General features: G+C 38.6%; 4 protein-coding genes across 9 annotated transcripts in view; all 4 read left to right on the top strand.

The window, feature by feature from the left end:
* LOC121946863 (SKI family transcriptional corepressor 1 homolog-B-like) overlaps positions 1-9,097 on the top strand; it is a 22,403-nt gene extending 13,306 nt beyond the window's left edge. Inside the window, exons 4-12 of one of the 5 annotated variants that reach the window (XM_042491699.1) lie at positions 599-984; positions 1,189-2,363; positions 2,964-3,054; positions 3,161-3,214; positions 3,393-3,455; positions 4,447-4,521; positions 5,533-5,607; positions 6,197-6,262; positions 8,613-9,097. In XM_042491699.1, coding sequence (XP_042347633.1) covers positions 609-984; positions 1,189-2,363; positions 2,964-3,054; positions 3,161-3,214; positions 3,393-3,455; positions 4,447-4,521; positions 5,533-5,607; positions 6,197-6,262; positions 8,613-8,710 — 2,073 coding nt within the window. In that variant the 5' untranslated portion in view covers positions 599-608 and the 3' untranslated portion in view covers positions 8,711-9,097. Of the gene's footprint in view, positions 1-598; positions 2,364-2,963; positions 3,055-3,160; positions 3,215-3,392; positions 3,456-4,446; positions 4,522-5,532; positions 5,608-6,196; positions 6,263-8,612 lie in introns of all 5 variants that reach the window. The other 4 variants (XM_042491675.1, XM_042491667.1, XM_042491691.1 and 1 more) reach the window with 4 other exon arrangements.
* Positions 9,098-19,297: 10,200 nt separating this feature from the next.
* On the top strand, positions 19,298-88,034 carry LOC121946893 (E3 SUMO-protein ligase PIAS1-like). 2 transcript variants are annotated; one of them, XM_042491713.1, is made up of 13 exons: positions 19,298-19,311; positions 58,326-58,833; positions 75,565-75,649; positions 75,757-75,895; positions 76,137-76,271; positions 77,398-77,503; positions 78,708-78,781; positions 79,066-79,226; positions 82,374-82,510; positions 82,882-83,110; positions 84,556-84,695; positions 84,937-84,977; positions 87,095-88,034. In XM_042491713.1, exons 2-13 carry the CDS (start codon positions 58,329-58,331, stop codon positions 87,461-87,463), a joined length of 2,121 nt encoding a protein of 706 aa, XP_042347647.1. In that variant the 5' UTR covers positions 19,298-19,311; positions 58,326-58,328; the 3' UTR covers positions 87,464-88,034. The 2 variants fall into 2 exon arrangements, with proteins under 2 accessions (XP_042347647.1, XP_042347655.1); XM_042491721.1 differs by lacking the exon at positions 19,298-19,311 and having other exon boundaries at positions 57,990-58,821.
* A 7,062-nt stretch (positions 88,035-95,096) lies between these two features.
* Positions 95,097-96,569, top strand: LOC121946967 (relaxin-3 receptor 1). The gene has a single exon (XM_042491820.1). It carries the CDS (start codon positions 95,097-95,099, stop codon positions 96,081-96,083), a length of 987 nt encoding a protein of 328 aa, XP_042347754.1. The 3' UTR covers positions 96,084-96,569.
* Positions 96,570-99,958: 3,389 nt separating this feature from the next.
* LOC121946976 (mortality factor 4-like protein 1) lies at positions 99,959-114,926 on the top strand. The gene is made up of 12 exons (XM_042491829.1): positions 99,959-100,116; positions 100,544-100,590; positions 100,708-100,775; positions 100,914-101,000; positions 101,974-102,054; positions 102,588-102,613; positions 103,297-103,385; positions 106,072-106,173; positions 107,484-107,572; positions 108,971-109,143; positions 111,213-111,297; positions 114,347-114,926. The coding sequence occupies exons 1-12, from the start codon at positions 100,077-100,079 to the stop codon at positions 114,429-114,431; spliced, it is 972 nt and encodes a 323-aa protein (XP_042347763.1). The 5' UTR covers positions 99,959-100,076; the 3' UTR covers positions 114,432-114,926.
* Positions 114,927-117,024: the final 2,098 nt, after the last annotated feature.

Genomic DNA, 117,024 nt, shown 5'->3' with positions numbered 1-117,024 from the left:
AACGGATGTTAGTTGTATTTTGTCATTTTCATAAAATTCGGTATTATTGTTATTATTATTATTATTATTATTATTATTATTATTATTATTATTATTAATTCTAAATACAAATATTTGCAGGCCTACTGCCCCTGCAGTTTCTTAATAATAGCAAAAGCAACTGTTAATATAATTATGATAATTGTCATCTTATTGTCTCTATTTGCCAGATATTGTGGATAAAAAGAAACTGTTTTTTTTTAATCATTTTAGATTTTTTGAAATTCTGTTTTAATATTAATTGTAGTAGTAGTGGTATTAGTAGTAGTAGTAGTAGTAGTAGTATGTCCTGTAAACATCAGTATTTGTAGGCCTACTACCTTGACAGCTACTAAATTATAGTTATAACAATAGGTATTGATATAATAATAACTGTCATTTTATTATCTCTATTTGCCAGATATTTGGGGGGCATCTTTTTTAGATTTTTGTTTTGTTTTTTATTGTGTGGAATTGTTTTTTAGTGCCATTTTTAAGATGATGCACTGATAATATTGTGCTTTTTGCATCCTGTCAAACACCCCCTCGGGCTCACTACTGTTTCCTCTCTGACTGACAGGCTTCCAGGGATGGAGTCGATGCCCGGACAGCTTCGAGACGCGGGACGAGACGCCAGCTCTTCCCCCAGTTTAAAGCAGCAGGACGCACCGAGCTTCTCCGGGCCCAGCTCCCTCAAACCAAACCAAGTGAGTGAGACGGCGCTGTACGGGGTGCCCATCGTGTGTCTGGTCATAGACGGTAAGGAGAGACTCTGCCTGGCGCAGATTTCTAACACGCTGCTGAAAAACTACAGCTACAACGAGATACACAACCGCCGCGTCGCTCTTGGCATCACCTGTGTGCAGTGCACCCCCGTGCAGCTGGAGCTCCTGCGGCGCGCCGGGGCCATGCCCATCTCCTCCAGGCGCTGTGGCATGATCACCAAACGGGAGGCTGAGCGGCTCTGTAAGTCCTTCCTGGGGGCGCACAGCCCGCCAAAACTCCCAGAAAATTTCGCATTTGACGTGTCTCATGATTGCGCCTGGGGCTCCAGGGGCAGCTTCATCCCCGCCAGATACAACAGCTCCAGAGCAAAGTGCATCAAGTGCAGCTTTTGCAACATGTATTTCTCCCCGAATAAGTTCATTTTCCACTCTCATCGCACCCCAGACTCCAAGTACCTGCAGCCGGACGCTGCCAACTTCAACTCGTGGAGACGCCACCTGAAACTGACGGACAAAAAGCAATCCGAGGACATTCATCACGCGTGGGAGGATGTAAAGGCCATGTTCAACGGGGGGAGCAGAAAGAGGACTCTGCCCATGAGCGGGTCAGGGGTGTCCTCGTCGATGAAATCACAAGCCTCGTCCACTTTGGCCCAAACCAGCTCCCCTGAGATCCCTCACAAAACTTTACGGTGCGACGAGGATCAGGGAAACAATAGTTTGGCGAGCGGCGCACGGACCTACCCAGTAATCCCGGTGCCCAGCAAGAACTTTAGCATGCTCCAGAAAATCCCCCCACCTCTGTTCCCCCACCACCCGTACGGCTTCCCCAGCTACGGGCTGTGTCAGAAAAAGAGCGACGGTGTGCCCGATGCGAACAAGAACAACGTCTCCGGTGTGTTCTGGCCTGGCGCAAAGGACGCGCTCTACCCTGCCTTCCCCATGTTTTGGCCCACAGCCGGCGGCCTTCCTATGCCGCCCTACCCGGGCTCTCCACCCAAACCTCTCCCAGAGCTGCAAGGCGTCCGGCAGGGAGAGCTCGACCTATCGGACCAAAGCGACCGGGGCGCAAATACACCCAAAGACACCAACCACCTCCCTCACCACCAGCAGGACAGCGGAGAGCGCTGCTCCAGCTCCCAGTCCTCCTCCACAAGGAACGACGAGGACAAATCCGGGGACGAGACCCCTCAGAGGAAGATCAGCTACATCTCGGCCTTCAGACCGGTCGTAAAAGACGCGGAGACCATCGCCAAACTCTACGGTAACCGGGACAGCTACGGCGTGCGCCCTGGCTACCTGTCCCCGGATTTTATCAGCGAGAGCTCCAGTTACAGATCGATATCACCGGACAGGGACAGCGTGGAGGACGACGACGACGACCCGGACGTGGATGTGGAGTCCAACCGGGGTCAAGATGAGGAGGAGACGATCCAAATCTCCCCAGGAGGAGAGCACCGTGACTCCCCTGCGCCGGAGCAGGTATCCTCGGAGGAGAGACAGGAGCAGGCTGATGCGTCCTGCAGTCCCTCAGCAGCAGCAGCATCACCGGAGGACACCGTGCTCACAGGGTCATCAGATGAGGACAGACGGATGCGTAATGGCTCTCCTCTTCATGAAGTAAGATTAGATAAAATGAAACTTTAATGATCCCCGTGGGGAAAGTTGAATTGTCGCAGTTGTGGAGAATATGAAAAGAGCTTTTAGAGGAGAGGAGGCCGATAAAAATGTAATCAAGATCAAGTGGCCTGGAATAAAGATATATAAAATCAAATTAAAGACAGGCATTTTTGCTAATTATTATGGGCGACCTAATGTTTTTTCTTTTGTGGCAGGGGGGGGGGGGGTGAAAGGCCATGCAAGATGAGTAAAGACCGATGATTAACTCCAAAATCAGTGAAAATGAATTTACCCCAAAACCCAGAAAACGGAGCAACATTGGTTTGTGCTAATATATAGCAATTTTCCAGCACGGTAATCAATATACAAAAGCCAAATTTATCCTGATTTACTTTTTATTTGTTCCTATTAAAATATAATTAAACAAAATTATTTTACCACCAAATTAGTGTTTTTGAACCCACCATCTTCACAACAAATTGCAGGGCTGCTGCTTAATTTAGAAGGAAAAAAAAGGGGCCTCCATTATGTGAAGAACTGCAGTAAATGACATGTAATTGGTCCGCGTTATTAAACGCGATTGTCTGCTTCATTTTACAGGTGTACGCTCATGAAAAGGACGGCCACGTGCTCTTGAACGAGCCGTCGTCGTTTGGGTCGAAACACTCGAGCAGCCCCCGCAGATCCAACGGTAATTACTGAAACAGTTTATGGTTTTTGGTTATTCATGCACATTTTGGAGGATTTTGTATCTGCTTTTAATTGAAAATGTTTGTGCTTACTTATTTATGTTTTAGGTGCTCAACACGTGTCTGAAATACGCAACTACCAGGAGCAAAAGGACAGACAAGGTTTTAAATTAGTTTTGTTTTATATTTTATGATTTGAAAATCATAAAAAGCTTAAAAGCTACCTGATTTATCGTTTTTAGCTGCTTTGATTTACTTCCTTGTACGCATTTTACGGTATTTTTGCTATAGAGATGATTTATTTGTGGGTTAAATTATGTGTTTTATTGTTTTTGTGCAGCCGATGGAGCTTTACGCATCGACATCAGCGTGCATGAAAGAGATCTGGAGAACATGGCTAAAGGTAAGAGGCTGTTTTCGGGATCAAAAGGAAATAAAAGCGAGAGAAAATGGTGTAGCAGGTGATATTAATTATCATCAGCAATTATTCCTTGTTTGATTTGTAATGTGCCAGCCTGCAAATATATATTTATGCAGCAGCTAGATACAGCCTGGTCACCATGTTTAATTACGACAGCTATTTATTTGTTATTTTTAAGAGTAAGAAATAAAACGGAATTTAAAAAATAGCCAATTCATTGCTATTAAGTTTATGAATTTTATAAACTCAAATTAAATTGCCAGAGTTGTTTTAATTATCAAAAATAAGATATGTCTGTTATATTAACATTAAAAAGTTAAATTCCACCTCATTTTAAATGCAGCTAAAAGCCCACGGCCTGCTAAAGATGACGTGCCAAAAACCCAATTGTGAATTTACATTTTGTAGGCCTAAAGTGTTTCCATAGTTGTTAAACCACTTAATCACGAGATGTGGGAGTTTTGACTTATTATTGTAAGAGGAAATCGTTTAGAGGCTATTAATATTTTAACGAACAGAGCCATAACCCCGAGGCACGGCAGCTAATTATTTTACAACGCTTGGAAAAACCCTGGGACTCCATTATTATCGTCTCAGGCTCCAGGCAATGCATGGCAATTACTGTGGCAGCGAGTGCGAGGAAAGCGGTGAAATGGTTGTTATCGAGGGTGTAAACGCACCTGAAGTCGGTTTACTGGGCGCACATCAATCTTAATGTGCAGAAATTTAAAAGAGATCATAGTAAATGGAATCAAATTAATGTGATGGGGACAGAGAAGAAAATGTTTTTGCAGATATTTTTGTTATTGGTGGTTCCTTGCATTATGGTGCCTGCCTTCTCTTTGCACCGCACCCCTGCTTGTGATTCAGAAGTCCTGTAAGTGTCACATGTTTCAGTGTTTTAGGGTGAATAATGATGTGTCCTGCACCGATGAAAATGAGTTGATGCATTTTTTGGCTTTTGGCTTTGCAGAGGAATTGCAAAAGCAGCTTGTGGAACAAGTGGAGTTGAGGAAAAAGTTGGAGAGAGAATTTCAGCATTTAAAAGGTAGGACAAAACTGAGTCACAGCCAAGTCACAGCAAAAGAACATTCAAAACCCAGTTTCTTCTTTATCCCATTTCTCCTAGTAATAATGGAGCTCAATTTAACATCAATATAAAATTTTGACCATTTTCTCAGACTTACATTCAGCTCCTTCCTCCTGTGTCAGCCCGATCCTAATTCAAGATATTGAAATGGTCTTTTTAATCTCTCACTGAAGTTATCTCTATTTGTCTGCAATAATTTGCTGTGAAGATAAGAGTTAGATGAAAAGAAAACCGATCTGCTTATAAATAAGCCTGCACAATTTCAGAATTTTGTCTCTGTGATCAGATTCAAGTTTCAAGTGTTTATATTTGATCTATTCTCAGACCTTTTTCACTTCAGAGAAACCTATGAGCACAGCAAAATAACTCCTGCTCCCTTCCAACTCCCAAGTTTTAGCAACTTCAGTAAACCAGGTTTACTGCGCTTTATTTTTGCACTCTGCTGGTTGTATACCAGTCAATCATGTTTGCATTTTCTTAAACATGTTAGCAAAACAGAACTCACAGATCTCCCAACGTCGCCACTGGCAAAATCCTCTTTGTCACGATCAAGTTAGGTCAGACTAACTTGATTTTACTGAAGTTGCTAACATTTTACTCCTCATTTTTAAGTTGCATCAACTTCACAAAATTAAGATATTCAGATACATTTCAAGTACTTAGATATAAAGCAAACATAAATGAAGATTTATAGTTAGATTTACTCTTTCAAGCCAATCTGATTCTAAGATTATTTTAACCAATATCAACTTGTCAGATTTTACAGTGTTTCTGATGAGATAAAGAAAAGACTGTGATTAGCAACATTTTGCTGTGAGAGATCTGTTTTGTTTGGATCTGTGCTTGCAGCCTCGATGTTAGTGGAGAAGAGCCAGTTGTATTGTGTCCTTTGCATCCAGGAATGTGTCTTTAAATTACCCCCACAATGTCAGAGAGTTTCCATCTGACGTGGCCTTCGGTACTCTTCAGATAATTTTCAGGATCAAATGAAGCGTGAGCTGTCCTACAGAGAGGAAATGGTCCAGCAGCTGCAGATTGTTCGAGGTTGGTCTCTCTCTCTCTTGTGCCTCCGTAGATTATGACTGTAAAGCGGATGTAGATCAATGCTCTTTAAGTTTATAGGAAAAATAGCCACACACACACACAAAGTGTTTAAGTAACATAGGCCGTATCAATCAATCTGAACCAACTAGCCTCACAAAAGAAAGGAAAAGTGACACTTGCATATTGAAATATTGGCGGTTTGTGTCCAGCCTTTTTCCTGTAAACTCCATCTTTTTTCCTCCTGTAGTTGAGTAAATTATAATATATCAGAGGGTGTAACTGAAACCACGTTGTTTTGTTTGCAAAGGTTATTTTCTCCTAAATCATGCTCTGGAAAATTGAATGGACAGACCATTATGTAGTGCTGTATCGGTTACATGCAGTAGACAGCAACTAATGCCACCGTTAAAGGATTGGTTTAATGTTACAGTTGTTTAAATACAGGGTTCAAGTACACAGAGGGGTCACTCTAAATACCATAGGGGCAAACAGCATACATTACACTCCTCAGATGCTACGCAGCAGCTCACATCTTCTTTTTTAAATTCATTTTTATTCCTTTTTTGACCATTTTTTTATTTTTGGATAGACACTTTGTGCAGCGAGTTGGACCAAGAGAGAAAGGCTCGTTATGCAATACAGCAGAAGCTAAAAGGTAAATTTATCTGGTCCAAAACAGGAACATGAATACATGTCATTTTGTGCCCACAAGCATAAATATGCAAGTGCTACTTTTTTTTATTAAACATCTCCTGTGATCAGTGTCATCAATATTTACAATGAGACACCATTAAAGGATATGTTTGCATTTGTTAAAGGCTTAAAACAACACATGCACATATGTGTGTTTATAATCACAGTTGTTTTAATTGTTCTTCCTGTCCATTCTGACTATTAAAACATCCCTTAATTGTAAGTGATGAGAAAATCCACAGTCCTTGTTCTGTTCAAAGCACTATTCAGAAAAAAGTCGAATAAAGTGACTATATTTTTAAAAAACAAAACAAAACACAGAAGTAGCAGAGGATTTTTGTTTTGAAAATATTAATTAGATTGACATTATAAATTGATGGTGAAAATGCACAACTGCTGCATAAAAATTTACCAGAATGCAGGAAATTAAGTGTTTCAAAAATTTCCAGCCAAAACCCCCATTTCATATTGGTTACCCCACAACGTTGAATCAAAACCTGCACCCTTGGTCCAAAGGTGTGCTTGTGTGCACATAAAAAACTTACTGGAAACATGGATAATTAAAAAGAAGAAAAAAATAGGCTTTGCAAGAGTGTTTTTAAACTCAGCAAAAAGCAAGATGCAGCAAAGTGCAATGGAAAGAATAAATCAATAAGTTAAAAGTCCACTAAAGAGACTAAAAATGGCATCAGATGAAAACATCACTTCTATGTGGAGCGACGCGGAGAGTGCAACCTTCCTCTCTAATTTATTCATGAAACAAACATAAATACCATACTTTCAGCAAATTCTCTGCATGGTTTTCCAATGTTCGAGTTTTGAGTGTCACTCTTTTAATTACATCATCCTGTTGCGCCTTCTTCCTCTCTAATGGTTTATTGGCATCCCACTGGAGATAAGCATCACCAGCTGATTATCCCTGATAAACAGACTTCTAATTTTCATTTATATTTACCATTTTTCTGAAATTCTGCTGAAATGTGCACTACATTTTGATTAACCTTGGCTAAAGATATCGCAAAAAGGAAATCTTGTGTTAAAAAAAAACATTAAGTTGAATATATGTGTGACTCATTTTGCCAAAGACTCCAGTTAACATCAGCTGTTTTTATACAGAATAAGGACTGTGGATTTCGTCCTTCATGCCTTACACTGAAATCATGTTTAATAATAGATCTCTTTATGACTGGTATAGATCAACATATTCTCACTCCCAATTTGCCAAATACTGGCGCTTGGTGAGTGGGCGTACAGGTTAAACTGTGACAGAGGTACCCCTCCGGCATCAGTTTTGGACACTCAGGGACAGCTTGTCAATATATGCTTGTTATATGAGTTGTGTCTTTTCAAAATAAATGTGCTTTTTCTCAGGAAATGTGAAATTTTAGCTCTTTAAGTGCAAACTGTCTGTCTTAACTTAGAGCAGAAGGAAGGAACTTTGTTTTTAGGTTTACTTTCTCAAGTTTAGGCAACAAAAGTACATGGTTACATTTAGAAAAAAACATCGTGGTTTTGGCCAAAACTAAGTTTCTTGCTAATGTAATGGAACGTCATGTAACAAACATCACATACGTCACGTGTCACATCACAAGCATAGTATGCCACATATATAAGCCCACTACAAAGTTATTAAAATAACTCAGCTGACTTTTGGTTTCTCACAGGACACAAACAGCCAAAGGTCATCCACCTCCCGTCATGCCTGCCCTATAAGGACTTTCTCACATTTTATACTATTGTAGTTTCCCGCAGCATCGCTATTTGCTCTTTTTAACAGATTTTTTTTTTTTTTTTTTAATAAATCAAGTCGTTGTTTTCTTTGTGCAGCACTTCAATTGGCTGTTAAACACTACAGGTATGTCACCACTAAAATAAGACAAATTACTCTGTCACGGCAACAGATCTGAATAAAACTGACGCAGTAAAAACGCCATCAAGCGTTTTCTAAAAGTGCTTTTTTTAAGTCGAGCCCTCGGCCGTTGGTTCAGAATCATCTTTGCTGGTGCATCTCACGCCACAGCTCAAGGGTGCATCAGTGCGTCTGTATCTGACGTCGAGGGCCAGTGACCAAGTGTCAGTTTTTGACAAGCTGGGAGTGAGACTGGGTTATAGAGACAGGAGGAACAGTTACAACCACTAAAACTGTTTTAATGCACAAATCTGCATGTGAGTTCTGTTTTAAGGCAGACTTAATAAAATGTGACCCCATCCTTTAACATTAGTTTAATAAACAGCTTTCACCTGTGAACTGAACAATAATCAGTGTGAGTGTTTGTCTGCATGTTCTCACTGATGGACTCGTTCCTCCCCAGAAGCTCATGATGCCCTTCACCATTTCTCCTGCAAGATGCTCACCCCTCGCCAGTGCACCGGAGCCTGCACCTTCAAACCTCCGCTGCTGCCTCCCTAGTGCCCGGCACGACCCCCGCACCTGACCTCAGCACAGCCAAAAAAATAAAAAACACACACAGGTCCGCCTCAACAGCTCTCATGTGTTCACCTCCCACCTGTAAGGATTACCAACCTGCTGTAGATACACTGATTTTAGCACTTGATGAAGACTCGGAGAAGGTTTCGACCTCTCCTCCCCAAAAACTGAACTCTGGAGTAAAAGAGATTTTAATTCCTTTTTGTTGTGAGTCAAAGGATTGTTGATCTGAAGCTCAAACCAAGGAGTGTCTCTGAATCAAACTGCTCTTTAGCTACTCTGAGAATTAAAAAAAACAACACTATATACATATACATATAAATATATATCACGTGACGATGTGCAATGGCTCGTATAATTGTGATATTAATTTTAAAATCTCATTATTTAGCTTTTGTTGCTTGTTTGAATGTCTTGCGTTTTTATTTGTTATTTATCTTTATTTATTGTTTAGATTATTTGTATCACTGTATATGTTGTTGAGCACTTTAAATGGGCAACATTTCTAAATTTGACCATGCCGTCCGATACCAAATTCTTTTTATCAAATTATGTTTAAAGAAGAGTACATTATTGTGAGCACTTAGTTCGACAGCTGTTCAGTTTTTACACCAAACAATAAAAGATTTTCTGTCAAACTTTTAAGAAGTGATAATAAGCCTTCTGAAACCTGGGCTAATTGCTGATTTAAACTATTCATAAAAATATGGGAAGAAGGCTTTAAGCAATTCAACAAGACATGGTCCAAAAATTTACAAGAAATTAGTTATAAGTTACAAAAAAGAAACCCTGAAAACAAGCACAAAAAGAGAAAAGTGAAAAGCAAAAACAAACAAGAAAATGACCCCAAAAATTCCTGAAATTAAAAAAAAAAAGTTTTTATTTATGTAACACTATTTAAAATATTTAATCATAATAATCATAAATACAGTTTTTGAACACCCCTCACATTTTTTTTAAACAAATTTTCAGGTCATTTTCTTGTCACCGTTTACTGATTTCTCTCAATTTTGGGGACATTTCTTGTCAAGTTGTTCATTTCCTTTTCCCCATATTTTTGAAGGAAATCAAACCAGTTTGCTCAGGTTTCAAAACTGTTACACAGCTTGTAAAAGGCATCTGAATGCAAAAGAAGATGATCCAGGCTTCAAGGGTTAAAAAGAAACAATCTTGAGCCATTTATAAATATCATGTACAGTTAAGACTATTTTAACACAAATTTGATCCCATAATTTTCTCTGTTTCAGGGTTTTTTCTATTATTACGTGCATCTGTGAGACAAAACCAAAACCTTTCCCTCCTGTTCATCTGATTTTTATAAGAGGAAAACACTGTATGAAGTGTGTGTGTAATCTGCCATTCACACAGCTGCATTTTATTTCTCTCATTTGTTATTTCTGACACAATCGACCCATCATTTCCCCATTTATGTATGTACCCATGTCAATATTAATAAAATGTGAAAGCCACTTTCTGCTTTACTTTTTGTTTGTTTCTCTCTCTGGTGTGAGTCTGACACCTACTGGCCTCTGCACAGAAGAGCTCCTCGTGAGACGGATCATATTTCCTCTTATTGTATTTGAGTTCAACATGATCTCTTTCATTAGGTGGCTACATCGGTGCATGACATGTCCAGTCAACTTATAATGTTTGACGTGGAGTCAGGGGAGCAGGCTGATCTAATAGTGAAATCTAATTCTTCTGATGGGAGGACTAATAGATATTGATTACACGGCTCTCGCTCCCTGGATGCCTCATACTGAGACAGATACTCGCATAATGTCACTGACACACAATGAATGTTAATTTTCTGTGAGGGTAATTGCCCTCCGTGGCAAAGCCGGTTCCCTTTGAATACTAACAAGGCCTGCGAGGATGAACTGATCTGAACTAGTGTGGGAATGATCCGCTGCTTTCACGTGTTTTCATTTAGCTGTTTAACATTAAGAAATATTGATTAAGGTTGATGTGTGATGACAAGCATGGGTGAATTATGTGTCAATGGGGCCCTAAAAAAAGACTCAGAGAGACTGAAAACGACTTCAAACGACACAGTCACATTTGTGTCTGTTTTCTTTTGTGTCTCATTGTAGTCATTTTCCATCTGTTTGTGGTGGTTTTGCATCTCTCAGTAGTTGTTTGGTGACTTTTTTAGTGGTCGTTTTCTCCTTGTGGTCATTTGTGCATTTGTTTTATATCTCTTTGTGGTGGTTTTGCATCTTTTAGCAGTTGTCTGACTTCTTTTGTAGTCATGTTGTGGATTCTTTGTGTCTGATTTGAGTAGCTTTGCTTCTTTTTGTGGTAATTTAACATTCCTTTGTGATCATTTTTTGTCTCATTGTGGTCATTTTTGCTTTGTTTTGTTTCTTTTTGTTATTAATTTGCATCTTTTTGTGTAGGTTTCTGTGTCTGTGGAGTTTTTTGTGTCTCTTTGTGGATGCTTTGTGTCTGTTTCTGGTCATTTTGAGTTCTTTGTGATGGTTTTGTGTCTCTTTATGGTATTTTCATATGTCTTTGTGGGCATTTTGTGTCTCTGTAGTGGTTTTGTTTCTCTTGGTGGACTTTTTGTGTGTCTTTGTAGTCATAATGCATCTCTTTCAAGTCATTTTGTGTATATTTGTGGATGCTTTGTGTCTATTTTTAGTAGTTTTGCTCCTTTTTGTTTTGCGTCCTTGTGTGGCTGCATGTTTGTACAGTTGTTTTGCATCTCTATGTGTTGGTTGTCTGTCTGTGGTCTTTATGTGTCTCTTTGTTGTCATTTTGCTTCTTTGCACAGTTGTTTTGTGTCTATTTCCAGTTGTTTTACGTCTCTTTGTGGTTGTTTTGTATTCTTTGTGATGGTTTATTGTTTCTTTGTAGGCATTTTGCATCTCTTTATGGTGGTCTTGCATCTCCTATGGGACGTTTTGTCTTTTTGGGTTTTTTTTTTTTTGTCTATTTGTGTGTCTCTTTTTAGTAGTTTTGCTTCTTTTTGTTGCTGTTTTGCATCTTTTTTGGTGGTTTTGTATTTCTTTGTGGTTGTTTTGCATCTCTGTAGTCATTTTGTATCTTTTTATGTGTGGTTTGCATCACTTTATACTTGTTTAGCTTCTTTTATCAGTCCTTAGCATCTCCTTGTATTCATCTGGTGTTTATATGGATGCTGTGTGCTTCTTCTTAGTAGTTCTGTTTCTCTTACTGCTTGTTTTTATTTTTTATGTGATGATTTTGCATCTTGTTGTGGTGGTGGTGTTGTAACTCTTTGTGATGGTTTCTCCCCTCTTTTTTAGTTGATGTGCCTCTTAACATGGGCCCAGGAGGTGTGTGCAGTCGGTGTGTCCATGGTGACACTGGAAAATACAGGACAATAAGTCTCCTTTACAAGGTGAGTTCAGGCTTTTTTAAAAACCCAAGTTGAATTGTAAAGTGAGGACAGAAGGCCTTAAAGCTGCTGACTAGTAGCATGATAAATTATTTCATGATAATTTCATAATTAAGCAACTTTAATATTTGAAGTGGGACTTTAGGCACTAATTTAAAATGTGCCCTGTGTTCCCATAGTGCTCCACGGTGCATGTTCATATCTGAAAAACAAATATATTGACTAAATAAATAAGTAATGAATTAAAGAAACTAAGAATATACACAATATCATCTATACTTTCTTGTCTTGTTGATCATTTCTTATAACCAACAAAAAAATGCCTCCACACACTCATACACACATTTGATATTATTTTCAGTGTGTATTGTTTAAGGTTTTGCAATATGACGATAAATACTGTAGGTAAATAGAAATATATAGAGCTGTCATACTTCTCTTGCACACAGTAATTTATATTGTGGAAAATGCTGCAGGCTAATAGTCAGGACTGCTTTATTGCAATATTGGATGTTTATGTGATATTTGCATCAGTGTGATGAAGTACCTTTATTTATCGTACATTTAATTTGCTGAAGTAGTAGTAGAAGTAGAAGTCAAGCATTCAAAATTTAATTTGAGTAAAAGTATGGGCAATAAAATAGACAAAAGTCACAGTATTTTTTGCCCCCTGTGTGATATTTAATTATACATTTAGGATATTATTGATGCATTAACCATATCAACAGCATTTTAATGCTGTAACTGTCAAGACTGAGCTGATGCAACTACTTTATATTGTTTGAGTAATTCAGTATACAACAATGCATCCTATTTTCTGAACTGATTATATGTTTTGAATCTAGAACCAAAATTTGAAAAGTAAATAGTAACTTGAGCTTTAAAATTGACGAACTGGTGTGGAAAGTGTAATATTTCTATATGAAATGCAATGGTCATGATTTATAAAGTAACAGAAAATGGAAATGCATAAGTGAAGTACAAGTACCTCAAAAATACTCTGAATGTCTTTCCACCCTGAGGATAACTCACCTTTTATCCATTTATTATGTCAATAAATGGTTTAATATTCTATATCATGGTACATATAGAGACAAATTTATTGATATCATAATATATAATTACATATAGAGTACTACACCAGAGGATTTTATCCATATCGCTCTCTCCTAGTATTGTTTTACATGTTCTTAAACATGTTAGTATTTCCTGCTCCACAGTGAGTGCATTTACACAAGCTAACATTAAATCCATACACTGTAATATCAAACATTTTAACAGAGGAGCATATTGTCTCACAGGATTTGCAGTGTTTGTATAAACACGTGTGGTCAGCGGACACCTGTCCCATCACTGCCCATCAACAATACAGCAGATGGTGGCGATGCATAATGATATACTAAAACCTCTGTCTGGTTTATGAAACAAGCAGCACAACTAGTTTGTCAATAGATTCTTTGTATGAACCTCCAGGGAAAGAGCATTTTCTGATAATGGATTTGGGCATAAAGCCTAATGTGTTTGGTTTGATACAGATTTTTTGTTTGGTATGGAAGTATAAAAGCATTATCCAGAGCAGAGATGTCTGCAGAGGAACAAAAAGGCCACAGGCTGTAATTCAGGACAAACCACTGTGAAGGACCTGAGAGTTCACTTCATGTTATTTTGGATTCATTTGAAATGAGAGGGCGCCACCTACTGGCTTTATTAAATCCCTCAACAGGCTGTGAGTTTCTGCTGTCAGTCTTTTTCTTTGGACAGCTTTGTTGTGTCTCATTTAGACCTTTTTCTGACTGTACTTCAGTCATTTATTCAAACCTTTATTTAAGATTTGAGAAATCAACTGAGACAACTCATTTTCAATGATACGGAGCATGAACAAAGATATTATAAACAATTAAGCAAACAAGTAACAGTGAAAATCTAAATAAATCACACAAAACAACAACAAACAATAATAGCTAAACATTTAAATACATAATAATAAACATATTATGGTGTAGAAGTAAAAACATTTACACTCCATTAAAACAAGATCTGAAAAAAGGCATTTAAACAGCTGTAATGGTGGAAAAGTGTTCAAGTCTAAGTTTATTTTTCAGATTATTCCATGTATAAGGTGTACTTCTGACTGAGGGAATGTTGATCAACAAGTTATTCTGTGATCGAGTACCAAGATTTTGTGAGTTCAGAGTTAAAAGGGATAAAATATAGGATGTTTTAAAGCTTTGAAAAAGATGCTTCCACCTCATATTTATTGATAGTATAGAAAAGGCAACAGCACCAAATTAAATCCCCAAGTGACAAAAGTCTTCGACACCTTTCAGGGTTTTATTACCAGAATTTTAGAAATACTGTAAAACATCAAATAAAAGCCTAGTCCGATTTAGACACCCAGTCTCTTTTACTATCCCGGTGTGGCTGCACAATTCGATAAATGCCTGTTTCCATTCTTTGGATGCATAAATTCAGGTTTTTGGCTACCTGCTGGAGTTAATGTTAGTTAGCTGCTTAGATCACGTTTACAAATATGTACATGTGATCAAACGTTTGTAAATATGGACATGCTACACACATCGTACGCTTGGTGAGATTCTCACAATTTAACAATTCAGTTAATTTTACTGGCACCATGAGCACCAAAGAAGACAGTATTATCAGCATAGTAAACAAGACAAACACACACACACACACACACACACACACACAAAGAGATAAAAGCAAAAGGAAAAAAGTCTAGTGAATCACATTCAAAATTATATATTCTGAATTATTTTACAGAATTATTATTATTTTTGAGATTTTTTTTTTCAGGTATTTTTTTCTCACTTTGTTCTATTATTATTATTATTATTATTATTATTATTATTATTATTATTATTATTATTATTATTATTATTATTATTATCATTATTATTTATCATCATTTATGTTTTTGTTTTTTTTAATTTAGTCCATTTTCTTGTACTGGGGTTATGTTCCTTTTGTTGCTTATTACCTTCTTCCCATGCTTTTGAAAAGAAAGAAAGACAATTTGCCCAGGTTTCAAAGGGTTAAATAAATAAATTGATTGTATTTCCAATCTTTACTGAGCAACAGTTTTAAAGGAAATAAAAGCCTGTCTTACACAGACTCCTGTCCCAAATTTAAGCCTGTTGAGGTCAATGATTTATGCAAATAATAGCCTCCACTACTGATTGAAATTTTACGGTACAAATCAAAGTTGCAAATAATAATTGAGCTTTCCCAGACCATGAAAATACCTTATTGGAATTCTTACTTTGGTCGGTTTTGCCCTTTAAGAGCACAGCAGACAGTTCAGCTCACCGCAAATATTTCTGAACTCCTTCTTTTTGATATGATTATTATGATTATCTTGGTGATACCAGAACTTTCATTTCTCTGCTTCACTGCCAACTTATTTATGATAATAATGTAAAAAGAAAAGGAAAATAAGGGTGAGGTTGTATTTGTAAGTTATGACAAAATCTGAGTCATCAGTAATAATATGATAAAATGATCCACCTCCCCGGTTTGAACACAGTCTTTGTGTTTGTAAGATTTTTAACGATTAGACTTATTTAAACAATTCAAGTTAAGAGTTGTTGAGTCAGCTGGTATTAAATTACATGAAAATAAAACATGAATGTAAGTCTGATACTCTGGTTCCTGGGAAATTCTTCTATGATCTCTGTGAAGGTCAGAGGTCACAGGCACCGTATTAATTAAACCCAAGAGATTCACATGGATTTAACATACAGAATTTGATGTGATACCATTAAATCTGTGCTATAACAGAAAAAAAACAAAGATTATCAAAGAAATCTGCTCAAAATCTGAACATTTCACAACAAATCTTCAAAGCTGCTGCACATCAGCCTTTGAGATGCATCTCTCTCTTCAATTATTGTGTTTCCAAACACATTTAAGGCTCAAACAGACACTTATTATAAATACTTGAGATGAAGTGTATTAGCTGTATCTTGTAAACTATGCAAATGTTGATTAATTCTCATGTTTCTCCTAATCAGAAACTATGAGTACTCATTGTTAGACATTTCCATAATTTGTACAGTTATTGGTGCTAAACCACTTTGAATACAGTGAATTTTAAACTCTGTTAACCAAGTAAGTGCAGAATGTGTGTAATTTAACCATATAAATTAATAATACAGATTGGAAGGTCAGTTTTTTTTTTTGTCACAGGCATATTTTGAGAGTACTGTGACTCTATACAGATATCAAATTAGAAAATTACTTTTATAGACTTTTTTTGTGATAAAAAAATCAATGACTGTCAAACTTCATTTTTACACCACTCGCCCAGCGTTGTATAAAAGACGGGAGTCACGTTGGTTCTGGTGTAACAGGATTAGTTTTCCGGTTACTAAAAGCTGCAAAGGTCTTAATACAATGTAACTGTTCCCATGAAACAGGATTGTTCTCATTCTTAATACAAAAGATAGACATACTGGAAAGTGATGCAAAAAATGTATTTAAGGATCAGTTAGCCCAAATTACAAAAGATAAAAGATAAAAAAGAGGACATTTATTTGGGTTTTTTCTGTTTAGGTTTTGAGATTCTGCCCTCTGAGACTTTCCTGTCTCCATCCATAAGTGGAGGTGACTGGAATTGTATTTGTGAGCTCACAGCACTGAAAAAATGTACAATTTAACAAACGTCTTTTTCCAGGAACAATATCCCCGTTAAATACAGACTTCTTTTTCAGTATTTCTTCCATAGTTCGACAGAAAACTGTTTAAAGAGGTATTTGGCTTAAGCAGAGTAACCTGTTTCTGTTTTTGTTGCTTTTGTTGCAACAAACTGCAATACTGCAATAATTGGGGCAATATTTCAACCTCAACATTTCCCTGTTATTCAATGTGTGATATTCTTCCAACTCTTGACTGTAGACTATATTTAACATGTGTCACATATTATATATATTGTTATTGTTACTATTTATATATCTGTTGTTCATTTCTATTTTTATATTTTGAACTTGCATACTAGTTGTATACATTGCATTGTAGCATAGGGCATAGTTTTATATTTTATTTTACACACTCAGCACATTATACATATTTATACATTTAAATATTCACATGCTAGTGCTAACTTTCTATTACTTTATTTCTTTATAATTATATTTTGCATGCTCAGCATATGCAGTACATTCTTCTGTTTTTAAGTGTTTACATACTATTGCTAATTGTTTACTACTGTATTTTTTATGTTATACTTTTATACACTTGTACTGCTACTTATTTTTTCTGTGCTGGTATTAGAGCAACTGTAACAAACCACAGTTACTCCCCGGGATCAATAAGGAATTTCTGATTCTGATTGTGAAAATTCTGGCTGGGTTAAAGCTGCTGGTTAGTTTTCCTCCAAAACCAGTAAACTGAAGGACAATAAAGACTGTTTTCTTAATGCAAGTCTATGACAAATACAGTATTTTATAGTGTTTTTCCATTGGAAAAAAAAGGCAAAGAAAAGTGGATGGACTGTATTCTGATCTTTTGGACTGTAATGATTTTAGATTACCAGTGAGGTTAAAGGCTGGGTGGAGGAATAGGAATGATTTAAGCCACATAGCAGACTGATCTGGTCCAGATGTGCTTTCCACTTGGCACCGCTGGCCTTTACTCAGCACTGGCACGGGGAATATGAGCCGAGCACGTTGAGGTGTGGCACTGATGGTACGGTTACTGTAAGATGGCAAAGATATTGATGTTCTGTTGATATTTGAAACTGTTTGGTCAACATTGTTATGGCTGGAGATGACCTGCATTTTTGGCTAATAAAGGGGATTCCCAGTGGGACAGAATTATTCAGGAGAATTTGAAAAACAAAAGTCTGTCTTGGACACTGAGATACTTTGTGTGGAGAAAACATTTTATGACTTTAATGACTAAGTATGATCATGGTCAGCAATTTGCAGGCTTATTTTCAACAAATGTGAGTGTGCTGCATGTTGGCTGTTTGTATGCGGGTGTCCATTTTATTCTATACTAATTAAGATAAGTGATAAGGTTAAGTGAGTGGACCTTAAATCACATTTTTGTTAAGATCAATCTATTCTGTTGTATTCCTTTGTATCATATTTCATTATTATAATATATTAGAGGTGTGGACTGAGTCACATGATTCTGACTTGAGTCAGACTTGGCTCTCAAATTCGATGACTCCACTTGATAAAATCAAATAAGACTTGCAACTTGACTTTCACACCAGTGTCTCATGGCTTGATTAGACCTGAGCCATTTGACTTGAAAATGCTCGATACCTTCCCAAAGCCCAAAGATTAAAAAGTATGTCTATGTTATTTTAAAATCAGCCATTAAGATAATTTCATCCTTGTGCAAAAACAATGCGGTGGTCAACAAAGAAAAAAACTGAGGCAACAAAAACATTTGGATCGAAACTTACAGACAAAGCTGAACAAATTCAAACAAACTTGTTTTAACAATAAAGTACAAATTGTAAAGGCATTCATGTTTTTGGTAAATATAACATATTATTTCACTTGTTAAATTACATTACATTTGGTAAAAAGCGTATTATGACTATTCATTACTTGAAACTCAAAGTTTAGGTTGTGGGATTTGATTTGACAGGACTTAACTGCGTTGACTTAGAACCTGACTTGAGAGATTTCCATCATGAACTGGGACTTGACTTGGGGACTTGAGTGCAAGGACTTAAGACTTGTTCTTGCAAAACAATTTGAACCCACTTCTTTATATTATATTATATTATTATATTATATTATATTATATTATATTATATTATATTATATTAAATTATATATTATATTATATTACATTACATTACATTACATTTATTGTATTGTATTGTATTGTATTGTATTGTACTATATTATATTATATTATATATATTATATTATATATATTATATTATATTATATTTTATATTACATTACATTACATTACATTACATTATATTATATTATATTATATTATAATTTTATTTGACATTATATTATACATATTATATTACATTATATTTATGTTTTATTTTATTACATTGATATCAAACTTTTGCAGCTGTTGTTTCCTCTCATCATTTGTGTTCCTGAACGCACCCCTGTCGCTGTGTGCGCGTTCCCGCAGCCGCTCTGCGCGTCCCAGTCATGTGACAGCACTTCACCACGCCTGCGCAAAGAAATACAAGATGGCGGAGAGTGCGGAACTGAAGGTAAGGCGCAGCCTGAAATCGTTATAATTTTACTCGGTTACCGAGCGTTTGATTGTCAAGTCACAGCGCGCGGCTGTGATTTAAGCCTCGTGGGGCTGAGATGTTGTCACATGTTGATGTTTATCGCTCAAACGCAGCGGCAACTTTATTGAATCCGCGAGCGCCAAAGCTTGCACGAGCATGTTTATGTTGATATTGAGACGCGCTGGTTTGGCTGAACGGACCGTTTTCAGCTGCTGGCGGGGCGGCTTTCACTTTATAACCATCACCTGTGTGTTGTTTTAACGCGGGAGACAGCGGTCCACTTCAGGACACATGGACTGTCTCTGTCTCTGTGTTTGGGTCATGTTTTGAGGGAAGAAAAACGTTGGCTGGAGAGGTTTTTTATGGCGCGGGGAGCCTCGAGACTGTGTTTGAATGTGACAGCGGCGTCATGTTTGGAAACACGCACACATGGACGGTTATCTCTCACACATGAATGATGATAAAGTTTACTCCTGACAGAGCGTGTGTGCAGCTGCAGCAACGTTACCTGCTCATTAGACTGATACCTGCGCCGCACTTTACCTGTTGAATCAGAATCACCTCTGATGGCCGAGTGCGTGTACAAATACACAGAATTAAACTCTGTTATTTTGCATTGTTCTCAATACACAGAAATAGACATAATAACCAAGAACAAGGACAAATAATGATAAAGATGATACAGGACCGTTATTAGGAGTGGGCATCACCAGAGGACGTACGATACGATATGACGGTAGCTACTTTGACTAAGTCACGTTATAATATTATTGTGATGTTAAAAATGTTGCGATGTGTATTGTGATAACATATTTAGAGTTATGGAAAACCTGGAAAAGTCATTGAATGTCACAATCAAATTCCAAGGTCTGGAAAAGTCATGGGATTTTGTTGTTTGTAATTAAATAGCTATAGTAATCTGTTGGGATAACCTTCCGTGTAACTTAACATGCATTTATTTCTGTAGTATTATATAGCTTTAATGTATTTTTACCATCAGAATTCTTACTCCATGTATGCTGAAGAGCTGAAAGTATGTTTGAACAGAGTTTAAATCTTACATGTTTATACATTTATTTAAAAAAAAAAAAAAAAACACTTGGCAAGTATGGTGAGATTTATCTATTTTTTTAATATGGGTCCTTGAAAGTCATGGAAAATTTTGGAAATTTTGCCCATGACACTGTGTGGGAATCCTGTATATTACCTTTTTTATTTGTATTGAGCTGAAGAGGAAATTATATATCTCTTATTATATGAGTGATTTCCGTTTATGTAAAAGAAGCTGAAATAATATGTTCACAGCTAAAGGGGAAAAAAATAACTATAAAAAGGCAAATAGGAACTAAGTCCACGACTTTCTTAACCTGTTCTGTTCTTCATCCCTTCCCCTTGTGGCTAATACCTTTTTCAATTGCAAATGATATCCCTAAAGGAAAACTTTGTCAACATCTGTCTGTTTTTATCTAATATGATTAATTTAAAAATGTTTAATGAACTGAAAAAAACAATTGATTTTAATCTAGTAAACTACCAAAAGTTTTGGAAAAAATTTTATTTTTATAATAAAAATTTTTAAACAATAAAAAATGATACTTGTCATCTGTGTGCTGATACAATATAGCCATGCAAAAATATCATGATACTATGCAATATCAATTTTTTTCCTCCACCCCTAGTATATATGGATATTATATGAATATATATTTAAAGTCAGCAATGACCAACGATAAACTAAACATCAACCTGTCCATACAAGTCAACTGATCTTTAGGTTTTAACTATACAAATAGTACAAAGAAGTAAATGATACAGGCATAATAAACATGGATAAACCATCTATCAGCAGTGTCCAGGTGATAATCTCTCAGAGATTCACAGTCATACAGTAGTGGAAGAAGTATTAAGACCTTTTACTGAAGTAAAAGTACTATTACCACACTGAAAATACTCTGTTACAAGTAAAAGTTCTCATTTAAAACCGTACTTTAGTAAACGTAAGCATTAATAGCAGAATTGACTTCTAGTATCAAAAGTAAAAATACTCTTTGTGCGGTAAAATTTTCCCTGTAAGTATTTTATTATTATATTTGATGTTTTTTTTTTCATTAATATTATCGCTGTGCTCATGTGCATGTTGCATTTACTGCTGTGGGTGTTTAAGGTTGTGCTTATTTTAACTACATTATGTAGCCTGCTGTTGAGTTATTTATTCTACAGCAATGCATCATGTTATATAAGATCATCATTTGTTTGTAGCGCCGCTGTTCTTTGAGAACCATGCATTTATAAAAAGTCAGTTTTTCCTGAGCAGAAAAACAGCCCTGTTTTCAGCTTCGGGACGATGTATTTTTGAACGGATCCATTTTTTAAGTAGTTTATTTAGTTTAAGACGTAGTTTAATAATTCAGTTAATCGGGAAATTAAATTTTTTTTTGATACGAAAGTAAACTAAAATAAATTAAGTGGAGTAAAAAGTACAATATTTGTCTCTGAGATGTAGTGAAGTAAAAGTATAAAATGGAGATATTCAGTAAAAGCACAAGTATCTCAAATGTGCTCTGAAGTACAGTAGCTAATCGAGTAAATCTACACTGGATATTCATGCACCTTGCCTTCACATGACTGTGTTTGCTCACTGAAACGCTGTTTTAATTTAACTTTCTAAAGCGGAGTTGGAACATATCTAGCAGGTATTGATCAGAGTCTTGGGGCTATTTTTAGACTTTCCCCCAGTGTGTTTCCACTGCCTGGCCGGGATCTGTGGATCTATACGTGCTTCTTTGTGCCAGCTGCTGTTGGGCTGCACAGACTGTAATGAAGCTGCAGCCTCTGCCTCCTGTGAAGCCAGATGTGGTCTCACTGTGGTATATTATAGGCTTTCCATGATTAATGAAAGTGCAGGTCTTTGAGGAGAGATCGTTACGGTTTCTTAAACTTCGGCATTTGCCTGCTTTTTCATAATGTGAGTCGAATATTTGGGAGCATAGGGCAGCAACTGAAGATTGTTTTCATTGCCAGCAAATCTATTGACTGATTGTATTTCTCAGATAATAATGTTTGCTTGTTTAGTTTAATCAACAGTCAGAAACCTAAGATGTTTAATTTATTATAAGAATAAGAAAAACAGCAAATACATACAATTGAGAGTCTGTTTTCATTTTTAGGTTCATACTTGTATTTTGGGTTTTGACAAGAATATTTCTATTGTTTACATGCTGTAATGGTAAAAAAAACACTTATTTTCCTCACGTTTTCTGCCTAAATATGCCTGTATTCACCCTCCGTCTGAAAAGCTCCGTTTTAGCGCCTGTCGTTTTTTTTTTTAAAGATTATTTTGGAAGCTTTTATTTGCCTTTATTTAGACAGCTTAAGTGTGAAAGGGGGAGAGAGAGGGGATGACATGCAGCAAAGGGCCGAGGCCAGATTCGAACCCACAGCCGCCGCGGCGAGCTACTGGGTGCCCCATAGTCTCTTTAAGCCTCCCTCACGAAAAAGCTCAGTCTGCTCTGATTGGTCAGTGTTTCCAGGTCTTCCACATCTGTGCTCTCAGTGTCCCTGCGCCATTTTTGCATCTGCATGTGGAATAACTGTAACGGCACTGCAGCGGCAGTTTATGCCTTTAGATATGACATCACAATTTCACCAAAGTCTCGATGGCTCCGTAAATCGCACATTCAGTACATCGTTTGAACCTCTAATTTTTCGGAAAACGCCTGGATGAAGAGAAAGAAAAGAAAGACGTGTAAAATGTTTTTTTTTTTCTGAAATATTATCTACTTCGAATAAGGCTTTATGCTATTGTCCCTTGGTGTTTTCCAACTAATAAGTCCCACTTCTAGTCACCTGCAATGTCTTTTTTCAAGACAATGATTAGGTTGAGATAATAAAAAACAAAAATGTCCATTCAGTGTGTCCAAACCTCTGTAACTCAATGACAGTATAACTTAGTGATTCAGATTGTTTGTTAATCGACTTTAGAGTGTTACATTTCAAAAGAGACCATGTTTTGCATGTAATAAAGATGATAAAAGAGCAGCTTTCAGTTCTCTTTGGGCACATTTCTTGTATAGGCGTTTTAGGTGAATTTTACAGGAACTGAAAATGGAAAAGGTTAAAGGCACAGTTTCTGAATACGGACTGTGTGCATACCTCTTTGGAGTGAGTGTTTATACTTTAATAGTTTTTATATTACACCTGTACCTGCTTAATTATTAAAAGTGACATGAAAATCCAACTTTTTCCATATGGGGACATTTCATTTCCCTGTGGTTTCAGTTCTGTCTGTGAGTTCTTGGACTGTTGGTCAAACAACAAGAATAACATCCTACTCAGCTCTGGCAAGGTGCAATGGGCATTTGTTCTTACATCTTTTTAGGTTTTTATTTTGATTGATGATCGAGGTGTTTTTTGTGGGATGCTGCTGTTGATAAGGTTGAAAATGTTGGAGATTTTGTGTCTGCACTAACATGAAGGAAGTCATAAGGCTGGTCTGCTTGTTCTGTGCATAAATGTTAAACTGACACTGAGGCGCTGACTGAACAGTAATGAACCACAGAGAAAGCTTTTTATAGATGTATCAATAGCTTATTTCAGTATGGTATTCGTAGCACCACACAAGCACTGAACAGGGACAGCATTTGACGAACTGGTTTAGGACATTGTTGTGGAACAAGTGAGGTTTGGTTCAGCAGTGATTAACTGGTGATTGATTTGTCTCTAGCTAACCTGCTTTAAGTGTTGTGAGGGTGTGAATCACTTACAGTTTGCTGTGGACTTAAGAGGCTAACTGAATGAAATTAAATAAGGTGGCAAACATGCTGACAGAGGCATTATCTGGACCTTTTTGTCATTCAGAGATGCAATTTCAAACTCTGGGAGAGCCTGTTTTGAGTCTATGAAAAGATGAAACCTTGAACCTTGTTGCTAATTGATTTGCTGTACTCGTTATTTTGAAATGTGCTTTTGCTTTGTGTCCCAGATTAGTGTAATTGTAAAACCTCTGCTCAAGTGTGAGATCTGCAAAGAGGAGGACCTGTTTAAAATGCTGGTTTGGACTTTTCTTCTCACAGGAATTCATGATTGAACAGCTTCTGAAAAGATCTTGTAGGTAGAAATATCTCTAACCTGAGCTCGACATAACTCCTCAGGAAAGAGTTATACTTTGAACGTTAAATGTTAAATAAGTGAAGCTTCTAAACTTTGTCTGTTGAAACAATTTACACAAAATATTCAACCAAATGCGCAACGATGAGACTCATAAACAAGCCCTCCATCCTCAGCAATTTACATATTTTATCAGTTTTCATTGTCATTGAAGGACTTAAAAGACAAAAAGAGACATAACAAGCATGGGAACAGAGATTGAAACATTCTTTTATTTTTTAATCCAGGCCTTTATATATTGACTGCAACTACTTATTATTTTCATTATTGATTAATCTGCCCACTCTTTTTTACTTTTTTCCACAGAATTAAAATCTTTGTGTAGCCTTTTTAGTTTTTCAGCTGGTGTGTGGTTGTCGCTCAATCTATGTCCCCTGTCCAAATTTTGGACATTTTTGCTGGTCTGTGAACGCAATGCAGGTGGAGCTCCTTGTGAGTAGTTTTTTGCCTCAGCAGCAGTTTCAGAGATTTAGTCACGTGATGGATAATTGGTCTGGTAATCTGGTCAGAGTAGATTCGACCAAGTGCAATTAAAAAGTGTCACTTTCACCCCGCCTAGCGTTCTGCTGCTCTGTCTGTGCCCAGAGTACAGTCTGCACTCCAAGAGCTCAATAACTGAACTGTATGTATAATCCAATAGGGATCCTAGTGAATGGTCCAGCTCCAAAAATAAAAAATCGATGTGTAGTGGCAGATTTTTTAATTATGGCAGGCCAGCACAAAGAAATGAATGTGTGGGGAACCCTGGATTAATCACTCTGTCAATGAAATGTCAGAAAATTGTGAAACATGTCTACTGTCATTTCCCAGAGCCAAAGGTGCATCTTCGAAAAGCATGTTTTTCCCCAAAAAATTAAACTCAATTCAGTTTATTATAACATATGACAAAAAAGAAACAAATTCTCACATTTAAGAAAAGATACCAGCACACTTTTGACTTTTTTTGCTTAAAAAATGACATAAAGAATTATTTGATTATCGTTACAGTTTTTTGTAGATCAATGAATCGATAAATTGACAAATCACTGCAGCTCTGTAATAAACATATAAAATAATTCAAGGTTTGATCAGTCAGTTTAGGACCTGACAAGTAACTGTGATCACTTATGTTCAATTCAGTTCATAATAGCCTAATATCACACGTCACAATTTGCCTCAGGAGGCTTTACAAGATACGAAACTCTGTCTTCTTAGACCCAGAACAGCAGATAATGAAAAACTCCCCTCCAAAAACCATTTAACGGGGAAATAAATGAAAGAAACCTCATGAAGAGCAACTGGAGACTTCTGTGGTTGTCATTAGTTTGTTTATACTACCATTACAATTGTTAGTTTTTTGGTTTTATTATCATAATTTATGTCAAGACTCTCAATCAAATAATGCACCAGAATTACCCCTCAAACCACTCCTGACTGTGTGCCGTCCATCCTGCCTACGAGCACATTTAATAATGTTTTTAAGCATTAATGTTGCAGAAGAACATCTCACCTTTTCTGAACACAGTGCACACACTTAAAGACTTGACACAGACGTGAGACAACAAGTTACAAGATACTGATAAGCGGTGTAAAAATGCTGCTAACAGTTCGGGGCGTTTCACGATACACCCATGATATTTTTAACACAGCTAAAAAACAGCACAATATCACTTATTTTGTCTCATTTTTTTCCTCTTTTGCAAAAGGTAGAATTGGCTTGTATTCATGTTTGACAGTTCACATATTGCAATTATAAACATGAAAAGAAAAATGAAAGCCACTTTTTTAACAAGCAGGTCTTTTTTATGCATAAACTCAAAGTGAAGAATAAAGAAAGTTTTAGTGAGAAGTTTGTCAGTTAAAGCGCAAATGTCTGAACTTGGTTAAAGTCCGTTTACCACACACCCCAATATAAGCCTCCGCACAAACTATTTTTAGATCTAGAGTAGGACAAGGACATTTTTTAGCACCGTGAGCTTGTCAACTTTTTCAGGCTGCTGTTCTGACAGTTGAAAGCACTGATGGATTGTCTTTAATTTGATTTTGTTGCATTTAATAAATGCAAACAAAAAAATGTTGACTTTTTTGAGTCATAACTGATCAGATTTAATACAGATCCATTTTTGAGCTCCGTAGTTCACACAGATTTTTGTTGTGCGATTCATTGTGCTGTTACATCAGTATTACTGATGCAACAACAAGGCATTACAGACATGTTCATGTTGTAATGTTACAGCAATCATAATGATCCATTTCCCCCCTTTGTCTCCTTTGTTGTGTGAATTTCCACATTAGGACGAGAAAAGCTTAAATAATGAAAAATGAGCCCCAGAAGCTGCGGTACATCAGGGCGTTTTACTGCTGTTTTCACTCCTGAGATAAAAATGTGTGTGTTTTTAATGAGTCTCTTTTGTCCATATGCATCATGTGGTGCAGAGGGCTGAAAACGGGCCGTGATGTAGTGCACTGGGCTGGCCTAACTCGGTTTTCAGGCTGCAAACATACAACGGTGACAGTGTGGCAGCATTCAGCAGACCACCAGAAAGAGAACGAGACAGTTCAGAAGCTGCTGAAGCAAAGAATATTATTAAAAAGGAAAGTTAAAAAATATAACACTGCTCACTACAATAACATGTAGGCATGCACTGAATTAATATTTGCATTATTGGCTAAACTGTTGTTTCTGTTCTTGCTTAAAGTATAACTTCACATGCAAAATGACCATTTTTTGTGTTACCTTTAGTTTGTGACAAAAAAATTTGTTTTTCTTGTATATCTCCACAGTGAGCAGAAAATCCAAAAAAGGCACTCCTTTATGAAATGAAGTAAACTGGGGATGCTATATCAAAACTCCTTTTACATCTCGCACACAACTAGTGCATCATAAGCTAAGTTCCATTTATCCAGCAGTATGCTCACTTTTCCCTCAGGCATTTCTGCTAAAACATTACAATTTAAAACCTGAATATAAACAGTCTTAGCACGGCCGAGTAGCGAGCTGAAGCACTCTCAAGGTGCTCTACTGATGGGCGAAATGTTTTATCTTGTAACGTTTTAGTAAAAATGCATGCGTTTGGAAAGTAGTACTGAGGATAGAGATAAATGAGACTTGGATTATACTCCATGAATTGTATGAGAGTGTGTAAACAGATGTTTAAATATAGTTTTGCTGTTGTCAAACATGGTCCCTAAGAAGAATATTCGCCTTTTTGGGATTCTCTGTTCATGCTTAGGCATGCGAGAAAAACAAAACTTTCTCCACTAATTCAGCAGAACATAAATATCAGTTTTGCAGCTGATTATTCATTTAAAAGATTAATCCTTTCTCTATGAAACTGAAAGAAAAGCAGCAAACTTTTACAGATAGGAATCAGAAAATGGATTTTCTTTTCAAATTATCAACTGAAAATAGTTTATACATAATGTAATATCCTTTATTTAACCAGGTTTAAGATTTTGTGTTAATGGTTTATCTTTGGCATGATAGTTCAGCCTGATCTGCTTTATTGTCTCAATTTCAATTAAAAAAATGTTTGTCCTCCAGAGTGGCAACGATGGGCAAAATTATCTAGTTTTATTCCAAAAACACTTGTAATCTTGCAGTAGGGCTTCAGCTTTGCAAGGCTTATAATATTTTTTGTTGTCAAATAAGAAATGTGACAATATTTGTTTTGATTAATTGTGTGGTCTGTAAAATGTCAGAAAATGACAAAAATTACCCATCACACTTTCTCAAAGTGTCTTTACTAAATAAAAGCAGCAAATGTTTGATTGAGAATGTTTCTGATTTCTGTTTGAAAAATGACTTAAAATCATTTCAGCTCTAATGTTTATTGGTTTGCACTGCTGCACTTTTTGTCCGTAGCTGCCTCAGGCTGTATTTTATTATAGCTTATACACCAAATTGGTGCATAAATCTGTGATGCAGGCTTCTTAGACAAAATCTGTGCTTGTGAAAGCCTCTGATGTTGCCAGGCCCCCCAGATGTGTCCTGTTGCATCGCATTTTGTTTCGCAGGAGTCCCGATCCACCTCAGCTTCTTTGAACTGTCTCCTCTCTTCTCGGGAGCTGCTGCAGCAGCAACCTGGCAATACAAATAACTGTCTGTGCGCTGGCGGCTTATAGGTGGAGACAGTCTATTTGTAGAGCCTGTGGCTAGGTTAATCCCTAATGATACAGGCCCTCTTCTAGGCTCCCCTACATCCTCTCAACACCTGCCTATTGCTCTTGTTGTCATTGTCATTATCGCTGCAGTTAATTTTCAGTTTAAAGAGAATTAGACGTTGGAAGTCAAGAGAGTGAATGATAACTATTCTCAGCTGTTGGTGTATTTAAAGCTTACATGCATGCACAGATGTTGGCGTGTGTTTTTTTGAGTCTCATACTCGGTGATTAAGAGTTAGATTTTGTGGCATTTTACAGCATCCTCTCAGACACCAAAGTACTGGAAAAATCAGATTGGTAAACAGAAGAATGTATAAAACTCACAATTTGATACAGATGTTGCACGACGCATCAGCTGCAGAGATGTCAGAGTTTTTTTGCGGTGAACCAACAGTTGGAGAGTTTATTGCCTTTTCACTCAGTCTCAACATTTAGTATTGTTCATCATACAGGCTGCAAGATAAAGAAAACGAGCATGCTTTGAAGGGTGCGTGATATGCTATATGTGATTAATGTTTTTGGATATTGTGATATCTATTTTACTAGTGATAAATATATTATTAGATATTAAAGTGTACTCAGTTCTTTACTCAGACTTGCACAGTACCTGTGCTTGTATATATGTTAAATGCAGTATTTATATTTAAGTTTAATAGTTTCTTAAGAAGCTTTAGTGTTTTTTTTATGTACGAGTGGAAACATATACTGTATTGGGAATGCCAAAGTGACGGTTTGTAAACACATGACGGCACCAATGTTACAGATTACACCAGAAATTTGAGGAGGAAAAGATGTCGGTCGATTATCCGCTCGACATCTGTGTAGAAAGCTGAACTTAGTTACTTCCAATGCAAAGCAAACATTTCCTTCTGCTGCAGTTTCCATTAAAAGCATTTAACTCGCGAAACACAAGTTGACTTTAACTGTCAAGTGATCGCAGAAAATGCAGTGTTTTATGTCACTGAGCTATTCCCAAAAGGAGCCACGCTGTATAATTCTAATGTTACAGTAATGTCTATATCAAAATAAAATAAACAGCGAGGGCTCCGTCTTATTGGCCAGAGTTAACAGCGTGGCATGAATCTGACAGTATAGCTCCCATAGACAGCTTGTAATATAATACCTTGTTACTATATTCAAAGTGCAACATCACAGCCTTTCGCAATGTGTTTATTGCACAAGTGGACAATGCTGTGACGATAAAAAAAACAAACATCCATCCATCCATCCATTTTCTTCCCCTTATCAGGGGTCGGGTTGCGGGGGCATCACAAACAAACACAAAACCACAATATATTGTGCAGCTCTAATTCTTTGACATAACTGTTTGTTCTGTATGTTCAGTCAAGTCAAACCATCAGTTAAGCTCCCATTATTGTCAGATATTTTTTGCCCCGTGAAAGCACATCTCGTCTGCAGCCATCGACTTCTGTTATTCGGCGAGATGGAGCTTGTTCTTAACTCCTGTGGAGATTTTGTTACCCAGTCCTGTTGCCGTGGAAACATGTCACATTTGAGACAGACATGGGTAGGTAGCAGTTTGGAGCTCAATTGTGTGTTTCCAACTGGAAGAAGAAAGACAGACATTTCACTGGCCACCCTCCTGGCAGGTTTTCTTTTTTAGGTTTTTAAATGTTGGAATATCAGAGAGATTTTGGTGTGAATCAAAAGGGATAAATTAATTTTAAAAAAATGTCTTGTGGTCGTGGAAGATTTCTTCATCCTGCTGCAGGCTCGAGGAGTCCGATGTGTTTGTGAGACTGGAGTAAAATCTCAGAGTTTAGTTTTAATTTCAATCTGTAATTCTTAACTCATAATTCACTGATGAGTGGAGTTTGTGAGATGGGTTACTTGAAAGCACATAAACCAGTGGATATCCATATAGAAACAATCATTTGAACAGAATCTGGAACACCTTGCTGCTTAATTTGTAAGTTTATGAGGAAAAAAGTTTTTTTCTCAAACTTTGGCTTTCATCTACAAACATCATATGTGCAATATAGTTGTTGTTTGGAAACAAATATTTTCTGAAATACAGTAACATAGTCAATGGCCTGGTTGCTTAACTGGTTATGGTTAAAAGTGTGACTGGACATTAGTCTATTCGCGTGTCACTTGATACACAGCATAATGATATACTATTTGGCATTGTGTGTATTCTGGGGCGTTTGTCACCTGCATGTAACCTGCATTCCTGCAAGTAAAAGTATTGATAAGAATCATGAATCCTACACCTCTGAGGCTGAGCTCGTTATTTCCTTTTGTTGATGCTGGCGTGTTTTTCTAAGAGTTGTGCGTTGCAAAATAATGAAGTCACACTCAAATGTTGGCGCTGCTGGAAATGTGAAAGGAGAAGGACTTATGGCTTAGAGGAAGAAATGGTCCAATGTAGGGATGATCAGGATGAAATGATTGAATAATTGGTCGTCGAGAGTTTAACTTAACCCTTTGAAACCTGGCTTGATTTCTTCAAAAATGTGGGGAGAAGGCAATAAGCAACTTAACAAGAAATTACATAAAATCAGCAAGAAATTTGTTCTTAAAAAGTTACAAGAAGATGACCTGAAAATTAGCACAAAAAAGAAGAACTAAAATTTAAATGAAAACAAGGAAATTACCTAAATAACGGCATTGTTATTAATAAAATCGTATCAATTCACATCCCCACAATGAACAAAGAAACCATGATGAAAGGGAGATGCTGTTATTTTGAGAAACACCCAAAAAAATCATTTACCACCTTCAGAAGTTTTTTTTTCTTACATTGAAGATAAATAAAAATTACATTTAATATCTGGTTGTGTCATCAGAGGAAAAGGCAGACACGTGTACTCTGCTGTTTGTCTTTCTCAGGAAATTGTTTCCTCTCATGTGTCTGTTTAACGCTACATCACGATGACACCTGGAGCCCTGCAGCCTTTTGTCTCCGGCGATGAAGTCATTGTGAATCTTTGTGAAAAGCCGGCTGGTAAAGATGTTTTTGTCGAGTCCTGAACAGTCAGCTTGAAGGGTTAATGGCTTTTAATAGAAGTGAGCGCATGTCTCTCCAGTGACCTGTGACCCCAGGGACCGCAGCTTAAGACACTGATTCACCAAACACTCTTCATTCTTAAGGAAGTAGCCTGCTGTGAGCGGAAAATCCCTCAGCATATTAAAGGAAACAGCTTTGTTTGTTTTGTTTGAAGAATCAAATTAAATGAAGATGTTGTGGTGATCCAGTGGGTCACCTTTTAACTGTGAAATAATGCTTGATTCTGCATTTAGAATGAAAAACATAGTCGTACACATCCAAAAAAAGATTAAGGCAGGTGCTGGACAAAAAGGAGCAATAAACAGCATGAACAGCGGTCTGCATATTGTAGTTTTTCTTAATTGATTTATGACATGCATTTGTATATATTGTGTATTATGTGGATTGTGTATTTGACCTGTATCATCACTTGACAATCATGTGACTCTTGCATGTGTATTTAAAGACGGCGTCTTTACACATAAAGCTGAAGAAGAGCATTACGCCACTTGTTGATGTGCTAATACATTCAACTTAAGGGAGTTACAATGTGTGGGCCTTTTTTCATGTTGATTCAGCAACCAGTGCATTTGAGTGTTTGTTATACAATAAACACATTTATGGATGTTAGCAGCTCTGTGTTGTACTAGCCGCTCTCTTTAGGGAACCAAGTTAAAAATGCCCTTGCTTGTAATAACTATTAAAGCTACATTTGGTAACTGTTACTAAAAAAACAACCTTTTCCTATTTGTTGAAACTGTTTATATTCACGCAGCACATGTGTTGAAAAAAAAATACTCCCCTGCCTTGTAGCACTTCTAATTTTTTTTAATGCACGAAAACAACCTATCAGAGCCGAGGAGTTTCTAACGTAGCTGTCAATCAAATGTGTGCTTAAACAGTTAAATTAGGCAGCACTGATTAAATATGGTTCTGTAACTTCTCACCTCACAAACATGTTGTAGTGTATTGTTAAGCTGTTGAACTACAAAATTTGCTCCAGCAGGTGGGCGGTGCTTTGGTCAACCGTCTTGCTTCTCATTTTACAGCTAAACACTAAATGCAACAGTTATGAGCTGTGTTTGAATGATTGACAGCTGCGTTCGAGACTGCTCGGCTCTGATTGGTCATTCTCTGTCCGCTCTCTAAATTCAGTTGTTTTTGTGGGTCCATGAACGCAGCTCAGGTGGAACGTGTCATGGGCTCTTTTTCCGCAGTTTGAGTAGTTTGAGTCGCAGGGTAGATAATTGATCTATTGATCTTGTAAGAGCTGATCAATATAGACCGATGGTTGTGAGGAGCAGCGGCTGCAGAGGCAACTTTTAGACTCTGTGCATTAAACGATTAAGTTTCATTCTTACTGTTTCTGCTCCATCTGTGCCCAGAGTCTGCTCAGCACACAGAGTGCTCTGCAATGAATAACTGAATGGTATATTTTAATAGCTATTTTAATGAATGTTCCAGCTCAAAAAATAAGAACAGTAACATAGGACATGTTGATTTTGTGGCTGCTATGTGTGAGGAAACCCTGTTGACTTTTTTAATCAGGGTGTCTGCAGGTCCTTAAAATGTCTTTAATCCAATTTAGAGATATTAAATAGACTTAAATTTGAATTTGGGGGGTTTTAATTTCCAAAAACATTTTATTTAATTACATTTAGTCTTTTTTTTTAAATATTTTTTTGGGTGTTTTGCCTTTAATTGATAGGCAGTTGTGAAAGGGGGAGAGAGAGAGGCGGCGACATGCAGCAAAGGGTCAAGGCTGGAATTGAACCCGCGGCCGCTGCAGCGAGGACACAGCCTCTGTATAAGGTGGCGCTCTCTCTATCCAGGCGCCCCATAAATTTAGTCAAGCTCTTCTGCCTGAATTCCACATTTATGATGTTTTATATCTTTAAACCTATCACTAAATCTAACACTGTCTAATACCCATATTTCTGCATAAAACCTACCTCTGCACAGGACTACATATACACTACTAACCTTTATACTTACCTTCAATGCTTGAATAAGAACAAGATGATTTCCCCAAAAATCTGGCTTAAATTGGGTAAAAAATCTTGAAAAGGTCTTAAAAAGCATTAAAGTGTCTTATACCTGTAAACACCCCGATTCGATTAGTTCGTCTTGTGCAGTGAAGCAATAATAGCAAGGGTAGCAGGAGTATTATCAGTGACATTTAGGTCAAGATGATATTTAACCCTGATAAATGTAAATAGTTTTGTCTATTTTGCTGAGAAAAAAAGGAAAGGAAAAAATGTGCTTTGCATTGGCGTACAATACAAACAGATCAGCCCTGTGCAGTCATATAGGCTGCTGTCTTTCTCTGAATGAATCTCAGGACTGGACCACAGTAAAGCAACTGCAGTTTCCAGGCGCTCCTAAGATGTATCCAAACATTAGAGAGGCCACATAATGATAAAAAGGCATCTGTGCTCTTTGCTCTCCCCACAACATGTTTGCTGCACAGCCTGCAGTCTCGGGCTGCTGTCTTTTCCAGGCTACTGTCTCTTCAACTCCCCTTTATCTCGGTGTCTGCCAACCAACGCAGGATTAAAAGGGTGAAGAGGGCGAGTGCAACTCATGGGTGTCTTTTTACTCTTCCTCTTTTTCTCACCAGACCAGTGCAGTGGGATTTTGGTGTATAGTGTCTTTGTTCTTCTGTGTCTTCCTTCCTTCTTCGGTACAGGTGTGAGGACTGTGATAATCAAACAGGTGTTTTATCCCCACTTAACTGCCTCTGTCGGTTGCCAGCATGACCAGTGTTATATGGTGCTCAGACAAACATTGATTACACATTAATAACATTACTTGCCCATCACATCCACCATCTTTTTGCTTTTCACCCAAAAAATTTCACACCAACATTCATCAAACAAAAGAACTTGTTTTTAAGATACTAAATACTAATACTAATGCTATCGATACTTAGTCGCAGAGGGGTTATCTGGTCATTGTTTAGATCATAAGGAAGTCTTGTGTGATGGCACTCAAGTCCTAAGTCAAGTCCCAAGTCCTTAACACCCTGTTTAGACCTGGCATCAACATGCATCTCAGGCAATCTGATCACAGCTGGTTAACACTACATACAGGCGTAAAACAGCCACCAAGACGCATTTCCGATGTGGTCATTCAAACCACTTGTTGAGAACTCATTTGACTACCTTTGTGGTCAAATGAGTACCTATCATGCATCTTCAGTCTGCTGGAGACGCATGATAGGTACAGGTATGAACAGCGATCTTTCTCGGCGGTCCAATTGCTTTCGGATCACCGAAATAGATGCTTAAACCAGGTCTAAACAAGCTCTAACTTTCAGTTATGAGTCCTAAACAAGTCAAAATGCACTCTTTGTGAAATGCCATTTTAGCAATAGAGTCAAATTAAATTGCCGAAAATGATGTATGCTTTTAAAAATGTGTAGAGTATGTGACATTTGGTTGGAAGTTGATACGTCTTCATTTTTTGTTGACCACCTGTAGTTTTTAGGCCAACAAAATTATCTTTGGTATCATATTTTTCAACTGGCGCTCAGTAATGTAACATTAGATTCTCTCCTGCAACATGATTGGATGTTGTCTGGAGACTTAAGTGCTGACACTTTTGGCACATTGTTGAAATAACGTGTTTAATCTTCGGGTTTGGTTATGTTATCAGGTATTTAAGGTACGTAAGTCAGAAGGCTCAAGTCCAAGTGAAGTTACAAGTGTCTGGTGTTCAAGTCCAAGTGGAGTTGCAGGTGTTTTTATGATTTTGTCAAGTCTAAAGTCATCAAATTTCTGACTCAAATCCAAGTCATCTGACTCAAGTCCATACCTCTGCTTCGTTGAACATTGGACGTTACAATTGCAAACTGAAAGCGTCTGCTCCGTACAGCAGCAGCAGAGTTGCAGCACAGAGCTCTGCCAGAAGCAAGCCGAGACCTTTTGCACCACGCAGCATTCATGGACCTGAGCTCCAGGGGAGACTCTGACCTGAATGTTGAGGAGACCAAAAAGATGATAGAAGAAGAAGCGGCCATCCTGAGGTAGAGAGCGTAGCCCCTGAGAGAAGAGGGAGATGAGGAGCTGCAGCCCAAAAGAACAAAAACTTCAACAAGTTTATCAAAAGAAAAGCAGGCGCTGCCTCAGCCGCACCGACCGTTCCTGTTCCCTTTTGTTTAACCCTTTGAAACCTGGATAAACATCAGTTTTCTTGTGCTGCAGTCAGACACCTCTCACAAGCATTTTAACCTTTGAAACCTGAGCAGGTTGGTTTGATTTCTTTTCAAAAATACAATCATTAACTTGGCATTAAATATCCTGCAAATCGCAAGAAATTGTTAAAAAGTGACGAAAAAAAGTTAAACAAAAAAAAAGACAATGATTGGAAAATTATAAACAACAAAAAAAACATAGGGAAAAATATCCACAAAAGCGTTTTAAATTATAATTATTAAATATTTAAAACAAGGTTATAAGGAAAAAATGTATAAATTATTACTGCCATTCATTATTTTTATTTTATTTTATTTTCGAAACTTTCAGGTTTTCTTTTTTTTCTCTAATTTTCTCCTTTTAAACCTTTTTTTTACTAATATCTAGATAATATTAAGTCATTTCTTTTGAACTTGTCATTGCCTTTTTTCCATGTTTTTGAAAGAAATCAAGCCAATTTGCTCAGGTCTTAAAAAGTTAAGTAAAGGAAAGGGGTACGGATCAGTGTACACGTTATACAGATATTTACCGTCATCAGTAAATATCTTTAATGTTAATCATCATCTTTTATGTTAATGTCCGGTGTAATCTGTAACACCAGTTTTGTCACCAGTTAATAACTGCTGGGAAACTTTCCTCACCGTGGCCTCGCTGGTCAACATACATGACTGCAAATCTGTGTTTTTTGGTTGCTACCAGCAGCATGCACCTGCACAGTTTTGGCTCCAGATTACAAACCTCTCCTGTCATCACATCTCTGTGCTGTTCAGCAGAGAAGAGGCAGGTTTCAGACCCACCATCTGCCTGTGGCAAGCTGGGACTAGACCTCTGTAGCCTCAGGTGTGATGGCACAGCATTTAACGTGCTAATGATTAAAAGCGAAATCATTGTGAACTCAGTCCAGCTGGGTTGCGCGCACTGATCATGCTCGGGGAAGGAATGGACCGATTCATATTTGAGTCCCAAACTCACGTCTTTTTGTTTGATCCTCACGCGCGCCGTGATTGTGATAGTACAGAGGCAGGAGGGAGAGAAAACAACAGGCGGAGGTATTTCAGAGTTAAGCCTGAGTCAGAGTAGCTGGAAGGCTAAGAGGTGGGGGGATGGGAGGACAGAGAGGGGAGGAGGATGGGGAGGGAGTTGGCACTCAGTACAGAGCCCTCTAGCCGAGAGTGGGAGCTTTTATATAATGGCCAGGTAGTGTGCAAGCTCCCCCCGATCCGCCTACACAACCTCCGCACACCCACACACAAACACACACATCCTGCAGAACCTTTGCAGAAACTGCTTGGCACAACATTATTAGCCTCACCATCTCTCCGTCTCCTGGGACTCAAAAGAACTGCATTACTGTTCACCTCCTCAAAACCATGTAAAGTGCAGCAGATTTTTTTAGCTCTGCTAGCAAACATGTGGCGCTCAAAGGGAAACGGTGTTAGTTGTTTAAAGTCGCTGCGTTGGTCTGGGTAGGTGTTACCACCAGCTGCCTCTAGGGGACACTAGTGGAAGTTTTTGACTTGTGTTGCACCTTGTTTGGTCTGACGCTGTTGGTTAAACCCACATTGGCAGTTGATGTGAGTGGGACAGCGTTTGTCAGCTGATCTTTGTGATTCTCCATCGTGGGTTGAACTCGGGTCAGAGAGTGGCAGCCTTCAGTGAGCTCTCTCTCTCTTAGGGATGGAAGTTTTATTCAATCATATTGTTGTTTAAGCGTCATTTAACCAAATGCATACTGAAGAGACAACAAGGGAATCATATGGAGGCGTTTCTGGTCAGTGTTGTTCTCATATGCATCCATGGCTGCTATACGTGTTTCTAATAGGGTGTTTCCATGAGCCTGGTTCGGTCCACTTTAGCCACATTGTACCAAACCAATTGCTGCAACTCAATGCCGCCATCGTGCTCGGTAACAGGGCAGACGATGGCCAACCTGTGATGGTCTCCCCCGTGTCCGTACAGACGTGATTGTGCCAGTGACTACACAAAAAGTTCTTTAATGTCTTGGTCACGTGGACGCGCACACTGTTCCATTCATATCATAATTGAGGGTCCACCTCTGTTAGGGCTGCCCCTTGAAAGTCAGAGATACTAATCATCAGTTGGAGATCCCTTAGTTGGCTGAAATTGCTTCAAGTTGAGCTGTCAGGTTTTGGGGGGTTTTTTGCTCGTCAGTGTGCTGTGCAGTGTACTTTGGGGTGGGTTTGGTTCCTAGATTTTGGTGCGTAGTGAGCGCTTTTGACTTTTATGATACTCTTTGATACAAGCTGCAGCTGACGCCATGCTGCAGCACTGAGAGGAAGAGAGACTCTGCACTGTAAGGCTGTGAGACAACATTATCTTCTCTCTTCTGCTTAAAATTGGTGAATTTTCAGCAGTCAGAAACTTAATATGATACAGTCTCTGGCTTTTGTTTGATATCTAGTGTTGGCAAAAAAATGTTGTAGAGCACTTACAGCCCTTCAATGGCACTGTTGGCTTGTTTACTATTTTAAGGGAATGCCACTGTTACACTGAACTTCCCGCAGAGCTTGTTCAAACTTTAAAACTTCATCTGAAAAAACAGACAAAAAAGGATTGTGGAATATTTGTACAGCCAAATCTGATTTGACTTGCAAAAAATTTTGAGTCGGGTACAGTCCTGGCGTCCACACGTGTATTGCCCGATCCACCCTCTATACCAGTTGTCTCCGCTGTCTCTGTATTCCTTTAAAGACAAATGATGTAAATTTGATGATGGCAGATCTCCTTGCAGAACGTCTCTTCAAAACAAGCCCTCCAATATTTGTTTTCTTTTTCCATTCCACACACAGTAATGCAACTTCAAATTCTCTATATTACAATCAGAAACAGAAGCAGTGAGCTGAAAAGGGCTGCAGGCTACAGATTCTTTCTGTGGTTTGTTAGCAGCACACCTCCAACACGTCATCATGGTAAACAACTTAACCTGTGCAGTGCAGTGGAAAAACACCTGAAATGTACCAGCATGGCTTGACTGCTCGTGGCAGTTCACGGCACGTAAGCTGGCATCAAAGTCAGACAAACAGTGTTTGCTTTAAATTGCAGTTTCAGTCAGAGACACATCAGTCTCCTACTGTAATATACTGGTTAAATGTGAAGCTGCATCCCATTAGATAAAATCCATTACAACATAAAATGTAAGAGTCAAGACCCTTTTCAAGATATGGAAACCGCATATATATTTTATGGCAAGAACAGCAGCGCCAGGTAGCATTTGGTTGATATGCTGTGTTACAATGCATTTGTTGCTTACAGTGTTAAGCTTTTCAGTGCAAATTATAACAGAAAATCAATCAATCAATCAATCATGCCATATAACCAACAAATATTTCAAATTCAGTTTAATTTTAAAAATGTATTATTATTTTTTTGTTATAATTTTAAATTAATTTGTTTTTTAAACTGTTTCTTAAAATGTACAATTGTCAAATTTGACAAATGTATTTGCTCACACCATGTGATGGAGACAGGGGTAGTGGAGGTTAGGACTTGAATGGGCGGCAGAAGCTGTTCACAGTTGTAGAATGTACTTATATAAAACAAAATTTTCCAGATTTTAGACAATTTTATTCTGGTAAAGCTCTTGTGCAACTAATGGTTTTGACTCAACTCTTAAAATTTGACCTTTTCTGAAGTTTTTGCAAAAAACATGCTCCACAAATTAAGTTACCACTCATTGTTTTGGATTTGGTATGTAGTTTAAGAAAATTACCCATCACCACCTGTGAACCTGCAGCATTTACATATAATCATTTCACCCTGTGCATTCCAAAAAATGTCCTTCATAATTAAAAAACAACATACTGATTTCTCTGATGAAGTTGATTGTGCCTCTGTAGAGTTTCACTCGCATGTCCTTAAAATAGGACCCTGTGCCTCCAGTATCACCTGGAGTTCCTTGTTGTTCGATGATTATATCAGCTGGTAGGAGATTGTCTCATGGAGTCAAAGTTTGACTGTTTTTTATTGCTGATTGATTGCAATTTGAGGCATTAAAACAATCAGCTTCCACAATCAGTAAATACAGGCAACCCAGTGATAAAGGCGTGGAAGTGAAGATGACTGCCAGTGCTTTCAGACTCATTTGTGAAGCTTTTATATGTAAAATCATATCGCTGAAGGCTGAGAGTCAGATAAAGGTGTGGTCTCGAGACTCCTGTTTCACCGCATTACTTCTCAATGTCGTCATGAGGGGAGGAAAATATTTAGGTATACCGTGTTGCTTCAGGCAGTGGAAAAAGAAGCCTAAATTTGTCTTCATGTGCAGGCTAAATGTGTACCAAGCCTTTTCAGTCTTGCATCCGAGGCTTTTTTTGTAAGCACAGGTGAAGTTAATCATTATCAAACATATTTTTATCTCTGTCAGCCCTGTGAAAAGCAAGCGTTTGAGCTACTGGGGCAGATTTATCCACATACGGACAGCGTTTGCATGTCACACGATTATCATGTGACTGAACGGCGCATTTTAGGGTTTTTGCACACACACCAGCCATTTGGCCAGCACATGCGATCACTGCGAGGTTAATGATCTCTGCGTGTTGTGCGTGGGTCCCATGCTTTGTGTGTGTGTGAACATGTTTCACCATCGCATGCCAACTCTTGACGGCACGCATGCACCATCTTTGTCCTCTGCGTGTGTGCACAGCTGAGCTAAAGCACCTCGCATGATGACCGTGAAATATTTGGTGTACTTTTTGTGTATGTGTGTTTGCATTATACATATATGAATTTCCTGTTTGCACTAGTCTATAGTCTTTCCCCCCCTTTTAAAATGTGTGTTTTCTGATTGTGTGTGAATAAATTAATTAGGATAAACACAGTGATGAAAACATTTAATAATAGACCTTTTTCACTGGAGACATTTTGGCATTTCACAGTAGGAGGTGTAAACGCACAGTGGGGTGCTGATTTTAGATTTTATTCCCTAATAATTTAGTTCTTTAATATCAGCAGTGAAAAAAACATCAGTGTTTCTTCAGTCGGCATGCAAGAGTTGTTTTGCGTGTTGCAGTAAGCTGTGTGTGTATGCGGGTGTTTTAATAACATCTAAGCCTCTGACAGATGCAGTAATGTCACTCTAAATATCTCTCTCTCACACACACATTAGGCATGCTGCTGTCTTCAGTTTAGTGCTGTTTTTAAAATCTTTCTGTAATAGAGTTGAGTAGTGGGAGGTGTTATTTCAGGCACCCTTGATGTAAATGTCATGTTAATTTAATGTTACCATATAGGTAACATTAGGTTACTGATATTTGGAGTGGTTTTAAGGTTGAATCATCTGTATAAAGAGCAATAGCTACATGTCTGTGGTTTCACAAACATTGGAAAAAGACAATGAGCAAGAAAAGAAGACATTACCCAAACATTTGCAAGAAATTAATAAATCTCCTGAAAATTACCAGGGGAAAAAGTTAGAAGTTAAAAAAACACAGACATGAGCTGGGAAAAATACTTAAAAATTCCAAGAATTTTGTAACAAAACTTTAAATATGCAATTATAAAGGTAGACACACAACTTTTTAAAAATGGTTTTCTAAATCTGCTCATTTCTTGCAGTTTTTGAAACATTTCTTACCAAATTGCTTATTGCCTTTTTCCTGTGTTTTTAAAAGAAATTGCATCAATTTGCTCAGAGTTCAAAGGTTTAAATAAAGGAAAGTGATGTCTCCCCAGGTTTCAAATTGTTAATTAACTATGACTCCCAAGTTGTGTTTTGATAAGAAAAAAACAATTACCAAGCCGAACGTGTTGTCTAGTGTGCTGCCAACAGTGAGTGGTAGCTTAAGATTAGGCTTTTTTTGTTTATATCTTTTTAAAAACGGGATGTCCAATAATCAGTTAACCAATGCATTTTGGTCTGTTGGTGAATTTTGCTGCTCCTCTTCTTCGATTACAGCTGGTAATGCCATCCTGACCAAATAGCGTTGCAGTGGAAATGTTGTGCCAATCCTTTGTTATCCCCCAAGCTAGCTACGTTGAGGTAGCAGCTCAGTTTTGAAATCCACACCCCCTTTAGCACCTTTGACTGTCACTGTTAGCTCTGTTAGCACAGTTAGCAGTTTCAGCAATAGTGGTACTAACATAGTTAACAATGCTAAAAGCGGCTACCTGAAGGGAGACTGGAGGGTAGCGAACATGTTTCACAGTAACCTGAATTAGCAGCTGGAGAGCAACAAAAAATAAAGTAAAAGTCAAGAAATTTACATCACAAGACATTTTCATTTCACCACCTCTGTATGAAAAAGGCTTTGAAATGGGGCATTCAAACTCACTGCATCAATGGAGCACAGAAATAAAAAGAAAGGCCTCTAGTATTTCATGTCATTTTGCATGTTTTCTTCAAAATTCAAAATTAATTATTAATTGTAAGCTAGATATCTCTGGGTGTTGGGTGTTGGGTTTTTGGTCAAAATAAAAAAAACCTAGCCATTTCAAGATCTCATCTTGGGCTCTGCAAACAGAGAGGGCCTCTTTTACTATTTTCCAACATTTTTTAGGTCAAACTTAAAATAGAAAGTCATGGGCAGATTAAGTAAAAAAGAAGTCAGCAGTTAAAGTCAAATTGGTTTCAGATTCTGAATGAATTTTGGATGCTTTTTGTAACTGCAAGGGATACATGATACTGGATTTTTTGAACTCATTTGGCCAATAACTGATAAAAATCTATCCATTTTTCCCCCTACCGACTTTAGTGATCATCAAGTCTCCTCTGTAGTTGAATTAGCGTCATATTATACATATTCTTATTGTGATGGCCCACCAGCAGATGGAGACATACAATACAATGCTTTTCAGTGTATGTAATATTCATTAATTGTGCAAAATAAGAAAAATAATTCACCTTAGGGTTGATGTTTAGTATTTGTTTACACTGTCAATTATAAAAGAAAAATTAGGTTGTGATATTGGCAGAAATCAACATGTTGGCCGATTACGATATTTCATTTTAAAACCAATATCTGCATATACCAATAACGTGCCAATATGCATCCCTAGTAACTACAGTGAGGTGAGTGACAATGCTTTTTGAATTTGCTTCAGCTCTGATTTGTTCCTCTGACCAGTTTCTTCTCCATAGCAACAATGGATGAGGCTCGTGGGTATCTTATTTACAGTAATGTCACCAGCCATACCAGACTAATGGCAAAAACTGGAGCTGTCGAGAATTTCATTCGGTTTGGAGGCTCAGCTGCTCTCCGTCTCTCTTCCCATCCCCCCTCTCTTTATCCCTCCATCAGTCATTCTCACCAGCTCTGGACACAGCACGTTATCACCCAGCACACCACCTCGCTCCAGTCTGACAAGAATCTACCAAACATACTGACAGAGATGAGACTGTAGTTAACGTCGTTAAAGTGAAGCTCAAAGTGAACATCAAGACGTGTCCACAGTAAACTGGCTAATTAAAAAAGCAGCTACAGTGGTGCCTCCACACTACAATTATTTAGTCTTTTTGTAAATTAAATGTTTCCTTTGTGCTGTTTTCAATACAGCTGAGCTCAATTTTTTGATCTTACTGTTTTTGTTTCTGTTGTCTGCACCAGCATAAAAAAGAAATCTGATTACAACACTTCAGTGCAACCACTGACTGGTTAATTAGACATTTCAGAATCAGAATTTGGCAAGATTTATTGCCAAGTAGGTTTTTACTTGCTAGGAATTTGCTTTGGTCTTATGTGCAGAGATAAAGCATATAATACACATATCAAGAGCAGAAAAAATAAGACAAAGTGGTAGAAAAGTTACAATAAAAGTACGTCAAAGATAGTTTTAAAAAAGTACCAAAGCATAAAAATATGTAAAATACAGTGGGTTCAGAATATAAATTAGCTATGCAGTTTTATGCAGGATGTGCAAAAATATTTACTAGGAGATGTTTAAAAGGTCACAGAGGAGTTAAAAACAGTCAAACTGACTGTCATACAGACCTGACGACATCTGAGCAGGCATAAGTAGATCACCTTTTTTGAGTTGTGGTTATTATGTAGAATTTTCTTTGAAGCATCAACAGAGATGGAAATATTAGAGCACTTTAACAGCCTTTACACTGTTGTTCAAGGTGGGAATGTTGTGCCATATTCATTCTTGCTGGTCTTTCAAAGTTGCCTCACCTTTAAGCCTGCAGCAGAGGTAGTAACAGCGCTGAATCAACATTTGTGTAAAAGGGACAGCCGGCAGGATGGGTGTGACTTTTTGATAACATACTGTATATGTTATGTGTGTGACCTGCTGCTAGGTGATTTAAAATGCAGCTAGTAGCAGTTAGCAGAAGAATAAGAATAAGAACAGCAGCCGAAATGTCCGCAAACTGGGAAGACAATGAGGTCCAAGAGCTCCAAGCAGAGGACGAGATAAACAATGATTCAACAGGGACGGTAAATGATTGTTATTGCCATGTTTTGCCGTTGTTATTGTTTAGAAAGCACTGCCTTACACGTATGTTATATGTCACATTAGAGGCTGACACTGTTGTGTTACAGTTTTGCTTCCTGAATGCCGGCATGCTATGTAAAATCACACATTGGGGCAACATTAAACTGTTGTTGGGTTCTCTATAAAAAAATAAAAATGCATAAAAAGGGCTAGTGTCAGGGTTTGTTTGTTGGTGCCTAAGTGCTTCGGACCAACATTGTTTTGTCAAAGTCTTGGGCCAGTTTGGACACAGAGTCAGCTACAGATGTTTTGGGAAAAGGATGCAACATGTCTCAGCAAGCACAAGAGAGAAACAGCATGAGCCAGAAACAACACTGCATCTAAAAGGCTTTGAAGGACTGAACTAAGTCTGAAAATCAGAGCTGACAATGGACTAATCTGACAGCTGTATGTCGGCACAGACAGTCAAGAGACACAAAGATGTGAAGTTTATGTTCAGTCAATTAGTCTTTGTGAGAAATGATGCTTTGCAGGAACTGCTGCATTTTTTAATGTTTACTGCTCTGCCGGTGGAGGGGAACTGGTTCCAGCTGTTCATTCCTCTGATTGAACAGGACTCATTTAAAACTTTTCAGAAAGGTTAGTTGTGTTGTTTTTTGGCAAAAAATCCAACATGTGGAGCTGTCATACCTTCACAGCTGGATGGTGTTGGTGGAGGGCCTGCTTCACAGAGTGTAATGGCATTATCTTCTGGTTAGCAGAATTAGTGACACTTTTAGTACTTATACACATGCCAAGATATTTGGATGCATACAATGAAATGCAAGATAGAAGATGCATACAACAAAGAAAGAGAAAACAGGTGTAATCTGAGACAAGTGTGGGGATTTCTGGCACAATTTCGAGAAGGTTACATAAGTCAAAAGGTGTCAAAACTCCAGCAACACTTGTAGTATTTAGAACAATTTTGTTGCAAGAGATGAGATGTGAGATTAAAAAAAAAAGTACTGGATTTTTGAGGCCATTATTTTAAATGTACATATTACACAAAGCTGTAGCTTTGATACAGAGCCTTAGAGTTGATACGTACATTATTACTGTTCGGCAATAAGCTTATGTCAGCCGTCGTATAAGTCTGGACTATAAAACAGCAACCCTGGTAGAACAAAGTTTAGTGTTTGACAGCATTTAAAAGCATCCTAATCCTTTTGACTCCTTTGTCAAATCCATGTAGGTAGCTTGTGGAGCAAGTGGCAACGAGCAAACTCTGTTGAAAGTGTAAGTACAAGACTAAGATGACGACCATGAACCGATAACAAAGCCAAGGACCTTTGTTGCAAGTTGTTCTTGCACACATTTCCTGTCATCGCTCTGTTAACTCTAATAAAAGCTTCTTTTTAAAAAAAAGTTCAATAAAATCACATGAAATTCCCATCCCAATGCCTACTACTCGCACTAGAGATGACATGTGCTTGCTTGCAGTCTGAAAGACTCATGAGGCTTGTATTACACCAGTCAGCACTCAGCAACTGGTCAAGCACCGCAAACTCCACCTGGATGGTGCCTGAGCCATCAGAAACTACAACCTCAGGGGGGACTTTTGGGGGGACAGGGAACAATCCCAGAAACCAAAACTGAAACTTGGTTAGAGAAGTGAATGAAGCTCCTTAGAAGGTTACTGGAAATTTTCCTGCACTGAAAAGGGACAATACTGAAAGTTAAAGAGGTGGCATTAGTAATAATTGTTTCTCTGTTCCTCTCTCAGTTTTGATTTCAAATTGAACTAATTTTAGGACATACAAGGTTGGGTATCAGCACTCAATACTTTTAAGGTATCAACTGAGATAACCCAGTACTAGGGTTGCTGTGGTATACTGATTTCAAGGTACACTGCAGTGTAAGAATAGATGGTTATCAATGATATTGAAAATAAAGCAACTTGACGGAGAATCTCACTTGTATTTTAGCTGTTTTCCAAAGGGAGACCTTTTGCACATTTAAAAAATGGTTTCATGTTTCAATTATAGTACTAAAATCTTTGTTCAACTCCAAAAATACCTCTCTGTTTTCATTCTTTCAGGCTCATTGTAACTGATACCTTGAAACTGATCATTTCTGAGATTATCGTACTGTGAAAATCTCATTCTGTTGCAACCCTACCCAGTACCAAGTTGAAACTTCTTCTGTCAAACGATACCTGCAGTTGATCCTTTTGTGGGGTTTTGCTTGCTTGATATGTGATTGGTGCACTACACAAAAACCGCCAACCCTCACAGGCTGTGATGTGATTAATTCTAGTGCGGTGTATCTGACTGAGAGAGGAGTTCAGTGCACCAAGGTGCCTCCAAAATGTTCAAAAATATAGCTACACTTCGATTCTTGTGGCATCTGGTGGCATTTTACACAACTGGATGCTTATTTTGATAGATATCAAATGAAGTAGATTTAAAAGGTATAGAATATAGACTGTAGTAATTGCTTGGTGTGTTTTTGTTTTGTTTTTTTGTATGTATTGTAATAATTGTACATATTTGAATTACGTTTAAGTCACTTTTCTGGAGTTTTCTCCACTACAGCTAAACGACAGCAGTGAAATGTGAAATGACCTTTATTTGCACAGTTCCGGTAGTGTGTGTGTGTATGTGTGTGTGTGTTTTTTTTTTTTTTTTTTTTCCAAAATGAACTTTGGTGCAGTGGTTTAAAACTTGCCTCAGGAAATTTCACCATTTTGGGTTTTTGTGGGTTTCAGTTTAGCGTCACGTGTTGGTCGATGTGTTGTTTTATGGGTCTTTCCATTCGGACGAGAATATCATTGCGGTGGACGCAGTGAATCTGTATATATTCTCTGGCGACCAAAATTGTCACATTTAGATATATTGTTTATTGGAGCTAAATGTCACAGGCTGGTAAATTTAAGGCAGAAAGTTCCTCTTTAAAATCCCACACTGGACTGCATGGTGTGTGTGTGTGTGTGTGTGTGTGTGTGTGTGTGTGTGTGTGTGTGTGTGTGTGTGTCTTTGTATTGAATCCTCTCTCTGTGCCTCTTTCGCTCTCCTTCCTTTGTTGCAGCTTCCCTTTGCACCTACATGTCAAGTTGTTTCAGTGAAACAACACAATAGAGCACATTCTCACACAGACGTGCTTTGTTCAAACGCGGCTTTTCAGTGCAGTCGATTTGGTGATGATGTGAAGCTGATTTCTGTATGAATGAACCAAAAGAAGGTTCATTGTTGTTTTTCTATAGCTTTGATCAGTGTCATGACTAAACCAGGCTCAGGTACGCTGTTTCAAGCTTTAATATGAAGCGTAGAAGGATTCACTGTTGTATATTTTACTCAAATGAATAACTAAGCAATAAGGTAATCTTATTTTTTAAATTTTTTGTTGTATGAGGTAGAGCTCAAATGATTGGTAAGGTGACCCTTCCCTAAGTCCCGCCCCTTTGTGATGCTCTGTCAAGCTGTCAGGGCTAGCATTGAGCCCACACTCTTAACTGCACTCCCTGAAGAAATATTAGCAAATTTTTGGAAAAAAGAAAAGGCGGTTTTAGAGAGAAGTACACAAAAGCATCTAAAGTTTGTGTTTTAAGGATTTATCCACGTTGTCAACCTGACTTAGCAGCAAAAACAGGTTAACCAACCACATCAGCTGCCAATCAAGAAAGAAAACAATTCAACTGAAGGGAAATTTCGCCCATTTTCAACCACTTTTGTGTCATTGCAGTGTGTGCAGACAAACAGTTTTTGGCTTCCCCCATGCCGCCATCGCCTGGACTTCTGCTGGACTTCCACTGGCGGAAGTGTGGGGAGCTCGAGGGGAAGCCAAACACTGTTCATCTGGTGAATATTGGCAAGTATTTACCACCACTGTCCATAAAGCAGGGAACGTCTTCAGTGTTTCCCACAGAATGAGAAGGTTTGTGTGGCGGGGGGGGGTGGGAGATTGGTGTGTGTGTGTGTGTGTGTATCATTGTCATTATGTGTCCTCTCTCTAAAATCAGATGTTGTTTACGACGGCTTTATTTTTCCAGCAGTTTGCCTTGAGGGGTGGATAACTGATCTGTGGATCAGCTGATCAGATCAAATCGATAGATAACAGCAGCAGCTGTTTGTACGTGAAAGCAGAGTTTCAGACCCGGCAAAACTAACGGCTAAGTTTCACTTTCAATTCGCCTGACGTTCTGCTGTGCCATCTCTGCCTCAAGTGCGCTATAAATACGTACACTTTCAGTAGCTAACTCACTAACGCTACACTTTTCAGGGCTTGATTTGGGTTTTAGATCAGGGAGGAAACTCATTTTCCGACCTTTCCGGGTGAATGAGCTTGCACTTGTTTGGTGCCTTTCTAGTCTTGTGACCATTCATTAATACTGTGTCACATTCACCCATTCAGAGAGGGTTGTTATCTGCACATCACGTAGGTGCAAGGCTATCATTAAACAGTGTAAATGTGGAAAAAAGTAATGCCTGCACACTTGGACCTTTGACAGTTTAAAAGGACGAAGATGACCAGATGAAGATCCAACTAGGATCGAAACATTGTCTTCATTAAACTTATGTTGCATGGTGTAAGTGTGCAGGCGTTTTTTCCACATTTGCCCATTCACACATATTCATACGTGGTGGTCGAGGCTACTTTACCAGGTGCCACCAGCTGCTCAGTGACATTACGTATTCACACACCCACGGCACAGCCATCCGGATTCATTTCAATTTGGGGTTGAGTATCTTGCCCAAGGATACTTCGACATGTGTAATGGAGGAGCCAGTGATAAAACTGCCAATCTTCCAATTAGTGGACGACCTCCTGAGGGCACAACATTTAACCATGACTTGCTCGAAATCCAAACCAGCCTGAAAATGAAGGAAATCTGAAAGGACTGCATGAGAGTTTAGCTTGTCGGACCGTAGTAGGAGCTGACCTTTGCTGCACTATGATTGGCCAGTCCGCATCCAAGGGATGATACTTAGGAAAGGTACAATTAACCCATGATTTGTCGACAGAAAATGAAGTTTTTAAGCAAATGTGCAAAATATAATAATGATTTCACTTTCTTAAATTTGAGGATTTGCAGCTTTTTTTTGTCTGACATGACATAAGTGTCTCTTGGTTTTGAACTGTTAATGTAAAAGTAAGGTTAACTCCAGCCTCCTCCTCGTCTCAATTTGACCAGGAAGACCAGAAAGTTTGTGGACCACCTGTCCTGGGCAGGAAAATGGTTGGCTGATGGAAAGGAGGGCAGGAAAGAGGAGATAGCGAGAGCTGTTTATCTATCTCTCCTCCACCCGCTCCACTGTTTTCTCTCCTCTATTTGTTTTCCTTCTTTCTTTTTTTTTGTGAAGCCAGAGGAATGTTACACATCCGCAGTGGGGTGGAAGAGAGTGTGTACGTGTGTGTGTGTGTGTGTGTGTGTGTGTGTGTGTGTGTGTGTGTGTGTGTGTGTGTGTGTGTGTGTGTGTGATGTTTTTTGAGCCAGTGTTTGTGTGTATTTGTTTCTCTCTTTGCTCTTTAGTGTGTGTTTGCTTTGTAGAGAGAGTGTATTGGGGGTTGGTGTGTGCGTGTGTGCGTGTGTGCGTGTGTGTGTGTGTGTGTGTGTGTGTGTGTGTGTGTGTGTGAGGGAGAGAGAAGCAGTGGGCAGCCAGTGTCATCATTTTTTCACACCCCCCTCTTCTCTCCAACATGCATATTTCATGGAACTGGTCATTTATGTCGCCAGCAGGAGAGTTTTCTTGGCCGGACCACCACACTGTGTGTGTGAGCGTGTCGTCCAAGTCTAGCGATACGAAACAGAATAATATTGAATAATAAAAATTATTATTCGCTTAAAAAATATCTGTGAATGTTGAAAATCGGCAGACAGCTGCCGCCTGTGTGCGTGCTGCACCTGTGATTGAGCTTCCTGCTGTACGAGCCGTCTGTGTTTGACTGATGTGTTTTTATAACTGCAGTGTGGTTCAGACTGAAGGCGTCAGAATTACATTTTCAATTTTTCTCTCCCTCCATGAATGTGCCTTTAAATATGTTTGAAGTGACAAAGGACAAGGACAGGTCTATGTCCTGACTGGTAATTGTGTCTGGATGTTGTATACATCAGCCACTTTGTTGTTATCTGTGTGTGTGTGTGTGTGTGTGTGTGTGTGTGTGTGTGTGTGTGTGTGTGTGTGTGTGTGTGTGTGTGGCTATGCATATGTGACAGCTGCTGTACACAAGATGCAGTGTTTGTTGTGTAAACAGCAGCCTCTGCTCTGTCACTGTGAGCAGTGTGGAGCTTCTTTGGGACCCAGGTTGTCTGAAATCTCCTCTCCATGCGGGAACTTAACAAACCTTTCACAAGTCAAGTTGACAAAATTTATCTGACAAAATAATGATCATTATTATTTAATTGTTAAAGTCTTTTAAAAAAAAAAAAAAAAAAGAAAAAACTGACAAAAAATATAAGTGGTTCCAGCACCTCAAATGCTAATATTTAGTTTCTTTCTTATTCATTTATGAGTAAACTGAATATGATTGTGTTCTGGGATTGTTAGTTGGATAAAATTTGATATTTTGAAGTCAATCATCACCTCTCTTTCAACCTGTGATGGATATTTCTTTTTTTTCCTCTGACATAATATGAACCACAAAATTTGTGGCAGAGCTCCTCATTTTAAAGTGCTATTTGGCCGGAAAGTGAAGTAGGTTGTGGAAAAGTCAACAATGGAAGACGTGGTGCTGATATTTGTGACTGATGCTCATTCATGTGAAAATGAGGCACAGATTTATGTGCTGCACTGCTGAGGACAAGAAAAGCTGGTCAGTCGGTGGCCCACACAGAGTCCAGCATGTCGAACCATCTCACAGTTATTCTGTGCTTTATTTTTATATTATTATTATTATTTTATCCTTTGCATTAATGCCTGTGTGTTGTATTAAGGAAAGCAACTAACAATTACTGACATTATGGATTGATCTGACTATGTCATTCTTAATTTGTCTTTTGCTCTATCAAATGTCAATCAAATGCCCGTCACAGTTTAACATATGACATCATCACATTGCTTGTTTTGCCCAACAAATGTCCACAAACCTAAAGATATCCAGCTTACCATCACATAACACAAAAGGAATGTTTTTAGTGGTTTTCTTCAGCTCCACTCGCAACCACATTTCTGCCAGATGTTAGACATTGTGTTGACTTGTAGTTGTCCCTGTTGGGATGTCAAATTGTCACATCTGTTTGACCAAAGTACCTGGAACTTACATTTAGTGTTTCTCCTGAGTAGTGCCAACATTTTGGGAACTCATCCCCTAAGTAGGTGGAGAACAGCAGAATTAGTGGCAAATTAGTAAGGCTACATGTTACATTTTGTTGAGTTTCAGCGATCTGTGGAGTGATTCTTTTCACGATATCGATTCCTTCTAATTAACACATGTAAATGTACTGAACCTTTACGTTTAATTTTTGCAAAATATGATTGGATGGATGGGTGTAACTTTATTTCAAACATGCCAAATACATTTTCTATTGATACCAGTGCCTTTTTTCAATTTTATAAAACTATACTCCATTATACTTCGTGCCCTTTTGACAGGTAGTGCTGCCCATCCTACAAAACTTCTCTTCAATGCTTTATCAGTCAACATGTGCAAGTTATCATTAATGCAGATAAAATATTCATTTTAATGCCCTCACTCAGCATCACACTGGCCCTGTAAGCTCAACATAATGTTACAACAATTTTACTGACCAACAATCTGTCTTGTTCTTTGAGGGGCAAGCTTTTTTTGGGCTTTTTTTGCCTTTAATGGAGAGGACAGTTTAAGTGTGAAAGGGGGAGAGAGAGAGGGGGACGACATGCAGCAAAGGGTCCAGGCTGGAATCGAACCCACAGCCGCTGAAGCGAGGATACAACCTCTGTATAAGGGGCGCCGCTCCATCCACTGAGCCACCAGGCGCCCAATCCATGTTGTTTTTATATTAAATCTTGAAGCTCATGAATGGACCAGAGCCTGAAGAATGACTTTCCGAGGAGCACATGAATGCACTATCATGTGGTGGAGGTCTTGACTTGAGTCTGATTCAATGGCCTCTCGTTCACGCACTGTAGCGAGCAGCTTGAGCAGATAACGAGTAGGCGAGTGGAAAAAGTCGCGACTGCATGAGCACTCGGACATTCAAGAGGCTGACCTGATAGATATCAGACACTAAAAAGAATTATTTTTAAAAAATAGTTCATTTTTGCCAGCCTATATTAAGTTCTTGCAGTGAAAAACAACTGAAAGACTTCCTTTTTTATCTCTCATTATCACAGAGCCACATTCCAAAACATGCAGTTTTAATTGTCTGAAGATTAAAACTTTGGGCTGATTAAGTGTTGAGTTTGCTGTGTATTTTCTCACTATTTAAAGAATTTTTTTTTTTTAAATTTCACTATGTTGTTGATGTTACTTGAAGCACATATTGGTTTGCTGCTTTTGCAGACACTAAAAGATTTGCAAAAGTGGAACAACTTTTACAGCAAACTGCAACGCTGTTGGGGTTTCAGTTCCTTTCAAAACTGCTGTTCATATGTCAGTTTTAGTAATGCAGTGCAGGTCTGTGGTTGGACCAGAGTGAGAGAATTTATTCACACCTCAGCCTCCTAATGTAAAAATGAAATTATTTTTGATACTGTAAGATCTTTTGGTTGCATTTAGATCATAGCAAAGTAGGACACCTTACAGTAAGCTGCAGTTCTGTCCTCTTGGTTAATTAACTAACATATTCCTGATAAAAGAAAAATCATGTGCGAGCGTTTCGTGGAAGGAAAACAAAAGCTAAGTGAGGTAAGGGGTATTTCTTTCCAAAATAATATGTGCTAAATTTGACATGCATTTTCAGATTATTATGAGTTAGTTTAAATGTGCTCCTATGGATATAAACAAGCAGTTATTAAAAGACATAAAACTGTGTGGGGTCAAAGTTAAATATAAAGATAGTAATTTACATGAAATCTGTCACAGCTATGAAAAACTGCTATTGGTGCATCCTCTTGTTTTTGCTTTTCAAAGTCTCAGTTGCTGCTATGTTTAGGTCACAGAAAATAGCCCACAGCAGCTATATATGTCATTTTAAATGTCAATTAAATGCAAGACTCCCGTGTAACCCAAGAGGAACGGGCCTCATTATAAAAAACAACAAGAAAATCCTGAAGGCTTAAAGGTTTAATCCTTTGTGTGGACACCACAACACACATATTCTGTACACAACAATTATAACTGTGTGTATATAATTGATTAGCCGGAAACTGACACACTGGGCACTAACAGCCCTGCATGCTTTGTCATTTAAGGGGCGTGTGTTTGCGTTTTCTAGCCCTGCTCTGTCATTAAAGGAGATGAAGGGAGGATGTTTGTCCAAGACATTCTCAAAGTCTACCCCCTGTGTGTGTGTGTGTGTGTGTGTGTGTGTGTGTGTGTGTGTGTGTGTGTGTGTGCAGAACAAGAAAGCGAGCGCTGACTCCACCGTGCATATTCAGTGTGTGTCCTTGTTTATAGCTCATTTAATGCACTTAAGGTTGCTGTCTTCAGATAAATTTAAAAAAAAACTCACCATTTTGATTCAAGGAAGTCGTGCTTTGCCATGAACAATAATTAAACTATAGTTTAGTCTGAGAAAACCATTGTCTTAAACAAAACAAAATTCCTCATCAGGCGAATTACTTCGCCTGCCACTATTGCCATGTTAACTTTTTTTCCTTTTTTGTCATGTTAGCGCTGTGCAGTTACACTCTGCTGCAAATATCAGCAGCAAAGAGGCGACAGGTGCATAGACTGTAAAAATAATGCACGTAGCTACTGTGACGTAAGCCACTAGTTTGTGGACTGCATTTTGAAGCCTCCTGTTTGGCATTTCTTTTGCCATCTTGGCTTTTTTTTAAGCCAGAGGTGACCAAATTTGGGAGGCTGGCGCTGAGGAGGAGCGAGGGATGGATCTGTCATCAACAGCATCCAGTCTGTCACTCAAAGCGGCCCAGCCCTTACTGATGCGTAACTGTAAGCAATAATGAAATATATAAAAAAAAAACCAATAGATTTGTCATGAACAGGGAAAATTAGCTAGAGAGACCAAACTGATTTTTGTACCAGGCTGTAAACATGTTTATTTCTGCTGTAAAGTTTTTAACATGGAGGTCTATGGGATGGACTCTGTGTTGGAGCCAGCCTCAAGTGGTCATTACAGGTTAAAGCTGTTCTGTATATTTTGCGCTGAATGCTGCACATTTACCTTTTTTTTCTGGAGATTTGAAAAATATTTACCTTTGGGTAAAACACTGCAGCCACTCACCACCGTCAGTTTTACTCAGACGTTTATTCACAGTTGAGGAGGGACGGGACAGTTAACTGTGTCATATTTGCCATTTAAAAAGCAACAATACACCTAATAGCCTAACAATAAATTGCATTTATAAAGCACTAGAATTAGGATAAATAAAATAATTTGCAAAAACAACAGAAAAAAGGCAGTAAAACCGCACATTGCGCTGTTGAGCCACCATTAATCCCTACAGGAGAAATTCCTTCACCACAACTGTCTTGCTTCAGATTCAAGCACTTAAATGCGTATCTGCCCAGTGTCCTCCGTCATCTGGAGTAAATAATCACAAGTGCCTTGCTCATGAGCGCCCTTCAGTAGAGATTCCTGCACATTTAGTAACTATTCATGCAGTAGTTTCTCTGTCAATCTAAATCTAAATTGGCCTGTTTCAGTATTTGTCTTCTTGATCACCTGGGCTGAATAATGGAATTTCAGCATAAAAATTCAGCATTTGGTGTAGCAGCTTCATTTGTTAATCAGTTTTTACACTTAAACAGCTGCAGAAATTGCTGAGTTACAGTTACTGAGGGTCCAAATTACTTTTCCTTGTTGAGTTTGACCTAAGTTTGTCTGCATTTGTACTATTGCTTTAGGTCGATGAAGAGCTGCTTGTGTTTGCTGTAGTTTTGGGCCAACCTGGTCTCAGTGCAGGCAACACTTTTTTTCATGCTCTTGCTGCAGTTTCTCCATCGCACGACCCCCTGGGAGGTAGGGCTTCACGATGAGCTGGGCAAAATCCTTTGTAGTTTTTTTCTCACTCCAACACAGATGAAAACTTACTGCATCGAGTGCGCTGCTTCCCAGTGTTGGTGATGTTTGTCGTATTTGGACAGGTGCTGATCCAGCTGACAGGTTCTCATGCACCCGTTAGGACATTAAGCTGTTCTAATACTGAGACTTTTACGCACTTCAGGGTAGTGAAATGCTTTTCTGCCAGAAGGAAAACTTAACTGTGTGTGTGTAGGTTTTTTTTAAAAAACATCTGTGAGGCAAACTGCCAGCTGTGCCGAGCTAACAAGTCTAGTGTAGGGAGAGACTCAGCGCAGACTTTGGCATTGCTTTGAGGCAACACACCAGGATCAAGCCTGATAAAGACACAGAAAATTGATTGCAAATCATCCAGTTTTGCATACAAAAATTAATCTACCCATTTATTTTCGTACCTGGTGGTGCTGGCTGTGGCAGGAGGGCTAACAGAGCTGCCAAAGTTCTTCTCCCGCTGTAACTTCTTAAGCTTTTCCCCGGGGAATCACAGAGCGTTCCAAGGCAAACTGAGAGTAACGCTGCACTCACACAAAGTAGCAGGCAGTCTCTGGCCTCTCGTAAATCTGCAGCTCTGAGGGTGTGTTGCACTGAGCACGTACATTTGCATACTCTGCTGCGACTGGGCAGCTGTTTTCTGACATACCTGCTGTACTAACTACGCTGTGTTGTTGGAGCGTTTGAATTACGAAACTGACGCCTGAGTGGACAAGGCTAATCGGCATTTTCTTGTATCTGTGCTGAAATGGTCTTCCATTCCACCTTTTAGGATGGGAATTGGCAAGATATAATTGATACTGGTAACTTCATCGATTTTAATCATTGTTCTGATTCTTTACTGATTTCCTGTGATTTCTGTGTGGAAAAAAGTAGGCCCTTACACTTTCAATGTCAAGTGCTTTATTATCTCTGGGTCTGATACAGAGTCAAAAAGGCATGCAGGTGACTCAGGTGTGCCAAAGCTCCACTGTTTTTCAGTTTTCTTAGTCAGAGAAAAAATGCAAAGCCTGCTTGTGTGGTGTTAATGTTATTAGCAGGTTTCCCACAGTCAAGGGAAACCTGGAAAAGTCATGGGATTTCACAGTCACATTTTTCAGGCCTGTACAAGTCATGGGATTAGTAAAAAAAATCATTTAAAGTTTTGGAAAAGTCAAAGAATTGTCTTTTGTGTAATGTAATCTTTAAGTAGTCCTCTGTGGACAAGCTTGTGTTTAATATAACATGACAGCAAATTATTATTTTTGTAGCTGCCAATGTAGGTTTAATGTGTGAGATGTGTGACAACATTTTGTTTTTCATCAGTATTTCTTCTTCTCTCCTTCATGTACGCTAGCGAGCAGCAGTTATGTTTAAATAGATTTAGAATTAGATTTTGTATTTTTTTTTAAACACAGAGAAAGGTGGCAAGATTTTTTTTATTATCCTTGAAACGTCATGGAAAGTTTTAAAATTTTGTCCATAAAAATGTGTTGGAACCTTATAACTTAGGATATTTACCCTCTGTAACAAATGTGCTGCTCAGTTGGGACGCAATGGTAGTTGTGTGTAAAGTGTCAAATACATGGCAGTCCTGGAATTTAAGCTCATGTTGTATAAAAAGTTGTTTCTGCATATTGCTGGCGTTTCCACCCTTACTGGAAATGATATTTTCACAGACATTGCAAGCAGCACTGATGTCATCTTTCTTGATAAATGAAGCCACGCTTTGGACCTTATTGTTGCAATTGTCCAACAGCATAGTTTGACTTCACTGTTTGGCAGTGTGCAACTATCAGAAAGACATGCCGTCAGCGAGAAAAGGACTTGATAAGCTCAGAGGCATATGATTCCACTCCAGTTTCAATTTGGAGATGGTTCTCAACTGGAACTGCGTGTGGAGTGGAGCAGTCAACAACTCTGTGTTTTTGTTTGTGTAGGAATCAAAAGAAGAGTAATTTGCTCTCTCCTGGTTGTCACTGGCTTTGCATCAGAGGATATTTGCATAAAGTCGAAGCTTTCTCAACTTGTAGAGCTGCTGGGCACCTTTTTAAATTAATGTAGTTCTGCTGTAGCCAGGCTGCAGTGCCAGGTCCCATTCACAATAAATAGCAGCCTATCGCAGTCCCAACTTTATGTTCTGTATGTGTGATCAACCTACAAAGTGGACCCACCTTTGTGTTCTGGCTCTGCTGGGGGTCTCCACACATCAATGACTGACTGATTCTTGCTACCCAACTGCCATCTGTTTACCACAGATGTGTTTCATTTGTACATTATTATGTCGCGCATAAGTTGAAACTTAATATTTCAACAACGCTGTAGTTAACGTTTTGAAACCTGATCCAAATCGTTTGGGTTTTTTTCTTTCAAAAATGCGGGGAGAAGGCAATGAGCAACTTAACAAGACATGGCCCAAAAATTAGTAAAAAAAAAAAAAAAAAAAAAAAAACTTACAATGTTATAAGAAAATTACCTGAACATAACAAAAAAAATAAAGAAAAAACTAACAAAAAGACCTTAAATTGTGCTGGAAATCTGTATGTATTTTATATATTCCTTATATGTTTTTTCTGTAACAAAACTTTAAATATTAAATTATTATTATTTTAAAAATATTTCTGGATTTTTTACCCCTAATTTTGGATTTTTAAAAAAAAAAATTTTATAATCCTCCCCTTTAAAAAAAATAGAAAATAAGAACCAGGAAACAAAGTGATGTCTTGTAAAAAATCAAGTATTTTGAGTGGTAAAAAAAACAGCAATGGGTCGCTTAAACACACTAGTTTTGTTGGTCTTGAACATTACTCTGCAGCATGGCAGGCATCTTACCTTGGTGTCTTGCCATCCATTATTCCCTTTACCTCAAATTGTCAGATTATATACTGAGCTGCTGCAGAGACATTGATTCAAAGCCAACATTTTAGTCTTGCAACTGGGCAGATCAATTTGGTATCTGTCATTAATGGCATCTTAAAAGTTAATTTCCTTATCCTCTTTCTCTCCACAGCAAATGGTGATGAGCCTGCGGGTGTCAGAGCTGCAGGTGCTGCTGGGCTACGCAGGGCGCAACAAGCACGGACGCAAGCATGAGCTGCTGACCAAGGCGCTGCATCTGCTGAAGGCCGGCTGCAGCCCCGCCGTGCACATGAAGATCAAAGAGCTCTACCGACGACGCTTTCCTGCCAAAATGGTTTCCCACTCAGAGCTGGCCATGCCCGGGCCGCATCACCCGGCCTCAGCCGGAGTGGTCGGAGGAGGGGGCGCCGCGCTGCCCGCTGGCCTGACACAGCTGGCGTACGAGGGTCACGCTGGTCACGGTGGAGCCCCATCGCCTGCTGCCTTACTGCCCCTCTCACTGCTCGGCCCCGGGAAGCACGAGTTAACCGGGCTGACGCACCACCTGTCCAGCTCGGCCACGCTGCACCCCGTTCACCCAGATGTCAAGCTCCAGAGGCTGCCCTTCTACGACATGCTGGACGAGCTCATCAAGCCAACGAGTCTAGGTGAGGAAACATGTGAGTGATTTTTGTCTGAGAGTTGGATTCAACCCTTTGAAATCTGGACTGACATCAGTTTTCATGTGCTGCATTCAGATGCCTTTCACAAGCATTTAAACCTTTGAAACCTTAACAATTTTGTTTGATTTCTTCAGCAAAAATGGTGGAAAAGGCAATGGGCAACTTGGCAAGAAATGTCCCACGGATTGCAAGAAATAAGTTAAAGGTGACAAGAAAATTACACGAAAATTTTTGTTGAAAAAAAAGGGAAATTGAAGAGAAAAAAATTGTAGATTTAAAATTAGTATACAGAAAAAATACATATATGTTACTTACTTTAGTTTAATGCTTTGATAAAAGAGGGTAAATGTAATGAAAACTATATTTATAATTTGATGGATAAAAATATGGTAGAGGAAAAAAATACATAAATGTCATTTAATTTGATTTTTAGCAGTTTTTTCAGGTCGTATTCATGTTTGTTTTTTACTTTTAGTTATTTATTTATTTTTACTTTTTTTTACTACTATCCTGCTACTTTTTGGGGCATTTCTTAAGTTTCTCCTTTTTCCCCATGTTTTTGAAAGAAATCAAACCATTTTGCTTAGGTTTTGCAACAATGGTAGGTGGATATTTTTATAAATATATATTTGTGCTCCATCATCACTATATATCATCACAATGCAGGGTAAAACAAATCAGTTTAAGCGCTTAATGGAGTGTAAGAATTTCCTAGTGAGTAATAATTAATTTTTGGCACAGTAGCACCGTTTTATATTAACAGTTTGATGGTAAAAAAGGCATTGCATGTTTGTTATTTGTAGCTCTATGATGCCAGGATTTGCATGGCTTTATACTATGCCAAATTCTGTCTAGAAAGGCAACAAAATAGAAGGTTGTGGAGCATCCTTTTGGCCTGTTGATGAAGACACATTCAAATACAGTAACTGCAACTAAGCAGGGTTTTTTAGTGTACGTAATTCAGCTCTCTCAATATGTTTCCTCTCTATATCTTCACTGTCAAACTATCTAATGAATGTGACACTGCCGAAAAAATATTTGCCAAATTGTAGATGTTTATATCGGCGCATTATTCCCATAGTAATCATGGCAGCAGTGACAGAAAACATTGACATTTGTATCTCTGTTGTGGTGGAGAGGCTCCCTGACAGTGCTGGTGTTGGGCTGCCTGCTAATGTGTTGACAGGGCAGCGATATGATAGTGCAGAAATATAACATGCAGATTTCCCACGAGAGTTCAGAGTAGACAGACGCCACAGTTGGTTCTAAAGACATGTAAGTGAAAATATTTATAAATAAAAGCTGAAGAATTTACCTTTACTGCTACTTATCATAGATTGTATCTAAAGATGTTTCCACTTCCTCCCACTGCACAAAAATGAAGCCAAAATATGGCGGATACAGCCGCTGCAATTTTGCGCTGGTGGGCCAGAGTCTATGCATTAGTGATTAGGAAGTGGATCCCTGCTAACAAGTCCCTGCCCATACACCCACGCGAGTCATTTACAAACACACTGATTGGCACACACAGCTGACAATCATGAAGTTACATCCCCTTTTCATAGCATCAAATAACTAATTAAATCCAAACTTATCAGAACAATGGACACCTAAAGCTGCAGTAGGTAACACACAGAACAGAAGAACACAGATATTAAGCAAAAACCATGTGTCTTTATGACCCTAAATTCAGACATTTTTTTGAGTACTTTGAGTAGCGGTGTGGATATTTGATCTGTCGGTCCAGTCAGAGCTGATCAGATCAAATGATGAGAGGAGCAGCTGCTGCAGATGGGAGTGGAAGCAAACTTTTAGACAATGAGCAGTTAAGTTTCATTTTCACTCCACCTAATGTTCTGCTGCTCCATCTGTGCCCAGAGTACACGCTGTGCTCTGAGAGTGTGGTGGCAGATATTTAGATAGTGGTGGCCGCCACAAATAATTGGTTGTTGCTCCCACAACGTAGTCTGATTCTAGCAAATGCCATAAGCAGCATTAGTAAGATGAGGGGGGTCTTTCAGAATATAGTGGCAGTTTCAGAAAATATGACACAAATTTATTTTCATAAAAGTTTGATACTGTAGCTTTAAAAATTCATCAGTGTGATAAGAACTGCCTAAAATAACAGAAACAGTCTTTGGGGCTTTAGTCTAAGATACTGACCTGATAACTGTAGTATTTGTTCAGGTGTTTATCTCTTTTAATAGGCAAGAGAGCTTGCATTCATCTATATTTAAAACCCAGTAAAGATATTTTATTATTATCATAAGAGAGCTTGCATTCAGTCACAAGTTTGAAACCAACATACAATGATGAATCATAGTTTTCTTCTTCTGTGAATCTGACAGTAATTTTGACAGTGACATTCAGCCGCTGGATGCCATGTCAGTATGCATTATAAATGAATAATGGCCCTTACTTGTATATTTGTTTTTATATGTAGACTGTCATACTGGTATCTGTTTTGACGTGATGAATTGACATTATATTTTCATTGTATGTATATATTTCTCACTGTGAGACCAATTTTTACATCAGCGTGGAGCCATTGAATATAAATGAATCACTGCAGGTAGACCATCAACAACATGTGTTGACAGTGCTGCATTTATCTACACAAAGTCACACGTCTCCTAGGATACCGCATTAAGTGAGCCGAGACATTAAGGATGTTTAAGAAAACCTTCTAAGTACAGTAGCAGAGCGGACACTCTGCAGCACTGCTGCATAAAACCATCACGTCCTCTATTCTTGAACAAAACTCAGCTCTGTTTCCACGTAGTGAAACATAGTTGAGTCTACAATAAAAGAAGATCTTTAGTTTGTAAGTAAGTCTAAAATTAATATTTTAAATATTCTTTGTAATATTTATATACTAATAGTGTATTTTTATATACAAAATGACTATGTTGTCATAAAAAAGCAGTAAGAAGAACATAAGGCACCAGAAAAACAAAATGTTGATGATTAGAAATGCAACGATTGAAGTCAAAGTTAAGAAATAAAACATCTTATCTTATATCAAGAGTTTAAAGTAGGGATGCAGCTATAATGGGCAGATGCAAATTTTTTTACTTTGTTATTGTTGTCTTTGTTTTGTTAATAATCCCCCCCTTTGTGCCACCGAAGCAAAGAAATCCTCATAAAAAAAGTAATTTAGCATTTGAATGAGCACAAATTAAATCTTATAAATGTATGAAAAAAATTTTAATATAACCATCTTTCACATTAAAAGAAATATATATACATCATAATTCCCTCCATAATATCTATTTTATGTTGCTGTGAGAACAAAAATTAACTTTTAACTTAAGATTACATTGAACACATCATAATTTACTTTTGTACTCATACTCATTTTTCGTGAAGAGAGCTTGAACGCATCATTGTAGTAGCTGTTGGTGCCAGCCACTGGCTGCTAACAGCTAACAGAGTATTCACATTTTCTCGACTCTGTGTGCTAAATAAGGATTACTTATGTCTTTACATTGGTTTTTAAATAAATCTTCTATACCATACCTTTAACAGTCCAAAATGTACCTGTCTCATCAGAACTGGTTGTGGTTTGATCAGATTTCATTGACAGTGGCATCATAAACAAACAACCCAACAACTGTTAACAGATTTTGTAATTAAATATTGCAAAATCTTGATTGATGCAGGGACATATGTAAAATTACCTATTTGTGGCCCTCCCACTCGAAGAGAAACACAGACAAAAACACAAATACACAAATCTTTCTTGTAAAATGCAAATAATAAAAAATAGCATCAATGATAAATAGCTTAATAATAATAACTAATAAATGAAATAATAATAGAGTTCAAAACAGGTTAGGAAAATAGATTTTGAAGGCCTTTAATAATCCAGAATCTTCTCATGTCTAATTTAATGAAGGCGCAGCGTTTAAGCACCATCTCTTATATCCAGTCTGCCTTTTGATTCACTAGTTAAGAGACTTTTAATCTTTATCTTGGTCAGATTTGTCGTTATATTATGTGTGCATCCAGCAGCAGCCAGCCTGCATTTAGCATAATAATACTCTTTGGGCTCTGGGATATATTGCAAATATATGGAAATGTCTAGATTTTCCTACATTAGCATTTTAATGGAGTAAGAGACCATCTCGTGATTAATTTGCCTGCAGATGCATGTACAAACACAGCGCCTGCAGCTCTGTCATCACACCATCTTTCTCCTCCTTCCCTCAACCTTTCTCACTCTATCCCTTTCCTGCACATGCTCCATCCCTCTCGGCCTCCTCTTTCTCCCTCTCTCCCCCTCACTCTTTCTTCCACCCTCACTCCGTCTCCGCGGCCATCCTCGGTTAAAATTTGCATGCAAAGTGATGAAATCATACAGGCGTACACCTGTGCCCGCAGAGCACACCCCTCCCCTCATTTGAATCTGAATCACACGTTCACGCGCACACACACACACGTCTGCACATACAGTACTTTCAAAACACAGCCGTACTTTCCCAATAAATAATGCATGCTGATCATATTGTTCTCAGAGAAGCAGAGAAAGGATGAGCGAGAGGAGGAAAAAGCCCAGAGGAAGATGGTGTTTCACAAAGCCGAAAATCTGAATTTGTTTCAGAAATGACCCTCTTTATCCTTATAATAATGGAGGGCAGCAATGAAACCACTTGATTAATTGTAATTCCCCCTCGTGGGCAGACGGGGAGACTTTCCTCTCTTGCTTTAAAACTGCTGTCGTCTCCTCACTCTCTGATCACACGCTTTCACACACTCTCGCCTCTTCTCTGCTTGTTTACTTCTCTCTGATCTTCTGATTATGGCTCAATCCCTCTCTCTCTCCCTGTCTCTCTCTCTCCCTCATTGTTGTAGCCTCTCCTGTTGCCTTGCCTCCAATTTCTCTCCCTCTCATTTTTTTCTAACTCCCTTCCCCCACTTGCTTGCTTGCTCTCTTGGTTTCTCTCTCTCTTTTTTTTTTTTGCTGGAGAAAGCTGATTTGTCGGCCATGTATGTGCTTAACCAAGATTCTGACAGGGCTTTTACAAGAGCGCATGTGCAGTGAAAGGGAAGATTATGACTTGTTTGGTGCATCCTTTGGTGCATCTAAAATTGGAATAAACAAGTCTGAGTAAGTTGCAGCTGAACTGCAGGTCTTTTGTAAAATTGTGTACAGACATCAATTTTCTAATCACATGCATATCAAACAATTTGGCATGAAACTAAAAAACGACAAATAAAAAAGGAAGTCAGTTTATGTGAGTCGACAAAGAGAAGCGCAAGACGCATGTAATCCACGCATTTAATTGTTTCAATATTGGAATAACAGCGCACATTATGCAACATATTCTTACACCCAGCTCGTCAAATTCAGACACTGTAGCCACTTTTATACAGAGATTGCACTTTGGGGCCGCAACAAAGTCCCCCCTTTATACCGCCCCTGCATTTTTACACAGAGCCAAACAATGGCAGCATCATTCTGCTCCAGTGTGTGATTACACACTGCATTGCAGCTGCTGCACATTTTCATTTCCTCACTAAATTCACCCTTTCAACTAAAATTGAATGTTTTTTTTGTACATGTGTTCTGACCTTTTGTCTCTTCAGCATTCATATTCCTCTCACTAGCTTTCAGGCAGTAATTAATTCTCACCTTTATACACAACCTGTGCTAATTTAAGACTTACCAAGTCCTTACATTTTAGAGCCTTTCAATTAATAAGCAGTGGATTTCTTACCTTTTTGATAAGTTATCATCATCATCAAACCATTGTTTATTCAGGGAAAATTGACTGAGCATGAAGCTCTTTTACGGCAATGCCCTCAATTTACATTAGTGGGCTAAAAGGATGCTGATATATGATAGCGATCGGAATAATACAATATAACAATAAAAACAAATAACTAGCAGCAATGGCTGCCAACAGTTATAAATAGCAATGAAAACAGTAAAAAGGATGAAACAGTTAACAACAACAGAAAAAAACAGGAAAATGTTGAAAATAAATCAATTTTTTAAAAAAATCATGTCTGTGAAAAGCAGGAGCACTGTACAGTAAACCATATTATCTAGGATACACTTAAAATGATCCACACAGACATTGCTATCTAATTTAACACCTCTTGTACCTTGTGCCATCTTTTTTGGTGCAAAAAAAAAACTAATAGCTATTTTATCACACTCACTACTGATCTGAGGAGTTTCAAGGGCTAAAATTTTGTGAGCAGGTGTGATGAGTAATAGATTTAATTTTTAAAGGAGAAGTTGCGTAGAGGTGTAACTTTCCAGTTAATGCTTTTTAAATAAAAAGGAGGCAGTGTCTTTCCCTTCTTTCGGTGAGAGAAGATCACCTCACATTCTGGTGAAGCTTAAAGTGGTCGAGCTGTAGCTTTGTCTGCAGGTATTTTGACTCTCTTTGGTATATAAGAAGGATTTGTATTTGTTCTGTATGCATAATTTCCCAACACTACACACAGCAGGAGGTGTATGAACATAAACTGTAAGAGAACAATGTAAGGTCTATATTGTCGCTTGGTTTAAAAAAGCTTTGTGCAGTATTGCATATTTGCACAGCGAGAAGAAAACCGTGTGCTCTCTCGCTACAGAACCAGCTCTCTCACTGCGACACCACTCTTCAGGCTGCAGCAGCATGTATCATTAATAAACTAAAAAATATGACAGCAGACAGTAGGCGGTTTGGGAGGAAAAAAATGTACATTCAGGTTTACGGTAAGAGAGAAATCGCAGCGCATGTAAACGTGTTTTCAAATTTCCTGCCTTAACCTGACGTCTCACAGTAACCTGGTTTCTTGTGTGCATGTAATCGTAGTTATTATCTCCCTCACACCATCCTCCCTGTCTCCCCCATCATTACCCCCCCTCTCCTCTCCCTCCAGAGCAGTCTTGTGCTTTCTGCTCAGTGTTATCAGTCTGTGGGATAAAGGTTAGCCAGCCCACAGTTTAGCCCTGCCACTCTAAACTGGTCAACAGTCTAGGCTGCACCAGCTACTCCTTTTATTACCATGGCGACCTCACTGGTTGAACTCGTCCTCCATCATTATCCGTCCTCCATGGAGAGCGATGCCTCTCTGCTCATTATGGATATCATTGTGGTGCCCATGCATTATACATGATTTAATCACCATATCTTCAGGAAAACGATGCAAGCCCATTTTGCGTTTGATGAGCGTTTTGTGCATAATGGCGTGTTACATGAGAAGACTGCTGTGATATTTAAACAGAGGAGGAAACTCGTGCGGTAGAATAATAAAATAAAAAAATGTCAGTCTTAGTCAACAGTTTGGAACAAAGTTGAAGATTTTATGTTTTTTTTAATACTTTATTTTTATGGAAAATGATGATTTTATGTTTGTATGAATCTTGAAAATCTTTTTGATAACTAGACATCAGAGTTTCTTTGTTTTTTACCGCCCATCTAGGCCAGTAGGTCACAGTCGTCTGTCTTCTGCTCACTTTACTTTAGAGACAGGATATGAAGTATGAAGCCTGTCAGTGACACTGTGAGCTAGAGGTGGGTGATATGGCCCTAAAACAATATCACTATATTTCAGGGTATTTTTGAGAAAACAATATTATTGCTGATGTTAAAAAAATAATGAAAAAATATAAAAATATTTTATTAGTAAATTCAAGAGCATTCAGTTGCAACAAAATAAGTGTTAAAGTTTGATATGTCTGCATAAACGTAACAGTTTGCCTTTAAATATTCAGCTAAAATTAAACAAACCCCACCATGGATTCAAACACATCTGTTCAAATTTCTACCATATATACATATTTTTTAAAAAAAAGGTAAATTCCTCGTAATTTAAGATACAAGATTAAGAGAGTATTCTGCATTTTTATTTGAAATATACCTCAAGAGAATTAATTATAAAATTAGTGGATTATTTTCTCCCTGTCACGTAATTGTGTAGTCGGGAAATTGTTGCAGCTTTTCTTTGGAGTCTCTCATTTGTAGAATCTTTATATTAGTGAAGGGTAACTCCACAATTATTAGATGTAAAGTTCACATTAAGCCACCTACATATTATGTAAAATAATTTATGTTTTCTTTAGAATATTTGTTATTATCATATTCCTTACCAAAATTAATTATGTTATTTGCATAACACGTTATGTTCCATATATCATGCTGATTGTGGATGGACATTAGGCTCAAGTGCCTCTTGAGTTGCCACAAAATGATTGAATAGGTCGATTATGAATACATTGCTATTAAGTGTTCTTAGCAAGTCCTAAATTTTCAAACTCATCATTGTTATATTTAAGAATGGCTTATTTTTTAGGTGTTAGCAGCAGTAACATGACACAGGGAGTACAACCAGAGAGAAGTTTCATTTGTCTCTGTGCTTGTCCAAATGAAAGCTACTTTTTGAACTTACAGGTCGGGCATTGCTGGCTGTTTTGTGTACTTCAGCCTTTTTTAGTTTTTCTAGCTCCTATTTTCTAATATTTCTTAATATCTGATATTGAATGCCTGTCTCCGTCCAGATAAAGGTTGTTGAACTGGGACCAAAGACTGAAATGAGTCCAGGACTTCATCATTCTGTTTCAGACAACATCAAATATGTAGTGTTTTATAAATATTTTATAAAGCCCAACTCTAAAGAAATAAGGTGAAGTGAACCTGTATATATTTGATCATATTTTACCTAGAAATCCTCTCTGTTTTGTGAACTGCTCTCCTTCACTGTGTTAATTGGCTCATTCTGATGCTTCACATGGAAACACTGAATGTGATTCGGAAGCTCCTTCATGTCACACGAATGATTTTATTGTGAAACATCTGTAGGAAGTGCGGAGATTAATTACCAGCAGCCTGATATCAAGAAAGCAACGTTAAGCACAATCAATCTTGAATTAATGACTCACTGAGTGAAAACAGTGCTTAAGATCTGGCTCATTGTGTGAGATTTGACTCTAAGTTCAATTAATAGATCTAATCAACTCCATCCAAGAGTAACCTGGCAACGGACCGATCACTGACAACTGTACACTTTTTTTTCCATTTGATTTTATTGTGGGAAAATAACACTTGCACTATGTCAGAAATCCTGTATCAGAGTTCTGATACAGTCATCCAGAGGTTCATACACCAGCTGCTATCTTCCCTGCTGGAGTGTCCTTGAGCAAGCACACTTTATCAAGTTGTTCTGTACGTCTTGTTTTGCACGTCTCCTCTGGGAATCAGTAACGATATTATATCACATATACATTATCAGCTGCATACAGCAGGGTGTGGTGGAAATGTTCCCAAACATCTACAGCACCTCTTTACTCGACACCAAAACACAAGCTGGGACTCAGCAGCTCACACTCACGATGATCCCGAGCAAAATCTTTATCTCCCTGTAAACAACTCGGCCGTCTCACAACAAGTGAACATCAACAAAGGAGCGCTGGCTGCTCCGAAATATAAACACACTGCACAAAATGGCTTCCCCATCTGAGAACCTATAAAATCAGCATTATTTGCTTTGGGTGATATGTTTAAAGCTTTGAACTGGCCACCATAAGCCCAAAAACCAACAATTTCCAGTATACTGGTGAAATGTGTGTGTGTGCGTGCGTGCGAGCGGCATCCACCGTAGTTTCACCTGGAAGAATTGTTCGAACGACAAGTTCACAACTATAAGTGCTTTTTTTACTCATAAAATGTCAGACAATGTTATGACATAAAATATTGTCACACCCATTTGCTTTATTAAATCATCGAGCAAGATTGGAAAACATGACGGCTCTACGCGCTGTTTTTCCCCGCTGTCTCTCGCTGAGAAGCAGCTCTCGCTCGGTTCCTAAAAGCAGACCATTACATCAGAAAAATCACGACAAAAATTACCTCCAAAAATACCAATGCACTCTATCAACCATTAGCTGTGAAGATAACCACCGAATCACAGAAAAAAACAAGGTCACATGACGCCACAGTTGTGATGAGGTTATCGCTGTAGAGTAAATCTGGAAGCTGCAGACTTTTTTCGGCGTGTGCTCTCAGTGAGCAGCTCTATTGGATAGAAAAGACGCCATCTTGGCGTCCGTGGTCTAATTGTTATTATACATCATTATGTCTGCTAGTTTCCCCTCAGAGAACGACAGATTGTTGGTCAGTGACACTTCTGTAACATCTTATTGAGCTTACATACAGCCTGCCTACACACACATTGAATGCTGAATCGGTGCATTTAAATGAATATTTTATCTTTATCAAAGCAAACATGATGACCCGTAACTCATTTAAGGGAAGTTTTGTGGGGCAGGCATCCCTAGCTGTTTGTTAACCGCCAAAATGCAGTAATTGGTTACATTTTCACTGCGGGAAGGAAAAAATCTACACAGTCACAGTCCTAAAAATCTCTGTTATTTTCATCCAATCTGCCAGCCCTAGTCTGCGCACCATCATGCACGATCTGACAGACCCAAACCCCGAATGTAACTCTAAACATTTCTCGCTCTTATAGCTGAACGTAAGCAACGCTGTTTTTTCCACTGTGTCAGACTCTTCAAGCGTGCTCCATGATATAATGACTTGGGCATGGCGTTTATTGCATGAAGCCAGGCTGTAAAGACGGAGTGAAATGCTTGCTTCACTATACATACATTGATATGGACGGCAGGCTTCAGCTGCCAGACTGAGGAAACGTAATGCCAGCCTTCGCAGTCCTGGAAGCAGACTGGAATGCCTTAATGAGCCCTGTCAATATATAACTGCACACCCTCATGCAGATAATAATGGATAATCACTGCTGTTAGAGGAGAGAGGAAGTGACACTTCTGGAAAGTTTTCAATTGACAGTGTGAAAGAGAGAGTGTGGGTGTAACATCCAGATCTGACCTTTTGTTGCGGATCCTTCCAGCATTGTAGTTTTGAATTTGAGTGACGCTGAAACCATTTGAGTCTTTGTTCTGCCTGTGAATGTGGCTGTATGTTGTGTTTGTGTGCGTGCATGTGCGTCTGTGCCTGCGGTGTACCAAACAGAGAAAAAGTAGCAAAGCCACTAACAAGTTAATAAACTCCAGCTGGGCTTTGTTGTGCTGAGGACAGGCTGCAGAGCCGAGCACATTCTCTGTAGCTTAGCTCACACGTCTTCTCCTCAAACCAGAACTAAACTCGGCACCGAGGGGTTTCTAGGTTTTCACTGGCTTTAGGGTCACAACTTTCAAACTTTCCATACTAGTATGCAATGGTAATCACAAAGCAACTTGTTGATAGTCTCCCCCCCAATATTCTCTCTCTGAAATACTGCTGCAAAGTGTTTTTAGACCTGCTGTGACCGAGTGGGAACATAAATCTAAGCTCAAAGGTAAATGTGGAGGGTGCAAAGTCTTGTTTTATCTCTTAGGTTAATATCAGTGTTTTTCTTCTGTGTAGAGAATTTTTGTTGGACCTGAAAATGTACATTAGAAACATTTCGTTCCCTTCCTCCTAAAATGACTAAAAATGAAAGTCTAGTGGAGGAAGTACTCAGTGTCTTTAGTACCCACACTGTGAGAAGTGTGTGAGCTTTGCAGGACTTTTACAGGTTTTTTCTGGCACCCGTGTTAACAGGTTAGAGCAGCCATACTGCCGGCTTGAGCAGCGTGAGGCTGCTGTCCGGCTGCAGCACATCATGTAGCTTTCAGCAAAAATAGACAGTAAAAATTGTCTTCTGATAATCCTATTGGCATTACACCACCTCTCAGTCTCAATATCTTTTTCTGTCACGGACATGAGGTATACAGATATATCTGTTTTACTCAACCCTTCCTGTCTCTGCTTTAAAATGAAAGCCCCCCTGACAGCGTTTCTGTCAACAGGATCCCATCAGCTGATGACACAAAGCTTTATATTGTGAAACATTTGCAGGGCCGTGTTGTTGACAATATAGTGGCTTGCAGGACTTGGAGTATACGGGTTTAATTGTGGAAATACAGTAGTTACAGCAGCAGGCAGCTCTGCAGCATCATCGCAGTAACGATGCTGTCAGTATGAACACCACCAGCGTGCACGCTGCAGGGCTTGGGTGAGGTTGCTATGGTGCGATGCTCTCGTATGCAGAGTGGCCCGGGCGTAACGATGTGTTCGTTTTAACTCCTTTATTTACTGTTGGGTCGTTAAATCTACAGCAATGCAGCATGTCCTATAAGATCATCATATGCGTGCAGCGTGGCCGTCCTGTGACAGTCACGTATCTCTCTGTATTTTTCATGGTGTCAGAAAAACAGCCCTGTTTTCAGCTTTGCAACGATGCATTTTACAGCTGATCCAAGAGGATTTTTAAATAGTTTATTTAGCTTAACAAAGAGGAAAATGATCCTAGTATAAAGCTGCATCAAATGAAAATACTCAAGTAAAGTACAAGTATGTCAGTAGTTGTGCTTATGTACATAAAGTAAATGTATTCACCCTGTGTGAGGGTCCGTTTTTGTATTTGTTCCATGTGCATCTCTCTTAGACCTTTTCTTACTTTTTTAAATACTTGAATGTGTGCAAACCTGCCTCAGTTTCAATCTTTCAGATGTACACTCAGTTTTATTTGATTTGATTTTTATTTTTTCCAAACACGTAAAAAGAAAATAAAGAAAATATTGTACAAAAACAGACAGTCTAAAAAAAGTGAAACAGACAATGAAAATATAAAGCAAAAGAAATGGCCAAATACAAAATGACTCACCTCACATATTTGAAAAGGACAAGAAGTGAAAACTTGTATTAATTATTAGTATCCTGGTTAGCTGCAATTATTGTGGTTTAATGCAACCAGGGTTCCCACAGAACCTTTTACAGTCTTCAAAGGCGTTAGATTCATTCATCAAAGACTTAATGTACTTAATGCAAAAAGTTTTCAAACTCGGCATGATAAAAATCTCACATACAGAGTAAGAAACACAAAATGACCAACGAACAGCAAATATTTCCAAGTTCTGATCAGCTCTCATCTCCGCCACAAGGCAAAAAAGTCACGGTTAATGTTTCAATAAACATTTGGGCAAAATTTCCCTAAAATCAAGTCATTAAAGTCGCTTTATGTTTTTTTCCTATTTTAATTATTGCAAAATTGGTCTTAAGTTTCATACCGAGTGGCATTCAAATAAGAGTCCTAAATGAAACCTACCTAAAACTCAGCTGTAAACCTGGCAACGGTCATGCAATAAACCTTACCTTCATGAAGGTTATAACGTGTAGTCTTTGTCAAGATAATTTTGGATGCTGTACTTTGTGGTGTTACACTGATGAGTGTTTCTATTTTGTTTTTCACCCGATTTATCAGCAATTGTAGAATAAATATTGGAAACACTTGAGCCAGCACAATGCAGACAAACTGGGGCTGTAACCGGTGATTATTTCCATTACCAATTTGACTTTTTGTTTTCTCTTTTTAGCGAGACAAAGTATTAAAAAATACCTCATAGTATATGTTTTTATATACCATGTGTGATATAATATAGCAGCATAATATAGCAGCAGACTGTATGTTTTGAGTCCTCCTTGGCTTGTTTCCTCTTCACTGTAAACATCAACCCTTTAGAGGTCGATTTCCCATCTGTCACTCTTCCCACCACCATCTGTCTTTCCAACACATACATCTTATATTATTAAACAATGTAAAAATGCAGCATCGTGGTCCGTACAGCAGACAGCAGGGGTCTCAAACTGTGGACCATGAAGGACGGAGAATCTGCAGGTTTTCATGCCGTACAGTCGCTGCACCTGCGTGTGTAGTGTTAGCTTGATTCCTGACAGTTGCAGAATGGCTTCACAACACTGAAGGATTTTGTGAGGCACACGTTCCCCCACAAACTGCAAGGAAGCGTGTTCCTATTTTTGTGTTAAGTCCATTCCCTTAAAGACACCTTGGAAAGTAATATCCATTTGCAAATTTTAACCACCTTTAAGCAGACAGCGAGGTTTATCAGCTGTGATGTTTAGTCGGAACAAACTCTCTGTACTCTGTGGCGCACGCTGTGAGATACGCACCGACAGAAGCTCCTATTTGTTTATTGTAATTACAACTCCTATCTCAGAATTAATGTCCCAGTAATTTATTAATGTTTATATTCTAATAAGCACCGCTAAGTAGAAATAAGATCACATGCGGCGACAGAAATGTGCTCAATAACAGTAATTACAACTCGACTCGTGGCTTCATTCATTCTGTCTTCTTTCAGTGAAGTTGAGATTTCATTCAATGAAATTACATTTTGTATGTGATGAAGTCAAAATAATTATTTTTAACAGCTTAATGCTTCATCTGGTGAGTTTCTGCCTCAACTACATGTGATTAAATCTAATTTCCTTCCAGCTCACACATGCATACATATACCTGGTTTATATTTTCACCGACATACGGTGTGTGTAAGATGATTTATGTCACCTTTGGACACAGTCAGCCAGCTGCGTCCAGTCTTCATGCTGAGCTAAGATAACTGGCCTATAGCTTCATATTCAACTGACAAATGTGAGAGTGGTGTCAACCTTCTCTTTTTACTCCTGGCAAAAAAGCCCAAAATCTTAAACTATTTTTCTTTAAATGTTGTCTAACATAAGCAATCATACAAAAACTTTGCTTCAATAAAAACAGGATAAATATGAAGACGAGCATGACTCTGAGCATTTGATACTTTGAAAAGTATTACGGTTTGATATCCAGCCGTAGTTTTTAATATAACAATGTGTCAGACAAACAAAAACATTGAGTCTGCGTCTTAAAATCACTAAAGTTGAAGAAGCCACAATGAGAGTCTGCATGAGTGTTAGGGTAAAAGTGTGTGTGTGTGTGTGTGTGTGTGTGTGTGTGTGTGTGTGTGTGTGTGTGTGTGTGTGTGTGTGTGTGTGTGTGTGTGTGTCTGAGAGAGAGAGGAGAGAGAGGAACACATCAATCAAAGCTCATTTCAACCCCTCTCATATCTCTCCTAACCACACACATTGAAACGCCAGAAAAAAAAATCCACTGCCAGAGACAGAGTGAGTTATAGAGCGATGGATAGATGATGGGGGGAGAGTGAGAGAGCACGAGAGGACAGAGTGAGAGAGAGTGAGAGAGCACTTTCTATTTATAGCCAGTGCGCCCGGAGAGGAGGAAGACTGTTGTTCGAAAGCACACTTTGTGCGTATGATTTTGTTCTGCAGCACACAGGCTGCCTCCTCAAAGATGCAGGAACAAAAACATACAATAAATACATGTTATACCAATTATTCACCATGTGAGTGGTGAGATGGGGTCATTAGTGGGAAAATGAACGGCTGTTTGAAAGGCTGATGAGAGGAGGAATATGATTGGTCCAGTAATCATCCACTTTGTCCTCCTATACGCCCTGCATGGAAAGAAATTACCTCTGTGTGTACTTAGTGCTGCAGGCTGTGCAGCATTTCAAGCTGTCACTCACTGACAGTTCAACATTATATTATAAGTAATTAAAGCAACAATCAGGGTTCATGATAGGTAATTCATATAACTCGTCTTCCCCCTCACTCACGCAGCCTTCAGGCCAAAAGATTCCCACCGAGATTCAGCAATTAGGTTTCACAAAATATGGCATGCACACACAAAAGGAGCACTGTTTTAACAGCACTTGCATTGGGCTGTAATGCTTACTCGCCGGTGTGCAGAGCAGTCTTGTGGTTAATGTTGAAAGTTTTTTCTCAGCAGAGAAGATTTTAGTTGGTCTCGCTTTGAGAGCAGCGCCGTTTCCTGCAGAGCTTAGTCATCTCTCAGAGTTGGAACCAAAAATAATAGGATATTATTGATCATTGTTTGTGAAAATTTCTGAAAAGTTAATTATTTGGTATTAGAGTGACAATATGTGCAGGTGTTTTTGCATTTAAATGTTTTGCTTTTCCTGCTGTTTTAAGCTACTTCACACAACTTTTTTTGAATTTTTTTTTGTGTGTTTTATAACAACACTAAAGCCACAGTTGGTACGTTTTTTTGAAAATTTAACAAAAATGTATTTAACTAACTGTTGCTATATCCAGTCAGTGGTGCATAAAGCAGATAATCTATAATATATATGGTTTTTTTTTAAAGAACATGATCCTCTGCCCCATCACAGTGCTCCAAATGGCATCTGCAAGAATCTGCAGTTAATCTAGGCAGCGCTGATCAAATAGAAACCAAGATTTTTTTACTGCATTGCCTATTTCTCACCTCAAAAAAACACATTATTTTAATACAAGGTGAGTTGAAAATCTGGGCTACGTGGGAATTATGTTGTTGCGTGATGTTTAGTGATTTGGTCTTACTAAACACAGCCAGGTTTGACCCCTGATGGCTTTTTTAGCTCTTTCTTTCTCGTCATTCTAACACATACAAACAAACTTTTCCTGCCTTTGCAAACTTGCTGTCTCTTTAACAGAGGCTGGGTTAGTAGCACCAGTTATTTCCAGCACCTCTCGGTGGGCCTATAAATAGAGCACACACACACACACACACACACACTTTTTTTTCTTCACCTCTGTGTGAGGTGCTCTGGTTTTGACATGCAGGTGTTTTTTGGCTTTTCCTAATTTAATGCCTACAAGGCGTACCTCATAATGCTGTTTATACAGAGACTCCCACTGGTTCATTGCCGTGCACTTCTTCACCTGATTTCTTTGTTTAATCTTTGTAGATTGAAACAGATTTTCTGCACTTCTTTTGCAAAGCTTAGTCTTATTTGAAGAGGTTTTGCCTGTTTTATCTGACTATCTGCATGTTTGTAAATTTCCCAGTTATTAAAAACATCTTTTCTTTCTGTCTCTCCAGCATCAGACAACAGCCAGCGCTTTCAGGAGACGTGTTTCGCCTTTGCATTAACGCCACAACAAGTCCAGCAGATCAGCAGCTCGATGTAAGATGCACGCCGCTCTGTCGGTGCAGGATGCTCCTCATTAATAATTCATACATGTACATGCTTTCTACAGATGTGTGCTGATGTATTTGTTTCTGTGCTCAAAGGGACATCTCGGGGACCAAATGTGATTTCTCAGTTCAAGTTCAGTTGCGGTTTTGCCTGTCGGAGACGAGCTGTCCTCAGGAAGACCATTTTCCACCCAATCTGTGTGTGAAAGTCAACGGGAAGCCATGTAACCTGCCTGTGAGGAGCTCTGCATTAATCACATTAAAAAACAACAACAAAAAAACAGCAAGAATCTTTATTTTACCATCTGAACAGTGACAGGCTTTTTTATTTCACATATCCCACCTTCACTGTCATTATGATGGTGATGAACCCATTTTCTTGATAAGTTCTAGAGTTTTAACTTCTTTTTATTCAGAACAAAAAGACACATTTTCATCTTTTTTTTATCTTTTGAATATTCATGTCTGTCTTTCAGGGTTATCTTCCTCCAACCAAAAACGGTGTAGAGCCTAAGCGGCCCAGCCGGCCCATCAACATTACCTCACTGGTCAGATTGTCCACCACAGTCCCCAATACCATTGTGGTGTCGTGGACCGCTGAGATTGGACGGGTAAGAAACAAAGTGTCACACATTTCTAACAAAGGGGTGAAATCACAAAATATTTGCTGCTAAGAGCTTCATACATGTAAAGATTTACTTGCCTTTTCTGTTTCTCGTCCTTCAAAATTGCATATGTTTGTGTTTTGAGATGGATATGGCGACTAAAGAAAGAATAGATCGATTTTGAGATGTTACTTAAGGCTTTTGTGACTCGTTGTTTCCCGCTTTTGTCATTTTAGAGGCAATATGTTTAAAGACTAATTAATTGTTCATCAATTTTTGCAGCTCTGATTGTCATCTTCAATCTAGTCTATCAAATTATGCTAATCACTTAATTATTGATATGTCACTTAATCTATATGCACATCTCTCTTTGCGAATACATGTCTCTATGGGTGATATTAAAATGTTGATAGTTTTTGATTAAAAAATTAAATCTCTATCTGTGCAACAAGTTGCTGCAAAATCTGATGAGATGAGTTACTGTTGAGTGAGAATCATCACGTCGTTCTTGAGTTGTCGTGTTCACATGAGTGAGACAGACACACAGACGCCACCGTGATAGAAAAGATTTTAATACAATCGTGTGACAGAACAGAAAACAGTCGACGGTCGTCCAACATATACATTTGAATTAAACATCTTGCTTACACTACTTAAAGAGTTGTGTGTGTGCATTACATGCATGTGTGTGGGGAGCAGTTTGAAGCCCAGGAAGTGGGATTTCTGGCCTCCGCTGTGTTGAGCTTTTACAGCCAAAACAGCATTAAATGTTGGAGCGGAGTAAGAAAACATTAAGCCGCAGGGAAAGTCCGTCCATATGACTTTATGTAATCCAAATGCAAACTTGGTGAGGGATGATGGCACAGTTATATCACTTTTCAATAAACATTTTACACTAAATAAATCTGTTGATTTGTCTAAAAATAGTTTATATCATGCATGATATCAGAATATCCTGCTGCCTTTTATTGAGTTAGGTTAAGGTTATCATTCTGTGTTCGGCAGTATTGTTACCTTCTGTAACAATGTTCAAGGTCATTGGCTGTAACTGAAACAAGGACAAAAAAAATGGGATTTAAAGTGTCTTTCTGCATGTTATTACATTAAAATCTGCATTCATGTGTGTTCACAGAGTTACTCCATGGCAGTGTACTTGGTGAAGCAGCAGTCATCCACAGTGTTGTTACAGAGACTACGGGCAAAAGGCATTAGAAACCCGGACCACTCCAGAGCACTCAGTAAGTCAACTCCTTTTTTTTTTTTTAAAGTGCTAGACCGATATTAGGACCAATACTGACTTTATAAATTGTGTAGGCAGATCGTGCACTGGCCAGATGTGATTTATTCACATTAAATTAATGCAATCCTAAACTGTGCTTGTAAATGTACTCACTCTCATGTGTCTCACATGTTAATAACCGTCAGGCTGTGTGATGGCAGCAGTTAGTAGACGTATAGTTTTAGTTCGGCAACCTCATGGCTCCATGCCACTAAATTCTAGTTGAGGTATTGGGAGAGACATGGTGGTATTGTTGCATCCAAACTCTTTTTCGCTGTGAGGATATCTTAGCTGGCCAATATGTGGTTTTATGAGGACACTATTGTGCAATAAGTGTAATATTAATCATTAAAATTATTAAAACTTAAATTTAAATGTGGGAGGTCTTCAAATTAAGTCAAGCTCTTCTGCCTATAAATCAACATTAATGAAGTTATTTGTCTTTAAACCAAACACTGTATCTCACGCTGTCTTTTACTTTATACTTGCACTTAACTGTTGGCAACATGTAGATTAACCTAACTCACTCTAACAACCATATTTCTGCATAAAACCTGCCTTTGTGCAGGACAACATATAAACTACTAACCTTTATATTTACCTGCAGTGCCTGAATAAGAACAATCTCCAAAAATCCGACTTAAATTCGGTCAAAAATGATCTTGTGATGGTATTAAAAAGCATTAAATTTAGGTGCCTGATATCTGTAGACACCCTGTTTAATGATTTTACATCATTTGTATGTAAGAAGTAGTAGTAGCGGAACATCTCATTTGTTTGATGAGCAAAATTGAAGGAGCTGGTGGTGAAATGTGTTTTTTTGTTAGAAACAAATATTAATACTTGTTTCTTGTAAGCGGTACAGTAAGGTTTGAAACCCCACTTCAGTTGCTGCACACATATTGATCGTCTGTCCATATATAGATTATAATATGCGGGAAGTGATGTAAGAAGATTCAGGTGCAGATGAGACTCTGCTCACAGAGCATGAGGAGCTCTTGAATGAATTTACAGAATGAAGTTTTATTTATGGCTTTGGTTTGAAACACACAGTGAAGGAGTTTCAGTCTAAAATGAGAACCTGAGCTTATAAGAAGAAGTCCTGCTGTTTGGTCCACTCTGACTCATGTGCGCGCGTGTGTGTGTGTGTTTCTCTTCTGCAGTCAAAGAGAAGCTAACAGCAGATCCAGACAGTGAAATCGCCACCACCAGCCTTCGAGTGTCGCTGCTCTGCCCGGTAAACACGTCCTCATGTTCTTCATGATTTTAAAGCAGTGTTTAGATATTCAGTCATGCCAAGACATGTCCGTCCATTCTTTGCCTTTCCATGTGTCTCAACATGTCCTTAACTTCTGGTCGTGTACACAATCCAACCGTCTAATTGTCTTCTCAACCCTTATCGTGCATCTTTTCCATGTGGGTTTGGCGTGTTTGTGATATTTATGCATCCCGTATCCCCTCCATCCCTCGCTGTGGGTGTCCCCTTCATGCCCTGACGACATGCGTGTGCACACTGTGCAGCTGGGGAAGATGCGGCTGATGATCCCATGCCGGGCGCTGACATGCTCCCACCTGCAGTGCTTTGACGCCACGCTGTACATCCAGATGAACGAGAAGAAGCCCACCTGGGTGTGTCCTGTCTGCGACAAGAAGGCGCCCTATGAGCACCTCATCATCGACGGGTAAGTCGACCTGAACCCCCTCCATAAACCCCATCATACAGATGACCTGTTGGGAAACACAACTTGTTATTTTTACACTGTTTTTTGTTTGTATTAAACACACAGAAATGTATATATAATGTATCAGTTAGTCGCTTCAGAGGTGATGGCAGCTGGAGCTACGCCAGCTGTTTCCCTCCAAGTTTCTACTTTTATTTAGCACCAGTAGTGGGATGTAACGTAGTACATTTACCTAACTACGGTACTTAATTTGAGGTACTTGTACTTCACTTGAGTCTATTCTTTTCATGCCACTTTATACTTTCACTCCACTACATTTCAGAGGGAAATATTATACGTTTTACTGGATTACATTTATCTGAAAGCTTCAGTTACTTTACAAATTAGATTTTTTGCATTAAAAGCACGAGAAAGTTTATAAAGTATGATGTTTTGTTTAAAATCAAACTACCCAACATTTAACAAAAGTATAGCTGAAGCAATTAGTCGATTGATCAATAAGCTGATTGCAAAAAGAGAGAAATGAAAAAAGTATTGGCAGCTATTTTGGATAAACATTTTTTTAAAGATTTTTACCTTTAATACTTTAAGTACATCTTCCTGATTATACTTTTTCTAAGTACCATTTTAATGCAGGACTTTTACTTGAAACAGAGTATTTTCACAGTGTGGGTTTAGTACTTTTACTTAAATAAAGAATTTGAATGCTTCGTCCATCACTGCAAAGCACTTTTTGTCCAAACATGCAGCCAAAAACGCTTCACAGAGCAGGATCAAAACAGATCAATATATAAAATATATAAATAACTAAAAATTATAAATATACCATAAAAAAAAAAACTAATTATGTAAAAGTTTAAAGGTGCGTGTGTGTACAATCAAAACAAACAAAAAATCGCAGAAAGGACCAACGAAAGGCTTCAGTGGTTTGAATTTTCTCCTCCAGCTCTCAGCAATAAGCTCATAACAGGGTTCCCATTGGTCCTTGAAATCCTTTAATGTTAGGGATTTTGAAGGAGAAAAACAAGGCCTTGAGACTTTTTGGGAAAAAAGACATATAATAGACATAGGTCATTGAAAGTACTTTAATTAATATATTTTGTACCCAAAAGAAAAACATATTTATTTATTTTTTCATATTGTCTGCCATCAGTATTACACAGCACAATGGAGAAGTGTTCACACATTCAAGCCCCTCTGTTTTTAATTATTTGTAAGCTTCTGTAAAGCCTACTAGTTCTCATTATAAAACTTATTATAACAGTAATTAACCTTGATTTGTGTCTTATGCCTTGTTGGTTGAGAACTGGCCCTGGAGCTTCCTTGAAAAGTTTTTTTTTTGCACATTGTATCCTCTTCATTTAAAACACTCTACAGCTCTTTTCCTTTAAAAAACATAAACAACAGACGTATTTTACATGCATATTTTATATTGTGCATTTTTTGATTTTGTATATATGACTCTTGACTCTAGTGGTACTTGTTTTTCTTTTTCCTTTCTCTTGCTATGATTTTTTGCAACAAAACACCAAGGAAAATTCCTTGTATGTAAAAAACCTGAGATAAATCTGATTCTGAATTTACTTGTTGTGCATAAAAGTTTAGAATTTACTTTGAAAAAAACAGCATAGAAAAAAATACATTTCAACTTAAGGTCTGATTATGATCTTTTTTTTCTGGAGCTTTCAGCTGCATCTCATAGTTTTCAACAACCTCTCTATTGTATCAGCTGTAACTGCTATATGAGCACAGTGCTAAGCAGAAGTGATGAGCTAGCCAGTGGGGAGCACACATACACTAACATGCATGTGCAGCCAGACTGACATATAAAACCACAGAGACGCTTGAATTTCAACAAACAGAGGTGCTGTGACTTCAGTCTCACAATATCTTTACATAGCAAATAGTGGTTTGTAGCTATATTAAAGCTCTGAATGTCACCTGTAGAACCTTTAAAATCTTTTGCTTTTAATGACGGCTACTTTTACCACTACATTTACTCATGACTAGAAACTACACAGTCCTAATGTTGTCTTTTTGGAAAGGAAATACTGCACTGATACGATGTGATTTATATACATTCAGCTCAAAATCTAGAGCTGCACAGAAACACTTTGACAACTTGTTTAACTCTCATCTTGTGTCGCCTTTTGAAGGATTGTGTCTCATGAGCACCCTGAAGGCTTAAATGTGGCTCTGAAAAGTTTGTAACTTGCTCCTTTGGGGAGGACAGAAACTCTTGTCAGCTTGGATTCAGAAACTGTTGGTCGATTAAAACACATGTTCAAAAGCTTTTCAAACACACTTTCCCACCACTGATGCAGTGGTGTAATGTAACAAAGTATTATTATTTTTGTTATAGTAGTTAAGTATTTTTTGCAAGTATCTGTACTCAGTTTTTTATATTTCTGTCAACTTTCACTTTTCCTCCACTACATATCCCAAATAAAATGTGTACTTTTACTCCAGTACAAATACTCTCAGCATCTTAGTTACAACAAAGTAGTGACAAAAGGGACAGATGGACAAATAAGAAATGGAAGGGAAGGAAAAACTGGATTTTGCTCTTTAAATTTGAATGTTGTATTTTAAAAAAGACTACATTTTTCTTCAAGTGTAATGAACGCTACATTTTTAAGGATGTGCAGATGATGATAACAATGATATAAACTTTACAATTCTCAAAATTCTGACCGCTTGCTATTTTATTTCCAGCATTTGCTTGTACTTTTACTTTCAATACTTACATAGATTTGATATGATAAAATTACTTTTGATACTCAAGTAGAGTAAATATCAGACTTTTACTTGAGTAATATTCTAGTAGGCGACTTAAATTTTGACCGAAGCCATTTTCTAGTAAGAAATCTGTACTTTTCCTCAAGTATGGCTTACAGGTATGTTATCCTCCATTGCACTCAGCCACCTTTACAGCCTGCAGCTGGAGAGTATATCATTGAAATACAAGCAAGTTTCATTGGAGTTTTCCTTTAACTCACTGATGCACAGTGTTGATGTTAGCCCATTTAGAGTCTTAAGAAGTGGAAGATCTTTTCCTCAACATTCAGCTTTTGTTTAAAAAAAGCTAAATATCAGTGTGCGTTTGTGTACATTTTCCTGGATGGGTCTGTGTATGTTTGTTCTCAGGCTTTTCGTGGAGATCCTCAACAGCTGCATGGACTGTGATGAGATCCAGTTCAAGGAGGATGGCAGCTGGGCCCCCATGAGGTCGAAGAAGGAAGTGCAGGAGGTCTCCTCTGCTTCCTATAACAACGGGCTGGATGGTGAGACTTGACATGAAGGGGGGACAAACAGGGTGGGGTAAGAAACAGGGAGGCTGCGTCTATATAAAGGCGGTGAGAGACGCCTGGAAGTAATTAAATCAGGATTACAGAGACGTGGTGAGAAGAGAGAGAGCGTGCATTTACGTCCCCTCCCCTCTTTGTTTATGCATTGTCACTTTTAATTTGGTAAGACATCAATCACAATGCCACTGAGTAAACTGCCTGTCTCCATAGTAACAAACACACTATATCTGATATGAGAGCAGAGGAAGTGTGCGTGCACTTTAGCATAATTCAGTTTACAGCAAGGCTTTGTTGCAGCCTCAGAGAAAACATCACACACAGAGTAACGTGTCTCTTTTGCTCTGTAGGTTCATGTCGGACGTCTGCAGGCTCAGATCAGCGGAGCTCCTCGTCGTCCAGCCACGGCGGCAGCGAAAGCAGCAACAGCAAGAAAGTAGAGGTGATCGACTTGACATTGGACAGCTCCTCAGACGATGAAGGGCAGGACTCGCCGCCTCCGCCGCCACCACTGCCCCCTCCACCCAAAAGAGCGTGCCCCTCTATGTCCCCGACCTCGCCGCCCATCATCAACAAAGGGTCAGACATACACACACGAAACTTTAAATTATATGTGGAAATGAGGCTTGTTTTAGCTGCTGACATGATTAGTTATGTATCTAAACATTAAATGATTTATGAGTTTTGCACATGAACACACAGGTTTTTTTTTTTACTATTTCACATCAAAAGTACCCACAGTGGAAGGCTGAGAGTGCTGACTGAGAAAACTCTGCGTCTTAACTTCCTTATTTTTTTAAGTTAATGTGTATTTATAAATTTCGAAATGGCTGACTTTCCAGAAAATAAAAATCACTAAATCTGTTCATTTTCTTCACATAAGAATTATGATCAGATGGTTAGTTCAGCCAATAACAAAGATAACAAATAATATACAGCGTAGGGAGAAGCAGATAATCTATTGGGCTTACTTTAAGTCGCGACCTAAAATATTAAAATTTTACAGTGTTATAGAGAATGCTTTAATTAACATACAGAAAAACAATGTAACACGAAAGTTATGGCGAACACAGGAAGGATTGGTAACCTTCAGCCTACAGACTTACAGACTATATACATACATATATATGTGTGTGTGTGTGTGTGTGTGTGTGTGTGTGTGTGTATATATACATATATATATATACATATATGCGTGCACACATGCTTTGCACGCAGGAGAAGTGTCAGCTCTGTAAACGTTGCTGTTAGATGCCACTATTCACTGGATCTTTAAGTGAGAGGTGCAAGCTTGTGTACATAACCAAACAAATTGGGAGAAGTTAACCCAAGGTGCATTTCATCTGGAAATACAAAAATAAACATACAATTATATACTAACACACTCTGTTAGACATAAAATTATGTCTAAAAGAGTGTGGAAGCTAAAGATTTTGCTTTTTAGGAAACTGATTTGATCATTTCAAGTTAGTTCACTTTTAATATTGGGGTCAGCTTTCGTTAAATTCAGCAATATTTTGTTGAATACTGTAACAGCAAAGTGTTTTGAATTTTGTACTGTCTGGATTCGCACCTCAGACCAGAATCTCTCAATAATGGTAACGTCAGCTGAGGCTCATGGATATCAAACAACTGTAGTACTGACGTAAACACACATGATCATGACATTGTTTCTATGTTTAACGACACTGAGGATACTGTTGAAAGAAAAACAGAACAGAGAGAAACATTTCCTGCCACTTTGCAACTCCACTTAAGATTTAAATCCAGGTTTCCTGAAACTCTTAACAACTGCAGTTTGAATAAAAATTCATTATGTGTATTTGTGTAGAAAACTCTGCATCACTCATTTGACTTTAATGAATCCTGTGACTGTTAGTGTCCAAATGTTTATATTTTAAGGACAGAGAAGGAGACAGCATGTCCTGCGACTTCCAAAATAAACATGAACAAAAGCTTAATTATAAATTAATTGTCTCTTCACCTCTTCATTTTTTTACCTTTCTCTCTGTATGTGTTTTCAGAGTGTTGAACCTGCACCATCAGGCCTCTCCTGTGAGCCGTACTCCCAGCATGCCAGCTGTGGACACCAGCTACATCCCTCCTGTCCCCCCACTCATCCAGGACTACAGACCCTACTACCACACCCCCAACGACCTGTCAGGTAATGACATATGTTTTTAAACCTAACTGTATTTAAAAAATAAAATGAATATTCTTCCAAATGCTCCATATTTACATATTTTACTGTGTCATTGTGCAGCCACACCAACTCTCCAAACTCAAATTTCAAATTCTACTGGAAATGCTAATATATGTGTGTGTGTGTGTGTGTGTGTGTGTGTGTGTGTGTGTGTGTGTATGCTTGATATTCACCACTGACTCTGTCTATTATTGATTTTCAGAGCTGAACTTCTTCTCTTTTCTTCAAGGCGACAATCATCAGGTACGTACAACAGCACACCTGTCACCACGGTTCAATCAAACATAATAATTTAATTAAAAAGAAAACCAAATGGGGCGCCCGGTGGCTTGGTTGGTAGAGCGGGTGCCCCATATGCTGGGCTGTGTCCTCGCCGCAGGGTTCGACTCCGGCCTCGGCCATTTGCTGCATGTCGTCCCCTCTCTCTCCCCCCTTCACACACACTCTCTGTACTATCAAATAAAGGCCAAAAAGCCTAAAAAATATCTTAAAAAAAAGAAAACTAAAAACACTTTTTTCCTGGGTGGCAAACTGCAAAAGGACTCTAAGGACTCTAAGTGTAAACATAAATTCTTCCTGCACGTGTTCCTTGATAACAAACCTCTGTGCGGTAAGACAGAACAGTGACTAAAGATCTCTCATGCAGAGTCAAACACTTAAGAATTTCAAAAAAAACTATTTGACATGTGATATTTAGTGGAATTGTACATTAAATGTCACACAACCTGCTGGTACACAGCTCATCTGTGTGACTGTCTGTGTCCGTCTCTACGGGCGACATGAGACCGAGACATTTGACAAATGATGGTCGTCACCCCGCAGTTACTGGTGGGTTGAATTCTCCGAGGCAGTTGAGCATAATTACAGACTTCTCTTCACTTCTGACATCCCCATCTTTCATTCTGCTCTGTTTGAGTTCTGTTATTTGAAATTAACATTTTAAATAACCTTGAGGGGCTGCTCTAGCTGTTCACATGGTTTTGGTGTTGAAATATTTCCATCCAGATTTCCTGAATCAGATTCTCTTGTGAGTCCGCAGAGTGTGAATGAAAATAGTTCTTAGATGCATCTCGCGAGTGGACTTTTTCTCTGTTCGTAGCTCAACAAACTACATGTATCATTTATGTTTCTTCTAACTCACAGTTGGTTTATGTAACAGCATCAACCTGAGGCAATATGTTTTAAGGTTATCCTTCTGTCCGTCTCATTCTCCTGTATGGGATACGTCAAGAATAAGACAGAAATTTCTTCAAATTTAGCACAAACGTTCACATGGACTCAAGGATCAACTGATTAGAATTTAGTGGTCATAGGTCAAAGGTCAAGGTCACTGTGACCTTATCTGTCTCATTTTTGTGAATGCAGTACCTTAAGAGCACCTTTAGGGAATTTCTTCAAATTTCACACAAGCATTCACCTTGATTCAACGATGAACTGATTAGAATTTGGTGTTCAAAGGTCAAGGTCACTGTGACCTTGTGTCTGTCTTATTGTCATGAACACATAGTCTGAAGAAGCCCTTGAGGAAGTTTCCTCAAATTTCAACTTGACTGGTACATGAAGGCATACAACTGCACGGCAGTATTTCTGGTTTTTAGCCTAACGTTAAAAAAAAGAGCAGCTAATGTTTTGGCAGCGGGAAGTTAGTGGAGTGAGATCCAGCAGGTACGTTGTGTTGTATCTCGTAACGCCATTGTTGACGTTTGGCATGTGCCTTGTCTGTTGACCCATATTTTCTCTGAAATCCAAAATATTTCCACACCGCTGATTTATTCCTGAGTAAATATGTTATCCTCGTCATCGTCATCCTCTTGGCTGCTCGCCACTATCTGCCTGTCTCCGTTTGATGGTGACACAGAATTTAAAAGTAAAGGTGTATCCGAAAGATGATGATATGAATAGCTGTTTTCACTTTGACCATAATTCACTATTAAAACTCAGTGATCGCGGTGCCCAGTGGTTCAGTGGATAGTGTGGGCGCCCCATCTACAGAGGCTGTGTCCTCGCCGCAGCGGCCGCAGTTTCAATTACAACCTAGGCCCTTTGCTGCATGCCGCCCCCTCTCTCTCGCCCCCTTTCAATCTTAGTCTTTCCTGTCAACTAAAGGCATAAAAAGCCCCAAAAAATAGTCTTTAAAAAAAGACACTGACTAAAATATTAGTCATTTGAAAGCCCTAATAGAAATTAAAATTTCACTAAATTTTGATGCAGAGAGATGCATCGATAATCGTTTTATCATCGAATCAACTCTGACTCGTGATGGAGTCATAAGGTGCCTGTAGATTCCCGCCCCGATCAAAACGGCCCCCGCTAACTTTAGCAACTCACACTTCCTGTCTTGTGTCTCTCCTGCGGTTCAGCATTACAACATGGTGATGGCAGCAGCGGCCGCCGCTTCAGCTTCAGACGACCACGAGCTGCTCCTCAACCGCTTTCTGCCCTACAGCACCTCCTCTTCCTCCTCCTCCTCCCAGCTGTTCCTCGACCAATCAGGAGCCTCCTCGGCCCTTTCGCTGACCGCGCCGACCAACGGGGCGAGCAACTCGGGCAGCAGCAGCAGCCTGGTGTCGTCCAGCAGCCTCCGCGACACTCACTCCACACACTCGTCCTCACACTCGGGCTCACACTCCTCACACACGCACCCTGGGGTGGTGGCCAGCCGGAGCAGCGCCGAAGCAGCAGTGGCAGCTATTTACGGCGGGATACCTGACGTTATATCGCTGGACTGACTCGAGGAGAGTCACACTTTGGGTCCAGCTACAATCCGGTAACAAACTTTTTGACTGCAGGGTTAAGTTCTGATCCAGAAACTAGACTGGCCCCGAGTCACCAGAACGTTTGTGGAGTCGTAACGACAAGACTGCCTCAAGAAGAGCACTAATATTACGAGTGAGGGTTCGCTTCACTAGACTGACCTGGAAACAGTACCGAGTCATCACTTTGAGGGGTCAGCTGTGGAGTTCATGTTCGTACACTGACCACAGATCAGAAACCTGTCCAGCATGTGAACCCTCGTAACTGCGATACTGGTACCAACCCGGCACAAAGAAGCAGAGACGCTACCTGAGCAAAAACACAAAGGAGGAAGGCTCTTTTTTTACAAAAATGAGGAGTGGCACCGTGTACAGAGAACAAAATATATTTTCCTCTTTTACTTTTGTATGTAAAATCGGGGACATTTTCAGTCTAGTGAGTTGCTTCAATCGCTGTTTTTAAGTGGAGGACTGAAGTTTTTTGTTTTGTTTTTTTCTCACAAAAGCTGATGCATATGCTTGTTGCCATGTGCTTATCTTTTTCTTCGCTTTTACCCTTTTTTTTTTTTCATCGGCATTTCTCCAACATATTCCCTTTCTCTCTTTTGCTCAAGCTCATTTTTAAACTCATAGTGTATTATTTCTCTGTCCAGGACAAGAACACTGAATTTACAGGTTATTCATGTACTAATGATTCTATTATGCTTTTAAATTATGTATAATATTTAAAATATATATATATATATATATATATATATATATATATATATATATACACACACAAACACACCACACCGATCAGCCACATTATTAAAACCACCGATAGATGAAGTGAATAACATTAATCATCTCTTTGCAATGCAATGTTCTGCTGGTAAACATTTGGTCCTGGCTTGCAAGTGGATGCCACTTGACACGTTCCACCCACCCAAATACTGTAACAGACCCAGCGCACCCCCTCATGGAAACAGCACTCCCCACTGGCAGTGGCCCCCCCAGCAGGACAGCGCACCGTGCCCAGAACGAGACAATGAACTCGAGGGAGGGGGACCTTTGTTGTTTGTTTGTTTTTTCTCCTTCTAAATGCATGTATGTTTCTTTGTATCGTTCTGTGTCCTCTCTCTAAATTCTGATGTTTTTGCAGGTCACTGAACGCAGCACAGGCAGAGCTCTCCAGATCTTTTTTTTCCTCTGCAGCAGTTTGTGACTCCAGGGGTTGATAATTGATCTGTCAATTAATTCAGAGCTGATCAGAGGGGCCACTGCCATCGAGGGATGCGGTTGCCATGAGAGGGGTGTACTTTTTCTGCAGTGGTGTTTTGGTGGGTGGTGCGCATCAAGTGGCATCTATAGGAAAGCCAGTACCCAAAGTGTCCCTGCAGAACATTGGCTTCTAACAACATGATCAATGTAATTCTCTTCATCTGTCAATTTATTTTAATGTTGTGATATATATATTTATATATATATATATATATATATATATATATATATTTATATATATATATGCATTCCCTTGACCTTCAGGTTAATGCAGTGGGGAGTGTGTACGTGGAAATTAGCCATTTCTGTTTTTTTATTTTCACTCCTTGATTTCCAGTTCTTCACAAAGACTCTGCCGGCATACAGCATTTAGAAATGGAGACTTTTAGACTATTTATACTTGGAGCTGAAAGAGTTTCTTTTCTTTTTTTTTAAATTTCTTTGCACAATGCCAAAAATAAGATATGGTACCTATGATAATGATCACAATAATCCGAGTGCAGTTGTGTGCCACAGTGTTTTCAGTCCACTGTCCACATCTTCGGTTTCAGCTGGTGGTTAAAACTGTGTTCTTTTGTCTCTTGTCTTCTCAGTTTCATCGTCTTTTTTGCCGGACTGTTGTTAAGCTGTTGTAGCAGCGTCGGGCGTCCATGGCTTGTGAAGTTTAAACTAGTGCCTGTTTGTGTGCATGCTTCACAGCGTGTTTGGGATGTTTGAGTTTTTTAAAACTCGAAAGAATGTCTTTAATGGTCGCCCACAACCTCTGTCCCACCTCGGTCCGAGCTTTTTGTGAAGACTTGACTTGTGATGGCGTAGGCGCTATCAGGGGAGTAATGTTTGGGAAACTGCTCGTAGAAAGCGGGAGATCTCAGCATGCCAGCGTAGACTGGGCACGGTTCCAGCTGGTTTAAAAATACCTGACCTGTCTGTGATTTAAAAGCAGCAGAAGCTCATCGGTGTCTGATGTGGAAGTGTCAAAGCACCTTGATTCAGCTGAAAACGCAGAGTTTGCTCATGAATGTATTTTAAGAGTGGAGAAAGTTGTTAGCAGAGGTTGTCACGGTCACATTTCCAGCGACATACAGTAGATCGGCTGCCCAGTTGCTTGCGTGTCCTTGAAACTTTCTTTCTTATCACTTCCTCCTTGATGTCCCACTTCCTGACGTCCGAGACAGGCAGCTCACTTCAAAGCCTAATTACCCCCCCACACACCATGAGCTAATCACTTCTGACAGCAACCCCATCACCTGACATCACGTCCTTCAGCAACTAACTGGGAGACAAATTAACCCCCACCCCTCCTTCCTTCCCTCCCTTGCTCTCTCTCACCATCTTTAACTTCTTCTCTCTTCTCATGGGAACCAACCCCCCCCCCCCCCCCCCCCCCCCCGCACTCAAACTGACCCAGAACAAGTCTTGTGTATTTCCTGTGTTGTGCAGTATTTTATTTATTTTGTATTCTTATTTCTATATATTATATTTTTTACAAGCTGTTTTGATTTTCCACGGGTGAGCGTGTGACTCACCGTCACTCGGGAGCCGTTGTGATATCATTTTATTTAATATGCGTTTCATGGTTATTCCTTGCCATCAGCACCATTTCTCAAAAAGGTACCATTTAGTTAATTCACCATGGAAACGCCTTTGTGTATTTTCTTGGGAGCTGACATGAATAACACTTTATAATAAGGACGCAAAACACAAGCTTAATTAATATGCGCATGACTCAGTGATGATTTAATGTATGAATTCATTTAGGATGTATTATGGATTGCTGTTGCTCACCAAGTCACTGTGAGTGTATGTGATTAGTTAATGCTTAATGGATCATAAGTTAATGATTAAGTCACAGTTAGTGCATGCGTTCATTTATAAGCCACCAAAATAGCTGGAATCCAGTCACATAGAAAAAGGGCCAGGATTGCCTCTTATAGAAATATGAAAAGAAAAAGAGCACTATGATGTGTTATAAAATTTAATGCTGTTTTCTTTATCAAATTGTTTGTTAGATGCAAACACTTGACTTGTTCTTGCAGACATCATCTCTGGTTTTGTTGGCAGGTCACAGTCAGGTTGTCAGCCAGAAGACTGTATATAAAGATGGAAGAAGCATCTCCGCTTCCTCCCACTGTACAAAAATGAAGCCAAAATATTCAGGATACGGCAACTGCCATCTTGTGCTGGTGACTTAAGTTGGAGCTGCAGTCTGAGCTGTCGCGATCTCTGCCATATTGAGTTTCCGCACTTACATTGATCCAGCCAGTCCCGAGCTGCACCATTGAGCGAAAGCACACTGATGGTACACACAGCTGTCAATCATGTCATCAGATTTCAAATAACTTATTTAAACCAAATTAATCAGAAAAGAAACACTAGAACAAACGGGCGATAACAACTAACTGAAATGATAGAAACTACTTTTGGAAAAATTTATTTGACAAGTACTTTAAGTTTTTAGGCCACGTTTAGATGAGTATATCTCTACTTAAAATGGAAAAGTCGTTTTGTTTTTTTTTAATCTACGTTTATATGATAACATTGTGAGATTAGTCCTCGTGCACACAGATCCGCAAAAAAAATGAAAACTCTGTAGTATTCACACCAGGCCAGTAGTTGGTGGTGTAACCCTCCAATAGAAGAACACTAGGTGCCTGCGTGAAGTGCAGCCGTGACGTCTGCACGTTGCCAGTTTACACGGCGACAGAAGGGGTTGCGTTTTCCAAAGATTACACTCTGGAACCTGATTTCAAAAGTTTGCATTTTCAGGCCCCTAAAACGCAGTTGTCATGTGAACGAAAGGCCAAACTGAAAAGTTACATGCAGGGACCAGTGCTGCATAAAGGGCCCCTTACTTTATAACCTGTACTGCAGCCAGCCACTAGGGGGCGAACCAGATGTTTTGGCTTCACTTGTCAGGAGCTGTCATGTTATCCATCTTTATATGAAGTCTGTGCTGAAAATATGTCATCACAAAGCAGAAAACAAGTTTTTTTGTAGCTCATGAAAAGCAAACGTTTTTTAGATGCATGGTTTTCACAGAGCAGTGATGCCACTGAGGTTGTTAAGACTATTGATAATTTTTCGAAACCAAGAGTTTAAAATGATTTAATCTAAGTTGATTATACATTCAATTTTATAAAGAGTACCAAAGCCATTAAAAACATATCTGAAATTAGATTTTAAATTGATGGTTATACAGATGAAACAGCTGGAAATTAACTGGTCCTCAACCTGTGGATGTTACAGCTTTGTTTCCAGCAACAAGCTCACCACGTGACTGGAGGTGTGTGTTCAGTGACCCTTCTGTACCAGCACTGTGTACAGGTTGTTCATTTTTTAAAAGAGAAAATTATTATCCTATTTTGTGCACCTGGGACTTTTTTTTCTTTTTTAAAAGAGGTATGGCGTATTATTTTTTAATAATGAATTTTATCAGAATTTAAAGTGCTGTTATTGGTACAACCCTCCATGCCTCTGAATATAATTGCTTTTGTCAAATTTGGACATTTGAATTAATACACACGTTAATGCTGAGTTCATTAACTGTAAGTGTTAATGAATCACATAAACTCACAGTGACGCGATCATCATTAGTTATGCATTTAGTGGAGCGTGTGTGTTTGCACCTTTATTATTAAGTGTTGCCCCGACATGTTACACTGATGAAGATGTCGATCCTTTAGTTTCCATTATGTTAGTTTAAATATTAATCACCAGTATTTGGACGCTTGATAAGGTGGTCACAGTTTAACGAATGCATTTGATCATGATTTAATTTATTTAAACTTCTTTCCTCACGCTTGTTATGAGACGGTGGAGCAGATTACGCACATGAAGTGAGAGCGGACCGTGTTGAATGTGTTCCTGGTCAAGTGCTCGACATACTGGGGTCTCTATGGGATTACAGAGCCGTTTCATGACGTTAAGTGTCCGCAGCTCCATCCTGTGGTTCACAGTTGTTTTTTAAGGCAGAAGCTCTCGAGCAGGGGGAGATTTTATTGTTCGAAAATGTCAGATTGCATGCAGGGATGGATAAGCACAGGGCTGTTGCCAGCTCGATCCCTCTCCAGCTTGAGTCACACACACACAGGTATGTCCACGTGTGCAGTGTATGGAGCTCATGTGTTTGCTGGTGTGAGCACACTGAGCCAAAACCAGTGTGTGCACAGAATAAAGTGAATGGAGTAAGGCCACTATTATTTGCAGTTGCTCTAAAAGGTGTTTTCAAAATCTCCACAGGCAAACTGTGCCATGATGTGTCACCTTAGATAAAAAAGGGAAAAGTCAACAATGTGTATATTATGTCTGTATGGAAACCTGAACGTTCAGATCCAAACGTGGGTGTTTGATGTCCGTTTGTATGCTTTTTGTGTGTCAATTCAGAGCGAGAGAATAAATTAATTTATATATTTTTTAGATAATGAAAGCTGTACTATTATTACAAAAAAAGGACTGTGGCCAATAAAAAGTCTTACACAGCAGAAATAATCTCAAAGTCAGACTTGAGTCGACATCTGCACTCACTGCCTTAAAACATTCACAGGTTCTGTTTCACGGCTCCAATCCGAGAAAAATCATAAAAAGGCTTTTCGAGGAGGGCAAGGAGAAGACGGTGTACAGTAGACCCTTGTCAGTTTGTACAAATATACCAAGTGAAAAAAAATATTTATTACCTGCATTGGAAGAAATTGTTTACTTATTGAATGTTACCTGTTTATGTAGAAAAGTTTAGATGTAATAAAATGCATTCTGTTACTTTGTGTGTTTTCCCTTTTTTATGTCTTTTCGCCAGTGACATCTGTTGTAGAGGCATGTTGTTGTTTTCAGTTTGTCAGGATATCTCAAGAACGCCTCGATGGAATTTCTTCAAATATGGCACAAACGTCCACTTGGACTCGACAATGAACTGATTAGATTTTGGTGGCCATATTCAAAAATCAAGGTCACTGTTGCCTCTTTAGTCTCATGATCATGAGTGCAATATCTCAATATCTTGAGGGAATTCTTCAGATTTTGCACAAATGTCCACTTGGACTCAACGGTGAAATAATAAGACATTGGTGATCCAAGGTCATTGTGACTTTGCATCTGTGTAATGATGTCTCAATGACTGTATGGGGGAATTTCTTCAAATTTGGCACAAGCGTCCACTTAGAATCAAGGATGAATTGATTAGAATTTGTTGGTCAAAAGTCAAGGTCAGTGTATCGTTGTATCTGTTTCATTCTCGCCGATGCAGTATCTCAAGAGCAACTGAAGGGAATTTCTTCAAATTTGGCATGAATGTCCACTTGAACTAAAAGATAAGCTCGTGAGAATGTGGTGGTCAGAGGTCACTGGGACTTTGTGTCCATCTCGTTCTTGTGAACGTAATATCTCAAGAAGGCCCTGAGGGAATTTCCTCAAATTTGGCACATGCATCAAGACTCAAAACATGCCCCATAACCCAATAATATATACACTAATTATGACAAAATTTCACACAAATGTCTGATAGGATGAAATACTGAATTGATGATAAAGGTCAACTTCATAGTAACATAGTGTTCTGTGCAAACACTTTTTCTTTCCATCATGCAACAGAGGAGGGGACATTTGGTCTGACACTTAATTGGTGACACTAACTGTGCTGATAGTAAAGGTCTTCTGTGCTGCTGGGGGAAAATGTGTTTAAAGCAACCGTGTTTTCACAGGCATGATTGTAAACTGTCTCTGACTGGTGCGTGAAGGCATACACCGGGGGGCAGTAAGTCTAGTAGTCAAAGATTATCCTCTCTTAAGGAAGATGTTGCTGTCTTATTTTTAACAGCCTGTTACACTGGAACTGAACACTGGGTGGCAGCAGATAGTCGTTTTCATCAACTTCTCCTTCTGTGATGTTACCAGCCCATCCTGCACATGTTTCTAAACCAGTTGCGCACGCTTTGACAGCTCCAGTCTGTGCCTTCCTGGCTTTGACGTGAGCTATACATAACACGAGCATTTTAAATTATTAATTGCGTGTTTGTTTATTTTTTTAATTGTAAGTGATAGGGGTGCCTCTCGCTCTGCTTGGCCTCCGTTACGCATGTGACTGATGGACATATCACACCTTATGTTCGCCCATAAACATCTCCGCCCCGCCGCTCCTGTCACGCTGTCAGAGCTCAGAGCAGTGGTAGATGATTGTGCGTCTTGTAGCGAAGAGGCGGAGAAATGACAGGACAGGAGGGTGGGGATGGATACAGACAGAGGCATCGCGTGCTCATGTGGCACTCCATGATCCATCTCCTTTTGGGCACAAATGTTTTCTTAAATATAGACTTCTCGCTGACTAGATTATCTTAAATTGTGAGCTTCTGACACCATGAATGAACAAAACGAGAGCGTTTGTTTGAACAGTTCACTGATAGAGGTGGACTTCTTCAACAAGCTGGAGGACATCGACGTGACAGCTGACGGGAGCCCGGCTCTGAGGGTCCTCATCTGCCTTGTTTACTCTGTTGTGTGCGCTGCGGGTCTGATGGGCAACCTGCTGGTCCTCTTCTTCATCAGGGTCAAACAGGAGAGGAAGAAGTCCACAGTGAACTTCTTCGTGTTCAACTTGGCGGTGACGGACCTGCAGTTCGTGCTCACTCTGCCCTTCTGGGCAGTGGACACCGCGCTGGACTTCAGCTGGCCGTTTGGAGACGCCATGTGCAAAATCGTCCTCTCGGTCACCGTGATGAACATGTACGCCAGCGTGTTTTTTCTCACGGCTATGAGTGTGACCCGCTACTGGTCGCTGGCCTCGGCTCTGAAGAACAACGACGCGCGGAAGTCATGCTCTGCCAAATGGACCTGCGCAATCATTTGGACACTTGCGACTCTGGCGACTGCACCCACGTCGATTTTCTCAACTGTCAGCAACGTAACCGGAGAAAAACTCTGCCTGCTGAGGTTTCCCGGTGGACAGTACTGGTTAGCAGTTTATCACATACAGAAAATACTTGTAGGTTTTGTTTTGCCAATGTCCATCGTGTCCATCAGCTACATCATGCTGCTGCGCTTCATCCGCACTCGGAGTATGAAAACAAGCAACCCCAAACGGAGATCCCAAGTTACAAAATCTATCACCATCGTCGTGTTGTCTTTCTTTCTGTGCTGGATGCCGAACCACGCCATCACTTTGTGGAGTGTACTGGTCAAACTGAACGCTGCACACTGGGACAAAGCTTATTACATAGTCCACACATATGTGTTCCCATTGACCGTCTGTTTGGCGCACACCAACAGCTGCCTGAACCCGATTATTTACTGTCTCATGAGGAGGGAGTTCAGGAACAAACTGAGAAGCCTGATAAACAGAGGATGATGTTTTTCGAGCTTTGGGATCGATTTAATGTGTTGACAAACTACCCATGACGCACCGAGTGCGCACGGCGAAAAAGGGATGGAGTGAGAGAGGAGACCTTTCAGAAAGCACAAAGACGACAAGCAGCATGATATAAACACTATTCACTCCATTCTGCTTGTGAAAACGTAACTTTCATCTGCGCTTATTCTCTTTAAAGGCTTGCGTAATGTGGCTAATGTCTGCTGGTACTGGGCTTTACGCATACGAATGTGTGTATAAAAAAAATACACACGTATGATCACCGTGGCACTACTTGTCAAATATGCAGTAGGAGTTATGTGTCTCTTGTCTACATCCGTGACCGCGTGCGTAATTGCGCATGGTAATTAACCATGCATTAGTGTGCTCTCGTTATATAGCTGAGCGCTTTTTACATCCCTCTGTGAATATCTTTGCAAATAATGTAACCAGTGTACGATTAGTGTGTCAATCATGGATGCGAACATCCCCTCCTAAAGCAAAGAGGGCGCAGTTACAGGTAATGTTTTGAGCTATTGAATACAGTGTCATGATCAATAGTTTGGGCACAAAAAAGTGAAATATGATTCCTGTAAATATGCAAAACTGTATCCACAGTGTGTGATAATAAAAAATATCCTCAAGTTGTCACATGGGTTAGTTTTCTCAGCTATAAAGGGCCTGTTTGATTGAGGAGTCACAATGTTACTTATCATCATCATCATTTATCACCTGTTTATGAAATGTTTCCACCTGTTTGGAAACATTTCATAAGCAGGTGATAAATGATGTTCTGAATAACACAAAAAAGAAGTGTCTCACTGACCTGCACATTGAAGCTAATGGGTTAAAACCATTAAAACGCAAATCAGAAAGACTAGCTAATGGCATTTTATATCCATCACCTGGAGCTCTCTAGCATCACTCATCAGAGAGGAAACGGCACGAGCACTGCATGAGCCGCGCGCTCAATAGCCTTTCTGAATAGGTCTGCGAGCTGCAGCCTACGCGCGCACACAGCTTGGTGTCAATGTGAACATTATATTCACATCAGAAACCGCCTGCAGTTGGACTTAAGTGTAGTTAATGTAAAATGTTACATTGAATTAAATGGAGGGGGATTAATCTACAGTTTATTTACACAAGCATATAAAAGAACCATCAATCTGTTTAGTTATTATTTAATATTATTATTATTTTAATTTACACAACGTTATTTCGGTTATCTTTTTAGGGCAACATTTCTTCTTTTTTTAACTTTGCTTTTTTGTTACTTTATTTTCCAGTATTTTTCTTTTCTTTTTTTTTTTTTTTGTTTGTTTTGTTTTGTTTTTACAAATTTCTTGCAAATTCTTTGGCAATTTCCTGTTAAGTTGCGCATTGCCCTCCCATGTTTAAAGTCGAAAGAAATAAAGTCGGTTTGTATTTAATAGTGCAGAAAGAGACTCTGAAATGCCAGTTAAAGTCTACACATGCTGTCCACTGCACTCCCTTGTTAAGTTCTCCAAATTTGGTGTTGTGTCTGAAAAATATGACACAGAAGCATCTCAAACATCATATTCATATCACAATATGACAGCTCACTAAATTCAGACTCCATGAGAAATGTGTGACCTATAAACATAAACACAGGCCAGACAAGGCTCAGACACACTGATGAAATGACTCCTCAAAAATGTCGTCTTCATTTCAGTCTGTTGCCCAACAACCAAGCTGTGTTAACTACAGCTAAAAACGGCTAAATCGGGAGACCGTTTGAAAGTACGTCTTTTTAGGCTCACAAAAAACTTCTGAAACCACTCTTTTTGGCAAAGGGGGTCGGGATTCATGCAGAGTATATTATACTTCAAGTACATTTTCCTGATGACACAAGCAACATTTTCAGTTCAGGACTGATACAAGTAACTGATTTTTTTTTTTACAATTTTTTACAGGTATACAATTATTTTAGCATTAGCCAAAAACAGGAGCACTGCTAACAGATGTAGCAATTCCAATCAAATGCGTGTTAAAGTAGGGGATAAAATATATCATATATACAATATTATATAAAGTAATACCAATAACACAGTAATTGAAGCTAAGTAAAATGAAGGTAAACATGAATGTTTCACATTCAGCCCTGCTGCTACTGCTGCTGCTCCTCCCTTCACCTTGTGCAATCATTCCCACCTGTGGCTCCCAGCTGAGTCTCATCACTGAGCCAGTACATAAACGGTACCGGATCATTCATTCATTGCCAGATTGTCTTCGCAACATTCAGTCTCAGGCTTGATTTCCTGGCTCCAGCCCTGCCTGTTTTACCTTGGCTTTGCCTACATGTAACTATTTATAAACACTATTTTACGACTCCTGCGAGCCATTTTTCCCCCTTGGCTCAGCGGCAACATATTCGTTTGCCACGCAGAAGTTCCGGGTTCGAATCCACTTTCAACACCTAGTAATGTTTATTTATCATATGTATAACAAATAGGCCTGCAAGGAGGAAGCTGTTGGCATTGAATTATTACATTAAAATAAATGCAGCTAAAAACACGTTTCAAATTGAGATTGCGTTGGGGATAATAATAACAATAATGTTATTAATCTATCCAGTGTGAGAGCCCTTCAGCAATGCTCTTAATGGTATCTCCTGACCTCAGGCAAAAGTGACAAGAACCACTTGTGACAGTGTGCGGCTAACAATACAGTGGCAGCTGTTGGAGTACCAGCACACCCTCATGGCCAGGGAGAGACACAGCCCTGGAAGAGTTTTGAAGTGTTTATTCTCGTGCACTAGCTGATGCAGAACATGTATGATGGATCTAATCCCATGATCCACACTAACCAAAATTCAACTGCTGGCTCAATGTTGCAGCATTCTAAAGTATAAATTGCAAATGTACAACAACATTGCTATGGCAACCAGAAGGCAAAGCCAGACGTGACAGAGTTTGGGATTGAGTTTTAAACCCCAGTAACACTGAGCACAAGGGTAACAGACCTGAGAAAAATGAACAGAGGCAAGCTGGAAATTAGGTACCCCTGTGTTCACTGACCACAAGTAACGGCCAAAGTACAACCTGCAGCAAGAGAGACACAAAACAGACATTTTTACTAAATAAATAGGTTAATTAATTAATTCAGTCTTGTTTTGATAGTTGCTTTTCAGTGTTTCATCAGCACCCCTGAATGCAGCGCAGAGCAGTCATGTGACCCAGCAGCAGTAATGTAATGTAATGTGTAGTAGTATCAATTGTCATAAGAAACGTAATAATATATTTAATGATATATATTTTAAAGCCTATAATGTCTAAAATATACTATTCTCTCTGTTTTTTTCATTTTTGACATGTTTTCCAAAAGACTGCAAATATAATATATAACAACAGCCGGCTAAGCCAAAAATGTAGTGTATATATAGTACAAAGGTATTTTAAATATGTATCAGCTGGATAGCTGGGTGTTAATGACACTGACTTTGGAACAGGAGACTGGGGTTCGAATCCCGGTCAGGGCGTAGACAGCTATCCAGTGAGAGCCCTTCAGCAAGGCTCCTAATGATAAACGCTGGTTCTCAGGTAGTACCAGTGACACAGAGTGAAAAGCGTTGGAGTATCTGAATACACTTACAACCCCCGCAGATAGTTCCAGCACAGTAAGGTATCAATGATGCCTTCAAGCACAGTAAGGTATCAATGCTGCCTTCATAACCACTGTGCAGGGGAAAGAAACCTGGGAAGAAGGAGAAGGAGAAGGAGGGTGGTGGTGGTGGTGGAGGAGAAACTTTTGATGTTTGGAAGAAGTGTTGATGTTTTGATGTTTGGTTTTCCGAGTTTCAGCTGGATCCCTGAACGCAGCGTGGTGCGGTCATGTGACCCAGCAGCGGGCGGGCCTTTCATCAGCTTCCCTTCGCTTTTGGCACCAATGTCGGAGCTGTTTGTGCTTGGAAGAAATGGACTCTGGCAATGCACGAGTTTGATCATTCAGAGATCCGATCAGCTGAGTCTGTGAATGGCGCCAAAACAGGACCCTAAACCTAAATTTACAGAAGGTGCGTGACAGAAAAACAACGCGGACGTTAACGTCTGGAGGGGGGCGGGTTTGTTGTTGTTAATGCTGCTGTGGCTCGACAATAGTGGTCTCCGGGGAGGGGGGACAGAGCCCCAGAGCCTTTATTATTAACCACATATGTGGAGAATTCATTTCAAATAAACCGAAACTTGACATATATTAAAGCTAGTCGCCTTAAAATAAAGCTAAAGGTGACATTAACGCTATGCTAACGGCTAACTAGCTTGTTATTTATTAGCAAAACCTTTCAATCACTGACACAAAAGACACGCTGAAACCATGTCAGTCCAAATAATATCAGCTCAGACCTTCAGGGTTGTCTAACGAGTTAGTATACTTCAATATATTGTGATAATTTTGTTTTTTTGAGGGCTGTTTTTCGCTCATTTGTTGTCCTCTCCTCGCAGGTGAAAGAGTCCTGTGCTTTCATGGGCCATTGCTCTATGAGGCAAAGGTTTGTCTCCATGCTAACTAATATTTTGTATTATAGGTTGATTATTAACTGCAGAATAAATGCCAGCCAACGTACTGACGCAGTGTGTGTGTGTGTGTGTGTTTTGTGTCTTCGCAGTGTGTGAAGATCAACATAAAGGATAAACAGATTAAATACTTCATTCATTACAGCGGATGGAACAAAAAGTGAGCAGCTTGTTTTGTGTTTTCTTTGTCTGTGTTTCTCTCTGATTGCTTATCTCAGATCCCCTGCTGTGAATTACATCAATGGGAACTTTTGTATTGTCATTATGATAATTTACTATTCTTTTTTCTGTCTTTCAGCTGGGATGAATGGGTTCCTGAAAGCAGAGTTCTTAAATATGTGGACAGCAACCTTGCGAAACAAAAAGAGCTTCAAAAGGCCAATCAGTAAGTTTCTGGGTTTTTTTCCAAAAAGAGTCGAGACGATGAATAAGGTTTTTTTTTTAAGACATTAAAAAAAATGGTTTTAAATCTTGTGTCATTTCTCCACCGTCACCATTTATAAAGAGTAAAATACTTCTCACTGAGTGTGGGAATATTACTTTTCAAATGAAACTGATCACAGATTACTAATTACCCTGTAAACATGCAAAGTAATGTTAAGATTGTAATTACTTCATCTTCTTTTCTAACGTATTAAGTAATTAGGCTGTTAAATGTCTGAAAATTGGCTATGCCAGGAAAAACCATTTGTGTTAGACGAAAAGATGCAAAGCAACAGAATGAATGAATGTTGATTCTACAAGTGAACTTTATACCAAAAAGTATCTATTTAGATGTAATTAGGGATGCACAATATTGGATTGTTTGCAGATATGCAGGTATACAACAACTCATTTTTCCGATAACCAATGCCGTCATATCCTCTGTTTTTCCCACCTAGTTTAAGTGATTGTCAAGTCTCTTGTCGTGGAATAAACGTCATATTTATGCATTTATGCTCACCAGCAGGTAGAGACATGAAATATAATGCTTTTCAGTGTAAGTAATATCCAGTCACTGTGCAACTTTGGGCTGATGTTTTGGACATGTTCACTTTTTCAATTAAAAAAGTATATCAGTGTGTCTTATCAGCAGAAAATCAGCATTTTAGCCAAATCCAAAATTAAATTTTAAGGCCATTATAATTAACTAATGACCTACCGATATTATCACTCATCCCTAGATGTGACCTATTTGCAGTCACCCACATTTTGATAAGTACCTAATTTAATAACAGATTTTTCCTCAGTAATTGTAACTCATTACAATCGCAGTTATTTTTTGAATTTGATTACATGTGACTAGTTAATCCCAGTTTAACACTGTCTGCACTTAACTGGATTTATTTAACGATTCTTTCCCATTTTTTCTTCCTCAGGGACCATTATGTTGAGGGAAAGATGAGGGGTTTAGCACCAAGCAAGAAGATTGCTGCTGTGCAGCAGAAAAATGTTGATCTGTAAGTTTCCTCTTTGCTTAAATTACCAGCTTTAATAATTCATCATATTTCAGTCAAGTCATGGTAGCAGATATAACGTTAGCTTGACAACGTATATTGGAGGAGTCACAAATGTGTGTGTGTACTAGGGCTGACTCGAATGCTTGAAGCATAGATCGTTGCCATGGTAACTGAATTTCAATTTAGTAACCAAATACTCTGTTTTTCTGTACTCTTAACCCATAATTCCCAAATGGCCCATAAATCTGGAAATCTAATATCGTTAATTATTAGTTATATTCCAAAAAATTACGTTTAAACTTAGCGATAGATTAGTCATGTTATTTTAGGTGCTGGGACTCACACACTCTCATTACTCCCACCTGCTGAGATTTGGTTAATCGATTAATTTCTCACTGTAGCTTCAATGCCCCAAAACTGGTATTTTGGACAGCCCTAGTATATACTAATGTGATTACTGCGCAGGCGAGAACACAGAGTTGATGTTTAATATCATTTTAACCTATAATGCCTCTTTTCTTTTTGCACACTAGGAAAGTGAAAAAGGCAAAGCAGAAAAGTAAGTAAAATGTTTCTACATGACTTGGTAGATGCAGCTTTGACTAAATTAAATGTTTTATCATCTAAAATCACAAAATTACATCAAAGGACAGTTTGTTTCATCACCACAATGGGACAGTAACATTTACATGTTACCACAAAATGTTCATAGGTCATTTTAGCGAGTTACAAAATATCAAAGAAAAGGAAAAGGTGTCTAATCTGTTCAAAATTTCAGATATTTGTGCTTTATAGAGCCGTGAGCATTGTGAGTCAGTCAGTTTTTTTGGCAGTGCAGACCAGGAGCTTCGCTGCGACAGTACATTAAATGTACTTTAAAATGAACCATTTTTCATATTTGACCTTTTGTCGAACGTGTGCGCCATAGTGTGAAGTGTTTTGAGCTGAATCTGTGAAATTCACCAAGGGGAGAAAAAAAGACATTAAGGAGTTTCTTTAGGAGAACATAAAAATGGACTGAAGTGCTTTTTCATTTACATCTCCTACAGACGACGTAATGACTTGATGTTTACCTGCTCGTCCATTAGCCTACACCTAAAAGCACAGTCCTGTTTTTGGAGCTTGTTACGTATCTGTTCTTTACAAAAAAAGGCTTTGATTTTTAATCCCTGCCAGACTTTTTATGAAAAACCTTCATTTTTCAACGTCATTTTTTAAAGTTGTAGTGTTTTTTTTATTTAGCCCCAGGGCCGGGTGAAGGCACCAGCAGTGGAGAAACACCGCAAGGACCACGGAAGAAGAGGGCTCGGGTTGATCCCACTGTGGAGAGTGTATGTATCATCAGTTACTGGGAACCCAGTGGACAACATAAAAACATATATACCTGATTATATAGCTTAATCAGTTCATAGCACAGCATTTTGTTTATGTATAAAACTGCAAAAAATGTACTTTGTTTTCTGATCAGTTATGTACATGAAATTGAAACCACAGCTGATCCTTTGACCCAGGAGATATTTTCATAAAACCACACTCTGAGTTTCCTTCCTGAGGTGTGAGCAGAGTGGGACAATGGTTGTTTGGCCCCATTGAGATTAACGATCTCTGTTTTTTAAGGGAGACCTGGCCAAGACAGTCAGCAGTGAAAAGTGAAAAGTTGCAGACGGAGACACAAAAGGGGACAAAAAGACAATTCACAAGCACTTACATTTGCATTAAAAGAGAGTTATCTATGAGTCAAAAGAGAACTTTTCTGGGAGTCAGTTGTACAACCGGGCAGGCTAAAAAACATCGACATCCTATAGAATCTGCTTCTGAGTCTAATGTAAAAATACCTGTTTAAAATTGAAATTTAAAGGAACATTTCATCCCAAAATAAAATATACATACTACTCTAACCTGTAATACTGTTTTAGTGTGAGGTGTCGAGTGTTGGAGATATCAGCCGGAGAGATTTCTGCCTTCTGTCCAATGTAAAAGAACAAGATGGCACTCTGTTTGTGGTTCTCAAATTGGCAAAAAACATACCCGTAAAAACTCAACAGCAGTGGTTCTTAACAGAAGATAACAACAAGATTGCAGCCATATGCTGCTTTTAAGGTATATTTTCATATGAAAGTTGACGATTATCATGCTATGTACATTTGCTTTTCTACTTTATTGAAAATAATGTAACTAGATGTTTTTTTGTCTTTCAAAAGTGGGACTCTTCACACATACTTTCATTAAAAAATGGTTTTAAGTCTTAAGTATAATGATAAATTATTTGTTTAACCAAAACTAGCCCTTCTGTTTCCAATCCTTTAAGGGTCATTCTGACTGATAATACTCAGTGTCTTCTGGTCCTTAAAAAGTCTTGAAATGTAAATTTTATAAATATTAGGCTTTAAAAGTTATTAAATTGACTTAAATTTGAATTTGGGAGGTCTTGGTCTCCACAAATGTCTTACCGAATTTCATTCAGTCATCTTTAAGTTTCTTTTTGTCAAATTGAGTCAAACTACTGCATGAGAGTTAACATTCATGATGTTATATATCTTTAAAGCTACCACTGAATCTAACACTGTCTTTTACTTTATACTTGCATTTAACTGTTGGCAAAATGTAGATGAATCAAATTCTCTCTAATAACCATATTTCTACATAAAAACTGCCTTTGCACAGGGCAACATATACAATATTAACCTTTATACTTTACTACAACGCTTGAACAAAAACAAGATAGTTTCTGCAAAAATCAGACTTAATTTTTTAAAATTTTCATGAAAATGTCTTAAAAAGCATTAAAGTGTCTGATACCTGTAGACACCGTGTAATAGTAATAATACTAATAATAATAATGTAATACTGTGATACCCCAATATTTTCTGCGATGGTCATCATATTATGAAAATCTCAGTGCAACCCTGTAACCCACAGACCTTGATGTGTGTAGTTTTATATAGGAACTATTTTCATTCTAAAAATTTAATTCGCCAGCTATATCACCGTGCAGAAGGAAGTGCACGTCTTCTGCTAGCTCAGTTAGTCTTAAAGTTGTTTTGAGGAGTCAGTTATTCGTGCATGAATGTGACCGCTGTGTGCCGACAGGTCAGAGAAAAGGTTTAGCTTGCCTCAGAAAGCAAGAGATAGCATGAAATGTTGGCACCGTGCAGACAATAGTAGAAGTAATTATGACTTGCAAACAAAACAGGGCGACAACAAAAGCTCACGTACGTCACAGTACTTGTGCTGCTAAAGAACTGAACATTTGAGGGTGAATGCTGATTGCAGCTACAGAAAAACCACTTCCCTTTTACAAGACCCACTGGCTGTTTCCAGCAGCAGGAGAGATGGCATACTGGGGTATTATTGTTACCTCTGACAAGGATGTTATGTTGTCAGTTTGGCTTGTTTGTTAGCAGTTTTGTGCAAATACTACTGGGCCCATTTTTTGTGGAACTAAGTGGAAGGTTGAAGCACGGAGGAAGGAAGGAAGAATATATTAAATTTGAGGTAATACAAATCACAGGGCGGATACACAAATTATTTTTCACTTTTTTTAACATTAAGGGCATTCAGCCTTGATAGAGGTCGTTTTGAGCGCCCTTTCAGCTGAAAATAAAACACGACGACTTATGAAAACAAATTTAATTTGCATTCACCAACATGCGTTGCATCTGCAGTACTCTGCAGATCTTGATATTCTTTTGAAAGACATGTAAGAGGAAACATGTGTTAAGACAATAAAAATCATACGTATATTTGCTTTAAGAAAATGATAATAAGAATTGTGACAGCTGTTTTTATTGTGAAATACCTATTTGCACCATAATTAGCACTTTAATCCGTTTTACTTTAACTTAAGAAAACCTGAATATTTGTGTGAGTAAAGCTTTGAAGTTTATGTTCTTGTATGTGTCTTTTGTAAAGACACAAAGAAATGTGAAATATTTTCCGTCGAACCTTGAGCACTGTTGAAGAGCGAGTACTTCTGCCTCAAAACACCCATAGAAATAATCCATAATGTGTGTCCAGGAGGAGATGTTCACTAACCGCGTGGAGGTGAAGGTGAAGATCCCTGAAGAGCTGAAGCCCTGGCTAGTGGACGACTGGGACCTCATCACCCGACAGAAACAGGTGCCAAAAAAAAAAAAAAACACTCACAGACTTAAACCAATGTTTGCTGTAGATTTACTTTAGTTGTGATGATCTGTGGAGGTTCAAAAGTTCGCTCCACGGTGAAGAAAATGTCTGTATATTTTAAATTCATACAGACCTCCTGCTTTTAAAATCCTCCTATTTAACAACCATTTTGTACTCAATGATCTTGAACTGAACCGGTGAATCAGTGTGTTGAAAGAAGAAATGCTTTAATCGTAACAAAATTCAGATTTATTTCTTATATGTTTTTATGCCTCCATGCCAGCTACAGCCACGGTTGGAGGCATTGTGTTTTCGGGTTGGTCATATGTCTTTGAGTTAATGGTTAACTGATAAGATTATGGTATTCATAAGTCAAAGGTCAAGGTCACTGTGACTTCATCTGTCATTATTTTGTGAACACAATATCTTAAAAAATCTTTTCCTGAGGTTGACATCTCAAGAAGGTCCTGAGGGAATTTCCTCAAATTTTGCACAAACGTCCACTTGAAATCAAGGCTTATAGAATTAGATTTTGGTGATCGATGGTCAGTGTCACTGTGACCTTGAATCTGTCTTATTCTGCAACATCTCAAATTCACCTTGAGGGAATTTATTCAAATATGGCACAAATGTTCACTTTGGCTCAAAAATGAACCGATTAGATTTTGATGATCATAAGTCAAAGGTCAATGTGACCTCACAAATAAATTTTTGGGCACAACTCAAGAATTCATACGCTAATTATGACTAAAGATTAACTTCACTGTGAAGTCTGCAAGAACACTTTTCTGGCCATAATTCAACATCAATTGTCAGGGACAGAAGGAGAGACATTCGGTCAGATACTGAATTGATGTGTTTAAGGCAACCCATGTTTTCACAGCAATGGATGTAGGTGCAACTTGACTGGTTCACAGAGACATACAGCGATGAGGTGGTAAATCTAGTTTAGAATCAGATCTGTTTTGCTCATGTTAACGTACACTTTGAAATGAAAACACAATGTAACGCTGTGACCTGTTGAGATGACAACTGAACACAAAAATATATCAGGAATGACCAGAAGTTGCCATGACAACTTCCCTGCAATGGGATGTGGAGTTGCAAGCTGAAAATCAAAGCTGCACATGAGAGCGCACACTGCACATGTATTAACTGTGCAGTGTAGCACTGACACGAAATGTCACAGTTAATTTGAGAATGATATGTGGAGACATTTCTGTCTGAAATTACCTTCAAAGTGAGGAACACAGTAATGGTAAATGTTGCTGAAACACTAAATGAAAGTTTTCTGTTGCTTACAGTTATTTCATCTGCCTGCTAAGAAGAATGTGGAGACTATCTTGGAGGACTATGCAAACTATAAGAAATCAAAAGGAAACTCGGACAATAAGTAAGATTGAAAGGCCTGACCTCCCTTATATGATGTGAAAGAAGAGAAATGTCTGCGGCATCTCTGCATTATTCCATCCGTCACACACTGTTGTTGCGCTCCTCCCTGTCAGTGTCCTCTAACTTCCTGCGATGGAATGAACAGGTTGTTTCTTACACAGCATTGTGCAAATTAGAGTCTCCTCAACTAAAAATAATGGATCATTTCTGTATTTTTTAACCCAGACCCTATTTTCCCATATTTTCATGTCTCGGTGACTAATGGGAACAACAATTTTCAAAATTGGTCCAGCACTGAGCGGGAGTGCAAAACGGCTGCAGTGTAATCACCCTGTGCATGATTGTATCTTCAGTCTACCAGATCACTGAAGTACTTGTTTTTGCCACAGATGTATTCAGATTGTTACTGCAAGTGTCTGACAGCATTATAGAAAAGAACAGGCGACCCATTATCCCACCTGGCAGAGTGGGTGCCCAGATGATTGGGCGCCTGCTCTACCAGGTGGGATAATTATCCGAGGTTTGATTCCAACCTCGGCCCTTTGCTGAATGTCATCCGCTCTCTTTCCCCCTTTCACACTGAAGGTAGATGGTAGTATTAAAAATGTACATTCGTTCTTGATCCTGCTACATCTTAGAAGTTGAGGGATGAATTAACTAAAATCAGAAGCTACGATGAAGATTCTGAAGCCGTCCTGTCAAATTAAGGCCAAAAAGACCAAAAAATAATAGACTTTTTTTGTTAAGTAGTAAGATCCTTTTTGTTTAACCCAGAAACAGCCCAGAAATCACTTTCTCCAAAATCACCAGACTCCATGTAAATAAACAGTAATTTTCTAATTTAAAAAACGCTTGATTTAAGGTCAAAAGAAACAAAATAAAACTCACATAAGCATCCTTGGTTTGTCTTTCAACTGTTTCAGCAATCACCATCTCTGATTTGGTTTAAATTAACCCTTAATTCACAGAGTTATAGATGTGAAAATATGCTGGCTCTATACACGCTAAAATTTATTTAAATGGAGTCTGATGAGTTTGATGATAGGGATTTTGGGGCTGTTTCTGGTGAAACAAAATCCCTAAAGGGATATTTTGATGATTTTCAACTGGCTTTGTATTAAAACAATGTGGAAAGTTTCTGTAGGTGAACTGCTATCTAATTTCTTTCCTAGCAGGTGAGCACACCAGACTGGCCAACTTTCACTAGTTTATCACAGCACAATAAAAACCTAACTGATTAAACCTCAAGGAATAGGTCAGTTTTGATTATTTTTCTACCCAGAGCAAGATTTCCAACCTGGACTATTGATGGCCTCCTAAAGCTGCGATCTCTGAAGTCTTCGTGGAAACTCTGTGCAGAGAAATTACATATATGACTTTCCTTTTCCCCTCCACTTAGGGAGTATGCGGTAAATGAAGTGGTGGCGGGGATTCGGGAATACTTCAACGTCATGCTGGGCACTCAGCTGCTTTACAAGTTTGAGAGGCCGCAGTATGCTGAGATCCTGACTGAACATCCAGACATGCCGATGTCTCAGGTGTATGGAGCTCCGCACCTGCTGCGTCTATTTGGTAAGGACCCTGGACACACTGTTACGCACGCCGATACGTACATGTATATCAGACATCTCCACAGGGAATCAGCATACATGCCGCTAACACATACACAACACTGAGCAAATAGCCTGGACTGAGTGACTGGAAGGATTGTTTTTAACGCACACAAACTGAAGCGCCCACCTTTGATGTTAAAAGTGTTTCAAATTATTTAATCTGATTTATAGAAAATTCTTCTCATATAGGTACAATGGCTAAATTTTGCAGTTTTTATGCCTCCGCACTGGCGATATGTTTTTGGGTTGTGCATATGTCCAGCACATTCTTGTGAATGTGATATCTCAAGAATACCTTCAGGGAATTTCTTCAGATTTGACACAAACATTCACTTGGACTCAATGATGAGCTCATTAGATTTGGTGGTCAAAGGTCACGGTTCCTGTGACCTCGTCTGTCTTATTCTTGAGGGATTTTTTTAAATTTGTCACAAACATTCGAGTAGACTCAAGGATGAGCTGATTAGATTTTGGTGGTCAAAGCTTAAGGTCATGGTGGACTTGCATTCATCTCATTCTTGTAAAAGCGATATATCAAGAACACTTTGAGGGAATTTCTTCAATTTGACACAAATGTCCACTCGGACTCAGCGATGAGCTGATTAGAATTTGTGTTCAAAGGTCAAGGTCACTGTGACGTTGCATACATCTAATTTTGGTAAATGGCCTTAAGGTAGTTTCCTCAAATTTGGCACAAATGTCCATGAACTGATTAGAAATTGGTGGTCAAAGGTCAAGGTGACCTCATAAAACATGTTTTTGGCCACAACTCAAGAACCTCAAGAACCTCAGTATAAATAATGCATGTGCATTTTTGATAATTTGTAGAAATAAGATACCCCAAATCTGGGCTGTGCTCAACTCAGAATCTTGCCAGTCAAATTGGATTTAGGTTTTTGGTATGAAAATTAAACGATTAATTTTGCTTTCCATGCAAAGTTTTAAAGTTTGAATGGGCTCCACAGGATGTTAAGAGTAGAAGCGGCATTCATGCAATATAGTAAACAAGCTAACGGCGCTAACGACGGATTGCAAATACGCAACAGCATTTTTTGCCAAGACAGTTCACCCCATTTTCAAAGCTAAAAATCGTTTCTCTTACCTGTAGTGCTATTTATCAGTCTAGATTGTTTTGGTGTGAGTATTGGAGATATCAACCGTAGAGATGTCTGCCTTCCCTTGAATATTATGGAACTATATGGCACTTGGCTTATTGTGCTCAAAGTCAGTCAGTCAGTCAGTCAGTCAGTCAGTCATTTTCTGTAACCACTTGTCCTCGTAAGGGTCGCAGGGGGGCTGGAGCCAATCCCAGCTGTCATCCGGCGGAAGGCGGGGTACACCCTGGACAGTTCGCCAGACCATCGCAGGGCCTGTGCTCAAAGTGCAAAAAAAAAAAGGAAACTCAACAGCAGTGTCTTTTTCCAGAAATTATGACCTAGATAATCCACAGACCTTGTGAGCAGTTACATATAGGAACTGTTTTGTTTCTATCGAACTGCAACCCGCACACCTTTTCACTGTACAGAGGGAAGCATCCACCCTCTGCTGGCTCACCGAGCACCACTGATGACTAACGTCACAGCTTATCAGAAGATGCTATTAATGTTTACATCTCACACTGTCAGGAGCTCCAGCCTCTAGTCCATGAGAAGATGGGCGCTTTCCACTGCGCTCTGCAAACAGGTGTTTTTTTTTGAGCATTTCACAACTTTCTCAGTCTTTTGTTGCCCCTGTCATATTTTGAGTGTATATTTTTAAAAAAACACAAACGTTTATCAATTTCAGCCTTAAAAGTCTTGTGTTTGTGCTGTATTCAATTGAATGTAGGTTGAAAAGGATGAGCACATCATTGCATTTTGTTTCTATTTACATTTTACACAGTATCCCAACTTTTTTGGAATTAGGGTTGTGCTGCCATTTTTATTAAGCATTTTTACCTTCATGCTATATTAGAAAAAAATCAGCCCTCCAGCCTGCTGTCTCCTTCTGCTTCATTCCTCACTGATGTTTGTGGTTCCCCTCTGACAGTTCGTATTGGAGCCATGCTGGCCTACACTCCACTGGACGAGAAGAGCCTGGCTTTGCTGCTCAGTTACCTCCAAGATTTCCTCAAGTAAGGTTCAACTCCCACCACACCGCCAAATCCTCCACGTCACGCTTGGCTGATTCTTAAATGTCATGTTACATCCACGTTCGTATCAGTGCAGTCATGCTTTGTTGCAAATCCTCAAAACATAAAATCGATTTTCTGCTCTGAAAAATATTTTTGCTTAGAGTGAAGGACACTCAGCAGCATTTTATAACCAACAGATCCATCAGTTCGGGTTTTTCTATTTTACATGGATCCATAGATGATTCATAGGTGATGTTTTATTCTTTTTGTTTAGTTATGTCAAAATCATAAAGTCTGAACAGCACTGCAGACTTCTTTATACTGACCGAAGTATATTAGATTCTCAAGTGGCAGAATGGTGATATAACACAACACTTGGGTGAAGTGCATATTTAAACTGAATTTTCTGAAATTACTCAGTCTTTGTGACACAGCTTGTGCAATGTTAGAAGCACAGTGAAAAATGAAATACAGTTAATCATTAGAAAAATATCTCAAGGAGCAGAAATTACCTTAAGTGCCAAGGTCTCCTTTTTTAAGCTATGAAGCTTAAGTCTTTTCAGTCAGAGCACCAGACTGGAAAATGGATTAATAATGAACACATTGAGGCTTTCTTTTCCTCAATAATTACACTTCTGTATATGCCAGCGTGACATTAATCTACGACCAGTGGAGCACATTAGCTGTAGAAAAGAAGGGATAACAGAAGAGCCATGTGAAGTCAGGCTGTTTATCAGGCCAGAGAGCATGTGACTCATATTGTCACGTCGCTGTACCGATTGCATATAAAACACCAGTGAAGGCAGGTCTGGAAAAAAAAAAATAAAAAAAAAAAAAAAACACACACACACACACATTATACTCATTTCCATGATTTTCCACAGGTACATTTCATTATATGCATGCATGAATTCTTATCAACTTTCAGCCCAGTCCTGCAAATTTATTCCCTGTCTTCATCATTTCATATCATATAAATATCCAACTAGACGAGACTCCTTTCTGGACTCTAATTTGACAAGATATGGAGTTGAGTGATATTTTCGATTGTTTTAAAGTCTGCTGTGTGAAGCAGATGCAGACAGCCTTCATTGTCTAATTTTGTGTATTTTAGATGTCTGTTGATGGTTTCCTGTTCATCCTTATGAAGTCTTAATGTATTTAGTTCATTAATCTAAGAATTAGGCTTCAGCTCACACTGAAATGCCTTTAATTAATCTTTTGTCTCAAACATGTTGACATGGGAAGTAGGATTATTTAACATTTTTTTTCTGACATCAATCAATCATTTATTATTGAATTATTTGTAAAGCACTTTTCATACGCACAGACTGTAACACAAAGTGCTTCATACAATAACACTAAAGTACACAATAACACACACACACCGGCGAAAGCTGTTGTCGTCCTCATGTATTTGGGATGCCTGTATGGACATGAACGCAGTAACACCTTGAGGGAATTTCTTCAAATTTGGCACACATGTCCACTTGGACTCAACAGTCAACTGATGACATTTTGATGGTCAGTGGTCAAAGGACATGGTGGCTGCGACCTTGTGTCTGTCTCACTCTCATGAACGAGATATCTGAAAAACGTCTTAAAGGAACTGCTTCAAATTTAGTGCAAACGTCCACCTCGAATCAATGATGAACTGATTAGATTTCGGTGGTCAAAGATCACTCTGGCCTTGAGTCTGTCTCATTCTCGTGACCAAGATGTCTCAGGGATGTTTGTAGGGAATTTCCTCAGTATTGGCACAAACATTCACCTAGACTCAAGGATAAACTGTTAACAATTTGTTGTTCAGAGGTCACTGTGATCTCGTGTCTGTCTGGTTCTCGTGAACACAATATCTCAAAAAGGCCTGAGGGAAGTTCTTAAAATTGGGCACAGATGTCAATTTGGATAAGGTCACTGTGACCTCACAAAAGACATTTTTGTCTACAAGTCAAAAATGTTTACACTAATTAAGACAAAATTTCACACAAATGTCAAATAGGATGAAATGATTAAGTGATGATATTTTATATCCAAAAGTTCAAAGGTCAACTTCACTGTGACATCATAATGTTCTGCAAAATCACGTTTCTGGCTGTTATTAGACACCATAGCTCAGGAATTTAAGGGGAATTTTAGGTCAGATACTGAATTGGGGACACTAAATTGAAACTGTGCTGATTGTATAGATCAGTGATTTCCAACTGGTCCCGATTTTTTCCTTAGTCATTAGTTCAAGGTCCACACATAAGAGAAATACCCACATATTCAATTTTATTCCACGAAATGTATACAGCACCTGGACTTAGCACACAATGAAATAAAACATATCGCTCAAATAAAGTGCAATAACTTAAAACTAAATAAATAGTACTGCAACCATTATTGCTTCAAAATCAGTGATATAAAAACACTGCAAAGAACTGGCATGATCATAAGCCAAATGATACCAAAACCAGGCCAATAAAATCATAACTGACAGCAGGAAACAGCACTACAAAATAAAAGCCCTGTGCCAGAAATTCAAAATATGGTGTGTTTTTTACAAACTTAACAAACAATGGTCCCGCATCCCACTTTTGGACTGTGACCCACCAGTTGGGAACCACTGTAATAATGATAATAATAATAATAGTAATCATCATCATCATAATTCATTTGACTTATATTGCGCTTTTCTAAGTACTCAAAGACACTTTACATGAAATCCAAAAATAAAACATACAAATACAAAATAAAGAATACCAAAAAAGAATACCAAAAATAAATCTATAGAGGTATAGATCTTCTGTGCTGCATCCATATTTGAAGCATTGTCAACTGTTATGGCTACACATGAGTCCGGACAGACATGGATGTAAACTGTAACTTGACTGGTTGCCGGAGACACACAACCATGACAAGGTAATTGCAGTTATTTTATATTTTAGATATTTGTTGCTAAGATGATACCAAGAAGCAGCGCTAGACTTGAGGGACAAATTTCATCTTTCAACAGTAACCTTTTCTGTCCCACCCCTCACTGTCTGTCTGTTGAAATTTCTTTTAGGTACCTGGTAAAGAATTCATCCACTCTCTTCAGTGCCAGCGATTACGAGGTCGCGCCTCCAGAGTACCACCGCAAGGCTGTGTGAGAGCTCTCAGCACGCGGCACTCCTGTTGAGGCACCACATGTAAAATAACCATTACTACCCTTTTGAGTGCAGACTTGGATGAGATTTTTCACTTGAACTGATATGCTTCCTCTACAAAGGTCTCAGGAGCTTGTCACAGTTAAGAAGTTGGGGTTTTTTTTAAATGAGGTAATCCTTTTTTAAGCTGAATTTCTCCTCTTTTCTCTCCCGTTGTCCTTTTCTCTCACCTCTTAAAAAAAGATGAAAGAAAAAATGTATTTTCTGTCAACATGTTTCTGTTTCCACAAGCAGCTCTTTGGTGTTTTTGTGTATTCCACCTGATAGATATTTGTTACTGTTGCATGTATGTATTTATTAGTGTTTCTTCTGCCATATGAGGTGCAATTTAATGCTGGACCACATGGTCAACACCCAGCAGTTGATGTTTTTGTATCTGTATCTTGTGCATTTGTATCAATTTGTAAAAAATATAAGAAAAAAAAAAGTTTCTACACAATCCCTAAATTGTTTACTGTGTTTTCTTGTTCATATCCTGTGAAACATTTTGCGTCATTGCCATGCTCTCAAGATGAATTTTGTATGAAATGTATAAATGATGAAATAACATGAAAAAATGATGGAGGAAAGTCTCACAGTGGTGTCAAGGTGCAATGTCAGACATCAAAGACTTATATGATTACATAAAAAAACCCCATCTATGTATCATGTTCAGTTCATGAAAAATACATAATTGTGCAATACAACATGAAGCAGTAGTTATCAAGACAATTCTCAATATTTATGCATTAAAAAAGATCCAAAATGGCCCACAACTATACACCTCTGAGCCTTTAGTAGTAAAGGTGAGAATTTTTTTTTAATTAAGATGAACTTTTTAAGACTTTCAAGCCCAAGACACGCCTAAATGACAGTGAGTTACAGATTTAACAGCACATTACAGGATTATAAAATACATATCCCAAGACCAATATGAATGAATAATTATGAAGAAATATTCAAAACAATTACAGAACATAGAAATTCAATTTACATAAAGATAAAAAAGGAAAAAAATATGATTTTTTGTCATTTTCTTGAGGTTATTTCTCTCTTTTTTTTTTTTGTATTAGCAGAAGAAGAGAACGTACTCTGCTCTTACAAAGCAACTGCAGTACTTGAATAAATCACTGCGTATTTGTAATTTTAATAAAGAAAGGGTTCTGAATACTTTTTCCTTCACTGATTGTTTGGCTGTAGAGTCGGCTCCAGCCAGAGATGGACAGAAGAGCGATGGCAGCGATGTCATGGAGACAGACACACACATGGCGACAGGAAGCCTTGATGTTAGTTCAATGTTTCCTCATAATAAAATACTTTGAGTTTGCTGCATTTCATGGATGAATCTAGACATTTGATGGGGATGTAGTCATAATTTTAAACATCTGTTCATGGTCACTTAAGTAAACGTATACTTCATGTTAAATTCCACGAGATTTGCTTCCATTATGTTTCGCCCTTATTATCTAGCTATTAATTTATTGATTAATTTGTTTTTAGTATTGTGTGATTAGCAACCATAGGGGGGCAACATTATTCCCTTCTTTTAATTGATTCTCCCAGAAACTACATAGCCACTTGTCTATTTAACCCTTTGGAGCCTGAAAAAAATGTTTTGATTTTCAAAAACAAGAATTACAATGAAATAATATAAAATCTATATGCATTATATGCGCCTTTCACTTACACAGATAGGCTACTGTATGTTCATGATAGATAGTTGCACAGGATAACAGAAATACACACATGGTGTGTAATATATTTACTGTAAAGATATAGAACTATAGCCTATAAACAGCATATTATTGTATAGTAAGAGGTAAAATATTGCACAGTAGAAAACTGCACATGTCCCAGTATAAATATGAAGGATGTGGATATATACATTAATATGTATGGTGATGAATAAAAAGAATATGGCCTACAGATGAAAATGAGTCTTTCTGGCTAACTGACATATTTTCAGAAATGCTAATAATACACACTCTCTTTCTGTGTCAAATGCATTAGGTAGATGAATAAATAAAGTATAGGTAATAAATTTAAGATATGAGTACTTCTTCCACCACTAAATATTTCCTCCAAAAAAATGGGTTAAACCAAGTAAGGTTGTGGCTTATGTACATTGCAGTGATGATAACAACATTACTAACTTTATTTATCTAGCACATTTAAAAAAAAAAAAAAAAAAAAAAAAGAGTTTACTAGGTGCTTTGACAAACAAAACACAAGTAGAAGTGGGCTACATTGAAGGCAATGGTTAGTATAAATTTAAAACATTTAGGATAAAATTAAAACAAGAGGACAAATAATACACAATGCAGGATACTAAATGTCAAAATAAAATAATACAGACAAATATACCAAAAATAACAAAGGCAATAAAACCACAAATAAAAGGAAATAAAACATTGATAAAATTGGTAAGATAAATCAAAAATAAATTTGGAAAAAAAGATGAGGCCTGCCTTCCTTTGATTAGCACATAACTACAAGGATACAACAGTCGGCTACAGTAAGACAGATGAGCCGTGACAGACAACAGACAGGTAACTAG

The sequence above is a fragment of the Plectropomus leopardus genome, chromosome 1 (genome assembly GCF_008729295.1).
Source record: "Plectropomus leopardus isolate mb chromosome 1, YSFRI_Pleo_2.0, whole genome shotgun sequence".
Taxonomy (NCBI): Eukaryota; Metazoa; Chordata; class Actinopteri; order Perciformes; family Serranidae; genus Plectropomus; species Plectropomus leopardus.
The sequence above is the reverse complement of the archived record's forward strand: the minus strand, read 5'-3'. Positions and strand labels throughout refer to the sequence as shown.

What these genes read in the sequence shown, in the direction of transcription:
- LOC121946967 (XM_042491820.1), top strand. Translation starts at nt 95,097, where the DNA reads ATGAATGAACAAAACGAGAGCGTTTGTTTGAACAGTTCACTGATAGAG.
- LOC121946893 (XM_042491713.1), top strand. Translation starts at nt 58,329, where the DNA reads ATGGTGATGAGCCTGCGGGTGTCAGAGCTGCAGGTGCTGCTGGGCTAC. An exon ending in GAGTGTCGCTGCTCTGCCCG is followed by an intron (nt 78,782 to 79,065) that starts GTAAACACGTCC and finishes CACACTGTGCAG; the next exon opens with CTGGGGAAGATGCGGCTGAT. An exon ending in CTATAACAACGGGCTGGATG is followed by an intron (nt 82,511 to 82,881) that starts GTGAGACTTGAC and finishes TTTGCTCTGTAG; the next exon opens with GTTCATGTCGGACGTCTGCA.
- LOC121946976 (XM_042491829.1), top strand. Translation starts at nt 100,077, where the DNA reads ATGGCGCCAAAACAGGACCCTAAACCTAAATTTACAGAAG. An exon ending in GAAAAAGGCAAAGCAGAAAA is followed by an intron (nt 102,614 to 103,296) that starts GTAAGTAAAATG and finishes TTTTTTATTTAG; the next exon opens with CCCCAGGGCCGGGTGAAGGC. An exon ending in TTGATCCCACTGTGGAGAGT is followed by an intron (nt 103,386 to 106,071) that starts GTATGTATCATC and finishes ATGTGTGTCCAG; the next exon opens with GAGGAGATGTTCACTAACCG.